This window comes from Ylistrum balloti, unplaced genomic scaffold, assembly GCF_031769215.1.
Source record: "Ylistrum balloti isolate Yb309-2 unplaced genomic scaffold, AGI_CSIRO_Ybal_v1 Utg370566, whole genome shotgun sequence".
NCBI lineage: Eukaryota > Metazoa > Mollusca > Bivalvia > Pectinida > Pectinidae > Ylistrum > Ylistrum balloti.
This window is the reverse complement of record NW_026782355.1, coordinates 753,096-897,274: the sequence shown is the minus strand read 5'-3', so window position 1 is coordinate 897,274 and position 144,179 is coordinate 753,096. Positions and strand designations below refer to the sequence as shown.

Genomic DNA, 144,179 nt, shown 5'->3' with positions numbered 1-144,179 from the left:
ACAGTACTAAGAATGACAGTAAGAAGTATGGACAAAGGTTTGGTTGAACAGCCAGCAATAAAACGTTGTTTTTAAGGAATTTTGTGAAATTTAGGAATCCAAACACGGGAGGTTTGTCCGCATCCTTGTCATTGATAGACGATCAATATCATGGTTATACTGAAGTTCCATTAGCCATTGTTCCGTCTCTAAATAGATTGCATATCTTATATTAGATGGGATTTCATTTGTTACTTTCCTCCATTTCAGAGGTAATGGAAAAGTTTATATTGCCATTCTGCGTTGCTGCTTTCGCTGCATTTCTGTATCTATATTCTACGGGTGAACATGAAAAGAACGACGACTTTCCGAAACGATTGAACAAGGCTTATGACTATATAATCGGTAAGCTGAAGTGTGTTTGCCTACTCTAAGTGTCGCAAGAATTCGACAAGATGTAGAATGGGAATATCGACTTGTAAGTGAAGTAGTAAAAATTAAATAAATAAGTTATTAAAAGCCTCTAACGAAATATTCCCTGTAAATCTGAATCAAACTATTCATTTATGAACATAAGAAATATTTGCAATTTCGTTATTGAACAAGAAATTGTTATGAAAAAACAATAAATAAGATCATGAACGTTGTACGTTGTCTCTTTTAATCTGCGTCTTTATACTCACAGTAAAAGATCCCAAAAGTGTGACGTAAGACGTTGGACAATAAGTCAATTTCGACATATACATAAATATAAGAGAAATGGGAATAATACTACCAAGAAAAAGAATTAAAATGTATAACGGCGATCGAGCTACCACTCATAGCTAGCTAGCAATCTCTCATTGATTAATCATCGCAAATTTTTATTCTCATAATTTTGTCCCTCGTGAACAGTGAGCGGCACAAATGGTTATATTCCACTTTTTCAGATACAATTATGTATCTTACTTTGACATCGGACATGATTTCACAATTAACTTTCGTTGCACGGTATTTTGTTCTTCAGTTATGAGAAAATATGATGTAGGTCACGTCATGACATGAAAAAATGCATGACGTTAGCATACGATGGCACAAACCGTCGATCATTCAAATGTATTGCTTGTGATTATGAACGTTCCGCGCTTGCAGTTTCTATTTGGGTTACCAATTCAACGATCAAGATCAGCTGAAAGATAGATATCCATCATATCTAGTTATGTGTTATCGAAATGGTGCTAAATGAGATATTTTTTTAACGATATATGGTTTTCTATTGTAAAAATTAACTAGATCTTATTAGCAGTTAATGTTATGCTGGTGAAATTGAAGTTGTTCACTTAAATGACCTCTGGTTCTATTTCAATCTATTTTTCCAACGTCCAGTTGGAGCTGGTTCGGCTGGGTCCGTGCTGGCCTCACGTTTATCAGAAAACAGTGATAAGGAAATCCTACTACTGGAGGCTGGGGGCTCTGATGAAGCCAATCCTAGCATTATGGTTCCTGGAGAAGCTGAACAGCTTTGGGAGTCAGAACAGGACTGGATGTATGTCACTGAGCCACAGAAAGATGCATGCCTTGCTCTGAAAGAACAGGTAGGTTAACTGTTGATCAATATTCGAATACAATCAAAGTAATGTTAGCGGTATCAATGGTGTGATGTAAAAGCATTAGAATAATAATAAGAAAAGATGAACATGTTAACAAAATTTCATCCAAACTCAAGATTGATGACACGAGACCAAAATGAACCAAAGAAAAAATGACGTGGATGTCCCCGAAAATACAATAAAATCATTATATCGTCCTGAACCAGTAGGAAACTATTGGGCTGTTTTTCGTAATTCTATGCCGAAACAGTTTTAAAAATTTGTTATGTATGTGTTTAGGATAGCAATAATCAGATGCAAAAATTAATGTGGTAAAAGAAAACGTCTAGTTCAAGTTCGGGTGGCCCTCTCTTACCTACACTTGTGTAAAAAAGCCTAATGATCTCGTATTCAGTTTTATGGTATAATAATAATTCCCTTCACTCCAACACAGCGGTCATACTGGCCTCGCGGAAAGGTTCTGGGAGGATCCAGCGCTCTGAACTTTTTACAATTTGTTCGATGTAATCGTCATGATTACGACAGCTGGGCTGAAGAAGGTTGTGAGGGTTGGAGCTACAAAGATGTCCTCCCGTACTTCATTAAATCAGAAAATATCCAGATTGAGGAGTTGAAGACATCGGGTAAAACTTTCATCAAAAACTGTAACCTGATGAGTTAGATATTTGATAATACCTCATATAAGTTACTGATACTTGATAAAAACATATCTTTCACAAAATAGCATAAAACATATTGACATTATCCATAATTATAACTATAATTCAAAATCAACGAAACGAGGCCAAAATATGAACGAAAGAAATGTTTACAATGAGATTAATAAATGACAATAAGGAGGATGAAAATAGGACCAGTTAAGTGGAAGAGTCAGCGTCTTCTGATTACCGACGACATCTGCCTTGTAAAGCAAGAACAATCCAAGTAATTAATGTCGAATTTCTGTATGAAACTAAGTTTAATAACAACAGTAGTTCTCATTCTCCAGCACCTCTCAAAAAGCTGTGCTGTAAATATAGAATCAACTATGTAGTGTTAACGCCATAGAGAACAGGCATTCTTATTTGACAAAATGTTTATTACACTGTAATTACAGAAATATAGAGAAAATAATATATGAAGTGTAATTTTTTATTGTGATGGAAATGATTAGTGATGAACACTTAAAAGTAATAAAAACATCAAACACATATCTGACAAAACTACCAAATTGCCTACAATTCTTAAACAACGCCTAATCTCACGGTCGGACAAAACTATCAAACTATCCACAGTTTTTAAAGAACGTTTAGTCTCACTGTCTGACAAAATGATCAAATTATTTACAGTTCTTAAACAACGTCTAGTCTTACAGTCAGACAAAACTATCAAATTATCTACAGTCCTCCCACAACCTCAAATGTTTCAAAACTTTTCAAAGTACCAACAGTTCATACACAACTTTAAGTCTTCCAAATCATCAAGTTATCTACAGTTCTTACAAAACGACAAGTCTGACAGAACTACCAAATTATCTACAGTTCTCCCACAGCTTCAAATCTTACAAAACTTATCAAAGTACCAACAGTTCATACACAACTTAAAGTCTTTCAAAATTATGAAATTATCTGTTCTTACACAACGTCAAGTATGACAAAATTATCAAATTATCTAGTTCTTACAAAAGGCTAAATCTTACAAAACTATTAAATTATTTACAATTCCTATCAAACGTCAAGTCTGACTCAACTATCAAATTATTTACACGTCTTACCAAAGTCTAATTATCTGCAGTTCTTACAAAACTTGTGTAATGAAATGTGATTATTTATTTTGGCTGATTATTACATCGTGTTGGTAATAGTTTTATATTGGTAAATACATTGTACAGCCTTCCTCTGGTTATCAATAAAGATAACCCTACCATTGTTACCTTATTTTACACACAATTTACACCATACATTGTCATAGAAAGTACACATATATTTCAATAATCACTAGCCTAATTTTTGCATTAAAGTATATATTATATCTCACTGAACCAAGACTACCATGGAAAGGATGGCCCAATACCGATAACTCAACCAATAAATACACCAATGCAGCAACTGTACATGGATGCGGGTGTTGAGTTGGGTTACAATATCACAGATTGTAACGGAGAGGACCAGATAGGTAAGTACATTGATATATATTTTGATTATGGTATGTAAAGCAGTGTTGGTAAAGTCGATAATTATATAACTGATATGTATGTTGTTATCGTATATTCACAGCATGACATACAGAAAACTATTGAAGCCTTCGAGGGTAGATGACACATTACGAGTTAAAATGTAATTCTTACTAATCGTGATACAAATTTCAAAATATGCATACTTATAAGATATCGTTTAAAATATGCAATTTCATGTCTACTTTGCATATTTTTTTATTTGGATTTTTAAATTCTCGACCCACAGAAATTGAATAGTGCGATTCTCTTTGGTATGACATCTCTATCCTTTACTTATATCTTTATTATTATTAACATGCCCTGCTATCATAAACTAGTTCAGAATTATTTTTCATGTCAACGGCTTTGTTTATTATTTGCATTTACGTTATTGTATTCTTCGCTATGGTATCACATCATATACTGAGATATAACATGTTGTTGGTTATCATTAAACATTTTTGACAGGATTTTGCTGGACGCAGTCAAATGTGAAAAATGGTGAGCGATGGAGTAACTTCAGAGCATTTGTACAACCCCATCTTGGTAGGAAAAACCTACACATTAGTCCTTCCACAGTCACTACCAAGGTATGATATACCATGTTGTTACACCAGCACAATAAGTATTACAAAAGTAATCTCGTATTTCAAACAAACGATACGTTTATGTCACTACTTATGTGACCGAAAAATAACGCTTTTGAATATTGACCCTGATTGAATATGAAAAAAGTTAAAACATTTGTAAACTTTTCCAAAGAGCGGGCATTTTATTAGGCCTTTTTGTAATATGATATATATATATACCCTAATGTTATCTGCAAATGATATAATTCCATGAAAGCTGTAAAACGACCGTTTTTTTTATTAAGACGGTTTCAACATTTTTTATCTATGACATCATGGCGGCCATAATGAAAATTTTAACCAGCATTGAAAATAGTTTAATGATACCATTCGTCCCCTGTTATATACTTTCGAGAGTGTAATGATTTATCTTACCCATCAAATGATAAGGAGGGAATAAAAATGATAAGAAACTAAACAAATCAACAGGTCTTTACACCATTTGGTGTAAAGTTCTACTAATAACCAGCATATCGAAGAACGAGCAGCATGGAATACGTTCCGTGATCGCCGCCGAAACCACCGCGGTAACCGAACTATACCAAAATGATTCAAAAGTATATTTAGATAAACAGTAATACATCGAGCTTTTCCTGATGCAGATCATCATTGAGAACAAAAGAGCGATAGGTGTTGAGTGTATTAGAAATGGAAGAAAAGTTCGACTGTTTGCCAGGAAGGAAGTGATTTTGTCTGCTGGCACCATGAACTCTCCGCACCTACTAATGTTGTCTGGTGTAGGGCCAAAAGAACACCTACACAAATACGGGGTATGTCGTTTCATCAAATCGTAAAGTTGTAATATAGTTATTTTTTTTAGGTTAATAAAATTTATTCAATGAAGCCAATCATATAGATCTTAAGATGTTTGTTCAAGTCAGCTTTCACTACATTATCTATTTCCAGAATAACCAATGATTTATATGCATTTTTTCAATTGATTTCCCACATAGAGAAAGTATTACTTTTAAAACATGCTCTACTCGAAGATCGAAGTACAAGCAGATTTGCCTGTTGGAAATAACCTACAAGAGCATTTTGTAGTTCCCTTGACCTTCAACATAAATACAACTGATTCCGTAACACTGACAGACATGACGTCATGGTGGACCCGAATGCAGTATAACTTTCTCGGAACAGGTACAATATCAATACAAGACAATATCTAACCATTCAAGACGTCATACGCCATTTGATTTGTTGACCAAAGAGAGTAAGTCTCATTATCAAAGTTTTACGTTTATCCAAACGACAATCAAGTCATAAGATTCAGGTTTAATTACCGTCGTTGCTGGTTTAAATTTGATATTAAATGTAATTGAAATAAGCCTGATGTGTTTTGAAAGTTGCATTCTGATGGTACTGATCTTTATATCCTATCAGGTTATCTGTCAGCTTCGCTCTACGAAGGAATGGCGTTTTTATATACTGACTTCGGCAAAAAGAAAGACGCTGGAAGAACCCCCGATTTTCAGTTACATTTTCATACCACACATATCTTCACGCCAAGTATGAAGAGTGTAGTGAAAATGAATTTCAAACAGGAGGTACAAGTACATTTCTTACATGCGTTTTATAAACTTGAATACATGCCAGTGGCAATGGAAAAAAAAAGAAAAGAAAAACACAAAAATATAAAACTGCGAAAATACCGTCCAGTATACTCCTATTTTACAAGAACATTACAGACGAATTACTGTCCTCTATGTCAAGCATAAGATTGGTACCTATCATACCTTCACGTGATTCGAAAAAGCGGCTATTTTTTTTTACATTTGTGATTTTCTTTTTTAATGACATTTTATTCCTAATGTCACGAGTGACACCATTTCAGCCCCTTTTATTGAGCGTTCTGCACGACATCTGCTCTGCCCTTAGTATTGAGCGTCGTCCATGTGTGGAAGGCTATGGACTTTGTCCCAAATACATAATGACACATCGAAATAAATAAAATCGTATTCATGTTCCCTGCTGAACGTCCATCGGTCGGACGACTTGTTTTTGTTTTTTGATACGAAGCTGAATTTATCGTAGAGCTTATCAATGTAAGTGCGTTGTGTATACTCATTTGAATTGGAAATCAAGGACAAAACAGACTCTTCCTCATCAATCGCTTATCTCGATCTTTTCCAACACCAAAACCGATAGGGACAGCTTTCCACTAAGCTGTATGATAAACCTGATGATTTCAATTTCCCTTTAGCGAATTTTCCATTTCTGGATAGCAACGTTCCTGCATTCATCACCATAATGGTGTTAACAAGTCGCAGTTTATCCGATATTCAAGAGCCGGTTCCCATTTTTACGATTTTCATGCAAGCAGTTGTCAACTAATGGGCAAACCCATAACACAGGGTTTCAAATGATGCAAGTTGATGAAAAGTATGGGGAAGTTTTACGGTCGTATTTGTTATCAAATTGAGACAAAAATCTATTTGTTGTGCGATATAAAGCTGACGTGTTTGATCCTCGTTAGTTGGACTATGGGTTCCGTTGTTGTATACCTTGTTCTCATTTGAGAACGTGACATTACTTACGTTGTTTGACTAATATTTACATAACGGGTGTCGTCGATAAAGCAGAAGACGCTTACTCTTCCGGATCATCTGGTCTTATTATCTTTGTTCCACGTAAATATTTTTTGTTCATATTTTGCCCTATATTTATTGAATTTGAGTTTGAAGTATGATAATGTTGACATGTTGGTATTTTTTGTTATTTTCTGGAATGGAGAATCTACTTAAATTAGTCTGTGGCCTGTTTCTTGTGTAGGACAGTACTGTAAATGTGTTCCTGTAGTCATTATAATGATATAGTTGGATGACATGTTTCTGTATCCAGAGTAGGATATTTCATATTTCATTTATGGCACTATAAAAGAAGATCAAATGATCCTGACTGTGCGAGGACGTAACCTCACAAAATGAATATGATCTCCTCCAAAAATGATACTAATAATCAAAAACTCCACATTCCGATTGTAAAATTTAACGTATTCATAGGAAAAATATTAAGTATCTTATCAATGTATATACTCACATAATTTACAGGTAGCTGATAGAATTTTTACAGCGAGAGAGGACGTTGAATCAATTTCAATTTATCCAGTTCTGTTACACCCTAAGAGTAGAGGGACAATCCGATTGCAGAGTACTGACCCTTTTGAATATCCCGCAATTGACCCCCAGTTTCTTCAACACCCAGATGATATCAAAACGGCTATTGAAAGTACGTACTTTTTGTGTTTCTTTAACTCTATTTATAAATATAATGGACAACATAAAATACATACACAGATGCACCAGAAAGATATGTGTTATTATAGTAATTGATTTTGTAATCTGTTTCTTCTCCCTTGTGTTAGTGATCCGCTTTGTGGAGAGGCTGGTGGACACGAGTACACTGCGATCTATTGGTATGGATGTCAACAGTAAGTCGCCACTTCATCAGCTGTGTAAACAGCATAAGTTCCGGTCTGATGCATTTTGGGCATGCTACATTCGCCACTACACAATGAGCCTTGCCCATGCAACATCTACATGCAGAATGGGTTCCGTTGACGACAAGACAGCTGTAGTAGATCCACTGTTGAGGTATTGTATCAATGTAGTACATAAAGCTTTTGGTATTCCATTTTAAAATGCTTATGATTGTTTACATCTGGTCTACCTTTCTGGAATACAACAGGTTCATAATTACATATCAAATACTTTTATCATTGTCTGATAAAATGCAGAGGAATGAAATTTCTGTTTTTTTTTTTTTTTTTTTTTAGTTTTGATTAGTTCCATTAAAATAGTTTGATGAAAACTGATTTCTTCGGTATCTTACACTTTCGAAGTTTTTATGAAATCTTCGATTATTGGCTGGTTAAAAAGTGTAATTCTGATAATCGCCATAATGACGAGCCAGGCAGCGTCGTGTTGCAAAAGTCGAAGACAATGATTATCAGTAAGATGTTTTAGTTATGGTGATGCGTGACTTTTGTTTGTGTAGAGTTACATCCCTTGTGATGAGTTTGATAAAGGAGGTAATACAAGGAAGCCATTTTCCATAGTGTTGTTTTATGTTTCGATTTCCTACATTGATTACATTCAAACTTCAGCGTCTACTAACTATTATTCTATTCTACAACAGGAAAAAAATCATTTGTTTCCAATTGCTCCCTACCCCATAACACATTACGGCATATGATTTCAAAATGATAAATATTTTGTTAATACAAAATTCATGAAGGAAATCAAGCAATAATTTTTCTTTTAAAAGAAAATAAATATTTTGGCAATCATTTTTCAATGTTACTTTCCTTAAGTCTTTGATTCTGATGATATGGTTATGGGATTATTTGCTTTCATCATTTTAGAGTCAAAGGAATATCCGGTCTACGTGTTGTGGACGCCTCTGTGATGAGAAACTTACCAGGAGGCAATACAAACGCTCCAGTGACAATGATTGCTGAGAAAGCTGCAGATATCATTCGTCAAAGCTAAATATGTGACCTCCAATACTCACAAATGTTCCACGCGATGAGGAGTTGATGTACATTATTTGAATTATGTACGTGTACACCAAGAAAGCTCCTTCGTTTGCTCATCTGTATAAATTGTTTTCTTCGTGGTTCAATCGAGGGAGAAAAAAAACTGATGTAACACAACATCAGCATTGTCGTCAAATTTTGATATAAGTATACTTATTCCCAATTGAACATTAAATATTTTCTATGAACAATGGAACATTTCTTCAATAACCAGCTTGTTTTAACACGTATTCATCCATATCTAAGCAGTAGGCACAGATGTAGACTATTTATATATACATATTAATTGGGGAAATCGGTAAAAAAGTGATCATGTTGCTGTTTTCTAGTATTTGTAAAAACTTCTTATCATTATTTAGTTTCATTATTCACTTAAGAGTTCTAAGCTTGCTTTGTAATTTGTCTTACAATATTCCAGACGTTTCACTTTGCCATATTATCATACATAGACTTTGTACCCACGTCAAACCTTACCATTACTGTATTGATTGTTAGTTATTCAAGGTGTATTTTAAAAAATTCAAACCATTTCATGATCCAGAACAAAAAATGTCAAACGAAATCTAATATCAAGTTCTACTGTGTTATTGCAGTAAGTAAAGCTATAAATGTATTAGGAACGAAACTTTCGTTAAACGTAAAGCAAATCTATAAGGTTAAAATCAATAAATGTCCAAAATAGCAAACAAGATACCGAGATATCAAAAATACTTTAATTCGAACATAAAATCGATGAAGAGAGAGCTAACTTTCATCGAATTTGAGTTCGAATTAAGATTCTGTTGATTTGTCGATATTTTCTTTTACAAAGCATTGTATAGATGACAAATATACTAATTACAATTGTATGATGTAGTATTACATACAGTTTCTACCACATAATCGATTAATGTAGCAAGGAAAAGATGGTAGCTTTATTGGTAACAAGTGATGTTAAGTGGTAGTCAAATAGAGGTTACACAGCGAGTAATTGCTGTGTGTGATATTTCTATCAATCAAATTAGGTTTTTTTCCAAAATTACAAAAACCATGATCTTGTGTCACCTAGTTCTACCACAATAAAGATTTATTCTGATGATGAACTGACCTGTTTGTATATACATGTGTTTCAACCAATCAAACGGTTTGGTTTTGTTTACACTCGAGGTAGTGATTAATCGATGTCTTAAAATTTGAATGACTACATCTTTGACGTAGAATCGAAATTCCGACATAGCAACATAAGACATTTGTCACGTATAAATTCACTCGAATCGTGACACGGTTCAGAAAATACACATGTACTTGACGCTTCTAAAATTATTTGATGTATGAATGTTACAACCTTTATCTAATTTTTAAGTTTACTGCACCTCCCCTTTTAGATTTTGGCTTTCCTTTTGATCATTTTGGAGTTTTTTTAGTCGCCTACTTAGCTTCAATGAAAATGATTACCAGACACTTTTATAACTATTACTTAGCATCACTGACGAATCCTAGGACGAAACAGTTGTACGATGCAGTTTAATTCATTGCTTGACTCTACTGTATTTTCACTTTATACTATGAAATGGTACTATTCACTGATGTGACTTTTGCACAATCTTTGTGCTTTACTTAGTATGACAAAACATTTTTAATTTAATAAGAATGAACCGATGACAATATTATGCCATTTTCTATTACATAGTGCCATGATAGATTTTATATCTGTCTATTTTTCCTTGGCAATCATGAATTGACAACGAATTTTTTTTGTCTTAGTTGTGTTATATATCCTTATTGCGAACCACATGTAATCGTGCAAGTTTAGATAACAAAAACATGACATGAACAGAAGGTTGCTTTTGTATTAGGCTGGCGCGATATGATCGACAGGAGCTGATACGGCTAAAACAAGCTTCAGTACACTGTATCTACACAATGTACACATGGTGGTTTATTTGTTATTTGAATAAAGAGTGAATAAAAACTGTCATGTATATGTTGCATGAATGATAAAACACACATTTTCTATTAACAAAATCGAATATTAAAGATATTTCAGATTTATGGATCTAGGATTTTTGTACACTCGCGACGAGTTAAGAGTATTTTTACCTTTTTCTGATCAAAAATCTTGAGTCTACATGTTGTCGGCCCCGACTTTAAGTTGTTCGTTACAATCTTGGCTACATGTACTCCCTGTTGACGCAATAAGTTGTTCGTTACAGTCTTGGCTACATGTACTCCCTGTTGACACAATAAGTTGTTCGTTACAATCTTGGCTACATGTACTTCCTGTTGACACAATAAGTTGTTCGTTACAGTCTTGGCTACATGTACTCCCTGTTGACACAATAAGTTGTTCGTTACAGTCTTGGCTACATGTACTCCCTGTTGACATTAAAAAAATACGAATACTAATTTTTTTAAGACACACAAGTGAAAATCACCTATTTAAATACAAATTTAGATTTAAATACGTTAAAGCCGTCCTATGAAGTTAACTGCATCATACAGCTGTTCCGTCCTTCTAGGTCTCGTCAGCGATGGATGTCCTCGATAGTGACATTATGACGGGTGCCGTCGATGAAGTAGAAGAAAGACACTTACTCCTCTAGAATACCTGGTCTGATTCGCCTTGAGCATTTGCATGAGTCTCCGTGCCAATCTTTCTTTTACTGTTACTTTTCCTACAAAAGAATCAACATTGACAGCATTCTACCATGATGTATGGTAGGCGTAATGATTTCAATTTCCCTATTGCGAATTTATCCTACATGGATAGCAACACTTCTGCATCTCAAGCCTATCGCAGTTGACTGTGACATTACTTACAAGGTTTCGCCAAGATTTACATGATCATGATGTAAACATTGTGTTGTCAATGAAGCTGAAGATGCATGCTCTTTCGAAACACTTGGTCTTATGCTTCTTTCTTTTGTTCAGATTGTGCCCTAGATTCATCTAGTTTGACTTGAATCAAGATTCCGATGACATGTCGGAATTTTCTTTATTGCTATGGAAGTGGCTGTACTTAACTGCGATATTCCATGGTTGGTTTAGGGATTTGTTTGGTTCACAAATGTCTTTATACCCTTAGTTAAGGCAATGGTGATCAACAAAACCCTAGAGTTCTGTTTTCATTTATATATGTCCAAAATATGACTCTATTTTAGGTATATCAATTTCTGTTACTTGTATAAGTTTACCTATTCTCTTGCAAAGAATTCAACCTTGTCCCAATTTATCTCTCAAAACTTGCATTGTAATGCATATATTATTCACATATCTCAGTAACATGCGACATAGGATTACCATTTTTTTGTGTAAAATGTTCTCTCTCAAAATCTGCATCGTAATACATTGATGTATAAGTAGTTCACAGACATGTATATTCTTGTAAAAAAAGAATTAATCTTTCCTACTTATATTTGTATTCGAGATTAAAGTACACGCCAGAGATAACTTTGAGATTATAGTACATGCCAAGGCTGTACCAGTATACACATACTATACGTACTACGTACTAATATAGCAACGCCTGTCAAATAGGTAAGGTTACTATTAGTATTCTTTTGTGATATAGCACCATAGTTTCTTGTTCTAACCACGTTGTCGAGGATATGACAGATTCTTTAGGTTGATGAAAATTAAGGGTCGCCATAGTGATGCCGTTAAGAAATATTCTATTTCTTTGTGCGATATCAAAGACTCGTGTTTAATCCTCGTTAGTTGGAATATGGGTTCCGTTGTTGTATACCCTGTTATCATTTTAGAACGTGACATTACATACTTGAATAGACCAAGATTTCCATATCGGGTGTCGTTGAAGAAGCAAAAGACGCAGACTCTTCCGGAGCACCTAGTATTGTTCTCTATTTTATTTTCCAATAGGATAAACAACACAAATACTAAAATGTATTTCACGGCGACAGAGGCATCGCGACTGAATGACACGTACAGGTAATAATTTCATCCAAATTCCAACTCGTCAAACGATTGAAATTATATTTCTCCTCGTATACGTTTTCAAATTTTCGTAAAAATCTTTCTTTTGTTCTTAGTTTGCACTAGTTTTCTTGAAGTTGAGTTTGGATTATAACTGACAAGTTGGTATTTCATGTTGTTTTATTGGCTTTTACAAACAATTTCTGTATGTATATAGAACGATTATTTTCAAATAACAGTTACTCTTTGAATGAATGGAATCATACCATTATACAACAGACATTTTCAAAGGAAATATCGACATTATAACACAAATGCGATGAAAATATACTAAAATATGAACAAAAATACACTTATACGAAGACTCTAGAAAAAGAAAGAACAGGGAGAATAAGGCCAGGTGTTTCGGGAAAGCGTCTTCTGCTTCATCGACAATACCCGCCATGTAAGACAAATAAGTAATCCAATTGATTTTACATGGTGCTTTTCGTTCAATTTAAAAAGAGGACGACACGCACTCATACAGAACCCCTAATCTTGCCCTCCAGAGATTGGTTATCTATGGGATGAAATTGTTGCTACCCTATATGTTTAATTACAGAAATGGAGAAAAGTCTAGCCGTTGTTATCGCAGTATGTGTAGTTGCATATGCATATTTCCGATCCGCACAAAACACGGATGGTAGAAGTACTGAATTTCCTTCAAAACTAGCGGAATCCTACGATTACATAATTGGTAAGATGTGCTCATCAAATGAGTGGGCAGCATAAACTGAATTCGCTGAAACTGTTTACTTTTCTAATATAAGAACATATTTCTTATTTTCAACAATTATAATTATTTTCTAATTTGTGTTGACATTAAATTATTAAAATAAATAAAAAGATCAATGAATGAATACTATCTAACAAAGATATGTTCAGTGGGAGCTGGATCCTCAGGGTCGGTGGTAGCGTCTCGTCTGACTGAGGATCCTGGTAATGATGTGGTGTTACTGGAGGCTGGTGGATCTGACGAAACTAACCCCAACGTGTACAAACCAGGGGCGGTCGCCATGCTGACAAATACTGAAGAAGACTGGGCTTATTACACTGTATCACAGAAACACGCATGTCAAGCTATGAAACAGCAGGTTTTTAAATTGAATTTGATCTTAAAAAAAGGTTTCATTTGGCTAAACAAATCTCAACAATCACGTAGAAAATATAGATGCAAATATAAAAAACTATTTTCAATGCAAGCTTTTATACATGTTGTCCAATAATCATTTCTATCAAGGATTTTCACTTATCAGTGAAATTAAATCAGTCTATCGATAAGCCTTTTCAAACAATAATATTCGAAGAAAATTAACAGACTACATTTGGCAGCGATGGTTGGTGTCACAAAACATGGTTGAACGAACACCAAGAAACTTTTCTTGCGTAATGAGTGACGGGTTCACCTATGGTAAATCACGGCATGAAAAGGGTCTTTAGTGTTCTTCTAATCAATTAGCAATTAATGTTACAATATCTTTATCAGAAACGTATTGAATAACTAAAAAAGGTTACAGTGTACTATATTACTAAGCATGTCGTACCCATAAATCATCACAGAGGAGCTTTTGGCCCAGAGGAAGAGTTCTAGGAGGAAGCAGCTCATTGAATTGGATGGCGTATGTCAGAGGTAATCGCCATGACTACGACAGCTGGGCCGAGGAAGGTTGTGAGGGCTGGAGTTACAAAGATGTCCTCCCTTATTTTATCAAGTCAGAGGACATACAGATTGACGAATTCAAACAATCAGGTACAAAGCTTTGTAACAATGCACTTACACATTTTGGATTTCTAAAAACAGTGATGATTTATAATATCATGAAATAATTATCACTTTCCTCAATTAATCTACACTATCTTAATCTGGCTATACTCAATTAATGCTGTTACATACCTATAATCACTTTATCTGGCTTCATTTGTATGACCGCTTCATCTGGCTACATATCGATAATCACTTAATCTGGCTACATATCGATAATCATCTAAACTGGCTACATATCGATAATCACTTAATCTGGCTACATGTCGATAATCACCTAAGCTGGCTACATGTCGATAATCATCTAAACTGGTTACATATCGATAATCACTTAATCTGGCTACATGTCGATAATCACTTAATCTGGCTACATATCGATAATCACTTAATCTGGCTACATATCGATAATCACTTAATCTGGCTACATGTCGATAATCACCTAAGCTGGCTACATGTCGATAATCATCTAAACTGGTTACATGTCGATAATCACTTAATCTGGCTACATGTCGATAATCACCTAAATTGGCTACATATCGATAATCACTTAATCTGGCTACATATCGATAATCACTTAATCTGGCTACATGTCGATAATCACCTAAGCTAGCTACATGTCGATAATCAATTGATCTGGCTACATGTCGATAATCACTTGATCTGGCTACATATCGATAATCACTTAATCTGGCTACATATCGATAATCACCTAAACTGGCTACATATCTATAGTCACTTAATCTGGCTACATATCGATAATCACTTGATATGGATACATATCTATAGTCACTTAATCTGGCTACATATCGATAATCACTTAATCTGGCTACATATCGATACCCACCTAATCTGGCTTTTATCAAATATCAATTATTCTGGCTCCATATCGAAAATCACTTAATCTGGCTTCAAATCTATAATTACTTAATCTGACTTAATATCAATAATCACTTAATCTTGCTATATAGCTTAAAATCACATCACCTGGCTATTCATCTAAAGTCACTTAATCTTGCTATATAGCTTAAAATCACATCACCTGGCTATTCATCTAAAGTCACTTAATCTTGCTATATAGCTTAAAATCACATCACCTGGCTATTCATCTAAAGTCACTTAATCTTGCTATATAGCTTAAAATCACATCACCTGGTTATTCCTCTATAGTCACTTAATCCTGCTATATAGCTTAAAATCACATCACCTGGCTATTCATCTAAAGTCACTTAATCTTGCTATATAGCGTAAAATCACACCACCTGGCTATTCATCTAAAGTCACTTAATCTTGCTATATAGCTTAAAATCACATCACCTTAATCTTGCTATATAGCGTAAAATCACACCACCTGGCTATTCATCTAAAGTCACTTAATCTTGCTATATAGCTTAAAATCACATCACCTGGCTATTCATCTAAAGTCACTTAATCTTGCTGCACATCTATAGTCACTTAATCTGACTTCCTATCGAGGGTTATGGATAGAAACAGTGATGCAGTCCGAAACTCTAAAGTTGAATAAAAAAGTGCTTTTCACTAATGAAAAAAAATTTGTTTCGCTAATGTTTGTATCGTTGTTGTTTCCTGTTTACATACTTTTATGATTATACCTACCTCGTTATAAATCATTAGATGAAAGAACTGATTACTATTATTAGTATTAGGAGTATAACTGCCTCGTTATAAAGAATTGGATATTGAAGACGTTGAAAACAAACGTAATTAGTGACAAGTTCATAGTGATTATTTTATCAAATGATCTGTTAATGATGCGTCTTCAACAGAATACCGAGGGAAAGGAGGCCATTTACCAGTCACTCAACCATATACTACACCAATGCAAAAGTTTTATTTGGACGCTGGCAAAGACTTGGGTTATAATACCATAGATTGTAACGGCGAGGACCAGATAGGTAAGTGGTTGATTGTTTGGTTAGTTAAAGGTTTTCTGTTTCATTGACTCGTCCTATCTCTGGGCATTCTCTACCCGACGAACAGCAGTGTTCTGGAGACGTGAGGGGACGACCTGCACTCCGCTCCCCCTTCCCCCTCACGGGATAATGGTGAGTAGGCAATATCACCGGGTTTTATATCTACTGTGTACTTAATTACAAACAGACAGGTGAGTAGACCTAACGATCTGGTTTATATCTACTGTGTACTTAATTACAAACAGATAGGTGTGTAGACATAAATATGGGGTTTATATTTTACTGTGTACTTAATTACAAACAGATTGACGAGTTGACATAAATATCGGGTCCTATATGATTGTACAGAAACACACAAGTAAATAGCACCTTTTATGACTTAGAGTTAGATAAAGTAGACCAACCAATGAATTAAACTGCAAATTTGAAGCCAAGGAGGCGACTGAGGAAAATCTAAAATGATCGAAAGAAAAATCAAAATCTAAACGGGGAGGTGTAGAATCCCAATGACTAAATAAATTTTGTAATTTTCATTTATCAGATCATTTTGAACAGCTTCAAGTACATGGGTGTATTCTGAACCATGCCACTATTCGAATGAATTATCACGTGACATGCAGGTTAGAGCAAACCTCGAGGACGTAAAGTCTACTGTATTCTCAGTTACAAATACATTATATTTCAAGATAAAAAGATAGTTCAGTTTGTTTAAATTCTATAGTTAACTGTCTGAATTCAAATTCACAAGAATTACAACTTTTAAAACACAACTATGTAAATCCTTTAATGATATGTGAAGGTATTGATGCTATATCATCAGGGTTTTGCTGGATGCAGTCCACTATTAAAGGTGGGGAGAGGTGGAGTTCTTATAGATCGTTTATCAAACCACATTTGGACCGATCCAATCTGCATGTCATGCCAAACACTTTCACTACAAAGGTAAGATGGAAATGTAAGAATGGGATCTCCCTTCCGGACCGCGTTATTCCTTTATTAATGGTATATTGAAATGTTACCGTCCTTGATCCCATATAACTCCGCTATAACAATGTGTATACTGCACGAGTTGTCTGGATATGATAATGTACGTGCATTTCCTTGTGCTACTTCTCCAATGTATATACACTGAAAATTGATGGACAAAGAAATAAACATTTGAATATATTTATATATAGATATCAACCTAATAATAAACATTTTACAGGTAATTATCAAGGACAATAGGGCTATTGGCGTAGAGTGTATAAAGAACGGGAAGAAGTTTCAAGTGTTTGCCAAGAAGGAAGTGATATTGTCAGCTGGTGCCATCAACTCCCCACAGCTATTGATGTTATCCGGTATTGGACCGAGGAAACACCTTCAGGAATTAGGGGTATGTAAATGATGACCGGTGTTGGGACAATGGAACTTTCAGGAATGATCAGAAAATCAGTTAATACGTCAGCGTGTTATCTTTTATTCATGCCATTGGACAACATAACATATTATGTTTGTTTTGCCTGAAAAACGGAGTACACAGGTCCATGAAACAACATCAAACAAATTATTTTTCTAATTGCCTTTTACAACTGGTATGTAATATAAAAAGGGATATTTTGTGTTGACTACGAGGTAAAATGTTTCCCACGTTCTGAACCCTGGCTTATGAGCTTCAACACTTTAAGGAAATAAAGTATGATTTTTTTTCTGTACTCTAGAATTTAAATAACATCAAAGTCAGGAACTACATTTTAATAATCGGAAAGTTTAGGAAATGATAGGGACATATGTGTAAGATTGAAAATCACAAACTGTATTGGATTTAGCATAACTAGTGACCAGTCAGAGTCCTTTTCTGTAGTTACCAAGGGTGTGGGTTCGAAATTAGGTCTTCTTATATAATATAATAAATCAAAGCAATACACTTTTGTGTAATGGAGCAGAAAGTTTGACAGATCCTTACCATAAATTTGAACGTTAGTTACGACAAAACAACAGGTGTGTCATTATTACATAACTACAGTGTAAGGTAGTTACGACAAAATAACAGGTGTGTCATTATTACATGACTACAGTGTAAGGTAGTTACGACAAAATAACAGGTGTGACATTTATTACATAACTACAGTGTAAGGTAGTTACGACAAAATAACAGGTGTGTCATTATTACATGACTACAGTGTAAGGTAGTTACGACAAAACAACAGGTGTGACATTATTACATGACTACAGTGTAAGGTAGTTACGACTAAACAACAGGTGTGACATTATTACATAACTACAGGGTAAGGTAGTTACGACAAAACAACAGGTGTGACATTTATTACATAACTACAGTGTAAGGTAGTTACGACAAAACAACAGGTGTGACATTATTACATAACTATAGTGTTAGGTAGTTACGACAAAACAACAGGTGTGACATTTATTACATAACTACAGTGTAAGGTAATCTTTTAGATTTTTTAAATCATATTTGCATTTCCGTTTAATAAAATATCTTCATTTCGGAGGCTGTATTTTAGATTCGACAAAACTTTCTATCCCGAGATTTCTATTTATAGATTTAATTCAATGTACGACCCATTTTCAGATCACCTTGCTTGCTGACCTTCCTGTCGGAGAGAACCTGCAGGACCACATATTTATACCGATGGCGTATAGAATAAATACAACAGGGCCGCTGACATTCGACAAATTAACGTCCACATTAACAACCAAAGAGTACGAGCACTTCCGAACAGGTATGGTATGACACGATGGAAGTTATTATATAATGGTCTAATTGTGATATTTTGTAACCTTAGAACGAAACCAATATGGACAGTTTTCCATCAAGTTGTATGATAAACGTGATGATTTCAATTTCCCTCTTGTGGATTTTCTATTTCTCGAAAGCAATCACTCTGCATCGCCAACCTATGGTATTTACATGTCACAGGTGTCGGCGATGAAGCAGAAGAAGCTTACTCTTCTGGAACAACTGGTCTTATTATCCTTGTACTCTTTCAAATGTCTCCGCTTAAATCTTTCTTTCGTTCATATTTTGCCTTGTTTTTATGGAATTTGAGTTTTTTAGTCTTGACTTTTTTTATTGGAAACATTTTCTTCTAGGTTTTAAGAGACAAAGACAGATGAAACTATGGATACGATTTGTGGTTGTATGAGTTTGTTATCTGAATATCAGTTTCTCTGGTAACGTTCTTAAGCATGATTTAGAGATTAGTTGCCAGATAATATGTATTTATGCTATTTTTGTTATTTCTAGAGATATTGTATATTAATGTCTTATTTCAAAGGCCCATTATCTGCCACAACACTGGAGGCTATGGCTTTCGTGTACAAAGATTTCAATAAAAAGAAAGATTCTGGAGTCAACTCTGATATACAGTTGCTGACGTATAACTTCCATAGCTTAACCCCGCCTTTGAGGAATGTCTTGCACTTGAACTACAAGGAAGAGGTATTCATTTCTGTGTAATCCAGTAGTGCTCCACAAATTATTTAATCATATATAGCTGCATCTCTTTGTTAAACTGTCGCGATGAGTCCTTATATATAAACTGTCTACCATCATCCAAAACAAAGTTATTCCATAAGTTTTCTGATAACATTTTTTTTTACATATGTTAAGATGGCTGCCAATACAATGATTTTATGATTTTAGATAATGTTTAATGCAGTACACGATGATTCTGAATGGCGATATCGCACCTGTTGTCGGGCATTTTACCTATGTATATTGGGTTCCTACTTTTAAACAGCAGCAAATTGTAGGACATATAACTGTAAGACACACTTTAGCTATTTCTTAAACATTTGATGGAACAACTTAAAACTAAGCTACATTTACCAAACAGTGGAGAGACTAACCTGCGGAAGTTATTTCCGAACGACATTACGCTACACACAGGAACTGTTTTTAAGATGAGCAATAATGCACAACGATTTAGTGATATTCCTCTTATGTATAATTTTATCTATGTATCGTGTTTATATGTCAATGTAAATGAACATCAAGACCATATAGTTTTATCATTAATCATATGTCGCTGAACCATCAGTTGTAAAATCATCAGATTTTAAATCATTGAAGGCAGTACATGAATACCCTTTCTGCTTGCTTGATGTTGAAATATTGTTGATGTAACACGAGAGTCCTTGTAATCATTACACTTATGTTTTTAGTATATCGTACTTACTGGTTTTGATAATTACTAAGTTTGTACAAAATATTATTAATTAAAAAAAACCTTCCAACGCCGATTTAGGAATATATAAAGTAGGGTTAAACAATGAAATTTTGAAGCGATGAAGCGACTGAGGAAAACTATTAAATTTTTGCTTGCAGGTCAAGGATACAATTTATACAGAGACAGAACAGATCAAAACAACGATGCTCTTTCCTACACTTCTTCACCCTAAAAGCAGAGGAACGATCCGCCTCAGAAGTAGGGATCCTTTTGATTACCCAGATATTGACCCGCGTTATCTGGAACACCCGGATGATTTGAAGACCGTAATTGCAGGTATTAAGCACACTTATGTCTCTTTTCATTTTCTTTGTTTTATTTTTTTTACATTACCTTAGATATTTTAACAATGAAAATATATATGTCACTTATTTATCTACGATGTTTGTTAACGTAAGAAATCGTGAAAAAAAGAAATTCCAAATTTTATATTAAAAGCAGAATATCTTATATTACCTGATGCTTGTTTTAAATAACAGGAATTAGGTTTGTGGAAAAGTTGGTTGGTACGAAAACAATGAAATCGATAGGAATGGATGTCAACAATCCATCTCCGCTTTATAAACTGTGTTCCCAATACGACTTCCGGACGGACAAGTTCTGGGAATGTTATGCGAGACATTTTACACTGACGGTGTACCATCCAACATCCACATGCAGAATGGGCAGTAAAGACGATCCGTCAGCTGTAGTGGATCCCCAGCTCAGGTAGCTAAGACAAGAATAGTCATGAAGAATGATACCTTAAATTCTCATTATTTGTTGTTCAATTGATGTGATATCTGGATGTCTCATATCAGATAAGTAATTTGTAAAGATTTTATGCTGTCACTATATATACCAGTTTTAGTCAGAGTTGAAGATAATACGATACAATAGCGTAATATTTTATTTTTTCCAAAGGGTGAAAGGGATATCTGGTCTGCGTGTTGCCGATGCTTCCGTAATGAGAAACGTGCCTGCAGGCAACACAAACGCTCCGACGATCATGGTAGGCGAAAAAGCTGCTGATCTGATTCGCTATGGCTGAATTCATTCGGGAGAAGCCAAAAGGACACTATATTAAACATTTTATGGTACAGCTGAACACAAAGGAACGGATGTAATCGTGTATAGACCTGTATGACAACACACTGTCAATATTTCGTTTATTAACGATGGAGAAAATACATGTATCCAGGAGGACTATTTAATTTGACCTAGCAAATCATTTTGTATGCAATTATTGCAGACAAAATTGACCTTGAAATAAAAAAAGATTTAAAATTCTCTCTGGACAGTTTTTCAGAATGATGTGACAATAGTGGCAAGGTAAGAATATTACCGAGGTAGTGTTTAACTGCTGACATAGAAATAGTGAGACTAAATACGCAAGCGGTCAGATGTAGTAGCATAGAAATAATAAGACTAAATGCGCAAGCGTCAGAGGAGGTGTTTAACTGTTGACACAGAAATAGTGAAACTAAATACGCAAGCGTCAGAGGGAGTGTTTAACTGTTGACACAGAAACAGTGAGGCTAAATACGCAAGCGTCAGAGGTAGTGTTTACCTGCTGACACAGAAATAGTGAGACTAATTACGCAAGCGGTCAGATGTAGTAACAGAAAAATAGTGAGACTAAATACGCAAGCGTCAGAGGGAGTGTTTAACTGCTAACACAGAAACAGTGAGACTAAATACGCAAGCGGTCAGATGTAGTAACATAGAAATAGTGAGACTAAATACGCAAGCGGTCAGATGTAGTAACATAGAAATGGTGAGACTAAATACGCAAGCGTCAGAGGGAGTGTTTAACTGCTGACATAGAAAAAGTGTGACTAAATACGCAAGCGTCAGAGGGAGTGTCTAACTGCTGACACAGAAACAGTGAAACTAAATACGCAAGCGTCAGAGGGAGTGTTTAACCGCTGACATAGAAATAGTGAAACTAAATACGCAAGCGTCAGAGGGAGTGTTTAACTGCTGACACAGAAACAGTGAGACTAAATACGCAAGCGTCAGAGGGAGTGTTTAACTGCTGACACAGAAATAGTGAAACTAAATACGTAAGCGTCAGAGGGAGTGTTTAACTGCTGACATAGAAATAGTGACACTAAATACGCAAGCGTCAGAGGGAGTGTTTAACTGCTGACACAGAAATAGTGACACTAAATACGCAAGCGTCAGAGGGAGTGTTTAACTGCTGACACAGAAACAGTGAAACTAAATACGCAAGCGTCAGAGGGAGTGTTTAACTGCTGACATAGAAACAGTGACACTAAATACGCAAGCGTCAGAGGGAGTGTTCAACTGCTGACACAGAAATAGTGACACTAAATACGCAAGCGTCAGAGGGAGTGTTTAACTGCTGACACAGAAATAGTGAAACTAAATACGCAAGCGTCAGAGGGAGTGTTTAACTGCTGACATAGAAATAGTGAGACTAAATATGCAAGCGTCAGAGGGAGTGTTTAACTGCTGACATAGAAATAGTGACACTAAATACGCAAGCGTCAGAGGGAGTGTTTAACTGCTGACACAGAAACAGTGAAACCAAATACGCAAGCGGTCAGAAGTAGTGTTTAACTGCTGACATAGAAAAAGTGTGACTAAATACGCAAGCGGTCAGATGTAGTGTTTAACTGCTGACATAGAAATAGTGAGACTAAATATGCAAGGGATCAGACGTAGTGGTTTACTGTTGACATAGAATTATGTAGACTAAATAGACATAATAAGGCGGCACAGCGTTTACAAAACGAATACAAACATATTTGAGATCGATATCTAGCATGAATAATATATCTACACTTGAATGCTTAATTTGGTTTTCTCTCTGTTAGCCTGATTTTTTGACGCTTTCTATGGAGTTTGGTCCGAATATACAGATAGAATATGAATTAATGTATTCGTTAAATAAATGCACGTTGTCATTTGTGATATAGATAATACAGTAAGTATGATACGACTTTCTAGCAAACTAAACAATGAGTAGCACATGTTTACTTCATTCACATCGCTTTATCTGTGGTCAATATAGCTGTTACAAGGTCCCGAGTACAGATATAGTAACCCGGTCAATCACCTTTGTCCTTACAGTGTTCCTAAAACACCGCCACACACATTACTACTTCAGTCAAGGTTAAACAAATATTTTTTTTGTTACTCCCCAACAAAATCAACATTCCTTTATCATTGTTGAATGCGATGCTCTTTCAGAGTGACATAATGCCCCATTTGCATTGAATGTGTCTTTTAGTTTGCGTCTTACATACCATTTTACGTGTCACACCACGAGAGCGGCATGTGTTGATATGCTTCATCAAACTTGACCTTAAGCGACCTGTATTATATAGCTCTAAACTGTGAAGAACGACAGGAACATGCGAGATTAAAATAGATATTCGAGTTTACAGTTACGTAGGTGGTAACGTGTTGTAGAAGGATATTAAAGACACGGTCGTGACCGGACAATGACACATCGATGATTTTTCCTGTCAGTTACGGGTTGAAATATACTTTACAGTGGTAAGTAGTATGATGTAATTTATGATACAGAAAATGTAGTTATGGAGGTTGCGCTTTAAGACTGAGATAAATCTAATGTAATAACGTATATGGTGCTTTAAGACTGGGATATATCAAACGTAATTACGTAGATGGTGCTTTAAGACTGAGATATACCTAATGTAATTACTTTGTGGTGCTTTAAGACTGTGATATATCTAATGTCATTACTTTGTGGTGCTTTAAGACTGAGATATACCTAATGTAATTACTTTGTGGTGCTTTAAGACTGAGATATATCTAATGTAATAACGTATATGGTTATTTAAGACTGGGATAAATCTAATGTAATTACGGAGGTGGTGGTTTAAGACTGGGATATATCTAATGTAATTACGTAGTTGGTGCTTTAAGACTGGGATATACATATGTAATTACGTAGTTGGTGCTTTAAGACTGGGATATACCTAATGTAATTACGTAGTTGGTGCTTTAAGACTGGGATATACCTAATGTAATTACGTAGTTAGTGCTTCAAGACTAGGATATAACTATCATTATGTAGGGTGGTGTTTTCAGACTAGGTTATATACATACTGTCATTGAGTAGGTGACGCTTTAAGACTATTATCAAACTAATGTCAATAAGAAGATGACGCATTACGGCTTCGATATAGCATATAGCAGTAAGAAGGTGACACATTGAAACTACAATATAGCATATATCAGTAAGTAGATGGCGCATAACGACTATGATATAGCATATATCAGTAAGTAGATGGCGCATTACGACTATGATATAGCATATATCAGTAAGTAAGTGGCGCATTATAACTATGATATAGCATATATCAGTAAGTAGATGGCGCATTACGACTATGATATAGCATATATCAGTAAGTAGATGGCGCATAACGACTATGATATAGCATATATCAGTAAGTAAGTGGCGCATTACGACTATGATATAGCATATATCAGTAAGTAGATGGCGCATAACGACTATGATATAGCATATATCAGTAAGTAGATGGCGCATTACGACTATGATATAGCATATATCAGTAAGTAAGTGGCGCATTATGACTATGATATAGCATATATCAGTAAGTAAGTGGCGCATTAAGGCTATGATATAGGATATATCAGTAAGTAGATGGCGCATAATGACTATGATATAGCATTTATCAGTAAGTAGATGGCGCATTATGACTATGATATAGCATATATCAGTAAGTAAGTGGCGCATTACGACTATGATATAGCATATATCAGTAAGTAGATGGCGCATTACGACTATGATATAGCATATATCAGTAAGTAGATGGCGCATCACGACTATGATATAACATATATCAGTAAGTAAGTGGCGCATTACGACTATGATATAGCATATATCAGTAAGAAAGTGGCGCATTACGACTATGATGTAGCATATATCAGTAAGTAAGTGGCGCATTAAGGCTATGATATAGCATATATCAGTAAGTAGATGGCGCATAACGACTATGATATAGCATATACATGTATCAGTAAGTAGATGGCGCATTACGACTATGATATAGCATATATCAGTATGTCAGTGGCGCTTTACGGCTATGATATAGCATATATCAGCAAGTAGATGGCGCATTAAGGCTATGATATAGCATATATCAGTAAGTAGATGTGGCATTACGACTATGATATAGCATATATCAGTAAGTAAGTGGCGCATTACGACTATGATATAGCAGATATCAGTAAGTAAGTGGCGCATTATGACTATGATATAGCATATATCAGTAAGTAGGTGGCGCATTACGACTATGATATAGCATATATCAGTAAGTAGATGGCGCATCACGACTATGATATAGCATATATCAGTAAGTAAGTGGCGCATTACGACTATGATATAGCATATATCAGTAAGAAAGTGGCGCATTACGACTATGATGTAGCATATATCAGTAAGTAAGTGGCGCATTAAGGCTATGATATAGCATATATCAGTAAGTAGGTGGCGCATTACGACTATGATGTAGCATATATCAGTAAGTAGATGGCGCATTAAGGCTATGATATAGCATATATCAGTAAGTAGATGTGGCATTACGACTATGATATAGCATATATCAGTAAGTAAGTGGCGCATTATGACTATGATATAGCATATATCAGTAAGTAGGTGGCGCATTACGACTATGATATAGCATATATCAGTAAGTAGATGGCGCATCACGACTATGATATAACATATATCAGTAAGTAAGTGGGGCATTACGACTATGATATAGCATATATCAGTAAGAAAGTGGCGCATTACGACTATGATGTAGCATATATCAGTAAGTAAGTGGCGCATTAAGGCTATGATATAGCATATATCAGTAAGTAGGTGGCGCATTACGACTATGATATAGCATATATCAGTAAGTAGATGGCGCATTAAGGCTATGATATAGCATATATCAGTAAGTAGATGTGGCATTACGACTATGATATAGCATATATCAGTAAGTAAGTGGCGCATTACGACTATGATATAGCATATATCAGTAAGTAGATGGCGCATTACGACTATGATATAGCATATATCAGTAAGTAAGTGGCGCATTACGACTATGATATAGCATATATCAGTAAGAAAGTGGCGCATTACGACTATGATGTAGCATATATAAGTAAGTAAGTGGCGCATTAAGGCTATGATATAGCATATATCAGTAAGTAGGTGGCGCATTACGACTATGATGTAGCATATATCAGTAAGTAGATGGCGCATTAAGGCTATGATATAGCATATATCAGTAAGTAGATGTGGCATTACGACTATGATATAGCATATATCAGTAAGTAAGTGGCGCATTATGACTATGATATAGCATATATCAGTAAGTAGGTGGCGCATTACGACTATGATATAGCATATATCAGTAAGTAGATGGCGCATCACGACTATGATATAACATATATCAGTAAGTAAGTGGGGCATTACGACTATGATATAGCATATATCAGTAAGAAAGTGGCGCATTACGACTATGATGTAGCATATATCAGTAAGTAAGTGGCGCATTAAGGCTATAATATAGCATATATCAGTAAGTAGATGTGGCATTACGACTATGATATAGCATATATCAGTAAGTAAGTGGCGCATTACGACTATGATATAGCATATATCAGTAAGTAAGTGGCGCATTACGGCTATGATATAGCATATATCAGTAAGAAAGCGGCGCATTACGACTATGATATAACATATACCAGTAAGTAGATGGCGCATTACGACTCTGATATAGCATATATCAGTAAGTAGATGGCGCATTACGACTATGATATAGCATATATCAGTAAGTAAGTGGCGCATTACGACTATGATATAGCATATATCAGTAAGTAAGTGGCGCATTACGACTATGATATAGCATATATCAGTAAGTAGATGGCGCATTAAGGCTATAATATAGCATATATCAGTAAGTAGATGTGGCATTACGACTATGATATAGCATATATCAGTAAGTAAGTGGCGCATTACGACTATGATATAGCATATATCAGTAAGTAAGTGGCGCATTACGACTATGATATAGCATATATCAGTAAGTAAGTGGCGCATTACGGCTATGATATAGCATATATCAGTAAGAAAGTGGCGCATTACGACTATGATGTAGCATATATCAGTATATCAGTAAGTAAATGGCGCATTACGACTATGATATAACATATACCAGTAAGTAGATGGCGCATTACGACTCTGATATAGCATATATCAGTATGTCAGTGGCGCTTTACGACTATGATATAGCATATATAAGTCAGTAAGTGGCGCATTACGGCTATGATATAGCATATATCAGTAAGTAAGTGGCGCATTACGGCTATGATATAGCATATATCAGCAAGTAGATGGCGCATTAAGGCTATGATATAGCATATATCAGTAAGTAGATGTGGCATTACGACTATGATATAGCATATATCAGTAAGTAAGTGGCGCATTACGACTATGATATAGCATATATCAGTAAGTAAGTGGCGCATTACGGCTATGATATAGCATATATCAGTAAGAAAGTGGCGCATTACGACTATGATGTAGCATATATCAGTAAGTAAATGGCGCATTACTTCTATGATATAACATATACCAGTAAGTAGATGGCGCATTACGACTCTGATATAGCATATATCAGTATGTCAGTGGCGCTTTACGGCTATGATATAGCATATATCAGCAAGTAGATGGCGCATTAAGGCTATGATATAGCATATATCAGTAAGTAGATGTGGCATTACGACTATGATATAGCATATATCAGTAAGTAAGTGGCGCATTATGACTATGATATAGCATATATCAGTAAGTAAGTGGCGCATTACGATTATGATATAGCATATATCAGTAAGTTAGTGGCGCATTACGGCTATGATATAGCATATATCGGTAAGAAAGTGGCGCATTACGACTATGATGTAGCATATATCAGTAAGTAAATGGCGCATTACGACTATGATATAACATATACCAGTAAGTAGATGGCGCATTACGACTATGATATAGCATATATAAGTCAGTAAGTGGCGCATTACGGCTATGATATAGCATATATCAGTAAGTAAGTGGCGCATTACGGCTATAATATAGCATATATCAGTAAGTAAGTGGCGCATTACGGCTATAATATAGCATATATCAGCAAGTAGATGGCGCATTAAGGCTATGATATAGCATATATCAGTAAGTAGATGTGGCATTACGACTATGATATAGCATATATCAGTAAGTAAGTGGCGCATTATGACCATGATATAGCATATATCAGTAAGTAAGTGGCGCATTACGACTATGATATAGCATATATCAGTAAGTAAGTGGCGCATTACGGCTATGATATAGCATATATCAGTAAGTAAATGGCGCATTACGACTATGATATAACATATACCAGTAAGTAGATGGCGCATTACGACTATGATATAGCATATATCAGTAAGAAAGTGGCGCATTACGACTATGATGTAGCATATATCATGAAGTAAGTGGCGCATTACGACTATGATATAGCATATATCAGTAAGTAAGTGGCGCATTACGACTATGATATAGCATATATCAGTAAGTAAGTGGCGCATTACGACTATGATATAGCATATATCAGTAAGTAAGTGGCATATATCAGTAAGTAAGTGGCGCATTACGACTATGATATAGCATATATCAGTAAGTAAATGGCGCATTACGACTATGATATAACATATATCAGTAAGTAGATGGCGCATTACGACTCTGATATAGCATATATCAGTAGATGTGGCGCTTTATATGATATAGCATATATAAGTCAGTAAGTGGCTTACTGATATAGCATCTCTCTCTCTCTCTCTCTCTGTTTCTCTCTCTGTCTCTGTCTCTCTCTGCCTCTCTTTGTCTCTGTCTCTCACTGTCTCTCTGCTTTTTGCTGTCTCTCTCTCTCCCTGTCTGTCTCTCTCTGTCTCTCTCTGTCTCTGTCTCTCTCTCTGTCTCTCCGTCCCGTCGTGATGATCAATGCATTATGGGGAAAAATGAAACTCAAAACAGTGGCTAGTGCATGAAATTTTATGATATTTATCAATAGTTTTTAAATCTGACATAATGTCAATATTAATCCTACTCTATCGTGGACATTATATATTTACAACTACACGAGAACCATCTACAACCCATGTTACAGTACAATAACGACCTATGTTTATGTACGTTATTTCCAATAACATGGAGTTCAAAAATGGACCTTTCCAGGATAGTGTTCTCTCCTATTTGGTATCCACCATTGTCTGTATGCATAGCTGGTGATTCCATCATCGAACATATAACACTTGTCGTTGAATGGTGACAATCCAATTTTTTTCATATTGATATTGTATAGCTGGTGGTCGTAACTCCTTATTTGTGTCATCTCTGACATATGTAGAGTCCAATCAAAGAGGCACTACTTATATTGTTGGTAGTTGGTTTGATTCTTTATAACGCTTTTCTTTATCCCTTGTGTCCCGACACCAGTAGTGCTTTTCACGCGCTTTCCGTCTACATATTTCGTAAATGTTTTGTCGTAGATGTAAGCATTCATTTTAGATTTTAATTCTATAAAAGCATGCATGTCGTTTCCGTGCGTTTCGTCCTTCATCTTTCCCAATACCTTTTTATTCGTTGTAGAGAGGGTGTACTCTCTGATGTATCAAAAAGGTGGTGATCCTGCGGGATGTCATCGTAAATGTCATTCGTGTGTAAGACGTATGTCAATGAGTACGTATCAGTGAAAACTAGTGTAGCGTTGGATCCGTACTATGACTTGACGTAGTTGTAGAGGAAGCTGGTGGACTTTGGTCAATTTCATACCTAATGAAAGGTATTTTTCAGATTGCGGCAGTGCAAATATCTTTCTATTTGGGATTCAAATTGGGAACGAGCAGCTTTTCAGTCGATATGCCTTTTTATTTCTAGGTATTTAGAAATTTTGGAAGCATATGGTCACAACTTAGAATTATTGCCCGCATTCGTTCAGGGGCCAATGGGTAGTCGTTGTAGAGATCATGGAGACCATAGGGATAATCAAGATTTACCTCTAGAATATAACCCTCTGAAGAATCTTCCGAAATACCCATGCAGTCAATGGCGCATTTTTCTTGATCGCTTAATCAAGTCGTGAGTGAACTGGCAGGGTTTGTGACATTGCACACCCATCTATATTATTTGCGTCCTTTATTGTTGGGTCATACCCAAAGACATAAGGATTGTTAGCTTCGGCATGACGATGGATGATCACTGAAATACCACCACGTAGACCCTTCCCTATAAACAAATGTACATCGATGTCGGTGAGGAGCTCAAGCTGAACGCCTGTATTAATAGGTTCCCCGTCCACCTTCTTATGTCGAGTAAGCCGATCTGTCGTCGTGAAGTTTTTGTGGCATATATCGCAATTCCATTTTTTGTAACCGTTTTCACTGAGATGTTTATTCAAAGTCTTTTTATGCTCAAATTATTTACCACAATGTTGACAGGACCACTTTCCTCCACCTGTGTCTACTGTTAACTTTCTCTTCCCCATCCTATGGTGATTCTTTTCTACAGCTGTTCATTATTTTTTATCTTGTTAGCAGATTCTATTCCTCCTGATGGTTGCTCGAGAATGAGTTTTGTGTGTTTGGTTGACAGGTTTTCCATCACCGTAGCTCCTCCCGTGTTCGGGTATCGTCTCATCGACGAACGCCAGTGATTTTTGTTTGTTTCAAGCCCGTAATTATACTCTCCGAAATCATCGATAGAAATCATGTAATTTTATTGGTTAATTGAGATTTTGGAAATTTATTATAAATATTTTTTCTTCATTTGTCTTTTGGATTTTGAGGCGATCGGACGGGTTTTTTTCTTAGCTCCCGAGTCTGTTAACCATCACTAAGGTCTTACACGCTAGCAATTCAGCTATCGAGGCCAACATATAGGGAGAATGAAGTTAGAACGGTAGTCAAGCGGTGATATGCACATCTTACGTTTGCAAGTAGTCAGTCATTTTGTATTTTGCGTGTTATATCATGTGGATGCATGTATGGAGATTATATAATACAAAATACCCAAAGGTTTGTCGTCAATGTGCTTATAATATTTAATCTTCCTGCTGTTAAAATAGCACGACAATATATTTGCCTTGTCAGCACTTGTATAGATAGAAAAAAAGTGGACCATGATAAAAATAGTTACTTCAAGTACGTCTGTGTATGTACATGTATGTATGTAATATACAAGGTCAGTTAAGGGATTTATACTCGTATCTTTCTCGTTATTTAAAAATCAATACAAAACGAACTTTGTTCCGGTTACATTATCGATTGGTACGCCTCTGCCGAAGAGGGACGCCACTAGGGAGGTACCAGGCTGATGGTAAGGATTATAGCATTTTCTCTACTACAGTCATTTTTCAATATAAAAACAGCCTAAAATTGTGGAACATATTACTTATTCTATAACGGGGAGATGTGAGAATAATATATTAAAAGGAGGTAGTGATATTAAATGTAATGATATCTGTGTTGTAAATATATATATATGGTGATGTCTGTGTTGTATATGTATGGTGATATCTGTGTTGTATATATATATGGTGATATATGTGTTGTATATACATGGTGGTATGTGTGTGTGTGTGAATGAGCTTGTATAAATATAGTTGTATGCGTTTGTGAATACGCTTGTATATACATGATGGTATGTGTTAGTGAATGTACTTATATATATATTGGTACGTATGAATGAAAAGATGATAACATTTGATAAGTATGTAGGCATAACGAGTGTTAGGATGAAAGTGTCCACATTATCTCTACGTATAAAACACAACACTTCTTGATGATACTGGTGAATATTCATAGATAGGATTTCATCTTCATGATAAACGTAAACATATTCGTGGTTTGTTGCAGAAATGGAGAAACTGCTCATGGCTATCGTAGTTGGTGTTATTGGATATATGTATTTCCAATCTGCAGTAAAGACGGTCAGAAGAGGTGATGGGTCAAAACTGGAAACATCATATGACTACATCATCGGTATGGCTAAATATCATGTCTGTTCATCTGTACTCATGTTATTGTGTTAACAAGAAGTAATGGTAATATAACAGCAAAGGGCCGTAACCATTTAAATCAAAATATTTTGGACAATGCATGCCGACATTTCATGGAAGTATGTCCCATTTTCGATTTCATTTCCTGCCAAAACTCATATTTGTTTAAGGCAATTCTTAATCCTAAACAGCATAATAACACCGCTGAGGTAAGAGTGTGGTCATATCTATTTTAAGTGTTCTTCGAACTAAACAAATTATATAAATATAAACTTTATATGTTTTACAACAATTGTGAAACAAGCAATAAACACTTATACTTATCGCTCTTGTTGACCCGGATGTAAGAGCACGAAGTATCTTCGTAATAGGTATTAGCTGGAAAAAAATTTCATGTCATGGAGTCATAACATTAAAAATACTTCAGTAAAAGGGCGGTACAAGAAGAGTTTGCCATGAGTAACATTTCAGACTACATATTTGCTTGTGACATGAAATTAAGTGGTGAAAAGTTTGACACTCAATACAGTAAATCTTGCGATTTGAATTGAAGTTTCGAGAGGCATCTCAACTGGAACATTGTCATTATTGTTTTTATTAAAATAACACATTAGCCTAAATGGTTACCTGACTACCCTCAATCGAACTTAGATAGCAAGGAGCCATACATCTGGGTTACATCAAATCGTTGTCATTGTTTAACTCACTCTAGATCTTCTTGATGTAAGGCTGCATGCCAAGTTTCATTTAATTTTGCCAATATGTACTCGAGTTATCGTGTCCACAAGGTCCATGGTTATAAAACTGCAAGAGGCCATAATTCTGTAAATTGTGATCAAATGGGGTCCCATTGTCAAACTTGTCTGAAAATTCTGCTTATCTTTACCAACATCTCAACATGTTCATAACCCAAATTCAATAAGACTTGGGCAAGATATAAACAAAAGAAAGATTAACACGGAAACTCATGAAAAAGAACAGGGCGAATGTTTCAGAAGGAATCCGCCATGGAAAGCATAGTCAATCTAAGTAAGCGAGATTTTTAAACCGCGGCGACCGAATGGTTAAGGCGTCTGCTGACCGTCTTTATCTCTTGCCCAACACCTTTTGGTCGTAGGTTTGAGGCCTTCGCAGGGCATTCGCCAGTCACTGGCCACACGTCGGTGTTTTTTCAGGCAACTCCGTCTTTCCTCTCGAACCCGATTCTAACACGTACTTAAATGGCCATGGCTGTTAATAGGACGTAAAACAACAATATAGAAAGCAACGTTAATTTCTTATCAATAGCGGAAACATTCACGACAAAATCAGAATAAATATTCCCCTAGTTGGTTCTCCAGAAGGTTTAAATGATCTTAAGATTACATCCACGTCGATGTAGGTTCGGCCCAGTAAGATTGATTGATTATTTTCAGTGGGAGCTGGATCCTCAGGGTCAGTGTTAGCGTCTCGTCTGACTGAGGATCCTGGTAATGATGTGGTGTTACTGGAGGCTGGTGGATCTGACGAAACTAACCCCAACGTGTACAAGGCCGGGGCAGCCCCGATGTTGATGAAGTCTGATGAAGACTGGGAGTACTATACAGTTCCTCAGAAACACGCATGTTTTGCCATGAACGAACAGGTTTAGAAAAACTTTGAATTTTCGTTTCCATGCTATCCAGTCTACTAAAAACATTAAAACATACAAAAAGCCCATTGTTCGTTGTAAACAATTTCTTATTGAGCAGTTTTCTAAAACGAAAGAGTACACAGCTTTATTCATATGTAAAGTTTGATACTTAAAGATAATATTTTTGTCACAAGATTATTTTAAATGTCTATCTTACTGTAATGTACCTCATATAACCATCTATCTGCCGTAATGAAATATTGCAACGTTTTTATTGACACATGTAAGACTCAACATTTTTCTCTCCTCAATAAAGTTCATAAACCAAATAAACGTCCTTAATTCTATACCTATAGGAATTATGTCATTGTAATTATATAACTGTTTTCTGAATCAGTGTAATGTATTAATATAAACTCTAAAGATCGCTCACATGTTGTTGATACGACTGTCACATTATAACACGTTTTACATTCAGCGTAGTTATTGGCCTCGAGGACGGGTTCTAGGAGGAAGCAGCTCTCTGAACTGGATGGTGTATGTCAGAGGTAATCGCCATGATTACGACAGCTGGGCTGAGGAAGGTTGTGAGGGCTGGAGTTACAAAGATGTCCTCCCTTATTTTATCAAGTCAGAGGACATACAGATTGACGAATTCAAACAATCAGGTAATATTGGGTATATACCTATGATTAGAGGTTTTTGTCATCTACGGAAATATTCAAATTACAAAATATTAGTACTACGCTATCAACAAAAAGGGGTTTCCTGTAAGTTTTAATGTGGAAAGTTTATAAGCTTGTCATCAAAGAGCAATACATATTGCTGGAATGATTGACTGCTCGGTAGTGTTATCACATTGTTTCCTGTTGTTTATGAATGAATTTCTTCCCCTTATTGTTTTGGAACCTCCTCGCCTAACCCTATGGACATGTATGATAATACAATGCAATAGTATGGCTATTCCGCAGACTATCACGGAAAAGGTGGCCCTCTGCCAGTAACACGACCAAATATCACGCCTATGCATGAACTGTATCTTCGTGCAGGAAGAGATTTGGGTTACAATGTATCAGACTGTAACGGCGAGGACCAAATAGGTAGGTTATTTAATTATATCAATCGAAATTAGCAACAGACACCCGGTAAACACCTGTAATCAACTATATCACTATGAAGTGTAAAATCGTATCACTATCCTCTTTAACCCGTATCTGCTTCGGTTATTCTTGTTAAATGATAGGAAAATGTGATTTTTAACGGTATGAAAAACTAGTAAACAACGCAAAAACATTGTTTTCTAAACTATCAGTAAATGAAAACAAAGCGATATGGAAACAAAAAACGACATTTAAAGTTTCCATAACAATGACACTAATACTGTCTTTTCGTCAGGTTTTTGCTGGATGCAGTCCACCATAAAAAATGGGGAGAGATGGAGTTCGTACAGGTCATTTATCAAACCACATCTGGACCGTCCCAATCTCCATGTCAGGCTCAATACCTACACCACGAAGGTAAGTAGTCATCGAATCAACAGAATGTTTAAATATATTTCTTTCATAGGATGCCTTGCATTTGTATTTTTTCCTTACAGAAAAGCAATATCATTCTTGCTAATAGTTGATGAAAATAGGACAAATCAGGTTTAACATAGAGTGGTTTGAGATATGACGAAGAGAAAACAGTTAATGGCACATGGCATGAACAATATAGATAAAATACAGGAACATGTTTTAAATGAGACTCGTATACACTACGTAAATGTACGAAAGAAGCGAGATTTTGTCAACTAGTGTAGATTAAGTTTTCTTTATATTTATCTCTTTAGTCCCTTTGTCAACAGTCAAAAATAGACTGGTATAGACTTGTGTATGACGTAGGTACATGTAGGTGTCAGTTCCGCCAGTCTATGAACGACGCGATTAACAATAGGATACTGTAATAACATTGGACTTATCTAGTCTTAGCCTGAGAACCTTCGATGGACGTTGACTATATCAATAAACAACTGGAAACAAGACATAATATGACATTACCAGTTTATTAACTCTTTATGTCAGACACAAATGCGTGAAATAGATCGTATCATTAGTTGATAGATGACTACTTAAGCTTAAGGCGAAAATCAGATTTTAATAACTTCTGTATCGTTATGAAAACAAAATATCTTTTGTAATTTGATGATGTCACACATTTTCATTATAACATATTCAAATCAATTATATTTTTGATACTTTTCAAGGTGATAATAAAAAACAATAAAGCTATTGGCGTAGAGTGCATAAGGAATGGGAAGAAATTTCAAGTGTATGCCAGGAAGGAAGTGATATTGTCTGCTGGTGCCGTCAACACGCCACAATTACTGATGTTGTCCGGTGTTGGGCCAAAGAAACACCTTCAGGAATTAGGGGTATGTAAATATGTACAACTCGTCAGTTCTACTCATGCTGTCCTATATTGAGTGAACGAATCACCTTTGGGGTTGGATAGAAGACAAACAATTGCACAGTATCATTCAATACAAATTTAGAATCAACACGCAGTAGAGCCGAAAAATGTATTAAATTGTATTCTACTGTTGTTGCGTCCTTCGACATATGTGGATGATTTTGCTGTTCAATTGCCCGCAATTAGTAATGCTTTCCGGTGTTGAGTTAAAGAAGCACTCTAAGTAATTAAGGTCAAGTTGCATTCTATAAATTTCATTCATTTTGAACAACATAAATGGGGTACACCTATAAAATCCCAGTGTAATTCAACACCTGGTCCTTATATCGAAGAGAAAGTCTGATATGAAAAGTTGTTAAATAATAAGTTTACAGAACATGATTAATCAAATTCAACAAAGACATATGGAGATAAGCAAACCTGAGACGATTTTCATAGCTAAAACTATCTAAAATAAATTCCGTTCTACATAACCATAATGACAGTTTGGAAAAATGAATTTCGATGGCAGCCTTTAACATAATTCGTGTTGTCCAAACGTAGTATTTCTAATATCATGGTGCACATGAGGTTGACATTCATTAGTTATGTATCTATCTCTAATTTCCCCTTGTGTTTGCAGTAGGGTATTCAAAACCATACTGTGAAAACGTTGTCTAAACTAGGCAAATTATTTACTTGATGATGGTTTTCGTCATTGGTTATCCATTACATACAGTTTCAGATTTTAAGATTCAAAATTACTTAGTTTTATTTATTAAGACGGTGAATACCAATCGGTGTGCTATTTGTGTAAACTATACTATTGCTAGAACGATGATTTTATTTAATAATCGTAACGTTACAACAGATTCCTGTGCTTGCTGACCTTCCAGTTGGAGAAAATCTACAGGACCACTTCATGATACCTATAATGTATAGAATTAATATAACAGGGCCCTTAACAGCCGAGTTAATGATGTCATCATGGGCAACAAAACAGTACGAATACTTCGGAACAGGTTGGTTTATAGTACAAAACATCGGTAACAGTGCCCTTAAAGGCCCGAGTGTCTGATTCATCTTAGGCAACAAAACAGTACGAATACTTCGGAACAGGTTGGTTTATAGTACAAAATTAATGACATTATCCTGGGCAGCATATGCTTTTATTGACAAGTCAGTGACCGTTACATTGTATGTTTGTACAAAAGACTCCCGTGAATAACATCTTTCAATACAATTTTCAATTTAGCTACAGGGCCAAATTATTAATTAAACTTCTACAGTTATTCGTCTCTCTGGGACTTGTCAGAAGTCAAAAGGACCTTAATTTTGAAATATAGAAGTCAAATTACGAAAACAAAACAAAATCGAAAGCTGAAAGTAAACGAACACATTGAAAATAAACTGTTGGAATACTTTTTGTTAACGATTTGGTTAGATTCATCACAAATATTTTCCAAGGTCCATGGTCCGCCACCGCCCTGGAGGCAATGGCATTCTTGTACAGAGATTTCAGTAAGAAGAAAGATTCCGGAGAAAATGCAGACATCCAATTGCACACATTCAGTGCCCATGGTTCGACACCTGACATGAAAAATTTCTTTCCTGTCAACTATAAGGAAGAAGTAAGTAATTTTTCTCTGTTTACTTGAAAAAAATACTTACTTAAAGCAATTATGCACCTAAGCTTGATATATAAGTTACATTGAGTTGAGCGCTGGTATTAGCAATAAGCAAAGGAGAGATGACTATCCTGTAGTATCGTGTGAGTGCACTCACTGCCCTTTGCCGTAATGACGTCAGAAATAGATGACGTAAGAGCCTTGTTATGTAACGATTGAAAATCATTAAGACACATAAGTGAAAAGTATATTTTAATACAAATTCAAATATACATATATCTGATATTTTTGTGTTCTGAACTGTGCCACTATTCGAAATAATTAAAACGTGGCATGCAGTATATTCCCTATGCTTTCTAAAGAATATTCCCGTTACTCCAGAGTTTACGATCACTTTCGCTCGCTGCATCCCTGGAACATTTCCTTGCAAAACTGAAGGCACAAGCGAAGTAATTTGATCGGTCTAGAGTGGGTTGTGGGAGAAAACCCTGGCCAATCGTAGAATGATAAGCGATACCCAACTTCAAAGCCAGTAAAATTAAACTTTTTGCGACCTTATAATTCGTTTGATATATATCAAAGGATCAAATTAGTCTTGTAGTCTTATTCACAAGGTGTCGCACATGGACACATCAATTTTGACATGGAATGTTCCAGGGGGTGCAGAGAGCGATAGTGAGCGTAATGTCTGGAGTATCGAGGATGTTTAAACAGATATTGCGATGTCCTGGCTAACATTGGTATACCCTCGTGTAGAATGTACTATGACAACATCAGCCAGTTTAAGACGTTTTAATGTCTTCATTAGATACAATTTGAATACAAGGAATATCAAGAAGTTGGATAGCCTTTTCATTAAGAACCAATATGTTTCATATACTCTAGGGTAGAATATTCAGCATAATTTTGTAATGATATACTTACTTATGCTGCCTGACCATACCGTGCTAATAAAGCTTCGTTTAATTGCTTCTTTACTCTTTAAGTCCTCGACAAATTGATATTGGTCAAAAGTTAACGTCTTGTCAGCAAAATAGTAATACTGTCATGCATGTAGCAACCGTTTTTATCAATATTAATTGAAAAAATATAAACCAGTGTTTTTGTTTTCTGATTGTGCTCGGTACGTTATTACAGGTAAAGGACCAGCTGTATACTGAGACTGATAAAGTCCGAACAATTGTGTTTAGCCCGACAATCCTCCATCCTAAAAGTAAAGGAACAATCAGACTGCAAAGCAGGGATCCTTTTGATTATCCTCATATTGACCCGCATTACCTGGAGGACCCGGATGATGTACAGCTTGCCATTCAATGTAGGATATTACAATTCATTAAACTTTCTATTGAAATGTTACTACTGAATATCATCAACCAAGAGCGAACTTTTGTACTTTATTAAACACAATATGATGATTCAATAAACAATACTAAACACAATATTTTCTCCGGTAAATAGATCCATAAAAGATGTTTTCAATCTTTTTTCGCAGCTATAAGATTCGTGGAAAAGCTGATCGACACAGATACATTCAGATCTATAGGAACAGATGTCAGCTATCCGTCTCCGTTCCATAAACTGTGTTCCCAATATGATTTCCGGTCGGACAGATTCTGGGAATGTTATGTGAGGCATTTCACACTGACAGTGTACCATCCAACATCCACATGCAGAATGGGGAATAAAGATGACCCATCAGCTGTATTGGACCCCCAGCTCAGGTATGTCCATTAAGTAAGGTGATATGTTCGCATTTTGTAGCAACATTCGCTTATTTTTTCGTATACCAATTATAACTAATGATATTAAATATGAAGAAAACGATTCAAAATATGTTTGCTCAATTTAAACTTACCAAATATCAAAATAATTTTAATAACAATTTATGTTATATAGGGTCAAAGGAATATTTGGTCTGCGTGTTGCCGATGCTTCTGTGATGAGAAATGTGCCTTCAGGAAATACAAACGCTCCAGCGATAATGATCGGAGAGAAAGTAGCTGATATGATTCGTGGAGGCTGAATGTTTTCTGCAAAGTATTTTTATGAATTTATCTGCTATAGTTTCAATTCAACATGCTATACCCATGTTGTTTATGCAGATACATACACTATTTCTATGTTCTTATAACGGACTCAGATAAATTCTTTGTAACCAGTAACTAAGGATTTCTGCCAAAGAATAAATGAACTTGTGTTAGTCAACAAAGACCTAGAAACATAAGGTGGATCTGACGGTTTTAAGATTGTACCAAAGACACAAGCGAATAGCTCCTTTTAATACGATAGGATACAGAAGAGCTATTACCATAGACAAAGAAGATGACGATCCTTGGAATTAATTCAAACATTGAAATATCGTAATAATTTGATTGTAATGATTCCAATACAATAGCAATTTGGCAACAGTCATTATATGTACAAATGTGAATCTTAATAACTGTTAAAAATATTCATAAACTGTGATGATGGGCTATCGAAAATACGTCTACCATTCAGAATTACCATTATAATGCGCATTGATTTAAACAAATTACAGAAGCTACCACGTGTCAGTCCACTATTCAAACCTTATCTTGTGTATGTACAGATTGTGCGAACCTTAACCAATCTGTTTGATCCTAATAGACAGTATACAAACAAACCAAGACTTTAAGCAATGTGAATACCAAAGTGATTATCTAGCAGCAGCAACTTGCATTAATAGTTAACTACAATCTAATGTATTATACGTAATATCCAGATCATAAACAGTTTAATAACCACATCAGTAATTAATCTCTATGAATAAAATATTAAGGACAAATACCCCCCAACTCGACAATAATACTTTCATTGTTGGCAAATGCAGGTTTATTTATATAGGAAATTACATGTTTAGTTGTGGGTGTTATGTTTTGTAATAACATCTGTCAGATGAATAAAAATCATTATTAATCAGTAGTTTATATAATTGTTCGAAATAATTGTTTAAAATGGTGATAAACCTGTCATATTACATAGCACGGAGAACACAGCATAACCAGACAATAGTACTCTTAAACCCATCCATTGTACGATAAGAATATCTGTTATTTCGACATCTAAGGATATACTCAGAAATCACCATATATTGTCATCTGATGAAGAAAGCTTTCTACAGATGACCTACACCAGAATTGATTGCGTTTTATTTTTTGCATGTTTGTACCTTTCAGTATGAAACTACTATTTGCTCCATATATTTGTTCATGTGATACACGCTATAGTACTTCTCATTGTTACGATTAGGTGATGCGAGAAATGAAACAGGAACATTTTTTTAATTCGACATTCAATTGAAGGGTGAATAACGAAAAAGTCTATCTTTGTAGATGATAATTTGAAAAAAAATACTAATGTTTAATTCATTTTTGTGAAATATCAGTTCTGCTAATAAAAGATCTATTTGAATACTATCACAAGAGATATAGTGTGTAATTGATCAGGTATAACAATATTTGCCTATGCTGTTGTAAAGCAGCTCGTTATGAATAACAGAAAGAGTTTTTCTACATTAAACTGTACGGAAAGGATTTCATTAGTTTGTGGGCGTTGATGGGTCGATAAACAACACATGGTATTTCGGAGGATATTTTGATATTTATGCATATTTGAATAAAACCCACAAAAAACAAGAAACAAAAATAAAAAAAAAATAAAAATAAAAACAAATGAATAACATGTTCTTGTTTGTAAGTTTGATGCAGTTGCCTCCCTTTCTTCACTTAAGCTAGCGTGATACGATTTTCGCTAACAACACTTGTTTACATCCTTTTTAGGCTAAACGTACTCAGTACGCATAGCCTATTGCGACGGCCTTTCAGACAAAATTTACCGATCCTGGCCTTCTCATTGGCTGAAATATCGAGAAGAGTTAGAGCCCTCTAGCGGCAATTTTCTGCGTAAATAATGCCGCGATCTTTCAAATCGCTATTTTAAAAGCATCCAAAATTAGTTTATTTTTTAAATAACAATACGATTACTATATATTTCAAAAATGAAGCACACTATGTAAGCGTACAGAACACTGTACGTGCGAGTTGATAAGAAGCTAGTCTGGGGGCTTGGTTTGAATTATCAACTAACAGCACTTATAAACAAACAAAACTTACAAACAGAACATCAATTTTGTTTTAATCCTTGTCGTTGTGGCAAGATCGTCTTCAGATATAACATCACTTTACCTCATTAGACGTCACCGAATTGGACTGTTCGTCCCACGCGCACACCCGCCGATATGACACTTTTTCATGTTTTTCACACCCACCGCCATGAAACTTTTTTCAAGTTTTTGAAGATAAAAAGTTTGCGCTTCATAGGCAAGGTACATTTGGTGGTCATGGTTTATGAATAATATATTTTTAATACTGTACTGATCATGGTGTTGACTCTGTTATAACTTATATTTTTTGTCTTTTAGTTTTATTTGATGAAGGTTGATTGTGCTGATTTCTCAAGGTTTGTTAATGTGTATCAAAGTTCCTTGAAATGAAAATATTCCTTCAAACAAAGCGCGTATAAAAAAACCCAAATATTCATGTTTATAATTATCAATTATCTAGAACGAAATATTTCCATAACATATTTAATCTAATGCATTGGAGATCAGAAATAGTAGTAGCTATAGTGAAAATATCGTAAATTTTGCATATATGTAAAAGTCTGGTTTAATCTCAAAGAACTATGTCTTTATAGACATAATTACTGGAAGAAAAGTCTAACCATGATACTTCAAGGAAGATAGGCATGTAAATACATCTAATGTAATTACTTACACTTTAATCTATCTGAAATGCTGTGAACACCTTATCTACTTTCCTCAACTACAAATATAATCACAATAAGTAAGGACTATTACTTTGCAATACATTCAAAATAAAGAAGTAGGTATAAAGTCCTTTCGATTTGTCTAAATCCTCATATTGTAGGATAGTAATTGCAACATCTTGGGTATTTCAAAGGTTTTATTTAGTCAACTTCATCATAGAGCTAGTTATCATTTGGCTTGTTGGCTATAAATATATGGTTGTGTGTACTTTGTTATTTTTTTTTTAACCTATTTTGATTTGTTCACATTATTGTCGTCAAATTTGAAATAAGAATCAAAGAAGATATAAAATCGCTTAAAATTAAGAAAAATAGCCTCTGGTTCTCTTATTTTAGTAATTGCATTCCAAAGTGTAGGAGTATTGGGAAAGTAATATAGCTTTGCGGTTATTTGTGAACATTTTTCAATACGTTCAGTACTTTCAGTACTTTGATTATCTTTGTTTAATTGCAATATTGAAAGAATGTAAATATATTTCAGAACTTACTAATGTTTAGGTTACGTCTAATTTGTGTATTTTTTGTTTTCCTTTTTTCATTGGATCATTATATATTTTGTGTGATGTCTATCCACTTTTAACACTCATTTGCAGTGCAATTCGTGATAATTAAAAGACCAAGTCGTTATGAGATACAACATACATTTATCAGCTAAATTATGAAAACGGTAAAGTATTATCAGCTGTCATTAATACTAACCGTTCAAGTCTCACTATGCCTCATTCAGAGCAGTGACGACTACTCAGAATGTAGTTAACACAAGATTACTAGAGTGAAGGTTTGTAAAGGAACCATCTAGCTCGGGAAAGACATGCCCGGATGTAAATCATAGTGTGGCCATGGAATATACACGGGGGATTACGGTTAATATTTTAAAAGACTGGTTTGTCGCGGCCAGGTGCCAGAAGCTGACTGAAACACTTATAACATGGTTTCAAATGTTGCAGGCAGATCAAAGTCCTAGGGAATTTTTACAGCTGTCGTAGTGATCTCATTGACGAATTTTCTATTTCTTTGTGCGATACGAAGCTGTCCGTTAATTTGCCTGTTAGTTCCGTTGTTGTATAACCTCGTTCTCATTTGACGGCGGTGTCGATGAAGCAGGAACTCTTGGTCTTATTCCACTTGTTCTTTTTCAGAGTCTCCTAGTAAAGTTTTTTGTCCATATTTTGTCCTAGTTTTATTGAATCTGCGTAATGGGGAGTAATTAAAGCTGTAATCTAGTGAGAGTAAAGAAAGACGTAAGTGGCAAACCGCTTTCTGTCGCGAGCTGAATTATAATCTGATATTTTTCTATATTCAGACGATTAAATCCTTAATAGCTCTTTGCTCTGATGACGTTCGCCACGATGTTTGATCTAATAGCAGCAATTTCATGGGTCTTTTTTGAAGATTTTCAAAACACCAAGCAAAAACACTTTTAACGGTTTTTTATTATTCACGTAAAGAATCAATGCACATGCGGAAATGCAGTTTTTTCCGGTTACTGGAGAATAAAGCAGAAATAAGAAAGACGTGCTTCGTGACAATGGCAGCGCTATTTCTAATAGAAGCATTCATATCTTTCTAAAACCATGACCAATTGGAGCGTATCAGGTAGCCTATATATTCTGTCATGTGTTTGAATATCTTACTCATATACAATAACGGAATGTATAGCTTAGAAGCTGATTAAGTAACACCGATGTAATACTTTGTATACTAGACTCATTTACGGTGATAGCCCTACCAACAACAACATAAGATTACATGGTCACAAGCTCACCTTATATATAAATACGGCGCTACTCAAACTCATTTAATCGATATCGCCTCTTTCATTTGTACATTTATACACTTCTCAAGGGAAAAAGAAAAAAGTTCTGAAGGTCTGAACATAATTGATGTGAATATGATATTTATATTCTAGTTTTAAAGAACTACGTCTTATACCGAAAAATACTGATAGTTCGTCCTCTTAGAGATCGTTATTAAAACATAAAGGTCTTAATCTTTAGCATTCCTGAAGAGAAATTAGATAAAAAGAGGGAAATGAAATTGGCCAAAACAGCAATGGAAATGTAGAAATTGAAAATTGTAAATTTAAATCTGATCCGATGATAATAGACCAAATACGTAAATAACAAGAAAAAATTACACTTCCTGTAAAGGCAAAAATGCAACGGCTGGTGACGTGTTTGAAAAGAAGGACATACGCATATGTATTTCAATACAGTATTTTTTAAATTGTAAATAAACTACTATAATGTACACGGTTATACTAAACATTACAATTTACTTGTTTTAGGATAGAGTCCTTTTCTTACGAATCAGTCTAACAGTCGAAACTATAGTATACCTCTTAGGACTGAAACTATTACGATATTTATAACTGATTAAGTTTTCGTCGACAGATTAAATATCAGCTTTCTGTACTACCGTGAACATGTCGATTGGAATAGTGAGCTATTTATACGGTTTTTGTACCTTAGTATTATACCTATGCATACTGTAGAAGTGATACAAGATGCCTGAATATATTGTATTGTGGTCGACCTTTACCATGAATTGTGGTAGTACTGTATAGACACAATTTTCCTTTATCCCTAACGTAAACCATATACTTCATGAATGCTCAGTTCGTATCGCTTTCAAAATACTCGTTAAATCACACTAGGTACACATGAATTGAACGTAATGAAAGAGAAGGAATTTATAATGAATCGCCGTGACTGTTTACAAGGGGACGAGCAGTCCATAGAAATACTGTTGACTTAATGATTTCCTTACGGTAAATTAGCGTCAACATCAGCTATGGAAACAAGTGTTCACAGGGTGAAATAGCAAATTCAAAATATATTTTCTGTATTGGCAAAAGTGAACAACACAAGATAAAAAATACTCGGATATTGCAAACAAGGAAGCTCGAACTTTCCAAACAAGGAGATCCTGTTTTACCAGACGACTGAGCTTTGGACTATTAGCCAGCTTGTGGTTAGAGAATACCATGGTCCTGTTCAGGTAAGGAATTTATGTATTTACTGTATATAACACTTTAAGAAAAGGACTTTGAATTATCGGTACAAATGCTAAACAGTTGTGGACAGACATTTAGTATTGATGTACATGGTAATACTATTTAATGAATATACTAGATATGCTACTGATAATTTGGCTTGGGACCAGATTTTTCGTCTCGTACGTGTTTTTTGATCTCTGACAGAATTTTTATTATTTGACCGGAGTATATGTCCTCAGACGATTTCTATTTTACTTTGTGTTTCTGAAAGAACTGGAACTGAAATAGATTGGATACAATGCATGATTAGAAATTAAAAACGGGTGAGTTCTAAATTTGTTGAAAATGTGTTATCATTACCGGTTGCTATACTAGAATGACTAACAATGTTTTTGTATTGAATGTCTTTATCATTCACAAGGACGGAATAACTAGTTTAAATCGGAATTTTAATGTCATAAAAACTCACCTGGGTGGTACCACTAAAATGTTTTGGTACATCTGCTTTTTATTTTTTATTTTCTTGATTAGATTGAATTGTGATGGGAAATGAAACCTCCAAGAAATCAAAAAATGTAGAAGATGAAGCGACAAAGACGAAAGAAGAGAAAAAAACGCCAGCAACTGGGCGAAATAACAACACAACTGCCAATAAAAGTAGAGAAAATGATGGACGCTGGAGAAATGGTAGAACAGGCCATGTTCCCAAACCCATGACGGCGCTCTCTGATAAAAGTGAGGTAAGTCATAGTAACTTAACCAAGTATTTCCATATATTGAATAGTGTGCTACGTTATACACTTTAAAGTATCCTCATTTAATAGGTTGACACGGTCATCGTATGAAACACAATGTCATTAATAATACATGTATATTTTACATTATATGTATAATTCGATAATTCATATCGTTCATTGAGACCTGCATCCCAATCAGAAGAAATGTTGTCTGAGGCCTATCTCCTAAACTACTAGCTACGAGAACTAAATACTTTGGGTTCACCTTGGTGAGTAAGTGTCTTGCCTGTCAAAAGTAGATCAGTTTGATCGACATTTTAATTTTTGGCCCTCATCGAAGAACATGGTTATTGATTTTACAGGATAAAGGTTCAGCTTGGTGTTGCGTATCAAATGTAGATCACTCTGACCTATAATGTACATTTTAACCTATAACCTACATCAGAAAAAATACATGTCCGGTCAAAACATCCTACACAACTAATCATTAGGCCTTCAAACTTGATGTATGGATTCACCTTGGTGAGCCGAGCTAGGGGAAGAGGAACTGTTATTCTCCGAATTATCTTGTTTTATTTCAAGTTGTTGATATCCGTTGTTTTTTTACTAGGCGGAACATGTTCGTTACCATGGGAATTATCAAATTGGACATTTACAGCGTACTGACCTCTATCCATTTTTCAAGTACCACCACAGGCCCCGCCGGGGCAGGGACCATCGATTTCATGTAAAAACTGCATCCACTGCTTCGGAGATCAATCCGAATCATGAAATCGCTGACAAACCTGTAGGGGAAGCTGACGAGGCGGAGCTGAACGATACCTCACTCACTGAAGCCGACATCTACGATCGAGCGAGAAAGGTATGTCATATCTAGTCATAACAGATGAAATATATACCACCAATAACTTTCTGATTTAAGGTACAAAGAAAATACTGACACGTCATGAGAATCTTAATTTAAACTCAAATTCAATAAAACTGGGGCAAAATATGAATAGAATAGGATTAACAGGGAGTTTCCAGAAAAATTACAAGAAGAATAAGACCAGGTGTTCCGAAAGAGTAAACGTCTTCTGCTTCACCTACGACATCTGCCATGTAAATCTTCGTCAATCCAAGTTAGTAATGTCACGTTTTCAATTGAGAAAAGACCAAATGGCAAACAATGGAACCACCAGTCAAAATAAAAAGTATCAAAGACGTCCTACTTTATAACGCAAGAGGCAATAGAATATTCCCCAACGACATCATCATGACGGCAGTAAAACTTAAAAATAGATATTTGATTACATTAGATAAAATAGAGCAATGTAACGAATTAAACAGCATCACACAACTGTTTGTTCCATCACGTAATTTTGTGGAGACATAATCTTGATGAAATATGATATAACGAGTGACGGTTTGTACTGTTAACTATATGTTAGTTGTTAGAAGGTATGTATACGTGTTACCTGGTCTATCAACACATGAAGGGAACAATAACGTGATTTTGGAAGTAGGGTAGGGGAAAACTCAGGTAGTTACCAAAGCAGGAATGTGTAGTATGTGTATACACGTAAATAACGACTCCTAACAATGGCTGCTTTACAAACATGATACATCAGGGTAATTATCAGTTTAATTACCATGTCCGGTCTTCTCATTCAAAAGATATAATTAACTAGGACATGTATAAAAGTTTTATTCATATCATAAATTAGTTTAAAAAGGCTTCACACTAAATACAAAACCCTTTCTAAAGCTTTAAAATCCACATATGAATAAGATAACGACCTTCAACATGCGTTTTATAAATAACTACTATAATGCACACGGTTATACTAAACATTACAATTTACTTGTTTTAAAATAGAGTCCTCTTCTTACGAATCAGTCTTATAGCCGAAATTATAATACACTGTAATACACTACAAACAATAGATTGAATGTTCGATTTAAGTGATTTTTTTGTTGTATATATGTAGTAGGAGGGGTGGGGCTTATTTTGAATTGCCAAGTGGCAATTCCATCCATTGACTTGGAAAATGTTCTTTAAAGGCACAAAACACATGGAAATAAATTTGTCACATTTGCGTATTGTGTGTCTCCTGACTTCCACAACATTGAATCTGCATTTTCCACGGAACCCGCTTAACTCTTTATTTCGGTGAATAGTTGATTAGATTTAAGAAAATGATACTGAAAATTATCAACTCCGGGAAACTCGTTATAACAAGAAAGATAACTCTCATTCAAAAACACAACTCCGAAATTTATATGTACATTATATGTATTCTTTGGTACATCGCTATATTCAATACAGGGATTTGTTTTATAGGCACCAATAACTTTAAACGACAGCTACAAGCAACTCATCGACTACTTATTGAAGGGTACCGAGTATACAGATCAGCCCGATTTGACACAAACTCGTGCTGTCATGCTGTGGATGAGTAGACAGGATGTGACGTCACCTTTGGCTGGCCCCGCAGACTACGAAACACCTGCGAAAGGAATCGTAAAATTAAGTAACGACACACAGTTTGAATTTTCTCGCTTTTTGTCAATTTTGTTTGAAAAGGCAGGCATTAAATCGAAGGAAATAACAGGCATATTCAAAACAATTAGCTACGAACCTGACAGTGGCAATGATTTGCCTGCTACTTCGTGGAATGCTGTATATCTTGACGGTAAATGGCAGTTGATTATGCCGTACTTTGTATGCACACGACGTAAAAAAGAATGGCTTACATCAGAACTAACGACTAAAGACGGAGTAGATGATAATGGTGAAGGACCAGTTTTTAACTATTTTTACTTTTTGCTGAATCCCAAGCAAAGTATCTATTGGTTTTACCCAGATGATCCAAAATGGCAACTGCTTAAACGCCCTTTAGAGAAAGAGGAATTCATGAACCTTCCTCTCTTCAGAAGTGAATTCTTTGAATTAGGTTTAAAACTAGAGTCAGAAAATGTGTACAATTTGCATTCTGTAGATGGTAGAGTAAGAATAGACATTTCTTCCACGGAGGAACTTGCCGATGAGATCTATCTTTGGTATGATATTACAATAGCAAAAAGCACTGGAAAGCACAATCCAGACAGTCAAACGCTGATAATCCACGAAAACCTTCAGAAACTTGTAGCGATGATGAAGCATAAAGAGAAATGGATGTTCCAGATGACTCTACCTATTGAGGGAGAATATAAGGTAACGATATACGCAAGTGTGAATGGTGATGACTTTGGACCAATTGTCAAATTCCGACTTCTCTGTGAAAAGCGATTTGATAAATGTAGTATGTTTCCTGAAGATCCGAAAGAAGTTGGCTTCGGTCCCGGATTGGCTGCTAAAGACGGGGGATTACTATTGCCATCACGCTCAAACGGATATTACCCTGTCAGGGTAAACAGCATTTTCACGATATCGTTTGTACTTGACAAAGAAACAGTAAAAAGCATTGAGGTGACTTGTAAACTTGCTCAGACAATCGAAACTGGGGTGAAGGAATATAACGATGACACCAAGTGTGTTGTAGACCGGGATAGGGGTTGTGTTGACATTGATGTGACAATACCTGGCGAGGGTGTGTTCATGTTGTCCATCTGGACAACGCTTGACGAAGGCTTATCCAACAAGATATCAAAGTTAGCCTGCTGTTATATACTAATCTCCAATCCAGATATACCACCTCCAGTACAGGTAAGATATGATTCTATGTCAGACGTATCCCCTATACTACATTTAGAATATATTTCCTATAATACAGGTAAGATCTTAACTATATTCTGAAGATATCCAGTATAGTACAGTTGAAATCTTAACTATATCCCAGATATATCTCCTTTAGTACAGATGAGGTCTTAACTGTATTCCGGATATATCTAGTAAAGTACATGTAAGATATAACTCTAGCCCAGAGAGATCTCCTATGATACATGTAAGGGATTAACTGCTGTAATGCCGCTATTTATTCCTATCTAATGTGTTACTAGCAAAATGTGCCGTTTTATCTCCAACCCACATGTTCTTCTCGTGAGCTAATTAAAACTTGAAGAGTTATCAACAGCCATAATTGTTCTTGACGATCTTGACAAATTATATCAAACATATTGTGCATAATTAGCAAATGTCTTTTATCGAAGCACACGAATGTTTGAATTAAGTCTGATCCCGTATGTCTTTTTTGGTATGAATACGGTATATATTTAACAATACTTTATGCTTTCAGACCAGGAGACAAAGAGAGGCTCGAGAAAATCTCCGACAGGCGTTGGAAGCTGGCACTCTGGATGGAATAGAATCAGCCATCACGAAATGTGTATATCATAGTATATCAGTGGAAGACGAGGAGGTGGATAGCGCCAGCACCAGGGCCGAGATACTGCGATTATCCAGAGGTATGCTTGTATGATTGTTGGATAAATAATTTTCCCGCATTTGGTAAAGAATTCAGTGGACCATAAAGTATCGAAGACTAGATACAAAATACATAAACACTAAATTAATGTAGTGAAAAACTTCGACATTACCTAAGACAGCGCATCAGCGACATTACTGAAGACAGCTCATAAGCGACATTACTGAAAACAGTTCAGAAGCGACATTACTGAAAACAGTTCATAAGCGACATTACTGAAGACAGTTCATAAGCGACATAACTGAAAACAGTTCATAAGCGACATTACTGAAGACAGTTCATAAGCGACATAACTGAAAACAGTTCATAAGCGACATTACTGAAGACAGTTCATAAGCGACATTACTGAAAACAGTTCATAAGCGACATTACTGAAGACAGTTCATAAGCGACATTACTGATGACAGCTTATAAGTAACATTAATGAAAACAGCTCACAAGCGACATTACTGAAGACAGATCATATGCCACATTACAGAACACTGCTTATAAGCGACATTACTGAAAACAGTTCATAAGCGATATTACTGAAGACAGCTCATAAGCGACATTACTGAAGACAGCTTATAAGCGACATTACTGAAGACAGCTTATAAGCGACATTACTGAAGACAGCTCATCAGCGACATTACTGAAGACAGACCACAAGCGACATTACTGAAGACAGCTCATAAGCGATATTACTGAAAACAGTTCATGAGCGACATTACTCAAAACAGTTCATAAGTGACATTACTGAAAACAGCCCACAAGCGACATTACTGAAGACAGATCATATGCCACATTACAGAAGACAGCTTATAAGCGACATTACTGAAAACAGTTCATAAGCGATATTACTGAAGACAGATCATAAGCGACATTACAGAAGACAGCCCACAAGCGACATTACTGAAGACAGCATTTGTTACGTAGGCGATAAATCCATTACCTGAAACAGCATTATCTAAAAATTCTTTGAGATGTAAATAAACGTTATGTGGCACGTTGTTCGTTTTATCAATAACGCAAATTGAATTGAAAGCGTTCACTTGTTAACATTTACAACCATCCTTTAAAGGGGCTCTTTTGGCAACAATTTACCATCTTTGTTTATACTAATTAAAAAGTAACAAAAATACCAACACCTAAATGTTGCTGATCATTAGTAAACAAAGTACATTTAAACATAAATAAAAGATAGTGTATATTTTAGATATCAAGTTCGCCCTTGGAAACAAGCACCTACAAAGTGTACGGCAGCTATTGTCACAGATAGAGCAGTCCAGGTACTCTTACTACTTCCGGAACGAGATGACGGAACTACAACAGCTAAAGGGAGAGCTGAAGTGGAAACAAAAATATATCTAGACTGCCAGAAACGTGGGAAAGGAGGGCCAGAAACGTGGTAAAGGAGGGCCGAAATAAAAAACATGATATATCTAGACTGCCAGAAACGTGGTAAAGGAGGGCCGAAATAAAAACATGATATATCTAGACTGCCAGAAACGTGGTAAAGGAGGGTCAGAAACGTGGAAAAGGAGGGCCGAAATAAAAAACATAATATATCTAGACTGCCAGAAACGTGGGAAAGGAGGGCCAGAACCGTGGGAAAGGAGGGCCAGAAACGTGGTAAAGGAGGGCCGAAATAAAAACATAATATATCTAGACTGCCAGAAACGTGGTAAAGGAGGGCCGAAACAAAAAACATAATATATCTAGACTGCCAGAAACGTGGTAAAGGAGGGCCGAAATAAAAAACATAATATATCTAGACTGCCAGAAACGTGGTAAAGGAGGGCCGAAATAAAAAACATAATATATCTAGACTGCCAGAAACGTGGTAAAGGAGGGCCGAAATAAAAAACATAATATATCTAGACTGCCAGAAACGTGGTAAAGGAGGGCCGAAATAAAAACATAATATATCTAAAAACTGCCAAACAATTTCTGATGCTAAATCAAAAGGCGAATTTGACAACCCCTGGTAAAGGAGGCTTTGCGTCTGGTTGAACGGGTAAAAATTACATAATATATATCTATGCAATACTGCCAAAACGTGGTAAAGGAGGGCCTGAAATGTGCCAAAACATTTTATTCACTTTCAATATATGTTTTCATATCTGCTATGTAAATGTAATTTTCTTTCAAATGTAGGGCTCTGTTTCATTTATAAAAAATGCATAATATATCTAGACTGCCACAAACGTGGTAAAGGAGGGACCCCAATAAAAAACATAATATATAGGCTTTATGGGTAATCCAAGGCCAAAGGCATTTTCAACGTGGTTTTATCAAATTTCTCTCTTTTTTATTGATAAAATTTTTCATAATATATCTGCAAGCACAGTGTAATTTAATTTCTGCCAGAAAAACTGTGATATTTTAAGGTATGTGAAATTCTTCTGTGATATCTTATATTTTATAATTAATAATATATTAAGAAATCCACAATAATTTATTACTGATTTTAATTGTTATGGAATTGCTTATGTAATGTGATATTTGTAATGTGTAATTTTATTATGCCTTTGCCTGAATAAACATAATAATAATAATAATAATTCGTACATAAAATGTAAAAATGTCCAGACGGACTCTAGTCTTCATTGCTTATGATTATGTATGCTCTTTGTAGAATTTTAGGTCAACAATGGCAGTTAGAGCTGTGTGACCGTAACAACGTCACGAGAATGCTGAACGATTCAGAGGAAATTAACTATATAAATACAGACTATCGGAATAATGCAGACGTAATGTTGTAGATAAGTCAATCGCTGAACCACTCCCACGTTTACTCTCAGGACTCCAATTGTTATTTGTTTCATTCTGTAATTAATACAAGTTAGATCTAGAAGATACCTATATAAAATCGCTCGAGCTCCGGATTCCAAAAAACATGATTGAGCGTGTCGTTAGTATTACTTCCAGGTGAAGTTTTTTTGGCATCGATTTTTGTGTATTTATACGAATTGAATGCAGACCAGTGATATGGGTGTATGGTGGAACGTCAAGGTTATTACATGTATACTTGTATAAAAATGTTAATAAGGTACTTGAAGTAATTTGAAATAATCTGTATTAAGTTATTGAAACATACATTTATTTGAATTCTATGTTGTTGTTTTTTTTTTTATCAAAAATACATGTTCTGACTTTTTTAAAGAAAGTTTTACGTAACGAAAACTCAAGTTCATCATTTCAAGAGATTATAAGACTTTTTTCTTTATGGGTATGTAGGATTACCCATATAGAAAAGAGTTTTTTTCTCTCATTTCTAATCTCATATTATCAAATATTTGCACTCACCTCGCGGTAGCTAGCACTGGACGCCGCCATTTTTCAGAATTCTATTTTTTTTCCTTGGGTTATATACATAAAAAATTGCTGAAATAGATTCTCCATCCCCGAATTTTGTAAACTATGTTTGCGGTCGAAAACATAATATGGACTGTGAATGTAAACATCCAACGTCAGCGTTTAACTCTTTTTTCTTCAAGCGGGCCGGGTCAAATACCATGTCAAATATGTTACCCAGAGACATGCGTACGCGTTCAAATATAGTGCCTTAAAACACGCAATAAAACAACACTTTTCTTTTTAATATCTACTATTGTTCAATGTATAATATATCATAAACACATTTAACATCTTTGAACATGCTGATCAAGTTATTAATACTACTTTACTGTCAATAGTAATCTTATAAGATTATAAGATAATCTTATAAGATAAGATAAGAAGCTACTCTTCAGAAGAATCTGGACGAATTATACCAATGGAGTGAGAAATGGTTGCTCAAGTTTCATCCGGATAAGTGCAAGGTCCTATCCATTCATAACAAAGGAAAACAGGTAGAAGAAGCAGAGTACAGTATGCGCAAAGAGGGAGGAGGAAGTAAGATTTTAGAGAACGTGGACAGTGAAAAGGACATTGGAGTTACCATTGATAAACACCTCACATTCGAAAAACATATACAGACCCAGGTGAACAAAGCTAACCAGATAGTAGGACTAATTCATTTACCTTGATAACAGGACATTCTGTTTACTATTTAAGGCACTAGTCCGACCCTATATGGAGTATGCAAGCTCAGTATGGTCACCCCACAAGATAAAAGATATAGAATTACTCGAAAACGTCCAGAGGAGGGCAACAAGAATGTTACCACAGCTAAAAAACCTAGATTATGAACAAAGACTGAATCACCTAGGACTACCATCGTTGAAATTTAGAAGAATGAGAGGGGATATGATCGAGGTGTTTAAAATATTGAAGGGAATATACGACCAAAAAGTAACCAGGAAAATACTGAATTTAAACATGACCAGCAACACCAGGGGAAACTCACTTAAGTTAACTAAACAACATTGTGTTAAGGACATTAGGAAGTACAGCTTTTCTCATCGGGTAGTGGACACTTGGAACAGCCTCCCTGACACAGTTGTTACAGCTACCACAACAAACCAATTCAAAAACAGGCTTGACAAATACTGGGAAAGACATCCATTGAGGTTTAATTATACAGTAAGATATGGACCAGATAAAGACACCGGAAGGACATTAAACCGACGTAATGACAATTTTGAGCTGCCTATAGAGGACCAACAGGTCCTGCGGGCAGAGACAACATAAGGTAACATAAGGTAAGGTATAAATCTTACACATTTATGAATGGAATTCTTGGTTTGCTTGTGAGATGACGTCACTTACGTCACACATTTCGCGCCATACCGACAGGAGGAAAGTTAGTCACTGTCACTTTCAATCACACGTGGACGACGGCGGAAAGGCTGAGTCCCAGGGTTGGTGATGTTCATATTTACAGAACAGTTTTGTAAATACGAGCCTGCAAACAACGACTCCAATCGACTATGCGTGTTTGTGGATGAAGCGGTTGACGAGGACATAGTCGATGAGTGCGAGGGATAAAAACTATGAATTACTCCGCGCTCGAGGCTTTATTACACAGGCGCCTGTGTAATAAACGTCTATCATGACCATGTTTATTACCCTGGACAGGCCTATCTGACACAGGTGGAAATGAGAGAATATAAGACTCTTTTCTATATGGGTATGTAGGATAGGGATATTCCACCCGAGGGGTTACAAAATGCCGAGGGTTTTTACCATATTTTGTGATCCCGAGGGTGGAATATCCCTATCCTACATACCCATATAGAAAAGAGTTTTTTCTCTCATTTCTAATCTCATATTATCAAATATTTGCTCTCACCTCGCGGTAGCCATCACTGGACGCCGCCATTTTTCTGATTTCTATTTTTTTCCTTGGGCCATATACATAAAAAAATGCTGAAATAGATTCTCCATCCCCGAATTTTGTAAACTATGTTTGCGGTCGAAATCATAATATGGACTTTGAATGTAAACATCCAACGTCAGTGTTTAACTGTTTTTTCTTCAAGCGGGCTGGGTCAAATACCCTTTCAAATATATCACCCAGAGACATGCGTACGCGTTCAAATATAGTGCCTTAAAACACGCAATAAAACAACACTTTTCTTTTTAATATTTACTAATGCTCAATGTATAATATATCATAAACACTTTTTACATCTTTGAACATGTTGGTCAAGTTATTAATACTACTTCACTGTCAATAGTAATCTTACAAATCTTACACATTTATGAATGGAATTTTTGGTTTGCTTGTGAGATGACGTCACTTACGTCACACATTTCGCGCCACACCGACAGGAGGAAAGTTAGTCACTGTCACTTTCAATCACACGTGGACGACGGCGGAAAGTTTGAGTCCCAGGGTTGGTGATATTGATATTTATAGAACAGTTTTGTTAATACGAGCCTGCAAACAATGCCTCCAATCGACTATGCGTGTTTGTGGATGAAGCGGTTGACGAGGACATAGTCGATGAGTGCGCGGGGAAAAACTATGAATTACTCCGCGCGCGAGGCTTTATTACACAGGCGCCTGTGTAATAAACGTCTATCATGACCATGTTTATTGCCCTGGACAGGCCTATCTGACACAGGTGGAAATGAGAGAAAAGTCTTTATAATCGGACAGTTGTCATGTCATGTGACAAATGTCTTTCCTAATTGGTAAGCATTCTCAGTTTCATTGATGACATCCACCATGTCAGTCTTAGTCAATACAAAAGATAATCTCAAATGAGAACAAGGTTAACAACTACAAAATCACAGCCTCAGTAACGAGCATCGAACATATGTATTTTATATTGCAAATATGTATTTAAACATTGTAACATAGCTGATGAAAGAAAACAACCTTGCCCTATCCAGGCCTCGAACTCACTATCTACGGCATCAAATCGCCAAGCCAAGAAATTCGACAACTGCCTAACCAACTCCACCAACCATATATATATATATCATTATTGCCAATGTGATCATGGTGACGACCATGGGACTTCCTCATTTCCTCCATCAACCTTTCTTCCTGTTGCCTTGTGTTGCATTACTATCTGGCAGCAGTTGATATCTTGTATCCAATCAAAAAAATAGAGCGAGTCCTTGAATATCGAATGAACTGCGACACGTGGACATCGTAGGTTGGGGAAGCAGAATGTTGTTGTTTAGAAAAAGAGATGGTTAATTATAAATCATCATCATCATCATCATCATCTCTCTCTCTCTCTCTCTCTCTCTCTCTCTCTCTCTCTCTCTCTCTCTCTCTCACACACTCTCTCTCTCTCTCTCTCTCTCTCTCTCTCTCTCTCTCTCTCTCTCTCTCTCTCTCTCACACACACACACACACACGTTAATAAATGAAAACAACGTATACAACAACGGAACCAAACAGAAATAACTTTTTAAAAATTGTTATCAATCTGCATTTCTTTGTTGAGTTTGTCCATGATGCAGGAATGTTGCTATCCAGAAATGGAAATTTCATAATAGGGAATTGAAATTATCGCGCTTGAATGTTGTCAATGTTGGTTTCTATGTAGGAAAAGGTCGAGATAAGATTTGACATTAACATTGTTTGACTGAATCTGGTACGTGCATTTCGAAGATGAAATTATAGTTATCTTTTGACTAGAAAACGGTAATTACCTTTTCACGTTACGAAGCTAGATGTGTGCCTGAAGCAGAAAACATTGCTCTTCCATAGCATTTTCTTTGATTCTTTAGATGTGTTTCCGTGTAAATCTTCCCTTTCTTTATTCTTGATCATCCTTTCAAAGGTTGTGAGTTTGAATTCAGATTCTGTTGGATCAGGTTTCAGGTTCCGCTGGTGCTCTGTTGTTGTTACAATTTGAAATATTTTGAGGCATGTACTACACTATTATCATATTATGTTTTCAAATTAAACTGGAATTTGACACCATGTTGATATTAAACTGCATCTAGAGATATAAATACAGTATTTTACCAATACTTACTAATTTACCGTTTAACTAACATCCCTGACCAAAATTAAAACGGTCTTCAGATACATATGAATGAAATGTATCTAGCAGTGTAGAGTTACCTCTACTGGTTTGTTTCACCTGCTCTACAATTTGATTGACGTCACAACATTAAATTTGACAGAGCCTTTGTTTACACTCATCAATCATGACAACGAGCCGACATGAGTCCTTCACTTTGAGTTATTGCACACATGCTTACCTTGGTTCTAATGGACATTGAGATAAAACACGATGACAATCTTTCTCGTCTTATGTCTAATACATTTTGGGTTTTATTTCACTGATCTTCATGCTTGCCCTACTTTAAAGATATATCATAGGGTTTGACTTTTTATAGATGTTTAGTTACAAAAGAAACTACAAATCTTTGTTTTCTAATGCGATACTACTTGCCTAATTAATATCTGCTATCATGGTATACAGAAAAGATTGCTCCTTTTTTGTTCTGAATATTGATTGATGAAAATTTACAAGAGAAAGTCGTGCTTTCCTTAATGTAAGGTCACAGACGTTACGATGCTCGGTTTATGTCTGCATAATATCTTGATTAAAACCTGTAGTAAATTGTCACATCCGGAATTCAACGTGTGCAGTGGATCACTGTAAACCATCAGTCGGAGAGTATGAGGGGGATAGGACTCTACATATCTCTACTTACTGTTCTCATCAAAGGTAAAGTATATTGTGCTGTCTTCTCTTTTGCTGATTGTTCTATTGATAATGTAGATTTATTGTTTTTACATTATTGACAAGTGTTAAATGGTATCATTAATAGGGACTAACCTTTGTTAAAAGAACAGCATAGTAAAAAAATGAGAATAAATATAAATGCACGAACGTGTAAATTACGTTTTCTATTAAATAACACATATGAGTGAAGATAACGCATAACATAAGCATATGTAATTCTAAGGAAAAAGTGTGTATAATAATTATATAAACATGTCGACGTACTTTTAGGATTTTTCTTTGTTAAGTAAGTAAGTCAATGGACAATAGATATTACTGAATATGCTATGAAAGTATGATACCGAAATCTAAATAAGTGATGACACAATGCTGTATTGTTGTACCTGTGTAACCTGTTGACACAGTGGCTTTTAACATGACGTACATACGCTGCTACATAGCTCGTTTTATTACCTAGAGCTACGAACACATATTTCCTGAACAAAAGAGTTCTTCATATCAGCTTTACAGATATACATTAAATATGTTAAAAACGTTATACATACCGATGACCGTAGTGACCAGTGTTGGGATTTGTAGGTGCTACGTAACATACAATTCATATAAGATAAAAATAAAGATGTACTTATTTTACAGTGAATTTTACTGGGTTGTTAATACATCACTGTGGCTGTTAAGTAGCTAACAATGCATTAATTGACATAATCCAGATGTTAACTGACCCATCTCTGACCATGAAGTAACAAAGGTAGATTTACGTAACATTTCAAATACAATTTTCTCTCTTACCTGAAAGTGGTGCAAAATTAAATACTTTATTGTAGTGGATCTATAGAAAGTGTTCTCATATGGTTGCATGGCTTCAGGCTATATAATTAACTGCCTATCCCATCCCTAAATTAACATTTTAAAGGGCGTTCACTACGGTACCGTTAAAAGATGTTTATGATTATCTTATTTTTGATTACATATCAATGTACATCATGCGTATGTCTTATGGAAAATTTTATTTTGTTGTTGACGCCATTCACAATTTTTTTTTTCATTTCACAATAAACTGACAGGTCTTACTGACGTCACAGTTCGCCTTCACAGAAATCATGGATTGCAACATTTGTTTAATATTTCGAGATAATAAAGAGAAAAATGATTCTATCTAAAATAAACAATTATGTTGAATTAAAACATATATATGATGCTACCCTAAAAGGAACTGTTTTATTGAGTACAACAAAATAGGATACTATAAAAAAAATGTAACGGTGCCATTAGTAAAATGTCTTCATATTTTTACACGCCAATTCCAATTTTGCATTATCAAAATTTCAGAAACGGTATTATGTGGCAACTAAATAGTCTATGTTGTGTCACATAGGTTACGCCAAATCTCGGGTTTTGAAAATCCAACAGCAGTGTCTACCACCTGCTGTCTTGAAAATTACAAAAGACAAGCAAATCAAAGGCACGTTTTAGAACAATTATTAACAATTTGTTTTTGAAACATCTATCTGTATTCCTCTCAAATAATCCATTCGTTCTATTTTCGGTTCCCTTATCTGTTAAAAGTTCTTGGTGAACATAATTTTACCATTCGGACTCTCCGAGCATATAAAAATGCTTCTACTAACTAACAATGGGAAAATGAACAGAAAATCCCTCTTTACATCGGAAACGACGTGATATCAGAACATTTGAATATATTCTTGTCATTTTTCAGGAGTCTCACTGTAAGCGTTTTGGTGCATCGTTTCTCATTTTTTTCATGAAATTTGAACTTAAATTAACATTTTGTTGACAAATATTGGTATTTTATTTCTTGTTTTTGTGTTCATCCATAGAGAACTAAATGTAAAATGTGCTACATGTTTCATGATTGTAGTATCTTTGTCAACTCGTGAGTTATGGAAGCAAAATAACAATTAAATCGAACAAGGATATAAGATTTTTTTATCATTTATATTTAGAATTTGTTAACACGTGATATTATAAACAATGCATGTAATGAAGTTTCGTAAGCATGTCCTGTTTGTTGTTCTAAAGAAATGATAAATTAAAGAAGTATCCTTTCTTAATAATTCGAGATAAAAATCAATCAAAATGGCAGAATGCGAAAGGGAAGGTGTGCTATGTTTGGTTATTTCACAAAAATGTTAAGGTGTAGATTTGATAGCCGTGCTAAGAAGCGGATGAATGTTAAAAAGTAAACATATACACACTTATAGATAAATACATTGCAAGGAAAAAGTTATATTTTGTAAAGTGAAAATCGCATTATTTAATTTTGTAACGAAGAGCTGCACAACATTGTTTATATTAAACGAAAAATTGCTATTGTTTCAATGATATGGCTGTGAACTTACTGCTTGTATATCAAAGGGGAGACAGAATGGAATCAAATGGCCAAAGATACACTTAAAGAGGCACTGAAGGCGACGTCTAACATAAACGTAGCCAAAAATGTTATACTCTTTATTGGTGACGGGATGGGTGTGTCAACCGTGACCGCAGCCAGGATATACAAGGGCCAACGAATGGGGAACCCCGGGGAGGAGACAGTCCTGTCGTTTGAGAAGTTTCCACATGTTTCTCTTTCAAAGGTAATGCGTGACAGTTTATTTATTTTTTTTTTATTTTCTAATTCCTTAAAATTTAAGAAATTCGGTAACTACGCATATTACTTACATGTTCTATGCAATCTTAAATGGTATTTACGCTGGTTATGAATCAATCCCGCACTGACTTCTACAAGCAGTGCTTTTCTTATGCTAAGTAGGCTATTCAGAAAAGCTAATAAGAACATTCGAATAACACACATGCTGCTTTTTAGGTCTACTCTGTTGACCGACAAACGCCAGATTCGGCAGCCACAGCTACAGCCCTTATGTGTGGGATAAAGACAAATAACGGTGTGCTTGGTGTCAAGGAAACAGTTCTCAAAGAAGATTGTGGAGCGGTCAACGGACAAGAAGTTACATCAATACTGAAACATTTTATAGCTGATGGTATGAAACAATAACGTTAAATCCACTAACTAAGGAACATGTCGACTATGTTATATCCGATTTGAATACAGGTTACTCTGCTGGGTGACCTGAATCAAGCAGGATGGGTTGTGTTGCTTTTGTCTTTTCGCTTTTCCTGTTATTTTTTCAATTTCTCCTTGACCGTTTTTCAAGCATTTTGTAATTTACATCTTCAACTAGTTCTCGGGTACTGATATTGGGCTTGTAGTATGCTGAGATCAGGGTCTTCCTAAATTGTTAAGATTAATGAGCCTGGTCTTATTCTAATGTTACTAGGGTCAAATAGGTTCAAATCCTCAAACAGCATCTTATCAATGACTAAAAGGCCTTCGGTACCGATATTGGTTCTGAAACATGCTGGTATGGAAAACTACCAAGTTTGCTTATCCTAAATAACAAACCGAATCTTTTGTGTTTTATCTGATTTCTAAATATTTAAGAACAAATTATTATAATAACTCGTTCTTTATGATTAACGAGAATTAAGATCAAAATGATATCTCTTTGCTTTATCATTCAAATATCATTTTTCTTTCTCTGCTTTTCTTCACTGTTTCTCAATGATACGGAGAGGGGAGATACATGATTTAAAAAATAAATAAATAAAGTTTTAACTTCAAATTTTCATGATTGTTACGTCAGCTATGGACGCTGAAGGACGGGGCCAAAACGGTCGGATTGAAAAAAATCTTCTAAAGACCCACTAGAATGATGCACTCTTCATGATTGAAGGGTCTTAAGGTGCTTCATCATATCGTCCATTGTATGACCAAGGGTTTCGCATTTCCGCTGATGACTGAAATTCTCATAAGAAAACGATTTTTTTCGGTCTTACTTGTTGAAATATTCATTGGAAGTCATTTATAACTGGATATAATTATTAGCATGGGACGATACTTCAATGTTTAGCATATTTTACATTTACATTGTATGTACAATGTAGTTCTTTCTGGTCTTTCCTAATTACAAACAACAGCAAAAACGAGAGCTTTCATAGAACTCGAATGATCGTTAACTGGATAGAATTATTAGCATGGGACGCTACTTCAATGTTTAGCACATTTTACATTTACATTGCATGTACAATGTAGTTCTTTCTGGTTTTTCCTAATTACAAACAACAGCGAAAACGAGAGCTTTCATAGAACTCGAATGATCGTTAAGAATATCGGGGCTCATGTTTGTTTTTGTTTTCATTTCTTTTTGCTGCCGTTAGATCTTTCTGTGATATAGGTATAAACTTTCCTTCCCATCAAAACACATTGATTTATGGTGTTTTGATAATAATAATGATATCGTTGGGTTTTGAATCTATTCATCAAATGTTCTATGTATTAACATTATTGATAGATTAAAAATAGCTCAAAGTGTCATTATCTTTCTTACAGCACATAGAAAAATCTTCAGAAAAGTACAATAATTCTTGTTTGTTTGATGTTTCGTGATAGGCAGAAGTACAGGGATAGTGACTACGTCGAGGGTGACCCATGCCACGCCCGCTGCAGCCTACGCACATAGTGCCTCGCGAGACTGGGAGAGCGATGCTCTTATGATGTCAGTGACAGGGGATTGTAAGGATATAGCCTACCAATTGGTATACAACAATGATATACAGGTACGACAGTGATGAGATACAGGTAAATGATACACAGGCACGACAGTGATGAGATACAGGTAAATGATACACAGGCACGACAGTGATGAGATACAGGCAAATGATACACAGGTACGACAGTGATGAGATACAGGTAAATGATACATAGGTACGACAGTGATGAGATACAGGTAAATGATACACAGGTACGACAGTGATGAGATACAGGTAAATGATACACAGGTACGACAGTGATGAGATACAGGCAAATGATACACAGGTACGACAGTGATGAGATACAGGTAAATGATACACAGGTACGACAGTGATGAGATACAGGCAAATGAATTAATATGCTCTATGTATGTAATATTTGTTTCTTGATAAAGGGGCAGGTTGCCTCGAAAATTTGGCAATTCTCTTGTCCGTGCTGTCGCGTTTACTTCATTGATATATTATATATACTGATTGCAAACACGAGAGTTCAGCATAAGCGCTTTCATTACTTTATCCCTGTTGACGTCATAGATACTTTTACTTTATATATTTATATTTGGTGGTGGAATGGTAAGTTTTTTGTATGGAATTTCTTGGCTTGGTAATTTGGTGTAGTAGAACGGTTCAGAATATGCATGTGTACTTGGCGTTTTGGTAATATTATCAGAAATATGAAACTAATGAAATTTTCTTAATTATAGGCAGGGGCATTTAAATTGTCTCCCTTCCTCAATTGTGTTACAGGGTTCAAAATATCAATATATTAACACGATGTATCATATACTATAGTGTTTCTTGATCCGAAGGATTCAGATCCGCTCCTTTAATAAGGCACAAAATATTACACAGTACATAGAACATAAAATAAAGACAAAATTACAAGCTATAATCGAGAACAATGATAGTTTGTAAGTTTGTTTTGGTTTTATATATCAATAATTTTCACTTACTAGATTTCTGTTTACGTCGGTAGGTTGTTTTGGGCGGAGGTAGGGGACCGTTTTTACCGGACACTACAGCTGACCCCGAGACAAAGACAGTTGGCTGGATTCACAGAAAAGATGGCCATGATTTGACAAAGGTTTGTATAAGCCATTCCCGTAATACCGTAATATGTTATGGAATAGAAACTGCCTTTAATGAATATTCATGTATAATTAAATTTGAACCATCTTTAATATATGCATTTATTAACGGAATGTTGTAAGTAAATCCAAATAGTGCAGTTGTGATGCAGTTAGGTGACGGTTCAATGCATATATCGCCAGTTTCATAACGAAGCGAGACTCTTCGGTACTTTACGTGTAAATGACGAACGCTTCTCCTCTACGGAAAAAGACGCCGAAACTGGAACCGTCTTCAACCATAAATCAGATCAACCGAAAATCAGATAGACTCTAATCCTGATAAGCTAACGTTGTATTTTTCAACAAGCTACTAACGCATATGCTTTTTAAGATTATTGAAATTCTTTCATACTGTCTGTATGTTTTTAATTCCACATAAAAATAGATTTTGTCGGACATACGGGTCGGAATTTCCCATTGCGTGCTGCGATAAATAACCCAGTGACCAGCCGCACAAGTCGAATCACATTTTGTTTTTATAGGATGTTTTGTGACTTACATTTGATTTCTGTACGAAATACACAGTAGAAAATCTCAGGAAGATGTCCACGGTGACAATAACGTGTATTATAGAAAAATAGCCGAGTGTAATCAATATGGCCGAACTTAGGGAACGGAAACAGAAAGCCGGAAATTTGGAGTAAAAGTTACTTTTACATATGAGGTGTCGTAGATGAAGCAGTAGACGCTTACCATTTCGGAACACCTTATTCTCCTTGTACTTTTTCATGAATCTCTACGTAAATCTTTCTTTTGTTCATATTTCCCCTAATTTTATTGAATTTGTGTTTTGATTATGATTATCTGGACATGTTGGTAATTTCTTTTTTTAAACAGCTTCGCTGTACTATAAAGAAAATATATGTCACGTGATTAGCGTTTAGAACATAACTGTCTAATTACATCCTAATGATGTTCTTTTATGTCAGGAGCGACTGAGAGATAAGGATATTTAGCTTTGATTAAACACAATTTACCTACTGGTTAGTTTTCAAAACATAAAAGAATCCATTAGATTGCCGTTACGTGTGATCAGATATCATATAAGCGTGAGCACATACGAGGTATAATAATGGGTATACACAAAGCTTTGAAACTCTTATTAGACCATGTCATGTCATTATGATGACCTTTGTTAGGGTTCTATCCTCTCGCATGACCGCAGTATGACGGTACATCTCTTATCTAAACTTGTATAAGCACCGTTTGGAATACTCTAGCTTCTTCCCCAATTAAGTATCTGACTCCTTATTTTAGAAATACAAAGACCTATCAAGTAGTCAAATAGTTGACATTTTAACCATCCATAGTTACTATAGAAAGATAGCGCTCTGAGGCCGGCTTCATTTCAACGTTATAACTAAAAGGTTATAGGAATATATCGCAGCCTCACATACACCAGGAAGCCATCTTTGAATGACCCTAGCAGTTGATAGGACGTAAAACAATATATATCAGACACAAAGCTTTCACCAACCATTCATATATTTGTACTAATCAGTTTACCGTCTTATGCGGCATTCAATATCGATATATCGCTCAGAACATCAAAAACTTAAAATGAAATTTGAAACGCTTTATTAAGTTTTTGAGAGTTCTTCGAATTTTGATTCCAGATTTGGAAGCAGATACAGACATCTAAGAAGCGACGCCATAGCTATGTGTGGAAAAAGGGTCAATTTGATTCCGTGGATCCAACCGAGACAGATTACCTCCTAGGCATGCTTTATTAAAAGATTTGAATATCAGTATTGATTTAAACATATTTTTTGCAAACATATATGAAGCCCTTTTCCAGCTGATATGTGTGGTGTGTGTGTGTGTGTGTGTGTGTGTGAGGGTGTGTGTGTGTGGGGGGGGGGGGGGGGGGGACATGTTTTTATTTAGGTTTATATAAATACGCCACAACACACTGATCAAAGAGGGAGAGATAGGGAATTAAAGTCTATTTGAGTCAAAAATGTTTATCATAACATTATATTTCATGGATAACTCACTGCTTCCGTGTAGTGATAGTAGCAGGTCTAGCGGTATGAAATTATTACGGTACAATTTTATTCTCTGCTCTACATAATAACAGTATATTACAGTGTTATCAGTGGGGTTATAAATAGAAGGAGAATAGTAAAACAACAGATTGTATTAAACAACATCGTCAGCAGCATCAATACCATCACTAACGGCAACATTGGCACGAAAACCTACAGCTCACAATATCAGGACTTTTTTACAACTTGCTGGAATTATATATTGTTTTCCAGGTCTATTTGATGGAAGTCATATACCTTACGAAAACGACCGGGACAAGTCTGGAGACGGAGATCCATCACTCTCAGAAATGACCAGCAAAGCTATCCGTATACTGCAGAAAAACGAAAAAGGTTACTTCTTAATGGTAGAAGGTCAGTGATTTCATTACAATTTGTATGTGAAGAAAAGAACTCGACTGCTGACTCACCCTGTCATTTAATAATTGTCCTGTAAAACAAATGCTATAGAATGTAATGAATTAGTTCGAATGTTCGTGTTTATTTGGATTCGATTCCTTTCGTTGATGAGCCCCGAAACATAATTCTTCACCTTCATTTGTATAGAACGACCAATCCATACAAAAATACACCACAGCCTATTTGTGTTTACAAGAAGAAACACAAGACCCGTGTTGAAATAAACCTTTATAAAACTACATCTGGGGAACGCTTGTAATCCATCAATATCTCGACTGACCCAATCCTTCTTGCACCATGATTAACCTGGAAGTAATGAACTCGGTGATGTGAAAGTCAAACGGCCATGAACACGCAGAGGCCATCAAATGAATTACAAGTATATGTGTTAATACAATATACAGAAAAAGACCTGCAGTTTTTGGAGATTTGTTTTATTCGGCATGACTTGATAAATTCCGAGAACATCCGAGGTTATTCATTTTCACAACTGCAAATGAAAAGTAAATTTTGAATTCATCAACCTTTCGAATAATGCGAACAAGTGATAAATCGTTCAAATTATTGTGCATGCAATTGTGTATCGGATTTCAGACAGTTCTACAAAAATTACACAAGTTTGCTTTATAGTATCGATATAATAATGTAAAGTCTATATATTGTTGTTTTTGTTTTGGAGAATAGTAAAACGTCATCCAGAGAGAAGTTAAAATAGTTCATACAATCCTATCCGAAAGGAAGGTCGCTTTCATTTCTGGTCAATAAGTGTTGCATGGCCACACCTTGATTTTTCTGAAGCTAGCATTTGTGGTGTATGGTATTTAACGTAGCGAAAATAACAAACATTATTTATATAAAATCAGGTGCTCGAATAGACCACGCCCATCATGAAAACATGGCTAAGCGTTCTCTCACAGAGACGTTGATGCTCGAGGAAGCTGTTAATAAGGCTGTTGGTCTAACATCTGATGAAGACACGCTGATCATCGTCACAGCAGATCATTCTCATCCATTCAACATTGCCGGTTATTCTTACAGGGGAAATGACATCCTTGGTGACTATCTTATGTACCTTTCTTTTCATAGTATAAAAGTATATTATTATAAGTAATAATTTTACATCTGTACTAACAGTAGCCTGTATAACAGCAGTATAAGTAGTAATTACACCTCTGTACTAACAGTAACCTGTATAACAGCAGTATAAGTAGTAACTTTACCTCTGTACTAACAGTAACCTGTATAACAGTAGTATAAGTAGTAATTACACCTCTGTACTAACAGTAACCTGTATAACAGTGGTATAAGTAGTAATTACACCTCCGTACTAACAGTAACCTGTATAACAGTAGTATAAGTAGTAACTTTACCTCTGTACTAACAGTAACCTGTATAACAGTAGTATAAGTAGTAATTACACCTCTGTACTAACAGTAACCTGTATAACAGTGGTATAAGTAGTAATTATACATCTGTACTAACAGTAACCTGTATAACAGTAGTATAAGTAGTAATTTTACCTCTGTACTAACAGTAACCTGTATAACAGTAGTATAAGTAGTAATTTTACCTCTGTACTAACAGTAACCTGTATAACAGTGGTATAAGTAGTAATTACACCTCCGTACTAACAGTAACCTGTATAACAGTAGTATAAGTAGTAACTTTACCTCTGTACTAACAGTAACCTGTATAACAGTAGTATAAGTAGTAATTACACCTCCGTACTAACAGTAACCTGTATAACAGTAGTATAAGTAGTAATTACACCTCCGTACTAACAGTAACCTGTATAACAGTGGTATAAGTAGTAATTATACCTCTGTACTAACAGTAACCTGTATAACAGTAGTATAAGTAGTAATTATACCTCTGTACTAACAGTAACCTGTATAACAGTAGTATAAGTAGTAATTTTACATCTGTACTAACAGTAACCTGTATAACAGTGGTATAAGTAGTAATTTTACCTCTGTACTAACAGTAACCTGTATAACAGTGGTATAAGTAGTAATTATACATCTGTACTAAAAGTAACCTGTATAACAGTGGTATAAGTAGTAACTTTACCTCTGTACTAACAGTAACCTGTATAACAGTGGTATAAGTAGTAATTACACCTCTGTACTAACAGTAACCTGTATAACAGTAGTATACGTAGTAACTTTACTTCTGTACTAACAGTAACCTGTATAACAGTGGTATAAGTAGTAATTATACCTCTGTACTAACAGTAACCTGTATAACAGTAGTATAAGTAGTAATTACACCTCTGTACTAACAGTAACCTGTATAACAGTAATACAAGTAGTAATTTTACCTCTTTACTAACAGTAACCTGTATAACAGTAATACAAGTAGTAATTTTACCTCTTTACTAACAGTAACCTGTATTACACTAGTATCAGTAGTAATTATACCTCTGTTCTACCATTACTTGTAGGTATAACCATTCCTTACTGGGATGAGCCTCCCAGGGATTATCTCCCATACACCTCTCTGGTGTATGGTAACGGACCAGGACGACGCCCATATGAAGACCGGACAAACTACACAGGAGTCGACACTAGTAAGTCAGAATATATAATAGCCCTCAATTACAAGATCGGTCCGTGAGGATTTTACATTTCCAAGTCTGGCTCAGCCCAACGTATAATCTACATGTCTTGAAAACAAACTAGGTTTCGAGTATCTTGCGATAAGGGGAAGCAACCTGAATTTGCCTATACTCTGTTATGCTGTACCAATGTCATATTATAATAAATATTCAAACAAATATGTGTTTTCTGAATGTCCTTATAGTCGACTGCAAGTGACCTAACCTGAGAGGATTTCATAAACAATTTAGCAGAGGGACATCTTTCAATTACATCGACTGTTACTATCTCCTTACCAATAGAATTTTGGCCAATAAACCCCAGGCCGACAAACACATTGTGGCGGTGCCAGTTGCAAACAGAGTCACATTATCACATTGGCCGTATGGTAGTTTTAACTAATAGCATGCAGGTATAGTTGTAAACAAGAGTACAGTGTAACTTCATACCTTCAGGCTAATAATAGAAGATTATCAAACACTGTAATATATACTTCTAAACTTCTTCGCCCTCACCATCGTAATTTCTCTTCATGGAAGTCAAGTATTTTGGGATTTTTTTTTTTAACAAAACAAATTTCTTTACAAACTAAATCAGTCAATCATGTTGACCCGCATGTAAGCGTTTGAAGTATATTTCTTTGGGAAGAAACCAAAGGACCCCAATAATAAGCGTATATTATTACGCTTTTTGGGCTGTCTTGGATAGATTTGTTTAACATATATCAGCTGTCTTTATTGTGATTTAATGTTCCGGTGTTGTATGTTTTATTTATGTCAATTTTCCACCTTATGTACTATGTAACATGTATTTTATTTATCATGCTTTGTATACATTTGTGCAAATCTTTCCTGAATAAATTTATTATTATCTATTATTATATTATTAAACCAGAATACCTGGAAAAAACCCAATTGGAAATGGTTGGTCAGGTAACCCCCATACCTATTAGGTGAAAGACATGTAACTGTTTTTTATCTTATAGTAATTTATATTTACCGTGGTACACTAAATATTTTACTATCAAACACACAGAGAGAGAGAGAGAGAGAGAGAGAGAGAGAGAGAGAGAGAGAGAGAGAGAGAGAGAGAGAGAGAGAGAGAGAGAGAGAGAGAGAGAGAGAGAGAGAGAGAGAGAGAGAGAGAGAGAGAGAGAGAGAGAGAGAGAAAATATTATTGACTGTACTTTCGATACATTTCAGCTGCCGACAACTTTCAACAAGAAGCAGCAGTACCGCTTGGCTACGAAACACATTCAGCAGAGGATGTTGGGATATATGCACGAGGTCCTATGGCGCACCTCCTCCATGGTGTCCAAGAACAGCATTATGTGGCGCACGTGATGCAGTACGCCGCGTGTGTCGGTGATTATAAAGACGACTGTGAGCGCCCGTATATAAGCAATTCCAATGAAGGGTCCTTGGTGTCTTTAAATAGTGTGTTGTTAATTGTATTATGTATAATTAAACTCATCGCTGTGTAAATGATGCATGTTTTGTTTTATGCACGTGTTCGTTTTCGTTTTTCCAGTGTATTAAGCACTATTGTTTCCTTGTGTCAAGAAAGATAAATAAATAATATAATTCTTTACAATGAACAACTTTGTTCTTCATTCATTTAGTTAGTCTTGTCTATAATGTCCTGTGTCGGCCCAGATTATACTAACATTCTCCCAAACAACACAAAGCTGAAGAACTAGACTAACCCGTGAGTTGTGACATCTGAGACTCTTCCATCATCTAAACTCATTTGTAACATTAATTTCTTCAATGTTTAAGAACGATTAATACAAGTTAATACACATTATAATATACTCTTAACACAGCCACCTTCCCTCCATGGAGACACCTCCATTCATATACCTACAACTGAATCACAAATTCTTGGTGAATTTGAAATTTGACGAATTGGCAAATGGCTGGAGATGTTTATCAACATTTCGTTCAGTATTGAATTTTATAGTTTAAACTTAGTCAAGTTTTTATCCCATTCAACTACATGTTTATGAATTCATACAGAAGAGGCTGCCTCTCTTGGAGATATCACCGACGACGTGTACAATGCAGAAGTCATACCTAATCTAGAGGGGTATATTCGGCAATTATGTAAATTAGCTGTAGGACTTTGATTTATTAGTAAACACACTTCAACGTTATATTAAACAGTGATATTAACAGTAAGTATGTGTAGATCCACATGTCTCGGGATTATTATCAAATCCTGTAGAATAACTACCGAGGTTTGCATGATGTTTGACATTAGTTTCCGTTTATAATAGTGGTGATATTGGGATAATAGTGGTGATATTGGGATAATAGTGTGTGGTGATATTGGGATAATAGTGGTGATATTGGGATAATAGTGGTGATATTGGGATAATAGTGGTGATATTGGGATAATAGTGGTGATATTGGGATAAGACCGAAAATTACTGGTGAAAAAAGTGCGATTACTTCGATATCGTGTATTGGTATTGCTTATTTTCTTGCGAATACTGGCAGACTCTTCACTTACAGATGATGATGGGGTTTCAGTGGTGGCTATGTGGCCATGCTGTGTAAATAGACTTTTAATACTTAGAAAGCTAAATACATCATAGATATCAAGCATGGTACTTCTAGCCTTCTTGTCAGCTGCTATTTGCAACAACGAGGACTCTACGACAAAGAAATCTGTATTGTCGTTCAAATGTTTGAATTATATCTGTTCGTCGTGTTATTTTTTTTAAAAAAATCAGACGTTGTTGTCCAGATGTCTGAATCCTATCTGTCTTCGTGATATGTAAACATGTATCTGTTGATTGAATGTTTGAATTTTATCTGGTCATGGTGCTATGCAAACATTCATTTTTGGTTATCTAAATGTTTGAATTACATATGTTCATCGTGTTATGTCTAAAACATTCACATGTTCTTATTTAAATATTTGTAAATATATGGTTGTCGTGTTAGCATGTATCTGTTGATTGAATGTTTGAATTTTATCTGGTCATGGTGTAATGCAAACATTCATTTTTGGTTATTTAAATGTTTGAATACTATCTGTTCGCCGTGTTATGTAAACATCCACATGTTCATTCACGTAATGTTGTTAAGATGTTTGAATTATATCTGTTCGACGTGTTTTGTAAACATCCACGGGTTGTTGTTTAAATGTTTGAATTATGTCTGTTTGTCGTGTTTTGTAAACATTCACGCAATGGTGTTTAAATGTTTGAATTGAATTGATGGTAAACAAATACAAAGTGTTACGTACGTACAGGGGTACACCTGGACAAACACATGTGTAGGCGAGTTCGTCCATGCATATCTTCACCTGAGACACTTTAAGGTGTGCGTTTAAACGACATGGTTAAACGTCGGGACTGGCTGTAGCGTGTACAGTGTGCAAAGAGACGGTGAAGATGACACGGATTAAATATCTCCTGCTGTTGATTGTGGCTTTCTCACACGGAGTTCCAATTAGTGAGTGTTTCTCTATTTATAATTATACATCACGTTTTGTTATACTAATCGTAAACCTGGTCTGTCATTATTTTCAAAACAAATTCTCAATGATTCGTATTTGTATGGGGAACTTTGCAACACGTCTCGATTTGCGAGGTTGAATAGAATGTTACTAGAAAACAACTTTATAAACTAAATAAAAGGTTCTAGACGATTTTGGAAACACGTTTTATTTATTTGTTCATTTTATTCAAATTCTTTTCACTTTCTATTCCATTGATGGGTCGTAATTTTCTAATGCTAAGCACTTGTTTAACTTGACTGAAATGAGAAAAGCTTTGAAGCAAAACAAGATATCAGAAACATGTTGAGATTCAAATTATTAATTCTTTTGGCTTTTCGGCCAATCAGTTCTTTTTAAACAACATAAATTATAGCCATCAATGATACATATTGTGGAGAGTGATACACCCTAAAGTATCAAAACATTTCATGAATTACACATCAGATACAATGAAGTAGTCAGTAAATATGTCAGCATTGACTCATTACACGTACAAATGTATACCTGTAAATATATTGTAGGCAACAAACATGGTAGCAAGAATGAACTTAGAAATCATTGATGTAGAAAGTATGGTCAAACAAACTCTAAACAATTATACATATATATATGTAGTGTGTATATATTTAGTTGATTAAATCATCATCCCGTCGTTTATTAGCCAAAAGTAGATATTTTCCCAAACTGTTAAATTATGATACATTAGCAGAACATAGTAGTAGTAAGAGTCTGTATACACTTGGCCTCCTTCTGTAATTGGGTTGAATTATTTTTGTCAAATATCTAAACAATGCGCACAGATAATTATATGTGAAAATAATCATGGTAACACATTGCTTTAATGTGTACCTTCTCTGTCACACAAGCTTGATGAAACATCAAACAGACTTTTTTATTTGTTTGTATTTTTATTTATTTAACGGTACATAAATACATATTTTACATTTGAAGATAATCTGGTTTATATGCATCGCTGTCTATAAAGTTTAACCGTGTTTTTTTTCCTTTCTCTATTACCTTCAGACTGTAGTAATGTCAGACTAATGTAGGTTTTTATTGTGCATTTTCCCGATAAAGACTCGCTGACGAAAGTTATTTCATACAACACGTATGTGATTGACCTATTTACATTTTGAATGCTCTGAGGCTTTTTTGAATAATATTTATCCCATTATACTTGCATATGGAATCGACAAACCTAAGCATTATATTGCCAGCGGATTTTGTTTTAAAAACATGATAACATGTCGAATTTATATCAGATGTAGAAATATATGTTTGATTAAAATGATAGCTTATACGATGTAAGCTAAAATCTTCCGGGTTAGATCTAACCACGGGTGCCATTATTATATAATTGAAAGGTAATGAATTAACTTAATAAGCCGAGGGCTACACCACGGCAAAAAACAGTTCCTGTCGGGACAAAATTCAAAAGATATACAAGATGTACTCCTTCGGGGGCATTTGCAACCTTGTAAGTGTTTGTAGACCGCACCACGTGAAGAAGTTCAGTCATGGGTAGTAGCCACTGGTCAAGGTGTGGTTATAGAAATATGAATACAGTCTTAAATAGATACTCTTTGTGAGATGAATATATTTCCATTTTTTAATTTTGTTAGATTTACAGAGAACATAGTGTCAGTATCTGAAGCTATTTTCAATAGCGTAGGTGAGAAAACAATGTAAGGCGAAACAATGTTTAGAATTATTCATCATCAAATACTTAATTATTCATATAAATGTCCCGAATGATTAAGGCCCGTGCTGTATTTGTTGCTATTTGTTATACAAATATGGCCGTAGTATTAGTGGACGGGACAGTCATCAACTACATTTTAACAACTGAAAACTGGGACGTCCAACCGACGGACCAGAACCGGAAAAACGGACATTTTCAGCTGAGTGAATTTAACAAAAGAATTTTGAATTTTTCAAAAAGACATATTTCAACAACAGTGTATGGGCTTAATTCATTCCTTGATACGCAAAACAATCAAACAAACATTAGTATACAAATAAATATATACTTATTTATGTAACTACAGATACAATACGCATGAATGAATCACGGAAGAAAAACAGAAACGTTAAGTGAAACCACTTAAATAATTATGGATATATGGATTTGCGTGTGTATTATATTGTTCAAAGGTTGTCTTACATTGTTGAGGGATGTCTCACATTGTATGGGATGTATTACATTGTATGGGATGTCTTACATTGTTAAGGAATGTCTTACATTGTTAAGGAATGTCTTACATTGTTAAGGTATGTACTACATTGTTAAGGGATGTCTTACATTGTTAAGGTATGTCTTACATTGTATGGGATGTCTTACATTGTTAAGGGATGTCTTACATTGTTAAGGTATGTCTTACATTGTATGGGATGTCTTACATTGTTAAGGAATGTCTTACATTATATGGTATGTACTACATTGTTAAGTGATGTCTTACATTGTTAAGGGATGTCTTACATTGTTAAGGGATGTCTTACATTGTTAAGGGATGTCTTACATTGTTAAGGTATGTCTTACATTGTATGGGATGTCTTACATTGTTAAGGAATGTCTTACATTGTTAAGGAATGTCTTACATTGTTAAGGAATGTCTTACATTGTTAAGGTATTATGTGTTAAATTTTTATGGGATGTCTTAAGGGGATGTCTTACATTGTTAAGGGATGTCTTACATTGTTAAGGTTGATGTAAACATTGTTAAGGTATGCATGTTAAGAACATTGTTAAGGTACCACACATCCACAATGTCTTTGTTGAAATCAATTGTTAATGTCTTACATTATTAATACATTGTTAAGGTATGTCTTACATTGTTAAGGTATGTACTACATTGTTAAGGGATGTCTTACATTGTTAAGGTATGTACTACATTGTTAAGGGATGTCTTACATTGTTAAGGGATGTCTTACATTGTTATTGTCTTACATCATGATGTCACATTGTTAAGAGGATATGTTAAGCAGAATCATGTCTTACATTGTTAAGGGATGTCTACATTGTTAAGGAATGTCTTACATTGTTAAGGTCATGATTCATTGTTAAGGGATGTCTTAGGAATGTCTTACATTGTTAAGGGATGTCTTACATTGTTGGGATGATTCATTGTTAAGGAGGTCTTACATTGTTAAGGAATGTCTTACATTGATTCAGAAGAGGTCTACATTGTTAGGAATGTCACATTGTTAAGGTATGTCTTCATTGTTAAGGGATGTCTTACATTGTTAAGGAAAGTCAGACATTGATTAAGGAGATGTCTTACATTGTTAAAGCAGAATCATGATTCAGAAGAGGATACGAGGAAAGCAGAATCATGATTCAGAAGAGGATATGAGGAAAGCAGAATCATGATTCAGAAGAGGGTTTGAGACGTTTTCTACACCGATGATTTCGCCATGTAAATAAAGGTTCATCCGAGTCACATTCTCCGGAACTATGAACTGTATAGATACAAACAAGCTAACATTCACATACTGCATACGAAAAAGAAAACAGAGTACATTATAACCGACATCACTGTTCTATATATAGGTTATATAACTTTCATAGCTTTCACAACGCCTTTAAACTTGGGCAATGCATCAAAACCGACGGCAATGCATCATGGCTGTTCGGGTGGCGCAGTGGTAACGCACTCGCCTTTCACCTAGGCGTCCGGGGTTCGATTTCCGGCACCGTCGTGAAAAGCTAAGAGGTCACCTGCCCGACAACGTGGGTTTTCCCCCAGGTGCTACGATTTCCTCCCACAATAACACTCCTCGCGCGCTTACATCCGGGCCAAAAAGAGTGATTTGTATAGGCTGTAATAACTTGTTTCGCAATTGTTGTAAATAAATAAAGTTTATTTATATTACAAGGTCAACAGTCATTAGGTTGTATCTAGCTTTGTTTGCTCATATGCGTCAATTACACACATTTTGCATCCTGGCAACGCTGTTCAAATGACATTGAACATTACAACGCGCCACGAATGGTATATAGGATTACTGAACAATGTAGTTCACGCAAGATTTCAAAAGTATAATTCACCATTTAAAACATCTGCATACCTTACAACACCTGTAACTTATTTTAGCATTACAGAATAAAAATGCATTGACGTCTGGCGTCACGACTGATCAGCGACCTGATTAATTATGAAGTTCAAACTAACTGGGACTGTAAACGACTGTAAACAAAAATGCTGAACCAATTATCCAAATAAACACTCTTGTTGGCCCGGTGGAAGCACGTGATGGATCTCAGCACTAGTGCACTATCATATTATGCGATTGTGTTGTATATGGAATGTCAACTGTCGATGTGTCTTGTAACGCAGGGAATAGAATAGCATAAATCTGATCTTACTGTGTGAGGAAACCAGACTATTCCAGGTAAATTATGTAGTCGGGAAGGTGACAGCTTACGTTTCAAGTCTGCTCCGGCTAGCGCCACCCGACCACCCAACTGCATATCTACCTTCATGAAATTATTATTTTTTTTGTCATTTTTTTTTAGATATTGTATTCCCAAAGGTGAAAACCTTAATTCTGGTATCAACCGACACCTCTGATCAACCGAGAACTCATTTTGTATATTGCATGGTGTTCAGTCGATAAACATACTAAAGTACTTTTCCATTATAAAAACGGTTGATTTTGATTTAATAGCGCATTCAACCATTAATCTAGTATTGAACAATGATATTCTATTTAAAGAAAATGTTAAAGAAAAGAATCACTATCAGAATGACTATTTCTATGACTATTAATTATAAATATATCTATATTTCAGCAGGTAGCACAGATTGGAATCAAATGGCAAAGGACAGTCTTGATGAATCTCTGAAATTAGAACAAATAAATAAAGTTGCAAAGAACGTGATACTGTTTATCGGGGATGGACTCGGAATTTCGACCATAACGGCATCAAGAATACTTAAAGGACAAAAGATGGGCAATCCTGGGGAAGAAACAGTCTTGGAGTTCGAAAAATTCCCAAATGTAGCCTTGTCAAAGGTAACATCATTTTACACCGAACCCTATAGCGCACAGTTATTTACTAAAACGTCTATAAAGTACAGCCAATGCAATTGTACAATCACTTCGACTTTACTGTACTGGCTTTCATTCAAATTACTTCCGGACTGATTATTGCTGTCTGTATTGAAGGACAGTATAATCAAAACTGTTCTGTATATTATCAATATCACGTGTACCCCAGTGTATAGAAGGCAGCGCGTGGATAACATCTGAAATATTGAAATATATCCTGAAATATATGACTGAAGCATTATTTTACTTAGTGAATTGTTCAAAATGAAGGGAAATAACTAGATGATAAGAGGTCATTAAATCATAATGGAAATGGAAATGTTGCCTGTAAGATATGTTCAATATTCCATGATTATACTGACTTACAATGATATCTTTTGGATTTTGTTACAAAGAAACCCATCATGGACAGCTTTCCACCAATTAAAATCAACTCACGGACAAGCTCGTCACACATGGTTTGAAAAGATGCAGGTTGATGAAAATCATTGGGAAGTAGTTTTAGGATCGTCATTGTGATCTCATTGAAAAGTATTCCGTTTCTTTGTGCAATGTGAAGCTGGGCGTGTTTGATGCTCGTTAGTTTGCCTGTTTGCTCCGATGTTCTATACTTTGTTTTCATTTGAGAACGTGACATTACTATTATTGAATTCACCAGGATTTACATGGCGATGAAGCAGAAGACTTCCGTAACAACTGCTCTAATTCTCCTTGTACTTTTTCAGAAGTGTCCGCAGAAGTCCGTCTCTTGTTCATATTTTGCCCTTGTTTCATTGAATTTGTGTTTGGAATATGTTGACATGTGTATTATCTTGATATATATAACAATTTGATAGTAATATCTGTGGATATTTCCTATGTAGTAAATACACAAGAGATAATTAATATTAATTTAATTATTTCAACAGTTACAACTATGTAATATCCACAGACAGTGTATAACGATAACTTTCGTTATCTGAATAAGAAAACTGGCTGATTTTCTGTGTTTGTCAGGTCTATGGATCCGATAAGATGGTGCCCGACTCCGCCGCTACAGCCAGCGCCCTGATGTGTGGGGAGAAGACCAACTGGTACCTTGTTGGTACCCGAGACCCGGTGGCCATCTCCGACTGTGTTGCCTCTAAAGCTGAAAATATGAAAATGACGTGTATCCTTGACCATTTTCAAGCTGAAGGTAACTAATTAGATCGTAGTATGATAGCTATTTATCATATAACTACCCAAGTATCAGTATACTATAGAGCCCATGCTTTTGCTATAGTTCACGTTTACTACCGATGAAGGGAAGGTGTGAACGTTTCAAGTACTGTAGTACTGAACAAAGTATTGATAGTATTGTACTGAAGTACTTCACCAATCGAATTCCTTAAATTTATGCAACAAGCTCTCTGATTGGCAGAGCCAAGTCTAGATCGATTGTGGGTGGAGCCAGGTGAAAAAATACTGTGCAGACATCGGCATTTTACAAACACTCGACTGTCGCGAGAGGTTAATTGGAAGAGTCCAAGTCACAGGTGGCTTCAGATCAGACCTAATTGGGTTGTCCCATTTTTTTCGTTCTACACCCAATGATACCTTGCTTTTCCATCGATGGTACAACGAGAAAACGAAAGTTTCTCAGTACTAAACTAATTTACGTACAAAATATATATCAACAGGTTAGATCACTGGTACCGGAGAATTCATAACATCTTAACAGTGAATATAGTCATATAGTCATTCTGTACTAGTTTTATTTATATATTTATTTTTTGAAAGGGGGGGGGGGGAGGTTGGCTCAAAATATTTCGGTTTAAGCCCAAGCTCTATTATATGTAACAAAGAATTACGAATTACCTGGGACCTCCTGATATATGCCGATAATTCATACTGCATTAAAAAATAAAGGAATTCTGTGGTCCCATATATTTTTTATTTTATTTTTTATCTTTCCATCGAAAATTATACATATCCGCAACATGTGAAAAAACTTTGAAGTTGGTTGGGCGGAATATCTAGAGCATTTACTACTGCAAGTTCCAGAAATTCTGACACAAGTCGGGTATTGCCCGAAGCCTCTGTCTCATGACATTGAATACATATTCAGTTACGTTGTATTCCGGGGAATAAGGCGGCTGAAAAACCAGGGACACGCCATATTCTTTCAGCATATTTCTTAAAATGCGCTCTCCCTGTCTATGGTGATGGAATCCACAATTATCCATCACAACCACATCGCCTTGTACAAAAACAGGATTCCCCATACCGTTCGTATCGGACATAATTTCGTCGAAGAAAATTTTGCGTACTGTTGCCGTCGTCGGACATTTTTCCAGCGATTACTTAGTAATTGTTATGTAACTGATAGTGTACAATAACTCCGCCTACCGGAACAAATTGGGTGTCAGATCAACTATTCAGGTTGTCTAAACTCCGCCCCCGACCAATCACAGAGGTCGTTGTATACTTGACTCGATTATTTGAATACTTCAATACAATAGTATCAATACTTTGTTCAATACTATAGTAAGTGTGTCGTTCACACCTTCCCTTCATCGGTAGTAATACAAACAAGATTAACTGTGATTGGCTGATGGCTTCCATTGCTTCCATTGTGACGTCATAACTACATGCCGTCGTAAACTTTTTATAAAATTCTATTTTCACGAACGTTTCTAAAGTAGCATAATAAACAGAATCTTTGTTTCCATTTCACATGAAATTCATGAAATGAGTCTAAATTTTTTTTTACTTAACTGAACATATAATTATCTCATAAGTACATGTAGCTTGTCATCAGTGTAGACCTAGTTAAAGGTTTGTCTGGTTTCAGTTGTCATGGCGACACGTGCGTCACTAAAGAAAGATTTATAGCAGGATTTTTTTTATCATTTTAATAAAAATAACTTATTTAACGAATGCTTGCAAATATATTTAAAAAGAAAAAAAACATAATCTTGATATGTTTCCACTAAATCTGGTACAATTGTTCCTACCTGTACTTTTTTTCAACTCATGCGGACTTTACATCTAAACACTACGTGTATGACAAACACGTGGGCATGTTTTAATTACGTTACTTTATAATATCGCGGTTAAATCCCCACAATAAGTTTAACTTCCGAATTGAAACACAAGAAATAATAAGTTTATTATTTAACCGCCTGTGACGGAAATATGATACATATTGCACCACAATCACCACGAAGTTGGTATGTTAAAGGAATTAAAAGTATTATATATATATATATATATATATATATATATATATATATATACTGGAAGTCAATATCAGTGTCTTTCTACTCTGTTCTGAACTAGTAACTTAAATCCAGTAGATGATAAGATAAATATGTTATTTATTCTCATTATTTATAATCATTTATTATTATATATGAGAATTCTAACCTCCAACAGTATAAAACAACAGGAATCAGGTCAGAATTCTAACCTCCAACAGTAAAAAACGATAGGAATCAGGTCAGAATTCTAACCTCCAACAGTAAAAAACGATAGGAATCAGGTCAGAATTCTAACCTCCAGCAGTATAAAACAATAGGAATCAGGTCAGAATTCAAACCTCAACCAGCATAAAACAACAGGAATCAGGTCAGAATTCTTACCTCCAACAGTATAAAACAACAGGAATCAGGTCAGAATTCTAACCTCCAACAGTATAAAACAACAGGAATCAGGTCAGAATTCTAACCTCCAGCAGTATAAAACAATAGGAATCAGGTCAGAATTCTAACCTCCAGCAGTATAAAACAACAGGAATCAAGTCAGAATTCAAACCTCCAACAGTATAAAACAACAGGAATCAGGTCAGAATTCTTACCTCCAGCAGTATAAAACAATAGGAATCAGGTCAGAATTCTAACCTCCAACAGTATAAAACAACAGGAATCAGGTCAGAATTCTAACCTCCAACAGTATAAAACAACAGGAATCAGGTCAGAATTTTAACCTCCAACAGTATAAAACAACAGGAATCAGTATAAAACAACAGGAATCAGAATTCTAACAGGAATCAGGTCAGAATTTTAACTCCAACAGTATAAAACAACAGGAATCAGGTCAGAATTCTAACCTCCAACAGTATAAAACAACAGGAATCAGGTCAGAATTCTAACTTCCAACAGTATAAAACAACAGGAATCAGGTCAGAATTCTAACAGTATAAAACTCCAACAGTATAAAACAACAGGAATCAGGTCAGAATTCTAACCTCCAACAGTATAAAACAACAGGAATCAGGTCAGAATTCTTACCTCCAACAGTATAAAACAATAGGAATCAGGTCAGAATTCTAACCTCCAACAGTATAAAACAACAGGAATCAGGTCAGAATTCTAACCTCCAACAGTAAAAAACGAAAGGAATCAGGTCAAAATTCTAACCTCCAGCAGTATAAAACAACAGGAATCAGGTCAGAATTCTAACCTCCAACAGTATAAAACAACAGGAATCAGGTCAGAATTCTAACCTCCAACAGTATAAAACAACAGGAATCAGGTCAGAATTCAACCTCCAGCAGTATAAAACAACAGGAATCAGGTCAGAATTCTAACCTCCAACAGTATAAAACAACAGGAATCAGGTCAGAATTCTAACCTCCAACAGTATAAAACAACAGGAATCAGGTCAGAATTCTAACCTCCAACAGTATAAAACAACAGGAATCAGGTCAGAATTCTAACCTCCAACAGTATAAAACAACAGGAATCAGGTCAGAATTCTAACCTCCAACAGTATAAAACAACAGGAATCAGGTCAGAATTCTAACCTCCAACAGTATAAAACAACAGGAATCAGGTCAGAATTCTAACCTCCAACAGTATAAAACAACAGGAATCAGGTCAGAATTCTAACCTCCAACAGTAAAAAACAACAGGAATCAGGTCAGAACAACCTCCAACAGTATAAAACAACAGGAATCAGGTCAGAATTCTAACCTCCAACAGTATAAAACAACAGGAATCAGGTCAGAATTCCTCCACAACAGGAATCAGGTCAGAATTCAACAGTATAAAACAACAGGAATCAGGAATTCTAACCTCCAGCAGTATAAAACAATAGGAATTCAGAATTCTAACCTCCAACAGTATAAAACAAATAGGAATCAATAGGAATCAGAATTCTAACCTCCAACAGTATATAAAAAAACAACAGGAATCAGGTCAGAATTCTAACCTCCAACAGTATAAAACAACAGGAATCAGGTCAGAATTCTAACCTCCAACAGTATAAAACAACAGGAATCAGGTCAGAATTCTAACCTCCAACAGTATAAAACAACAGGAATCAGGTCAGAATTCTAACCTCCAACAGTATAAAACAACAGGAATCAGGTCAGAATTCTAACCTCCAACAGTATAAAACAACAGGAATCAGGTCAGAATTCTAACCTCCAACAGTATAAAACAACAGGAATCAGGTCAGAATTCTAACCTCCAACAGTATAAAACAACAGGAATCAGGTCAGAATTCTAACCTCCAACAGTATAAAACAATAGGAATCAGGTCAGAATTCTAACCTCCAACAGTAAAAAACGATAGGAATCAGGTCAGAATTCTAACCTCCAACAGTATAAAACAACAGGAATCAGGTCAGAATTCTAACCTCCAACTAACCTCCAACAGTATAAAACAACAGGAATCAGGTCAGAATTCTAACCTCCAGCAGTATAAAACAATAGGAATCAGGTCAGAATTCAAACCTCAACCAGCATAAAACAACAGGAATCAGGTCAGAATTCTAACCTCCAGCAGTATAAAACAATAGGAATCAGATCAGAATTCTAACCTCCAACAGTATAAAACAACAGGAATCAGGTCAGAATTCTAACCTCCAGCAGTATAAAACAATAGGAATCAGGTCAGAATTCAAACCTCCAATCCAGCAGTATAAAACAACAGGAATCAGGTCACTAACCTCCAACAGTATAAAACAACAGGAATCAGGTCAGAATATCCAAACAACAGGAATCAGGTCAGAACAGTTCTAACCTCCAACAGTATAAAACAACAGGAATAGGTCAGAATTCTATCCAACAGTATAAAACAACAGGAATCAGGTCAGAATTCTAAAGAATTCTAACCTCCAACAGTATAAAACAACAGGAATCAGGTCAGAATTCTAACCTCCAACAGTATAAAACAACAGGAATCAGGAATCTAACCTCCAACAGTATAAAACAACAGGAATCAGAAATTCTAACCTCCAACAGTATAAAACAACAGGAATCAGGTCAGAATTCTAACCTCCAACAGTATAAAACAATAGGAATCAGGTCAGAATTCTAACCTCCAACAGTATAAAACAACAGGAATCAGGTCAGAATTCTAACCTCCAGCAGTATAAAACAACAGGAATCAGGTCAGAATTCTAACCTCCAACAGTAAAAAACAACAGGTCAGAATTCTAACCTCCAACAGTAAAAAACAACAGGAATCAGGTCAGAATTCTAACCTCCAGCAGTATAAAACAACAGGAATCAGGTCAGAATTCTAACCTCCAACAGTATAAAACAACAGGAATCAGGTCAGAATTCTAACCTCCAACAGTATAAAACAACAGGAATCAGGTCAGAATTCTAACCTCCAGCAGTATAAAACAACAGGAATCAGGTCAGAATTCTAACCTCCAACAGTAAAAAACGATAGGAATCAGGTCAGAATTCTAACCTCCAACAGTAAAAAACGGTAGGAATCAGGTCAGAATTCTAACCTCCAGCAGTATAAAACAACAGGAATCAGGTCAGAATTCTAACCTCCAACAGTATAAAACAACAGGAATCAGGTCAGAATTCTTACCTCAAATAGTATAAAAAAAATCGGGGCAGGGGAACTTAATATTTCATATAATGAGCTAACCAGGATCAGTCTGTTCTCTCTTGTATGTCTTCTATCTATTGAGCTAGGGCATATTTCTCTCCAGATTTTGACATTCATATCGACTTACTTTGAGTTTCCTAAACCGCCTCTTAGGCATCAATGCTAAATGCCCAAACATCACTGACAAGTTCTAGAACGACGAAACAGTTGTATGGTGCAGTTTATTTCATTTTCAACTCTACTCTATTTAATCTTTTAATCTTTTTTTTCTTTTTTCTTTTTTGTTTTTTTGAAAAGTTGTAGTATATTGTGTCCGTAACATTATAGAAGAAATCTGTTTATAAAATCTTTATGAATAAAATTGGAAAATTTTGTCAAAAGCACCTTCCGTTGAAAAGTGCAATTGATTTATAACAGATGAAACAATTACAAAATGTATGTAATTTGAATTATCTTTCTCCTCCTTGCTGTATTCTCGTGTCATTACCTGGGTATGTTAATTTGTGCATATGTATGATAAAAAGAATATAAAATGAAAACTTTAAGTTTTGATTTTGATATGCCGTTACAGGTCGGTCTACAGGCGTAGTAACGACTGCACGTGTTACACATGCCACACCCGCGTCAGCGTATGCTCACACGCCAAACAGAGACTGGGAGGGGGACTACCAAACTGCTGGTATTCCTGGAGACTGCAAGGATATCGCCTATCAGCTGATATATGACAACAGCGACATCAATGTATGACACACAATCAATTAATCAATCAAATTTTGGTAACAGTCTTTTTTTAGTAATGATAAAAGGATAAAGCACACCAATTTTACGTTACAATAAAAACAGAAATTTCTTCAAGTATTTCACATCAGAATACGTACATGTAAAAGTATCTTTTACGTACACTGAACCTCATTCGCATGTCCACTCAACAACAGGAGTTTCTGGACTAACAGGTCATCACATCTCACGTGCAATTTATACTCTGTATGATTTCATTTATAAGTTGACGTCAGACGCCATACAAGTGTATAAAAAACTGTATTATTTAATGTTCAATGCCTTACAAGCTCCTTACAGAGGACTTGAGATATAAATTTTAGTATTTATGAGTAGGTTGTACTGGGTGGCGGAAGGCGGTCGTTCCTACCTAACAGCACGGTCGACCCAGAGACCAACACCGTCGACAAGCGACAGCGTCGGGATGGACACGATCTTATACAGGTTAGTTTAGGATACCATATATACGTTGAGAGACAGAGGATATAACAAATCATGATTTATAGTAAATAACAACGAATTATCACTTATTAAAGACAGAGACACATTATCATTTAAAGAAGACAGTAAGACAATTCTTTATTTATAGAAGACAGTAGGACAATTAATTAATATTTATTGAAGACAATAAGACAGTTTGTTATTATTTATAGAAGACAGTAAGATAAATAAGTATCATTTATAGAAGACAGTAAGATAAATAATTATCATTTATAGAAGACAGTAAGATAAATAATTATCATTTATAGAAGACAGTAAGACAATTAATCATCATTTATTGAAAACATTATAACAATTTATACCTATTGAAGACTTGGGAAAATAGTTTTCGTTAAAGCGTTCAAGTTTAGAGATTTGCGGTAGATCATTATAAACTTTGCGATATTTTGGATCGTACAATCTGTTTCCATTCCATGTAGATCTTACTCAAGAAGAACAGTCAGTTTTATATCAGTCCCTGTGAGGCATCACCCAGTTAGTTATGTAACATACTCGTATAGTGTTAAAATCAGACTTGTGTCATGTACGAACATATCTAATGTAAAAAAAAAACAATAATTGATTCCGTTATAAGACCTCCATACAATCCTTTCTCCTTTATTCTCGACTTCATATTTTCAATGTTCAACATCTATGTCATTAAGATACAACATAAGTAATTTAAAGATACAAATCAAAATGCCACCTGTAAAACGTGAATTTTTTTCGCATGCATTTCTTAGGAATAACTGAGTGTTATTTGCATGATTCTTGTATTTGTATTCAGATATGGAAAGATATTCAGACCACAAAAGGCCGCTCGCATGAGTATGTATGGAACAAAGGACAGTTCGATAACATCAACCCCGCAAACACGGACTACCTTCTAGGTAAGTTATGCATGTCAACACCAGGTTCATCATGCAGGTTAAATAGATACACTATTGGAAATAGAAATTGTGTGTTAGATATGGAGACTTTTCCTCAGATGATTACCAGATACTTACATTATGATCAATGATTTTATCTTGCTTTCGCTTGGTCCTTTTTAATGTCCCTTTCGTTTTTGATTTTTGGACCGATTAGAAAAACGAAATGTCGTAAGGCGGACAGCTTGAATTACACAACAAAATGGTACTTTTATTTCTTGAGAATAACTGGATTGATTTATCCCAGATTCCATGTGTATGGTCCATTGGCCAATACAGTATCAGTTTTTAAGGCTGATCAGAAAAACAACCTGGCTGGCAGGTGTCCATGTTACAATTTTAAAATTAACTTTATTATCACTCTTTCTTGAGAGGACGTAAGTCAACATGTAGATGCCATTGACTCATTGGTTGAAGATTCCCCTCTGTCTGTAGCTGCACTTTGTCCATTTTGGAACTGTTCATAAAAATAAAAACTGTTGACCATCTTGGATCTGACAGCGACAGATTACAACCGCTCTTTTCTAAATTGTATTTAAATTAATATGATTAAGAGGAAAAAGGCAAAGAAGAAAAAGTAAGGGAAAGAACTTATAGAGAGGAAATAAAGGTCATGCAATTATGGGTGCCAAGATCCCTGTTGGATCTCTCGTAATTACAATTCAACGATTTTTTTTATTCATATGTACATGAAAAAGATGTTTCATATGACACGACCGTTTTACATTTTAGGGTTGTTTGGACCGAGCCACATGCAATATTCACTCGATCGTGATTCGTCATCAGCCGGTGAACCAACACTTGCCGAGCTTACAGAGAAAGCTATCAACATACTCAAAAAGAACGATAAGGGTTATTTCATGATGGTGGAAGGTATGCACCCATTACATTTTTCATTTAAAAATACGATTATTATTACCAGCCATTTGAAGGTTACCTGAAATTTCCCTGATGTTTCCCCTGATATGGATTATAATGATTGCCTGCTTTTAACGGGCATAGACTTCGCCTACTAGATTTCAAATACGTAGGCCATTGACATTACTGAAGGATGAAACTGCTGTGTGATGTAGTGTAATTACTTTATCGACTCTCTGTGTCTGATTACATATTTTGTATTAAAGGGTGCTATTCAAATGTGTTACTTAAGAAATAAGTGAAAAATTAACTAAATCGGAAGTTTCGCTTATATGTTTGTAAAATAATATATAGATGATATTGAAAGTAACACGAATCGTTGTTTTATGTAAAAGATCGTGGCATGAGTTGATCGAAACAAACATTATTTGTTAAAACAGGTGCGCGTATAGACCACGCCCATCATGATTCCTTGGCTAAACACGCCCTAGAGGAGACGTTGGCCTTAGAAGCGGCAGTCAAAAAAGCAGTCGATATGACGTCAATACAAGACACTCTCATCATCTTCACTTCCGACCACTCCCATGTGTTCAACATCGGGGGCTACACACAGAGGGGAAATCCTATCTTCGGTAAGCTTCTCTCTGCTGGGATTATGCTAATTTACTTTACTGTACACCAACTTTCGTTCGTGTGCGATTTACGTTCGAAAATTTCGAAACAAATTCGCGAAATTAATCATCTCAACGACTTTTTAAATGTAGCGCTTAGCTAGACTTGTCACAAATATTTTCCGAAATCCTTCAGGTTCACTTTCTGGTATAATAACAAGAAATGTATTGACAATGTCCTTCGTATATACGCACATGATGCTTAATAGTATACCTGCTGTTCCCGTTGTTGTTTACCGTATTCTTATTTGGGAATGTGACATTACATACTTGGATTGACCAGGATTTATATAACGGGTATCGCCGACGAAGCAGAGACGCTTCCTCTTGCGGAGCACCTTATCTCTTTTTTCAGTGGTTTCCGTGAAAAAACTTTCCTCTTTTCTTACTCTGTTCAAATTTGATTGAATTTCACTTTTGATTATGACCCTTTTGACTTGTTTATTTCTTGTTTCAGAGAAATTTCGTATTTTTTTATAAAGTTTATACTCTGGTCTCATATTCGATAGTAGTCTGCTATTGAGACCAGAGGAATTTTGGTTATGTTTAGATTTCCGACAGATAGGGCACTCGTTTTCGAGTTAACAGATTTTTTAAGGAGTGGACGAAAAGATGACTCCATTTAGGACTGGAATCACTTTTCTTGGGCTTCGCACAAGGGTTGGCCTTATCAACAGAGGACATTTCTTATAACTCACAATAAGTGATTGGGTGTCAAAATACAACAATTGATAAACGTTGACCTCAGGATCATGTCTTAAATCAGATACAGTGATGCGTCTTTCCAGAAGCGTGTAAAAAGTCCTTTTCTTTCGGTGTAATGTTTAGTAAGTTGATGCTTTATTCCTAAGGTATTGCGGAGCCGCAATCTGACGAACCACCTCTTGACGGTCTCCCGTATACCGTGTTAGGCTATGGTAACGGGCCTAATCGGGTACTGAATGGAACGAGGGTCAACCTCACCAACGTCAACACAGGTAAGTTTTTCTTCTTCATTTCTATTTTTGATCACTTCGTTTATAAAGAACACTTGCTTTTTAAGGTCTCATTGATAACCCACAATTTCACATGGTCCAATTGGTATCTTGAGAAATTCGTGACATCTGCAATCTTGAGAAATCCAGTAGGAACTTACATAACATCTGATCAATTGACTGTACAAAAGTTTATCAAATATCTTCAGTTATGTTAATTTAACAAGCAAATACGCCGAGCTCCATCTTACAAAGTTGTTTTCGGAAGAAAGATAGGTAAAGACATGGATTTCAATTATGTTTTACTTCATATCGATGTAACTGGTTTGATTTTGCCTATCTTAAATTTTTATCCTTATGATACATCCTTATTGTTCTGTAGCTGCTAAAGACTACACACCTGAGAGCGCCATCCCTCTAGCCTACGAGACCCACGCAGGAGAGGACGTTGGGATATATGCACGTGGTCCGATGGCACACCTTATTCAAGGCGTTAAAGAACAGCATTACGTGGCGCACGTGATGCAGTATGCTGCGTGTGTCGGCGACTACAGATTCGACTGTAAGCGCAAGGAAATAAATGCTGCAGGACAACTTGTACCCAGTGTGTTGACAATCTTCCTGTCGATATGTTTAAAATTTATGTCAAGCATTTGACTATAGATTTCTGAGGAAAACCAATCGCCAACAGTCCCACTTCTTTAGTGCGTTAAGGACACATTTCATTAACGTTGAGATCGTAATATTGTCACACTGATTCATTGAATGTATTGTGTTAAGTCATGAATCATTTGTTAATAATATACAAATCATAAACACTCCTGGTAGTAAGACTGATAATGTGGCTTCATTTCGTACTGATAACTATCATTCGATGAAATAACAAAGCTATGTCATACCACACTTCCAAAATAGTAGCAACCTATCCCAATTAAGCCTACAAATCGAGATTGATCCATTTATAAATCAAGCAAAGATCTTGTTTTATGTTAAGGTTAGCATGATAACATCGTTAAAATCTCTTCATAACAATTTACTTAAAGACATTAATATTTTTATAACCAGATTTAATATTTTCATTGAACATGATGCTCTTCTCAACACTCACCTTGTTCCGTGTATAAAATCGTATAGACAATGTTTCACTAATGGCATTGTTCATAATATATTGTCGGCTTCATGTTAATTTTAATTGTTTTACTGAAATAAAATAATACTAATGACTTGTGTTATTGGCCGATTGATACAAACAGTTCGTGCTATCTGCTCACCATAGTCACAGATGTATGTTACATGCATCGATCCATGCAAGATTTTACAAACGACCCAAGCATCAGATACAGTAAAGATAAACGGCGAATTTGATTGCATCAGACAACTGTTTATTCCATCAAGGATTCGCCGGTGATGCCGAGGGCCTTAATCATTATTCCTGGGAGGTGACTTAAGAAATAAAAAGTGATCGAAAAAAATGTCAGAAACTAGATGGGATGATCCACTACCCCTAAACAACCCCTAAACTTCAATTTCACAATTTTGATTAATGCATAATTTCAAAAGAACGTCAATTGATACATAAAAAGTTCCACACTTGTTTTGTCTCAACAGGCAAATCATTCTTGTCTCAACAGGCAAATTATTCTGGGTCGACATTTTAAGATTATGAGCTTCCCATTCTTAACCTTATATATTTAAATATTATGGGATGTCTATATTATGAAATGATGAATTACACCTACTATACTCTCCATTCTAACCTCGACTTTTACAACGTCCATATTTTACAGACTACATCAATAGTATTTACCTTTCTAACACTGTCAACAATACCGAAGACTCATTACATCAGTAAGCCAGCTTGAATTACCTTGAAATATAAACGGCAGTGAAATGTATGTAAAGGTGATAGACAGAGTTTCCCGTCCAATACATATTATTAATGTATCTTGGGTATGACAGAAAATATCGATAATTTTCACGAGTGTGAGTCACCTCAATGTCTGTTCATTCTCTCACACCGGATAATTGTTCTTTTCATTACATTTTTCTTAAATAAATCTGTGTTAAAACATACATGAACAGTGAAGATAAATTTTCGTGTAGTGACCTTTAAGCATCAGTGTGACACCGAGTTTGCACCTGTATTCTAGTATTGTTCATTAATTAAGTTACCAGTGTGAATAGGTGTTTGATTGGTGCAGTAGATTGGTCTAATATGATGGTCACCACACTACCACAAGTATATCAAGTTGGGTTACGACACTGACATTCACAATGCTGACCTTGGCTCTGTTTATATTGGGACACGTATTCAACAGCTGGTCATAGTTTGTATGTAGCATATCCAAGGGCGCTTTCACGTAAGCAGTTGAAACGGTTGGAACAGTTCTACTTGTCAGAAAAACGTCAGGTACAGATCAGGACCGAGGCTGGACTGCAGAATATTTGGCACATGCAGTTTCATGAGTCCATCCGTACCTTTCCGAAACTAATTTGCTGAATATCATCAGTTTTCAGAATTTCAGCATAAAAACAGAAGGGTCCATGCACTCACATATTTCCGGGAGTATTGCGCAAGAAAGTATGAGTGAAATGGATAGCATATTGATCTCAGTTTATTGATTTGTGCTTGACAGGAAATTCTGATACTGTGCATTGTGAGTTTCACATATATCGTGTCCAACATCCGGTGCATGTGGAGTGGAATAAACCCAGACCAGCTGAACCGTTTCAACAGAGTTAGGCGAATGCAAGTCATAGTATTGTGTGTAGACAAGCTACCTACGATCAAAGCGTGACCTACTTCCAAATTATTTTAGTAGGTAGACCCTTTATCTGTATTTAGAGTGCAGTATTTAGAGAATCTTACGGAGCCCCGGAAGGGACATCAAAGTTGTTTTTCCTTAAAGTAACTCGTGGCCTCGTTTTAGTAATTCGTGGTTTCGGTTTACTAATCCGTGGCCTCGGTTTAGAAATCCGAGGTCTCGGTTTAGTGGTTCTATGGCTAGGTGATTCAGATTCTAACCCAATCTAATATTTTACCGGAAAACAAATTGCCTTTGAATTGATTTGTTTAAAATCGCAGTTTTTGCATCTTACTGCAGATGTGTTGATATTTCTATAAAAGTTTATAATTTATTGCTGTCTTTTACTGTTTTATGTTGATGTTGATTATACCTGTATCGTAGGAAAAAGGCATCGTCCACACCCCGTCTCTAATTGTTCTTTCAACAAAATGCATCTCTATTTTTTAGCATATTTCTTACATGAAGCACAGTAGCTAGTATCAATATGCATGGAATAAGAACAAATAATAAGATTATTGGTAGTTATGTGTTATGACAATTTTTTCTTGCTGTTCATATCCCACACACTTCATTACATTGATGAAGTGTTAATCACACGGAGCAGGCACGTCATCTCATGTCACAGATTTACATATACATGTGTATTCCTTCATCTACAGAAAACACCTCGTCTGGATCATGTTTCACCTGATTGAGACTACTGGACTTTGAAATGCGAGGCATAAACTGACTGTGTATTGTACCATTAATATGGCAAGCCGTTTTTAACATTTGATAGTTTTTAACAGTAAGGAACATATTGAATAATTAATTTTGAATGTATTTCACTGAAGTGGAATTTATTTTACACCATAAATATATATACATGTACGTGTTTAAACTGTATATTATTTCACTTAAATGAAAAGAATTTACCTCAGTGGAAACAAAATGATTATACCCCTGAGGTGGGGGTGGGATATACTGAAATCATTTGGTCAGTCCGTCTGTAGATGTATCACAAGAGTCGGACATTCTCTATGTGAAATATTATTCTTATACTACTTGAATGGTAGGATTTCTATATACATGTATAACAATAGAAAGCCTGCTATCTAATTACAGTATAATAGCAATATTTCACACACAGAACGCCCGATTCCTGTGGATGTACCAGCTACTCCTCCTAATTTCAACTACTTGATGGGTTTTAACGAAACTTGCTGGCAATTAATGATCCATGTGCATCAGCTATATCAGATTTGGTTATCTCCCCTCTGCCGGAAGTTATGCTCCGTCGGGCACGCAAAAATCTACCCGCTATCCCTCTGAAACTACACGATAGATATTTCAACATGCGTAGGTAGTTCGGTTATCTCCCCTCTTATTGTAAAATCATTCTCCTCCATAATAAAACTTTACCTCAGTAGTAAAATAATAGCTCCATATTACAGTTTACATCTCACTAGTTTAGATCATGTGGCAAAGCCACAAACCTGTTGCCACGGAAGCTACAAATGACGTCCAACTATACTGATAATTATCTTCCTTTGATTATTTAAAGACGTGTGTTGCACACTTCAGGGTCACCACTGCCAAATCCATTATTTCAGTTAAATAAAACAGCCAGTGCATATTCTTTACGTATTTACAAATGGTAAAACTGTTTAATCAAGGCTGTATTTAAACCGAGGCCACGGATTATTTAAACTGAGGTCACGGATTACTTATATCGAGGCCACGGATTAATAAACCGAGACCACGGATTGCTAAATCGAGACCTCGAAATGATAAACCGAGGCCACGGATTAACATTTTTTCGTGATATCCCTTTCCGGGCTCCGTAGAATCAACTGACGAAGCATGCAGCACATATCGACAACCGGTTTTTGTTTGCTATGTAACCGGAGCTTGGTTTTAATGACGTGCTGAATGGATCAAGATTGCTATCTCGTTATAGATGCAGCTTCCATTTGTCATTGTTATCAGTGTAAATGATCCTTCCCTTCGTCCGTTTTACTAAAGTTTATCTATGATGAGACCCAACTACGCCTTTTACACAAGTACTGTAGATACTGTAGAGCCATATTTTGCAGTAATTTTATTGAATTTGAGTTTGGATTATGATTATGTTGGCATGGTGGTATTTTCTTGTTATTTTTAGTAGCCAGTGGTTTTGTTCCGATGTGTTGGACAGTTTTACACCTACACTTTGTCTTACACTGTACTTAAATAACGAGGAAGCTTGTGAGAATATTTCATAGATTTCGACAGTGAACAAAACCTCATCACGTAGATATTACTATACAATAATAACTTACTATCTACTTGTCATGTTTCGCTTTATGATGTGATATTCATTACACAAATGAATTTTCTCCAAATAAAAGCCTTTCTCATCCGTCATCCTAAACAACAGTTTAATTGTCTCCCTTTATATTGGATCAGCCTGTTTTGTCAATTGACAAGATCTTTTGATAATTTTATCTGTCAAGTCGTTAGCTGGCCTTTAGCGTATCTAATACTAAATATTTAGTCTGAGACTACATGTATACTTTGTGCATGCTTTGTGCAATGGGATTACCGATGGTAAAATATGGTGAATAAAACTGAGGTTTCCGTAAATGTGAATGACGATATGATTCATTCAAATGCACCTTAGCGCCATGATGTATTCTGTATCAACAATAAATTCGTATTCTGATAATTACCTGATGTATTTTATTTAATTCGTCCTATGCTGCATATTAAACATGGTGATCATCATCATATGTAATAACTCAGCAGTCATTTCTCAATACATCTTGTGTTTCAATACAACAATAATGAAAAATGAAAAACAGATATATAACTTACTTTGTAAGGAAAAAAAAATAAGCGCCCACGTAGGGACTCGAACCCTAGACCCTCAGATTAAAAGTCTGATGCTCTACCGACTGAGCTACGCGGGCTTCTGCAAGACTACTCCGCTAAGAAATCGAGGTTCTATCAAATTTTATCGATGTTTACATCGATAATACTGTGACTCAGTAAGTAAACAATGTGCGTTTACGTAGATTATGGAAGGAAGGTTGTTGGATGATATACATGTAATTCATACTGTGTATGGTATGATAACCGTATGGTATAATATAAACTGTGTTTCATATGATTTATACGGCGTATGATATAATTTATACTGTTTGGTATTATTTGTACATTATTTGTCTGAAAATATGTGGGCTTTCTGATGTCTAACACACGACATTTTAAAGTGGTGATTTGATGACAATTGTATAACTAATGATTCATTAGCAAAACGACAAACAGATTCAAAAGGTTTGTTTTTCAATTCTTAAAAATCCTCGAATTTTTATGTTTTTTTCATGGTGTATTTTTATTCATTTTCATCAGAATTGCAAGTTGCATTTTATGTCAATGTGTTCCTGTTGTTTTTTATCATCGGCTTAAATCAAATTCGATCCGTTGTGTGGTAAGGTTATCAGAAAAGGTTGTTTTTACTCTCGGTAAATACATATGCAGATAATGGCTTTGGTGAGAAGTCATGCCTGACTCGCAGCAAGGAGACGTATCCGTAACAAATGAAAGTAGGGCATAATTTTATAGGAATTTTTGTAGTTAGTCTATCTATGTACCTATCAAGTTCATATTTAAGTTCGTTGATTAATGTGAACTTAATTCGATTTTTTACTATACTGCACATAAGTGTCCATTTGTATTTAAAAAGTGTTTGAATGTCTTTCGTACAATGTTTCAACAACATCGCTCATCATTTGTGCGTATATTGTATATAAATGTATTACGTTTAGCCACCAACAGAAAATGTATGTGTGTTGCATTTGTACTTGTTAGGTGTATGTAAGGGGAGTAACTATAAATTCAATGCCCTTGATTTTTCTCCCTTATAAAGCTCTTTTGTATAAAATGTTGATTGAAATATTTTGGAAAATAAAAGCTCGCGTTTGTCTGATAATGGCGGGAATTACTGGTATTCTGTCTGTACTTATTGTTAGTACGCACGTGATAATCAAGCTATTGAGTGAACCGGCACAAGATGCTGCTAGAACGGTAGAACATATATTTTCTTTATTTTCTCAAAATGGAAGATTTAATCATCCGAACAATATATTTTTCCAGCAATATAAGCGAAGTAACCTTCCTTTATGTTAAATTTATCAGTCTGGCTAATTAAGCATTCGTTTATTGACCAAGATTTGCATAAGAAATTTCCAGAGAAAAGTAACGCTGCTACTGTTACAGAAGTACAGGACTGAAAACATAAACAACTATACGTTATTTGACCGTCCAAACCACAGTATTCAGCTTGAAAATCAGTGTTCTGATATACTCGTGAAATTGGTATGATCCGAGACTGGATGTTTTTTATTGATCCTTCTTTATTGTAAATTTTATGTAAAATCGTTGCCCTTCTTCCCGTTGACATCATTTGAGTCGATACTAACACAATACAACATAGAATCTAAATGCGATTAGCTCAACATCGATTTGGTTCTTTTGGTCAATCACAAAAAAAACTTTATGCGATACAAGAGAAGCAACTCCTACATACAGATGTAACCAGATCATGGAAATTTTAATTTTTTTTAAACAAAATCCAAAATAAATTTGTTATTATTAAGTTAAAACCTAAACACATGTAATCATTTACTGCAATTGAATTTCCTTACCTCAACAAATACAGGCCGGAAATCTGCTGTTTTCTTCCTAATTCTCCACAGACCTTGAGTACTGCGAGTCAAAACACTTCTTCCTCACGTGTTGAAGATTCTACAAAAGACATATAATTGAACAGCAACTTCTAATACAATATTGAGAATAGGATGTATCAGGACCAAAAACCCCTGAAACTGCACCATATATTACTTTCAGAGCTGACCAATAACACCAAAACACCTTTAAAACCTAGGAGAATCAAACTGCCCGGAGGAGAAGATTCTTCAAAAGGATCATTGCTATTGTTCTATACTCTATATATTATTATATGGCAAATGTATGTATGAACCTTAAACAGATAAATGCAATAAATCTATTACATACCTGTTCTGCTGTTTACACCAAGCCATCCTGTTATGTCCCCCTCCGAATCACTTTCATGTCAGTGTGCAAACCGTAAACATATTGTACATATCCTTATCCTCGTTTTTATTCTCGCCTTAAGAAGGTTTACATTGGGTGAAAGTATTGCAGTAAAACTGACAAAGCACAGTGAAAGATGTCAACAAATGTAATTACAACCTTTTCGTTGCATATAAAACATTGATTTCGATATTAGAAATTGAAAACCATGCGAAGATTTAAATTGATTTTGACTTTGCCAGATTAAAAATTCTGTGGTAATATATGATCTCGTGTAAGTTAACATTTCGATATTGCTCATGTGTTCTGATGAATTATTTATCCGCAATCTGAACACATTTCATTCATTAACAGCAGTCCCCGTAGCGCAGCGGATAGCGCGCTGGACTTCTAATCCAGAGGCCGCGGGTTCGAATCCCGCCGGGGATGTCTTTTTTTTTTTTTTTTAATTCCAGATTTCTGAGAGAATTTGACAAAATTTATCATCACTGCAGGTGATTTTTTAAAGCAATCAAAGCATAACGAATATTAAAAAAATAAAAACTTTTTCATCCAATTTAAACGAGGAAGGTCTATATCCTTTTCATCAATCGGTAATCTGAACGGAAGAGAGGAAAGTACGAAGCATTGCTGAGGGAGTGCAGGGAGATAGGATGGCAGACTTGGAGCTACCCGGTCGAGGTGGGATGCAGGGGCTTCCCCGCACAGTCTGTGTAGAGAATGCTAGCTGTATTGGGAGTGTCGGGCAGGACCAAGAGATCAGCGGTGCAGAGGATGGCCAAGGCAGCAGAGAGATCTTCATGCTGGGTGTGGATGGAGAAAGACTCGAGTAGCTGGACACCCACCACCGGCGCGCAGTAACTGATCATCACTGTGGACCCCCTATCCTGAGAGTGTACCGAGCTAGGGGTAGAAACACAATGAGGGATTGCCTCGGCTGAGGACGTCGGCGGTGAAGCAGTAGAAGCATCTTAGCTGTATTTAGATAACTGAAGTTAGGTTACTTAGTTCATTATTTCGTTTTTTATTTCCTTTCTGTATTCAAAATGTTTTAAAATTATTGCAACACAATATGAAGTCAAAAGAACGGGTACATCAATTATGTATGTGTATAAAAGGTCATCTACAGTGAGGATAAATTTTGTCAAATCCTGTCATCTTGAATCAAACACGCAAAATAACACATCCACGGCGGGATTCGAACCCGCAACTTCTGGATTAGAAGTCCAGTGCGCTATCCGCACTAAAATTACAAAAACCAATATAAACTGGTACAAAGCAAAGATACAAAAACCTATCTAATTACAAATAAGCAAAATTACTTGCAACACAAAAGAGTGAAAGTGGGGCGATCCCCGGGCAACCTCAAAAGCTAACACAACCACCAGGCGACCCTGAAGGTTATAAGGAGAAACGGGCGACCCCACTGCAACACTGAGCGATCCCAGAGTTGTGATAAATAAGAACCCATTGCGAGTCACCGAGCGATCCCGGAATTGTGTACGTAATAACTTATTGCGAGTAAAGTGTATGCACGTGGCTTACAGGGCAAGACCTAGTAGGTACATAGACTTGAGAACAACATAGAAATGAAATGATGTAACAAATCTTAGTACAAAAAACAAACATAAAATGAATTGGGGTATAATTCCCAAGAATTAAATGCCCAAACGAGCGTAGGTACTATTTACAAGGTAAAGTAGTAACAAGTGAGAGCCCCCAAGAAAAACATATGCCAAAGACAAGTACAAAAAGGTTAAAATATGACATAATTACCATCATTTAGTTTCCTCTGAGCCGCCTGGATGGTAGAAGGTTGAGTTATGGTGTAGGTGGTAAAGCAAGAAGATTTCTATCTACCTAACACCTGAAGAACATGACCTTCAACCCCTGCAGCAGCTCCAGAGGTGCACGCCCCTATTCGGAAGGAATGGCCACTGTAAGAGCGGTCTGCATACCCCAACCTACTTAGGGCTTCACGAAGAAAAGCTAAAAAGGCAGTCCTTGAAAGAGGGGTAGAGGAACGCTCATTTTCAATAAATAAAGGAGATAACTCTGTAGCTCCTAGCTGACACCTTAAAGCTAAATATCTGATCATAGTTTGAACAGGAAATAATGGAGCATTGTCAAAGACATGAATGAGCACACCATTCTTAAAAGGATATGTTTTAGATGACCTAAGAGTCAGTGTAAACTTAGATTTGTCCTTAGCGACAGAAATATCTTGTAGAGTTACATAATTATCATGCATTGTGCGACAAGTGAATTTACCACACCTTAAAAAACCATAAAAGGCTGTTAAAAAAGCACATGTTAGCATAAAAGGGGTAAACATCCCTTTTACAAGACCATCATACAGATTTGACAAAATTGTAAAAGTAATAGGAAATCTTTGCTTCGATCTGTACCCTGGACTTGAGTCCTCCTGATCGCTCTCAGGATATAATGAAGTCGTAAAACATTACTCAAGGGGTCACCATGACCATACTTAATATAATGAAATCTGATGCCAGCCAAATACAATTTAATGGTATCAAACCTGAAGTTCAGCGAAGCTTGGCAATGAGTAACGAAGGAAATGAGTATATCCTCCGAGATAATAGGTAGGGAATCAGCAGGCCACGAGGCCACAATACGCGTCAATGTAATGAAAGTCAAAAAGCAGTAAGAGAGGTCCTCCTTCACTCCATCATGAGAGATGGCATCGGAAGACACCGAGTCGGCTGGTAGTCTGCCTGTGGTGCGAGTACCCTGAACCTGGACATCTGCCAACGAGAAAGTGCATCAGCAATACAATTATTTCTTCCTTCAATATGCTTGGCATAAATAATAAAGTTGCGCGTAGCGGAGTGAAAAGTTAGTCGGCGCACGAGTTTCATGATACTAGGCACTTTTGATCTACCCTTATGGATAATTTCCACGGTAGCCATATTGTCACAATGAAATAAAATCTTCTTACATGACCACAAATGACCCCACAGCACACATGCCATAACAATAGGGTACAACAAGGCCATGGAATGCTTTTTCGCGTACAGTTCTTCAGGGGAAAGTCCTTGAAACCACTTATTATTGAGATATCCCGCGAACGATGTCAATCTGTATACAACTCCATTTCTACCGCTTGAGTAACCTGATCGTCCAAGGAAAAAGATACGCCGTTCCAGTTCCGAAGGAAAACTGATCACATAGCTAGGTCAGATCGAACTGCTGCTGTAAGAGTGACATGGTGATGCAACTCTTTCAATGAAGTAGACAAACTTATAAGATTAGACACAAATGAACGTCCTGGGTGAATAATTCTGCTAGCAAAATCAATATGGCCTAACAGACATAACAGCTGGCGTTTGGTACAGGATTTCTTATCCAAGAAGTACTGTAGAATTTCCTGAATACGACGGATTTTGACCAAGGGTAGCCTAGCTTCCACTCGAGCAGTATCAAGCTGCACATCAAGATATCCTAAAGATGTAACTTGACCCTCTGGTATCAAAACCAATCTTTAAACTTTGTAGCAGGTAAGACATAAATTCTTTGTCCGGGTGAGAGGTTTATTCCTGAGCCAACACAGCCAAATCGATAGTAGTCACCGTAAGGGAAACACTAGCTATTTTGGATTGGTTTGAGTCACAAGTTTCCCTAAAGGGCACTTACTCACCGAATGATTTGATTTACAGTTCAAGCAGATATGGGCCTTGGAACAGGCTGAAACCGAACGTCCCCTCTCTCCATTGAAGTCGTTACAAATTTCGCGAGAACCATAAAAAATTATAGGTCGTCCATAGGTATCCAATGTATACTGCTTTCCTTTAACAGAGGATTTTACAGAAGGTTGTTTCTGACTCTGTTGATGAACAGATGATGGGCAGAAACCAGACAGATGAAGCGAACTACCACAGAACGAGCAGCTGTTTGTTGGGCGATTGGTGAAAACGTTATTGAAAAGAACAGTGTCACTCACTGACCAATCAACGCATCGATTGTAGAAACGAAATTGAGCGGCTGCCAGTTTTGAAAATTCGCAATGTTACTCATAGAAACCCTGGCCCGGGAAACGAGAAGTCATTTCAATGATATCGCGTTCATACAGGTCGAGTTCGACCCTCCTGTGTGGAAAAGTTCTACACATAACCTGTTTGTATGTGCTTAATGCTTGAATAAATTCCCCTAAATCAAGGGACCTGTGAAGTCTGTGGTCGGGTTTGACGTCAAGAGAATTAATATCCCCCGAACCGCGAAGGAAGGGGAATCAACAGGGCAGCCAGGTTGACGTCCTTACCTGCGATAATCTGCTGTTGAAGGGTATGAGAAATGGTTTCTATCCTCGGCAGTGAATGCGCGACATAGCCAAAATGTCTTCTGGTCGCAGTAGGAACTAACTGTGGTTCATTCCTTGACCACTGAGAGGCACTTCCTGTCGCCGCACTGGGTACATGTAGGCTCGATCCACTGTAGAACGATCGGTAGGCACTATGCAAGTCAAAACTGGTAACGTTACTGACTGTCGTATCACTCTCAGGTGTTGGAACATACCCTCGCTCCGCAGATATATGACTAGTACTGTTAACATTAATTTTCTGTTCAATTTGTGAAACCTGAGCCGTTAAAAGAGACACAGAATGACTCGGTGTGGCTAACATACCAAGCCCGTTGTTGTTGTCTTGGGCGCGGCCATTTTGACTGACGTCACTATGCACAGCAATATTGGATCGCGCACTGTGTGTTTGTGGGGCACGTCTCGAAACACTATCGTCGTCCGCAGATGTGTTACCTTTGACTAGACGGTACACGGCGAAAATTGTTGGTAAATGTTAAGCCACGTTCTTTGCACGCGTTAAAGTCCAGTTCTCCAGTAGTTCGGGATCGTACGGCACTGAACGGTTCGAAGATTTCCTTTTGGGCACCATGATAGGGACGAATGCACGACAGTCCAAACAAATCACGCACAAAACTTTTAAAGTACGTTTACAAACAAATCAATCCCCGTAGAGTAGGCCTAGTGCAACAAACCAAATCAAACAGATACATCTGTGGGGAAAGCCAAGTCCATCTTCGATCGCAGTGATGAGGAAACAACGGAAGGGAAAGATCCTTGTTTCAAATCACTGAAAAAAAACCCGAAAAGGGTAGGTCCGACACTCCGTGCGAAAACATGTAGGCAGTAAAAGTCGAAATACTAGTTACACACTTTCCGAAAAAAGCGACATAGGTGACGTTTGGATACCAAGATATAGTCTATCTAGAAAATCGTCGAAATAAACGTTAGGACATAAAAATAACGAAGAGTTGCAGAGAACAAAGAGACTAGTGGCTAATCTTCTTAAACTAATTAAAACTGACCGATGCGCATGCCCCTAATTGGAGACCCCCTCTAAGGATCAATGACCACTGACCGATCACGTGACTAAAGGAAGCTGACTTAAAGTATTACCCAGACTGAATGAGAAAAACTTACAAGATTAAAAGATAATTTAACAGAGAAAGGACTGGGCAAAATTAGCCATGTATAAACAATTATTTAGATAAACAAAGTAAGTATTTAGAAATATATTTCAAGGGAAAAAGATAGTGATAGAACGCTATGAGCTTGTGCATGATATTCATATGGGTAGTGAATAACTACTAAAATGGGACCCTTCCTCGAAATGACATTGACTGTTTACGCTACTGATAATCCAGCTAATAGTATCAGAAAATAAGAAATACGTTAAGACGCGATTAATAAAACTCGTATGAAAGAAAGAAAACAGGACTCTATTAATAAAACTCGTATGAAAGAAAGAAAACAGGACTCGATTGATAAAACTCGTATGAAAGAAAGAAAACAGGACTCGATTGATAAAACTCGTATGAAAGAAAGAAAACAGGACTCGATTAATAAAACTCGTATGAAAGAAAGAAAACAGGACTCGATTAATAAAACTCGTATGATAGAAAAATCAGTTGAGATTTCGCTCGCATAGACTTAAATATCATTCTATAAAAACATAAGAAATAGTGAAAAATAAAGACTGCTTCTTATTACGTCAGCAAAAAGTAATAACAAAAGACATCATTCCTTCATCCAGTCGTTCTTTTCTAGGTATTTAATTAAGAACGCGACTTGCTTTACGAAATGGTTCTATGGTGTAATGGTTAGCACTCAGGACTTTGAATCCTGCGATCCCAGTTTAAGTCTCGGTAGAACCTGAATAGAACAAGGTGTTCCTACTGAATTTAGCTTTTGTCACATTCATAGTGATAAGCAAGTATAAAGAAAATCATCTTCAAAGAATCATACGAAAACACATTGCATGTGCACTGTGTGTTGGATGGCTTATCAGCAAAACACAAATGTACCACTTCAACGTATGAAGAGGGTTCTATGGTGTAATGGTTAGCACTCAGGACTCTGAATCCTGCGATCCGAGTTCAAGTCTCGGTAGAACCTGAAGGCATATCATTTATTTTACTGTCTTTCAAAGTTCAACGTTCATTTATCAGTTCCGGTTTGGATGGTTAGATGGATGGACGGGTAAATCAACTCCGTGGTTTTCTATCGTAAGTCATCCCTTTTCCGTGAGATTATTGAATGCCAATTTGCTTATCAACTTTTTTGAACATTTGTCAGGATCTGTTTACAACAATAATTATGTAAACTGAAATTTCTGAACACTGAATTCGAGCCATTTTTATAATGGACTCGGTAGGCGACGGCCGTAATGGCCGTACAAAGTCCTATAAAAAGGACTGTACGTATTTGGTCAATGTGCAGGACAACAAGTCTGTACTTCCAATGGAGCTTATTCGAGCCATTGAAGACATTTGTGATGTTGGCTCTCTATATGCTTGTGTTCCAAAGGGCGGTGACTCTTATGAAGTGACCATGAGTGGCTTGACCTCTGGGCAACACCTACTCAATGGTGTCGAGGTGAGGGGCCGAGTGTGTACGGTGTCAGAAGTGGTAAAGACTTATTTGGTTGTATCATTTCTACATATCCCTGCCTATATATCAGATGAGGAGATTGAGGGAAAACTGAGACAATTAGGTGTTACTATCCATTCCCCTATTAAACGTAGGTGTTATCCGGGTACGGACATAGCTGACGGGACTCGTATTGTCAAGGTCAAACTACCCCCCGGTTTGCCGTCTCTACCTTACACAGTACGCATTGACAACTCATATTATCGCGTTGTTCACAATGATCAGAGACGAATGTGTACGATGTGTCACTCAGTAGACCATGTATTCAAAGACTGTCCCCAGTTCACATGTTTTAAGTGCAATGAGCAGGGACACTATGCAAGAAACTGCACTACCCCTCCCTGTGGTAAGTGTGGTGCTGTACGAGCAAACTGTTTGTGTAGAGCGACGGTGTCTAAGATTGAGGTCGATAGTGAGAACGGTATGGACGCTAGTACAACTGATCAGTTATGCGACGCCTGCGGGCAATTCAGCTGTGAATGTAATGAGTTCACCTGTGAATGCGGACAGTTCATTTGTGTTTGTGACGGTAAGCTGATTAGACGAGATGATGATAATGATGATGACGGTGACCAAGAGGAGGACGTCGGGATGGAGGGTGATGTTGTGGAAAACGATGAGGACGGGGAGGTGGAGGTTCGACACCCAGGAGTCTGATTTTGGTACACAGGAAATGACGGATGATGTTGTGACGGGTGATGACGGTTGCGTTAAGAAAGTCTCCGGACATTCAGATCCGGTAGAAGGGTCAATCTTAGTCCATGATAGCTCTGCTATTAATTCTTTTGAAACAGGGAAGGGGGGGTTGCCGGACGTGGCAAGCCTCTCTTCCCCACAGATAGTCACTGAGACGCCGCTACACGGGGTGTTTTGGGAGAAGTCTGAGGGTTCTATGGAAGAGGACGGTTCTGACGTCGATGACTCATTCATTTCCGTTGGGAATAGAAAGAGAAAAACGGTGAAGGATTTTGTTAAATTTAGACGTCAGACCGATTCCTCCAAGAAGCCTAAACAACAACAATAGCGCTATTTGTATTTTTGAGTATTGTTTTTGGGATGTTTAGATTCTTGTCGTTTAATTGTAATGGGTTGAGTGATATTAGTAAATTACAGAAGGTTTTTTCCGATTTCCAAGAAAAGAATATTGATTTCATTTTCCTACAGGAAACTTTCTGGTCTGATAATTTCATTGGCCAGGTAAAAGACAAGTGGAATGGTGTTGTTCTATACTCCAATGGTGTCAATGGTCGCCAAGGTGTAGCTATTCTGCTAAGGAATAGTCTAAAAGATTGCGTTTCTTTTAGTACCGGTCGAAATGGTCGTTTTTTGCATGTGCAGCTGCAAGTTGATGATAAAGTAATTAATCTAATAAATATATATTCCCCTAATATTCTAAATGACAAAACCAACTTTTTTCACTCTGTATGTGATTATCTTGAGCAAGGTAGGTATGAAAACATTATAATGGCCGGTGATTTTAACACCACCTTAGCAAATATAGACAGGTCTGGTGCTACGCAACATTGTAATGACGCCGGGTTTAGAAGTTTGATTAAAATAATGGAAAATAATGATATTACTGACTTGTGGAGAAAAAGAAATAAAAATTGTTCTATTTTCTCGCGAAAACAAATACGAAATGGTAAATTATCGCAAAGCCGGATTGATTATTTTTTAGTATCTAAAGCGCTGACAGGATTTGTCCAGAACATTTTATATAATGATACGTCCTTTAGTGACCACAGTTTTGTGACTATGTTTTTAGATTTGGAAAATGTTGAGAGAGGTCCGGGTATTTGGATAATAAATAATTCATTTTTGTCTGAAGATGATTATGTTTTAAAAATAAGAAATGTTATATCCAGTGCAAAGCAAGAAGAGTTAATGGAGCAGGATGTATTGGTGTGGTGGGACAACTTGAAATACCGTTTCAAGAGAATATCTCAAATATACGGTAAAAATCGTAAAAAAGTTGATAATGAAAATTTTTATAAAATCCAAAATAAGCTGACTGACCTATCCGCTAAGTTAGCCGGCTCCAATAACCCTGCACTTGTGCAAAAAATGCAAGAAATTAAGGCTGAATTAGAGGTGTTGGAAGAGGAGAAGTGTAAAGGGTCTATTCTACGATCAAAAGCCAAGTGGGCAATAGATGGTGATCGTAATACAGCTTACTTTCTACGTTTAGAAAAATATAGACAAAATTTTAATAATGTTAAATTACTTGCAAATGCCAACGGTGATTTGTTGCACCAAACCAGTGATTTACTGGATGAAATTTATCAATTTTACCACAAGTTGTATTCTTGTGTATCTGTTGACGATAACTATATTGAAAACTTTTTGAGCGATATTGATACCAAGATATCTCCAGGTGATAACAAGAATTTGGGGGCCGAAATTACTGACGAAGATGTGCTGTCTGCTTTAAAAGGTATGTCTAGTAACAAGAGTCCCGGGCAGGATGGTTTAAGTGTGGAATTTTATCGAAAATTCTTTCCAGAATTAAAAGATTGTTTTATGCGTGTAATTTCTGAAATACAAGAAAGGGGTGAACTTTCGCGATCTATGAAACTTGGTGTTATCAGTCTTATTTACAAAAAAAGAGGTGAGAAGTCAAATTTGAAAAATTGGAGGCCGATAAGTCTCCTTAATGTCGACTATAAAATTTTAGCTAGAGTAATGGCTGATAGATTGAAAGTGGTATTACCCTCTATTATCTCCCCTTACCAAAGCTGTTGTATTATGGGGCGAGATATTGCGGATAACATTAGTAATATTCGAGATGTTATTGACCTGGCTATGATGGAAAACTTAGAGTGTTATATTATGAAAATCGACCAAGAAAAAGCCTTTGATCGCGTCAGTCATTCCTATCTTTTCAAAGTCTTGGAAAAGTTTGGCTTCTGTGGTTTTTTTATTGACTGGATAAAAATCTTTTACAATAGTATTTATAGCAGTGTCAAATGTAATGGTCATCTAACAAAATATTTCCCTATTAAAAATTCAGTTAGGCAGGGTTGCCCTCTGTCAGCATTACTTTACGTCCTCGTGGCAGAACCACTTGGTCAGGCAATTTTAAAAAATGATAAAATTGTTGGAATTTCTATCCCTATGAGTAACATGTCTACAAAAATTTTTCAACATGCCGATGATTCCACATTGACCTTGTCAGACAAATCTTCGATAGACGAAGCCTTTACTGTTTTTGAAAATTATAGTCGGGCTTCCGGGGCTAAAATAAACAAAGATAAGTCCGAGTTATTGTGTATTGGTAGTGGACAAATGTCAGCTGCTGAATCTGACGCGGTACAAGTTAAATTACTACGGGACGCAATTTTAGTTTTAGGTGTGTATTTAGGTCCAAATCACCAGTGTTGTGATTCCCTAAATTGGGACCCTAAGATTGTTTCCATTAGAAATACTTTAAGATTGTGGTCTCAGAGAAAACTAACCATTCTGGGGCGAGCCACTGTTATATCTTCGCTAATGTTATCTAAATGCTGGTATACATTGGCTGTGACCTCCATCCCTGATTGTTACAAAATACAACTTAAAAATTTATGTTTAAACTTTCTCTGGGACGGAGGTGCCCATTTAGTAGGCTACAAAACCCTTATAGGATTGAAGTCTGAAGGAGGTTTACAGTATCCTGATATAGACCTGAAAATGAAGTCCTTCAGAATTAAATTCGTTTTTAGATTGTTCAATGATGTAACGACAATTTGGAAAGAAAGTTGTAAATATTTCCTCTCTAAGGTAGCCAATATGAATCTTGGGTTATCTATTTTTAATTGTACATTTAAAGTAAACCAATTACATTGTCTTACCCCTTTTTACAAAGAAATGTTGTTGGCATGGTCCAGTATTTATTCACGTATTTCATTTCAAAACAGTGTCAGTCATACATTTTGTCAACCAATGTTTTGTAATCCTTTGATTCTAGACGAAAATGGTAAAACGGTGTACGAAAACGTTTTTGTAGATGCTGGTCTGATATACTTAAAAGATTTCACTTACGAGGTTGTTGAAGGATTCCTTCCAATCCATTCCATTGTGGAACTGGTCCAGGAAAATAATCCAGAAATCACAAGTCAAGTCATATCCAAAAAGTACTTAAGTCTTCTCAGAAAGTTACCATTGGAATTTTTAGGCACCGTTATAAACAATTGTTACACATCCACTGATCTGACACAACCCGTTATGTATCTGACTCTGAATGACTCGGGATCGTACACTGTTCCACGACATACACGGGACATTTACCGTGCTCTCGTGCGAATGCACTTCGTTGAACCGGCGGCGCGGTCGTTCTGGTCCAATAGTTTTCCTACCTGTGAGGTCGACAGTATTTATAGAATAGTACACGTGCCTTATTATCCGGCTGAGTGTGTCGAGCTCCATTTTAAAGTTGCACATAACGCTATTTTTACGAAAAAGAAATTGATGAAGTGTGGTATGTCAGATTCAGATACATGTCCGGTATGCCAGTCTCAGACGGAGGATCTTTTTCATTTATTTATTGGATGTCCAGAGTTATCTACCCTTAACGTCTTTTTAACCGATATGTTAGATAGTTTGTTTATTAGAGTGCCTTCGGAAATTGTGAATGTACTCAATTATGATTGGCTAGTTCTTTTAGGCTGTGGCAGAAATTCAAAAAATGTTAACTCGTACTTCATAAACTTTGTTTTGAGTGTGGCACGATTTTGTATTTACAAAAGAAGAAATATGGTCATGTTAAATGAAGGTAGTGTTCCAATATTGCGATTCTTTAAGTTTACAGTCAAAAAATTTATCAACTATGCTTTTAATCACTATCGAAAGAAAAACAATGTTTCACTTTTCCGAAAATACTTTATTTGTGATAACAATATTGTATCTGTGATTGACGATCGTGTCTCAGTTAATTTGTAAAACTTTCGTCTGTGATAGTTATGGTTACTTTGTTATGAAACATGTGATTTTTCTTTTTACCTTTTATCTATTATTAATACATGATTATGAAATGATTACACTGTGAGGAATCTCAAGGGCCCCAACCCTTGAGACCCTATTGCTGGGATAATAAAATTTTTATTTTTACAAGAAAAATGAGAATGAAAGGAAAGAAAATGATGTTAATAAAAAGAGGATAATGAATGAAATGACTGAAACAAGATGGAATTTAACAGTTCTTACATTAGATAAAGGAGAGTAAGGAATGTGCTTAGTTTTGCCCTTTTAACAAATCTCAATTCAACATAAATATAAAATGAAGGATAATCTAACTTTTAATTGATAATGAAATGGATCTCTCTCAGACTTTATGTGTAGGTTCCCCATTGGTTGCCTCCAGTTGTACTTTTTTGTTTTTGCGTTTGGGACTGACCAGAAAAACAAAATGGCTGATATACAGCCATCTTGGATTTTGACAATGAATGTTTGTTATCGCTATTTCTTGAGAAGAACTGGATAAAACTTTCTTAAAATTCATTTGTAGGTTTTGATTGGTACCTTATGCCCTTTTTATTTTGGGACTGGTAAGAAAATTGTACTTAATGAAAAAGCCTTCTTAAACTTCAGAATAGGTGAGCAATATGAATTACATTGCTAATACATCGTTTTCAGCGCTATGTACTGATGTTTGAAGAGGGGAGAGAAATTGTGAGAAAGAAGTCAACAGAGCGAGGTCAACTTGCTCCTAGCCAAGTAAGGCAGCTTTTGGCTAGTCCACAACGCTCTCCCCAAGCTCTTCAACGTCGCATGAAGAGAATGATATCACCATCAAAGGTTGAACCCAGTAAGTGGTTACTTTGTATACTTGTTGCCTGTGTCAATTAATTCTATTCCTAAACAAAGAATTAAGTGATTATTTGTGCTCAGTTTTTTGTGCCCTGTTTCTAGAAGAGCTATTTTTCTTGTTTGTTTCATTTTTTTTCTAAGTATATGGTCTCAAATATTATTGTTTCCAATTTATTCCAAGTAGAGATGACAGGGAATTGGAGGCTTGTCTAGAGGAGTATGAGTCAGGCCAGCTAGGTAAGTATTAATGCTACTTTAAATGGTAATCTTCAAGAGAAAATCTATCTTATTACTTTTTTTTCTTTTGAAATATTTTCTGGACTTAAAAAAAAAAGGTTATATAAGCAATGAACATTGAGTGTTGTGTACTGACAAGAGAGTGTTTTCAGTCTGCCTCATTAGATGGTTTTAAATCTGAATGTGCTTTTAAAGTATCTCATTCATAAATTTACAGTGTTATTGTCATTTAATGAAATACATCTAAATCTACAGAAATTTGAATAATTACTTGTTTAATGGTTGAAAATATTATTTCTGTTTGTATATTGAAATCAAGCAATTTCCAAAAATATATAGATGAGTGAAGCCTGCAAGTAAATTAGTTTGTAAGCAAATACAATAATTTACTTACAATTCTTATCCTATAAATTTTAAGGTAACTTCATGTATTGTCAGTACTGTAATTTTGTGATAAGTAATACTGATGACTGATTCTTATATCAATTGTCTTAGACAGTATATCTTCAAATAGGAGGACGATGAAACTTTCTTGAAGTCGACTGATTATTCAGTATCATAATCTTATGTAACTGTTAACATGGATATTCACATTAAAGATAGTGATATGGAGGATTTTTTCCATTAATTATATTCTTATTAAATGCTGATGATACAATATTTTAAACATTTTGGACTTTTGACCATTCTTCAAATTTACCATATGAAATTATTTCAAAGATTGATAATTACTGCACTGCACAGGTAATATTTTTAATTCAAATGTCTATCTAAATTTCAGGCACCAAACTTCCTTCTCCTGGTGCAGTGGAGCTCACTCATTATACAACTAAAAGACGTCTTAAGATATCTGTTTATGCTTTTTATATCAATAGCCTGTATTTGTATTATTTGACTTTTTTTTTTTTTTGATGGAAGAAAAAATTTATTGATGCCTGTTTAAAATCATTGGAAATAAGTCAGTTAATTAGTCTATCGTGATGATGGTGTATTGTTCAAATCGCTGTCTGTCTGTCCATCCTTGGCAGATAAAGATTATCATTGCTATTTCTGCAAAATAACATTCAAATGTCGTAGCATTATGAGCAAAAACAGAGAAGAGAAATGATGGGAAGAGATCCAACTTTCAAAGTCCATATGAAGATTAAACAATGGTGGGCACCAAGATCTATCTGGGATCTCTTGTTTATTATGATACTATTTCCTTGTGCATAACAATCTTTCCTTGTATCTTAAATCTGTATTTCCATTTTCACAGTTCTCCAAGAAAAAGACACCATTCTCGCTCCTCCTCCTACACCCAAAGCTCATCTTGTGCAACCAGGTAAGCATTCCAAATTACTGAAATCATTCTTTGATGGTGATGATGTTTGGAATTCATTTTGGATGGATGTTTCCCTCAATACACTAAATATTTTCATTTCATGTAGAAAACAGTATTTCTAACTTGCCGTTTCTTTCATTCATGTTCTTTCAAAAAGGTAATTATCTGTTTTAACGTTTATTTTGCAGCTCATACACAGTCGACACCTCCAGAGGAGTCGTCTCCTGCCCCAAGTGGACAGTCCGAGCCTCTTCTGGAGTCTGTTCCGATGCCGAGCACATCTCGGCAAACATCAACTGCATCCACACCAGGTATGCTAAATGGTATACAAAATAAAGTCACCTTATTACATATAAGATGATAGATCGCTGAATGAAAATATACAATGTCTTCATACCATGAAAACAATATAACAATATAATATAAGATAATAGATATTTTATCTAATTTTGTACCTGGACTCTGCATCATTTTGATGAATTATGATTATGCACATGTACTTTTGCAAATTCATGTTATTGATGCAAGATTTGGATTGGTATATATATATTCTATTGAAGTAATAATGGGATATTTGTTGTTAATTTGTTTTAAAGGAAAGACTTTCATTTTCAGAACCTGTGTTGTATGAAAAATGGCGATCTACTTTACCCAAAGTGGATCAACATTGGGTTTCGAAGGCATTTTTTGGGTTGAATGCCAACAACAAGGTCGAGTTTCGATTGGACAAAGTCTGCCAGCTCTGGAATCATCCTCCATAGCCAAGCCTGTCTGGGAACACGAGGAACCGAGCTGATAGGTTCTTTGCCCACAGACTTTTCTTGTGGATGCCAGTCAACATCTGGGGTGTCCAGTTGCGCTGCCCTCATTTGGATGCAGACAACACCTGCAATGGCATCCTAACAAGAGCTGGGATGCATCAAAAGACCAGACTTGTAGTTGATTTTGACTGTTTCTACAACATGGCTTCTGAATACCTGCGATGCTCCAAATGTGGCAAGAAGGTAAGTGTAGATTTGTTACAAAATTCAGACATGTCTGAAAAGTTGAATTAATGGTAATTTGAAAGTTTGATAGATTTTATGTATTCTGTTGAACTACCTTTAACACTTGTACTGATCACTCATGCTGTTGCGAGGGTGTTGAGGACCATAAAACAAAAACGACAAAGATTTACGCTTGTGTTCATCTCCATAAAATTTTGGTTTGAAATTTGATTCTTTTAAGATACATTTCAGAATATTTGTGTTTTCTTACAGGTGGTTGCCTGGGCACACAGCCTAATTGCTCAACTGGACAGAGACAGGCAGTTGTTGTTTCCTGCAATCCTGACTGCTAGGTATTCTTGTGATAAGAAGGTGGTGACTTTGTTACGTCAGAGAGGGCTTGGAAACAGCAGCAGTATGGTGCGAAGACAGCTGGAGGAATTACATGGTGACATGTACCTTCGAAAGGTCCATAACTACCTGTCAGCATGTAAAACTTTCATGGCTGCCAGTTCTTCGAGGCTGGTGACTTCTGGTGTCATGGAAGATCCTCCACTTCAAGCTAGCTCCAGTGCCACAACACAGATGGCTGATGAAGGTCTACCAGCTAGATGTTCTCCAGCGCCTGGATTTCGTCAAGGCCTCCATCTTGTCTCTGTTTGGTAGTATCATCAAACTCGATTCTACCAAGAAAATCACCAAAAAGTTGGCAGGTATGTAATGGACAGAAATTTAGCCTTGTGTCCTAAGGTTCCTTAATTATTTTGTTTAGTATGTAGCTGAATTTTTTTATCCATTATTAGAAACTGGGGAAAAAGGAAAAAATTAATATTATGACCATTGCAGTATTTGTCATACTTATGCATTTTTGAAAATGTCATGCTAAATTGTGTGAATAGAAAAGTTACTTGTATTTTTTTTACATCGTTTTTCCCTGGCTGCTTTGCCTGGTTTACAAGTCCATATGTTTCTGAATTACAGGAAAGAGTGCAAAGACGGCGATGTGGGCAACCAACGTTGGTAACGAGCATGGTCAAGTTATCATGTCTGTCCTGACAGCCAATGAAGGACAGGGTCTTGCCACAATGATTTCAGGACTATGCCAGCGTTACCTGGATGCCCAAGTATCTCCACCACGTCTGCTGTATGTCGACAGAGATTGTTGTGACAGCAGTTGTGTGAGGAAGTACTTCACGCACTGGCCAAATCTTCTAGTGAGGTAAGCTTTTTGTGGATACAGTAACTGACAACAGAATTCTGTGCAAATACCATAATAACTTAAGTTCGTTAAGTTTTAAATCCAAAATCTGAATTTACAGGAACCTCAACAAAAAAGTAATTGTCTACAATGCAATATGTTCTGACAATGAATTATAAAAAATAGTAGTGATGCATTTAAAAGTGAAAGAATTTGGTATGTTTTGAAATATATTATGATAATAACAGCTCCTGACTGAAAATAGTTGCCTGTAAGTTTCAGCGAAAGTGACTTATGTTTTATTTTGTTCAATAGGTTGGATATCTGGCACTTCATGCGGAGACTGTCTGTTGGCTGCACAACGGATGCTTATCCATTGTATGGGACATTTATGAGTCGTCTCAGCCATTGCATATTTAGATGGGAGGAGGAAGACGTTACTCTTCTGAAGAAGGCAAAGAGAGCAGAGATGATTCAGCATCATGTTCCGAATCCATCGGATGCAGACGTTGTCCGCCAAATCAAGTCAGATGAGTTGGCTTTACACTGTCGTCGAGTGACCAGAGGCACGAGAGAAACTTCTTCTCTCATTAGTGATCTGATTTTCTCCATGGATGGTGAAAAGGGGCTGGACATTCTTGGGGTGCCATTGTTCGACAGTGTAAAGATGCAGGGGATTTGGGCAAAGCAGTCACAGCATGTTGCCTGCCTCCAGGATCCTGATGGTGTTCAGCTGTATACCAAAGTTGGCACTCTTAGGAAAGGTGGTGTGATGCTGCCCAAGTACCGATGTGCTAGAGGTTCAACCTCACTGGAGAGTTTCCATCTTCACATGAACAGGTTTATTCCAGGTACAATTCCTTAACATTCTCCTCAAAAGATAAATTCTAAGAAGCATGAACATACCCTAAATATGTTCCAGCTATAGAGATTAATTGTTCAATGCCTTAAATTAAAACATTTAACGGTAATCTTCTCAGAATGCCCGATTGCTTTTATATGATTTCACTGACTGTAAAGAGTCTACAAGGAGGGCAGTTTTGCATAAAATTGATTACTTTTTTTATCATAACGTTATTATTTTACTTGACAAACTTTCCATTGAAAAGTATGTATTGCTGGTAACAGTGGTGAAAAAAGAAATTATTTTGATTGAAATGGATTTACCCTCCATTTTAAGAACTGTAACTGAATTTATTTTGATATTCTGTTCTAGGTACTCTTGCTGGCGACGTAAACGTACAGGTCTACTTGTTAGATGGTATCCATCGCTGGAATCAGGACAGACAGAGAGAGGCAACAACACACCAAGATTCACAGGGGCCTCTTTCATACGATGGAAGTTTACGGCATTCTGTCAACAAACTGTCGCAAGAAATCCTGAAGAAAGACATCTGTTCAGACTTTACAGTCCCTGGGAAGTACACAGGTAAACCTGACACATCAGATAACTCATTTCTTCTCTAGCCTTTTCGGGAAATTTATTAACTTGTTTTTTTTTTTTTTTTTCTCTCAATAAACACAATATTTTCATGAAATGAAGACTCATTATCAGTAATGATGAATACCTTTTGCAGTGAGTAATGAAATGTACTGGTGTTGATGAATGTGTACTTACAGTTTATAAAGATACTATGATTGTATTTTCTTGTTACTTAATGCCCAAATCAACATTTTACCATATCATTTCTTACAATTTTTCAGGCGAGCTCATTGGCTTGGAATATCTATATTCCCAGTCAACTGGTGCCACTGTGCAGTACCAGGAAACTGCCAGAGTCATCGAAGAGGATTCTGTGCAAGAAGAGGACACTGAGCACGAGGATGACGAAGGGTTTGAGGAGCAGTTGGCCTTTGAAGATCTCACAATCCCTTCATTACAGCCAGCATTGCCTCAAACTCCGACGCCTGCCAGGTCTCTCTTGCAAATCCCAACAAATGCTGAATACAGACAGCTAGTTAAAGGTTAGTGTTTAACTTTAATGGAAATAGGATTCGTGTGTTACTTCCATTTTGCTCTGTAGGTATATCAAAGAATATTTTGTTTGCATTTGATAAAGGCATAGGACAGAGTCAGATTAATGATGAAAAGCAACAAAAATCATTATAAAGTGTAAAAACCCTCCAGTTATTTCCTTGAGATTTCAACAAGCTATTAAAGACTTAGGAGGAAATTCTCATCACATTTATGTAAGTGTTTGATTTTGTGCAATTCCAGATTTGCAGCATTCCGACATTCAGACAGAGTTGTCTCCTGCCACTAGTGGACAGTTAGAGCCTCGTCTGGAGTCTTCTGGTGTTACCGGTGAACAGTATGAGCCTCATTCAGAGTCGTCTCCTGTCACCAGTGGGCAGCCACGGACACATTCCCAGACATCTGCTGCGTCAAATCTCCCAGATGATGTTAGTACTAAATAAGTTGCGTATTGAAGTGAAAAACATATTTTAACTTCCCCTTTGGCTCTAGCAGTTCTCTCTTTTTTCGTGAATGGCATTCATATGTTTAAAAGGATAAACTTTATGTCCAGTACACGTTATTAGTAAAATTTATGCCCTCTAACTCGGCTTTGCATATGTTTATTGTAAATATATTTTTGTTTTAAAAAGAAATTTAAGCATATGTTAACATATATTTATTTTTACAGAGTGACTTGGATCCTGATAACATACCTGGCTACTCTCATGTCACCAACTTAGCCTCTTTCTTGGTGACCCTTAGAGAGCAAGCAACTGGTCTGAGTACGGAACAAGCACTCAGTGTTATCAAGCTGTGGGAATCTTTGTCGGACTTTGACAAATCAAGGACACGCTTTCCACAGAGGTTCTCATCAGCTGGGTCAGGTCGCTTCAGGAGCCCAAAGAAAAATGTGGCACTTGGAGTTACCAGCATCGAAAGGTAATTTCCAATATATGTCTATATCTTTACAAAAAATGACTTGAAAACTCTACTTATATACTAACTAAATTGAATAATATGATAAGAAATGTAACCTTATCCTAAAACCATGAAACATGAACTCGCCTGAGATAATGTAAGAAGTGTTGTAGTTGACTTTTGTAATGATTGATCAACACCCATAAAGAAAGAAAGAAAGTGTGATGGGTGTCAAAAAATATATGAAATCCAAGTATTTGAATATTGAAGTATAGTTGCATATGGAATATAAAGTACAAATAATTTGGATTAATCACTCGCTGACTGTAGATATATTTACTCTAATATATTGATAAGCATGTCCATTAATCTGTGCATCTTTATTTCTAGAGCTGTCCTGGGGCCAAATTCCACTCGATCGAATTGGCCAAATTGTAACAGATATGTGGAGGCCACAGTTGAAAAACTGCTGCAGTGTTATCCTAGTGATAAACGCTGCAAGAAGACTAAGACCTTTCAGTCCAGATGGACTTTGATCCTTGTTATGTCCAGTGGAAGGGTCCCTAGTAATACAGACATTCAACTGCCAAGTCTTAACCAGAAAACCATCCAACAGTGGTAAGTTGAATTAACCATACCTATCAATGAAAGTATTTGAATGGAAGATTGTCACTTGATATTTTATTTACTTCAATAAAATCATCTGGCTTGCATCACGATAAGAATACTCTATACATCAGAAGAATAATTGTAAGCCATACATTCAATGTAAAGATTTTTCGGAAAAGTTTGTTTACTCATTGAAATTCTAGATTATTCATTCAATGCAAGAACTGAAAAACAACAACTATTCTGTTATAGGTACAACAAGAAGGGGAAAGAGAAGGATCTCAAGATCCTGCTGCAAGGTATTCAGCTGCCAAAGGCTTCCCTGACAGGAAAAGGTGCGCCGGCACCAAGGTCGAAGCCAGAAACCTTACAGTTAGGACAGACTTCCCCTTTCCAGTTTGTATGTCCTCCAGATACTGCTGGCATGGCTAAATTGAAGATCAGAGCTTCAATGCCACCACCAAGACAAGTTCTGCATAGACCAATCCTACCCATGCCATCTTCAGCTGCACCTGGGCCTGTACAGTTGCGAGTTATACTGACACCACCAGTGATAACTCCACCGACTATGCCGATGATAGTACCAACTGTACAAGCAGGACAGAAAAGACCAAGTGTAACAGATGATGCGGTAAAACCCAAATATACCAGACAGGCAACATCTGTTAAATGTCCAAAGTGTGGCGATGACAGAACTCCTCCCATTCATCGGCAGTATATGGGATACAAGTTCTGCGGTAGGACAGAAGCTGCATCTTTTGACAAATGGAGGGCAGAGTTAAAAGAGAGAGGAGTGGCAAGGAAAAGAAAGGCTGCTGGAAGGGGAACCGAATGATATAAAGTACTGCTTGTATGGCTGTCTACTGCCACCTGTGGACAGCGAGCATGAGGTTGGGCTGTAATAGTACTGTTTGAAGAACATCAGACATATCAACCTCTGGTGAAGATCAGAGGTGTGTTGTTTGATTTCTACAAGGACTAGATCTGTGTTTCTTGGGGAGCTGAGATCACAAGTCATCCTGTACTGTTGTGTACTTAGTCAAGGCACTTTAACCCAATTGCTTTTGATAACATGCAGAATTTTCAGGGGACCATGATAACAGTGTATAGAACATCAGATTATCAACCTCTGGTGAAGATCAGAGGTGTGTGGTTTGATTTCTACAAGGACTAGATTTGTGTTTCTTGGGGAGCTGAGATCACAGATCATCCTGTACTGTTGTGGTTGTGTACTTAGTCAAGGCACTTTAACCCAATTGCTTTTGATGACATGCAGAATTTTCAGGGGACCATGATAACAGTGTATAGAACATCAGATTATCAACCTCTGGTGAAGATCAGAGGTGTGTGGTTTGATTTCTACAAGGACTAGATTTGTGTTTCTTGGGGAGCTGAGATCACAGATCATCCTGTACTGTTGTGGTTGTGTACTTAGTCAAGGCACTTTAACCCAATTGCTTTTGATAACATGCAGAATTTTCAGGGGACCATGATAACAGTGTATAGAACATCAGATTATCAACCTCTGGTGAAGATCAGAGGTGTGTGGTTTGATTTCTACAAGGACTAGATTTGTGTTTCTTGGGGAGCTGAGATCACAGATCATCCTGTACTGTTGTGTACTTAGTCAAGGCACTTTACCCCACTTGCTTAGGATATCATTCAGTGACCTGACCAGACAGATCTATCTCCAGCAGCACATGGACAGTTCCAGCCTCATCTAGAGCCGTCTCCTGCCATTAGTGGACAGTCTGAGCCTCATCTAGAGCCGTCTCCTGCCACCCGAAAATCACTTGGAGTTGTCTCCTGCCACTGTGATCAATCTTATCCACAAATCACCTTGATGATGTAAGTTCTTGATAAGTATTAGTGTGAAAACCAATTTCACCTTTCTCTTGATGTTTAACAGTTCTTTTTTCATGATAGTCATTCATACCTATAACGGCACAAACTTGTAGCTTTGATTAAATTTTAATTGTATACCTTGTAGTGCTTGCAGTGGACAGTTTGAGCCTCTTTTTGAGCCATCTCCAGCCACCGGATGAACTTGATGAACCAAGCTAGAAATTGAAGGGTTGCAAGGTTGAAAACTTTGGAGAAGGAAATGGTAGCAAGGTATCATCATAAAATTTTTTAATGCTGCCTACTATATTACAAAATTTGCATATATTTGTCATATAGTAGAAGGTTCCAAGCCCTTGTAAAAGCAGAGGAGAATTTTTTATGGTTTTTGGAGTGATTGTCAGTTTCACTAACAAATGATGTTATTCTGTCATGGGACTTAGCCACAAACTTTCAACCATAACAGTTTTAAATACCAGGCTCTGCAAAGAAAAGAGGACTTCTGTAGTTCAACTGGAAAGAACACTTTCCTTTCTTGGAAAGGGGTCGGAATTCAAACCTCAGTGGAAGTAATATATATTTGCGGTTCTGGAACATTTGTAACTGTCTATTTCATTATCAATTAAAAGTTAGATTAACCATTTTTATAGTTATGTTGAATTGAGATTTTTTAAAAGAGCAAAACTAAGCACATTCTTTACTCTCCTTTATTTAATGTAAGAACTGTTAAATTCCATCTTGCTTCAGTCATTTCATTCATTTTCCTCTTTTTATTAACATCATTTTCTTTCCTTTCATTCTCATTTTTTTTTCTTTTTGTCTTGTTAGTGCTGTAGACCTATGTGCTATATCCTTTATTTTATGTAATAATTGTTAAATTCCTTCTTATTTCAGTAATTTCCATCATTTTTCCTTTTTTTATTAACCTCTTTTCCTTTCCTTTACTTCTCATTATTTTTTTTCTGGTTAGCGCTGGAGACTTATGAGCTATATCCTTAGCGGATAGCGCGCTGGACTTCTAATCCAGAGGCCGGGTTCGAACCCCGCCGGGGATGTCTTTTTTTTTTTTATTTTTCCAGATGATAAAATTTGACAAAATTTATCATCACTGTAGGTGATTTTTTTAAGCAATCAAAGCATAACAAATATTCAAAATAAAAACTTTTTTGTCAGATAAAAAGTAAAAACAATTTTAAAAAATTATCTTTTTTCATCTAATATAAACGAGGAAGGTCTATATTACTTTCATCAATCGGTAATCTGAACGGAAGAGAGGAAAATACGAAGCATTGCTGATGGAATGCAGGGAAAAAGAATGGCAGACTTGGAGCTACCCGGTCGAGGTGGGATGCAAGGGCTTCCCCGCACAGTCTGTGTGGAGAATGCTAGCTGCATGGGGAGTGTTGGGCAGGACCAAGAGATCAGCAGTGCAGATGATGGCCAAGGCAAGCAGAGAGATCTTCATGTTGGGTGTGGATGAAGAAAGACTCAAGTAGGTGGACACCCACCTCCGACCCGCAGTGACTGATCATCACTGTGGACCCCCCATCCTGAGAGTGTACTGAGCTAGGGGTCGAAACACACAATCAGGGATGACTTCGACTGAGACGTCGGCGGTGGAGCAGTAGAAACATCTTAGCTGTATTTAGATAACTGAAGTTAGGTTACTTAGTTCATTATTTCGTTTTCGTTTATTCTTTTCTTTTTATATTCAAAATGTTTTAAAATTATTGCAACATACTATGAAGTCAAATGAACGGGTACATCAAATATATATATATGTATATGAAAAGTAATCTACAGTGATGATAAATTTTGTCAAATTCTGTCATCTGGAATCAAACGCGAAAAAGAACACATCCCCGGCGGGATTCGAACCCGCGGCCTCTGGATTAGAAGTCCAGCGCGCTCTCCGCTGCGCTACGGGGACTGTTGTTATTTTTTGAAAATGTGTTCAGATCGCTGATGAATAATTCATTAGTATACATGAGCAATATCGAAATGATATATAAATTTACACGCAATCACATATCTCCACATGATTTTAAATTAATGTTTGATATGCAACGAAAACGTTGTCAGTCAATCTTAATCTTCTAAAGGAGAGAAATTAAAACGAGAATAACTAGATATTGCCATAAAAAAAATCATCAATAGTAAGAGATCAAAGCACTGAGTGTACTGTTTTCCAAAATAATGCTGTATAACGTTAATTTTGAACTTTACTGAAAAAAACAGAAGTTGAATTTTTGGAAAACAATACTTATTGTTATCAATAGTAAGTGTCCACAGGACCACATGAGGATTTTAAAGAAATTTCACAATTGTTTACCTCTAAAAATATCAAATTGAATTCTCAGGAATTTTTTTACATGATTGACACATGTGAGCTTGAAAGTGGGTAAAGGTCATTTATATCCAAAACATACATATTTCTTCTTTTTTAAAGAAAAATTGATTTTGGCTACACAATACATTTAATTTCAAAGATTTGTTTCAATCAGAAACATGCATAATTCACAATCTGTCTGTCAACTTGGGTATTTGTAATGACAACCTCCATTGTGTTTCGATAACAATGTGCTCATGTCAGCTGTTTATATGAGAGTGTTTGTGTTTGATAATTTCTGTCGTAGTAAAATTATAATTCTTCTCACAGATGACCATAATGATACAAATTCCTATACTGGCATTGAAGGTAAACCGTCTCTCCAGTGTTGACTGATTGACCCTATAATTCTGAAACTTATCTCTAGAGATGCTGAATTGACACTTGAATTTACAGTAACTTCAGTCTGATCTAACATAATTTCTATGACCTTATCAAATTTAATTTGGAATCTCACTAAACACTAGACATGTTTTTGTGCATGTATATATCAGGTAAAATCAAATGTATAAGGTTGCTGGACATTCTATGAGGTTTTCTTCTGTACAGCCAAAATTGATTTTCTGTCATCAATGCAACACCTGATGCCTCCATCTTCTCCTTCCTCTCCTACTTAATCTTTGTTTCCTGTCACGTCTCCTTAGCCAACTGTCCTATTACAGTGTACCTTTAGTGAGAACACTGAACAAAAAGACACTCGCTATATATCACGACACTCAATCTGCTCTCTTTTTCCCTTCAGCCATAGCATCCGTCCAATACATGACATTGACTGCTAAGTTAACTCTGAATAAACTTTTCCAAACTGACATACTACAAGTGATACTGCTGTCAACAAAACTTTGATACCTCCCCTCCAAACACAGGATTTTTCCCCGTAAATGTTGACAATGTTGATCACCTTCTGCATTCTGACTGTAACACTCTGCTTCATGTCGAAGTCTTTGCAAATCATTGACAGGTATATTGGCGTTACAGCGTGGACATATCCAGTACTTCACCATGGTGTCTAAATTACGCTGAATCAACCTAAACACAAGTGAATACTCTCACTGGAGTGGTATGTGATTTATTCTTAATCCACCTAAACACAAGACAATACTATTAATGAATTGGTGCCTAACTTGCTCTGAATCCACCTAAACACGAGAGAATACTCCCATTGGAGTGGTGTCTGTATAGTTATGGATCATTCATAATCACTTCAGAATCCAATAGATATGGGCAACATCAAAATAAAAAACAAGACGACTAGCAGCCTTGACGATCACCAGAGATAAGCAATATTGAATATAAAGGTAGAAGGGGAATTATCAAGTGTCATGAAACAGAAATTGTGACACTGAATATAGTAAGCCAGTGTCAATACAAACATACTATCAAAACTGTCGTCCTATACTAATAAGTTTTACCAGTGGGAATTAACCAACGTTATGCTAAACCCCTTTGTGGCCTGCCCATCAGCCGCTGGAAATCAGTCAGGATCAATATATTCTCAATCTAGTTTTCCTATAGAAACTAAAGTAAACTTTACTATCATCCCTACGGGGAAATGCGAAACCCAGGAACCATGGAATTCACAATTTTGGTAAAGCACTTCCATCCATGAAGAGCATTTGATTCTATGGCATCTGGGTCATTTTGACCCCTTTTGGCCCCACCCGTCAGCCCCTGGGGTCAGTCGGTATAAATATAGGCATATCATCAAGTTGACCTTCACTCATAATTCCAACCAAGTTTGAAATATCTCTAATGGAAATTAAGCTCAAAAATCTATTTTCCTATGTAAACTAAAGTAATCTTTACCCCCTCCCCACCGGGAAATGTGAGATCCTGGGGCCATGAAATTCACAATTTTCGGAAACCCCCTTACGATGCCTCCATTCATTTGATTCTACCTTACCTTGAGGTAGAGAAGAAGATTTTTGAAATTTTAGTCCATTTGATCCCTTTTCTCCCCGCCCCTCATGCCCCTTTTGGTTTATCTTAGGCCAGGGAAGGTTTCTGCAAAATTTCATTGAAATCAGATCATGAATTTTTGAGAAGAAGTCAAAAATGTTAAATGTGTCTATGGACGCAAGATGCACAACAGCGGATGAAGGTGGCCGCAATAGGTTATCATGAGATTTGTGTCCGTTGACCTAAAAATAAGCTTACACAGAGGAGATTCTTTGAGAGTTTAAGATCAGAAAGGTAAGAGTATTTTTGAATCATCAACAATACCGTCTATGTTTCTTTTTGTGAATTAGACCTTGATACATGTACCTATTTCATACAACATTGATATGGTTACAACTTTCATTCTGGAACTGGCATTAAATCAATATCTTGAAGTCCTCGATGGCACAACTAAGTTTCAAGGTATAAAATTCTTCTTTTGTCTTCCTAACCAAAGAGAATGATTGATCATTAATACCAGGCCAATGAACAGAAATTAATGAAATTAGTTGAAAATTAGGAATTCAATCAAGAAGCAATTTTAAATTGTTCCAAACAAATTAAATTTTAGTTTTTCAAAATTGATTTGATCTGACATTTTTATGACAGAATGCATATTCACTATAGGTTTTGCAATCGTTTGAAAATTTTATCAGTGAAAACTCTCTCATGATTTTTGAGCATTACATTTGATAAGGCAGTGAGGGCTACAGATCAGATCAGATGTGATGAAATCTGAAAGTTCAGATTCATATATAGAATTCCTAGGAGGGTATTGAAAAGGATTTAGAATCTATTTCTTTACAATGGAACCTTGTAAACACGATAGCTGGCTTCACTGAAATCAAAAGATACCTTCACGTGGTATTTATGATACAGATAAACAAAAATATGTTCTCATTTGAGAGCTTGTCTAAATATGATTACTTGGATTGACTAATTAGTTTTATAGCAAAGGGATCATTCATCAATGAAGCAAAATAAGCTTGCTTTTACAGAACACCTGGTCCTAGTCTTCTCACTGATATCTGTATAAATATTTCTTTTGTTGACAATTTGCCATATTTTTGTTAAGCTGTTGGGGATATTTTCTTCTTGCGTTTCTGCACTGAATAGATTCTAATGAAAACTGTGATGATGACACCATCCTCTTTAAACATTTACCTTATTGTATGTGACTGAGGACATATTGTAAAGGGCGGCGACAGTGTATGGACAGCCCTTGCATAATCAATCTCTAATCTCTTCTATGTCAAATGTATAAATGACATTAACAAACTGATCTGTACTGTCCACTTTATAACACTTGAGTCCTGTTTCACTACCATCTATCTATTATTTTTTGTATAACCTTAGATGTTTAACCTGAACCTGATAAAATTTGACCAGCAAGTAATGTATTTCATCCTTTAGTATCTATAAAAATCTTTTGACATTTTATTTTTCGAAAAATGTTATATTGATGAAGGAATCATGATATTGAGTAGCTGGTCGAGATACACAAAAAGGTATGTGAAAAGAAATTGTTGGCACCAGCCACGCTTACCTAAGTTGAGATTATGAGTCTCTACAGACAAAAGATACAATCCATCTGCTTTGATTGTGACTGCTTTCCAATGCATCCTACAGAACACCATGGTGGCAGTATGTCGCGATTTAGACTGAGGATAAGAAACTAACCAATCAGCTCTTCTTATCGTTTCTTTTGTATATTCCTTCATAAAGTAGTTTTTGTCCAATTCAACATATTTCATTTTTTATTTCATACCATTACCCGATAAACTTGAATCTAGGAAATCGAACGAGAATTGACCTGTCCCCAAGATCAATGTACTTGACAGGATTTTACCAAGCGCCAACACTATGTTGATGGGACCAACACCAAACAAAGAGCCAACACTATCTTCATGTGACCAACAACAACCAAGAGCCAACACTATGTTGATGGGACCAACACCAACCAAGAGCCAACACTATGTTCATGTGACCAACAACAACCAAGAGCCAACACTATGCTGATGGGACCAACACCAACCACGAGCCAGCACTATGTTGATGGGACCAACACCAACAAAGCGCCAACACTATGTTGATGGGACCAACACCAACCAAGCGCCAACACTATGTTGATGGGACCAACACCAACCAAGAGCCTATATTAAGAGCCAACACTATGTTGATGGGACCAACACCAACCAAGAGCCAACACTATGTTCATGTGACCAACAACAACCAAGAGCCAACACTATGCTGATGGGACCAACACCAACCAAGAGCCAGCACTATGTGATGGGACCAACACCAACCAAGCGCCAACACTATGTTGATGGGACCAACACCAACCAAGAGCCAACACTATGTTGATGGGACCAACACCAACCAAGAGCCAACACTATGTTGATGGGACCAACACCAACCAAGAGCCAACACTATGTTCATGCCAACACCAACCAAGAGCCAACACTATGTTGATGGGACCAACACCAAACACTATGTTGATGGGACCAACACCAACCACACTATGTTCATGTGACCAACACCAAGCAAGAGCCAACACTATGTTGATGGGACCAACACCAACCAAGAGCCAAACTTTGTTGATGGGACCAACAACAACCAAGAGCCAACACTATGTTGATGGGACCAACAACAACCAAGAGCCAACACTATGTTCATGTGACCAACAACAACCAAGAGCCAACACTATGTTCATGTGACCAACAACAACCAAGACCCAACACTATGTTCATGTGACCAACACCAACCAAGAGCCAACACTATGTTCATGTGACCAACAAAACCCAAGAGCCAACACTATGTTCATGTGACCAACAACAACCAAGCGCCAACACTATGTTGATGTGACCAACACCAACCAAGAGCCAACACTATGTTGATGGGACCAACACCAACCAAGCGCCAACACTATGTTGATGGGACCAACACCAACCAAGAGCCAACACTATGTTCATGTGACCAACAACAACCAAGAGCCAACACTATGTTGATGCCAACACTATGTTGATGGGACCAACACCAACCAAGAGCCAACACTATGTTGATGGGACCAACACCAACCAAGAGCCAACACTATGTTGATGGGGCCAACACCAACCAAGAGCCAAAAATATGTTCATGTGACCAACAACAACCAATAGCCAACACTATGCTGATGGGACCAACACCAACCACGAGCCAGCACTATGTTGATGGGACCAACACCAACCAAGAGCCAACACTATGTTCATGTGACCAACAACAACCAAGAGCCAACACTATGTTGATGGGACCAACACCAACCAAGAGCCAACACTATGTTGATGGGACCAACACCAACCAAGAGCCAACACTATGTTGATGGGACCAGCAACAACCAAGAGCCAACACTATGTCCATGTGACCAACAACAACCAAGAGCCAACACTATGTTCATGTGACCAACACCAACCAAGAGCCAACACTATGTTGATGGGACCAACACCAACCAAGAGCCAACACTATGTTGATGGGACCAACAACAACCAAGAGCCAACACCAACCAACAGCCAACACTATGTTGATGTGACCAACACCAACCAATGTGACCAACACCAACCAAGAGCCAACACTATGTTGATGGGACCAACACCAACCAAGCGCCAATACTATGTTGATGGGACCAACACCAACCAAGCGCCAACACTATGTTGATGGGACCAACACCAACCAAGAGCCAACACTATGTTGATGGGACCAACACCAACCAAGAGCCAACACTATGTTCATGTGACCAACACCAACCAAGAGCCAACACTATGTTGATGGGACCAACACCAACCAAGCGCCAACACTATGTTGATGGGACCAACACCAACCAAGCGCCAACACTATGTTGATGGGACCAACACCAACCAAGGGGCCAACACCTACCAAGAGCCAACACTATGTTGATGGGACCAACACCAACCAAGAGCCAACACTATGTTCATGTGACCAACACCAACCAAGAGCCAACACTATGTTCATGGGACCAACACCAACCAAGCGCCAACACTATGTTGATGGGACCAACACCAACCAAGAGCCAACACTATGTTGATGGGACCAACACCAACCAAGAGCCAACACTATGTTCATGTGACCAACGAAACCCAAGAGCCAACACTATGTTCATGTGACCAACAACAACCAAGCGCCAACACTATGTTGATGTGACCAACACCAACCAAGAGCCAACACTATGTTGATGGGACCAACACCAACCAAGCGCCAATACTATGTTGATGGGACCAACACCAACCAAGCGCCAACTCTATGTTGATGGGACCAACACCAACCAAGCGCTAACACTATGTTCATGTGACCAACACCAAGCAAGAGCCAACACTATGTTGATGGGACCAACAACAACCAAGCGCCAACACTATGTTGATGTGACCAACACCAACCAAGAGCCAAACTTTGTTGATGGGACCAACAACAACCAAGAGCCAACACTATGTTCATGTGACCAACACCAACCAAGAGCCAACACTATGTTGATGGGACCAACACCAACCAAGAGCCAACACTATGTTGATGGGACCAACACCAACCAAGAGCCAACACTATGTTGATGGGACCAACACCAACCAAGAGCCAACACTATGTTGATGGGGCCAACACCAACCAAGAGCCAAAAATATGTTCATGTTACCAACAACAACCCAACACCAACCAAGAGCCAACACTATGATGACGGGACCAACACCAACTAAGAGCCAACACTATGTTCATGTGACCAACAACAACCAAGAGCCAACACTATGTTGATGGGACCAACACCAACCAAGAGCCAACACTATGTTGATGGGACCAACAACAACCAAGAGCCAACACTATGTTCATGTGACCAACAACAACCAAGAGCCAACACTATGTTGATGGGACCAACACCAACCAAGAGCCAACACTATGTTGATGGGGCCAACAACAACCAAGAGCCAACACCAACCAAGAGCCAACACTATGTTCATGTGACCAACACCAACCAAGAGCCAACACTATGTTGATGGGACCAACACCAACCAAGAGCCAACACTATGTTGATGGCACCAACAACAACACAAAGAGTCCACGTCATATTAATGGGCCAAACATCAGGAGCCAACACCTTATTGTTGGGGCCAACACCAACCAAAAGGCCAACACTATGTTGATGGGGCCAACACCATATTGATGGGGCCAACGCCAGGGGCCAACACCATATTAATAGGGCTAACACCATATTGGTATATGGAAATGAAGTCAATGTGCCCAGGAGATTACACATCCACATAAGGCAAGAGCTGCCAAAAGTTGGAACTATTTTCGGAATACTCAGTTAGAATTCCATATAAACTGCGAGTTACATCTGACAAGATGAAAACAGAACTGTTGGAAAGTACTGGCAACTGACACAATATCAAGCATCAGAATACAAGTTATACTTATAAAGTTGTACATCAGATGGAGCTTAACAACTCTGAAACCTTAAACACCAGCCTTTAAAATGTGTCAGAATAAGAAATGTCTATGAACATGTAAAAACGTATCAATAATATTGTTATTTACTGCTGTGAGTTTCCCTACAACATTTCCTTATCACAACAGCTCCCAACTTTTAAAACACAAAGATATCAATGAGTTGCAATTACCCTACTAATTACCCAACAACACAAGTTTTAATTCTAAAAAGTTGCTACGAAAAAACAAAGAATTTCTTTTATTCAGGAAAACGTGATATCATTTATTTGGATTGATCTAGATTTACGTGGCAGGTATCGTTGACAAAGTAGAACACGCTTACATTTCCGGAACACACGATTCTTTTTCAGGGACCTACGTGTAAATCTGTTTTCCACATTTATTCAATCAATTTTGACGTTCAGTTCTGTTGACATATCGGTCTGTGATTCTTTTGTGTATGGACATGATCCTTCATTGTGAATAACTATTTTTCTTTCATAAAAGTATCACAACGGCTTTTACTGCAAATTCAAGGGCGTTGTTTATGCCGTCTACCAAAGGTGCATTGACAAGTCTCAAAATGCTCTATCGACCTCATAGGTCCTGTCATTTAACTTAAAAAGAGCCCAAACCGGGACCTAATTGATACATAATTGGCAATTTTGCTGGAAAAACCATCATCATATCGATATTTTCATGAAATAAATTTAAGTACACGATAAACGTAGTTCTTCTTAATCATAAGGACAATTTCATTAGGGCAGTTCCTGCTAAAACACTGACGATAAATCACAGCAAAATATAAACATTTTTTGTTGTTCAAAATGATGGACTATTTCACAGGATCAGTCACATTTGTATCAGGTGGGAATTCAGCCACTCGGCTCCATCATTATCTTTAGACATGTTGTACAAAGTGGTATTTTATGTACAGAAAATAATTGCAAGGACTTTTTAAATGAATGTTGCATAAATTGGAATATCTTTGATTAGAACATAAAATTAAGTAACTCACAACCATACCAACAGGCCAACTTTGAAGGTCCATAAATGTTGATATCTGAAAGCATAATGAGAGCAATACAAATGTGTCAGTAACAGTGCAAGGACGTTAACTCTGTAGTGTTATGTTTGTTGAACTCTCCAAGAAGGACATTAGAAAGGAAGTAATGAAATGGTAAAAGAGACATTTGACAATTGAGCTATCACAGGAATCTCCTGTCATTGGTCAGGTTTTTTCCCCCGCAACCAATCCAATTACATCGCTTGTGCCTTCGTTTTGCCATGGCATGTTCCAGGGGTGCAGATAGCGGATGTGATCCAATCTGATAGCGTCACACATGTAAGTGGTTTTCCATGGTCACAAGAACCTCTGTTTCTCTCCTTAAGCCCTGGCTTATAATGCAATGACGTTTACTGCCAACGAAAAAATATCTATTTATCAGGGGATGTGAGGATAAGTTTTCATATGCTACTCACAACGTAACCGTGTACACATTTTTTTAGAAATATGTATATGTATGATATGTATATAAGTGAAAGGTTCTATAATAACATAACCCGTATTTCTGAAAAAAATAAGTCAAGTCTAAACTCTCAAATTGATTTCCCAATAAGACAGACATTTTTTTTACTCAGACGGTACGTTTCTGTCTACCGAGACGATCATGAGACGTCATTAAGATGTGACAAGTTTCTGATAGCAAAGTAGTGTTATTTATAAATTGTCTTACTTATTAATTTATTGACATTGGCGGATGATATGACACAATACGATTTTTGTGTGATAAAGGATGACTAATGTCTTCAGTCACGTCCGAGTTTATATTAAAAACCTTTCCTAAAACGTATATAATGAAACACGAGATAATTCAACTTGTAGGCACCTGTGCAATCAATTGATTTGATACAAACATATTTTATTTTCAGTAGCAGATAAATGGATCAGAGACAAGTTCCAGCAACTTATGAACTCTTTTCCATGAATGAAATTACAAATAATTAATATATTGCACGTGACACTTATTTATACTATAAACATGAAGATATGTAATTTGTAGACAATTGTAAGTCGAAATAATTTTGTCAAAAGGAGGAGAAGATAGGATAGAAAGAAAAGAGGAGAAAAAGAGATAGTATAGATTTAATATCAATTTTACATAAATTCATTCCATTACAATTATTCGTATTACTTATCGTGGTGTATTTGATAAGATAAATAAAAACTGTTGCTTTTTTAAATCATATATAAAATATAACTATTATAAAATTACTTGATGTAGTGTGTTCGGAAATAGAAGACTTATTACAGGGGATTTATTATAAAAAAAAAAAAGTTGACATGAAACTTGTAAACATAATAACGATTGGTTTAAGAAGAGAGATAACTCCAGTAGACAAACTCATCTCGCAGGACAATAGGCTACCAAGGGAGGTAACTCCGATAGCCATGTATTATACTGTTTTTGGTGTGTTTCTGAATTGAAATTGGCAGCTGTAAGTGGCCAGTGTCTATATTGACAACAACTGAGTTCTTCACTAACCTGCTGATTGTTGCTGTAATTAGCAAATAACCATATACTGTGTGTATAATTTTAAATCGTTGATCTCGCTGTAGCTTTGAGGGCCTTGAGTAATATGTAATGGGTGTTGTGTCCCTTTCTCCGATAGTAATCCGGTAACCCGGCGTATGTCTATCTTTGAAGACAATATCAGGAACTACATTTATGCAGGTGAAATTATTGGCACTACCATACATTATAAATGTCCTAACTTTCATTTCCAGTTTCTTAATCGGTGGCCAACCAAAAAGTTGGGGATGTGAATATCTTTCCTTGCTTTCTGGGTTATTTTTTTAACATAATCTGGTCCCGATGACAATTCATACTTTTAGTGAGTTTCGGTTGTAGAATTTGAAACATTTAGAAATTAGATTGAATAAATTATTTGGACTTGGAGAAGTTCAAAATTGATAAAAGGTTAAGCCTGTTTGATCGTCTCGGATTTCCTACCTACCTATTCATCATTCTGAGACTGTATTCAAGGAAATAAGCGGAATAACAAGAATTTCTTTTTAGTCAAGAGGTGGAGTATCCGGCTAGAGATCGAATGGTTGCTAGTTCGAATTCCAGCGGTGGGAGGGTGTTTTTCATTATTTCTTCATCTTCCTAACTTGCTAACAGGCATCGAAAATATGTAAATTAATATCACTCATTGTAACATAATATTTCCAAGTGATATCATGATGGAAACCTGGTCAGCTGTTAGCTGATGACATCGATTTAAAATGATATTACTGGGAAAACGCCCTCGGATATTGAATCGACTACAACATGTGAACCTCACAGATCGGAGAAACAGGGGAGTTATATCTAGCATTGGAGTCACCACATTTATCACACTGCGTGTGGAAATCCGGCCAGTTTGGTTCCCTTCTTGGAAAAGGTCGAGATAAGTGACTGATGTAGAATTTCGATAGGTATATATGATGTTCATGGTCAATAAATTTCTTATTATTAAAAAGGAAAGACGTCATCAATATATCTAAAAGCGAAAATGAAGGCCACGTCCAGCTCCCTTGTTGGGGTACTGTTTTGAAGCCCTACCTACAAGGTCACGACAAGGTCACTTAGATGGTATCTTGACAAGGTCGCTTAAAATGTATCTCAATAAGGTCACTTAAAATGTATCTCAACAAAGTCACGTAACGTTTATTTATAATTATAGAAGATTATGTGAAGTGTATCTCGACAAGGTTACTGTTAAGGCTATATCTACATGTTATCGTACAACAGTATAAAGAATGACGTTATATACATTCATTGAACATGATCCAAATACTTGGTGAAAACACTTTTAAAAAAGGAAATAAAAATATCGCTTGTGTTCATTGTCTTCCAAACGTAATACCAGGGGGGTGCGACAATTTAAAGAAGGTATTTTGTAATTTAGCAGCTGACAGTCATTCTAATTGCCTGCCAGACCAGACTCATTGGGAAAAGACGGTATTGCAGTCATCACCGAAAGGTGCATCAGATGCATCTGGTTTCGCTTCTTCGTCTTCTGAATATAACTAACTATCTTATCGGTATGGGGTATTTACTGTACGTCAAACATTGAATCTCTGATTTTACATTGAACATGTATTTTAGCGTATGATTGTTTATCATTGGACATTAAAATGTATGCACTAGTTGATGAACGTGTTATTACAATATATTTGGAATTAGAATGTATGTTTAGAGTTTTACACTGTATAAGTGGGATAGTGTATGTAGGTGATATTGTATCTTATATGGGGTTTTACATTGAACATTACGGTATTAAAATGTATTACAGTGTATGTAAAAAGTATTGCCATACTGGTACCTGTATGAAGTATTTTAGTATATTTATTGAACATAACAGTGTATTATAGAGTTTTAAGTGTATGGTAATACAGTGTTATATTTTGGTATTCTGAATTACAGGTATCACAAAGTATTTATAGGTGTGTGATGTAAATAACAATGTTTAATAAGGATATGTATGTTGGAGTGGTATTGGGGTGACACTGGTGTAATACTGGGGAAGGCCATTCATTCTGCATATGCACTATCATATAAGTAAGGAATGTCGTGCATTATACACACAAAGCAAACAACAATATACCTCCTGTATACCAGTCACGATACACTCCTTAGGATCAAATAACAACTAAATAGTACACATAACTGTTAATATTTATTACTAAACTAATTATTTGTAGGCGTCATTCCCATGAAACGCCACGAGGTATTCACTGTTATACAATGTACCGTTCACTGTTATAAATATGACCATTAAACTATCTACTGTAATACAGTATGGCACTCTACTTGGCTCCTTGCGAAACAAACTTAATAACTGTTATACTTACGACCAGTGAACTGTTCACTGTTATACATACGACCAGTGATCAATTTACTGTTATACATACGACCAGTGAACTGTTCACTGTTATACATACGACCAGTGAAATGTTCACTGTTATACATACGACCAGTGAACTGTTTACTGTTATACTTACGACCAGTGAACTATCTACTGTTATACATACGACCAGTGAACTGTTCACTGTTATACATACGACCAGTGAACTGTTCACTGTTATACATACGACCAGTGGAATGTTTACTGTTATACATACGACCAGTGAACTGTTCACTGTTATACATACGACCAGTGAACTGTTCACTGTTATACATACGACCAGTGGAATGTTTACTGTTATACATACGACCAGTGAACTGTTCACTGTTATACATACGACCAGTGAACTGTTCACTGTTTTACTTACGACCAGTGAACTGTTCACTGTTATACATACGACCAGTGAACTGTTCACTGTTATACATACGACCAGTGATCAATTTACTGTTATACATACGACCAGTGAACTGTTATACATACATACGACCAGTGAACTGTTCACTGTTATACATACGACCAGTGATCAATTTACTGTTATACATACGACCAGTGAACTGTTCACTGTTTTACATACGACCAGTGAACTGTTTACTGTTATACTTACGACCAGTGAACTGTTCACTGTTATACTTACGACCAGTGAACTGTTCACTGTTATACTTACGACCAGTGAACTGTTCACTGTTATACTTACGACCAGTGAACTGTTTACTGTTATACTTACGACCAGTGAACTGTTCACTGTTATACTTACGACCAGTGAACTGTTCACTGTTATACATACGACCAGTGAACTGTTCACTGTTATACTTACGACCAGTGAACTGTTCACTGTTATACTTACGACCAGTGAACTGTTTACTGTTATACTTACGACCAGTGAACTGTTAACTGTTATACATACGACCAGTGAACTGTTAACTGTTATACTTACGACCAGTGAACTGTTCACTGTTATACATACGACCAGTGAACTGTTATACACGACCAGTGAACTGTTCACTGTTATACTTACTGTTATACTTACGACCAGTGAACTGTTCACTGTTATACATACATACGACCAGTGAACTGTTCACTGTTATACATACGGCCAGTGAACTGTTTATTGTTATACATACGACCAGTGAAATGTTCACTGTTATACTTACGACCAGTGAACTGTTCACTGTTATACTTACGACCAGTGAACTGTTCACTGTTATACATACGACCAGTGAACTGTTTATTGTTATACATACGACCAGTGAAATGTTCACTGTTATACTTACGACCAGTGAACTGTTTACTGTTATACTTACGACCAGTGAACTATTTACTGTTATACATACGACCAGTGAACTCTTTACTGTTATACATACGACCAGTGAACTGTTCACTGTTATACTTACGACCAGTGAACTGTTCACTGTTATACATACGACCAGTGAAATTTTCACTGTTATACTTACGACCAGTGAACTGTTTACTGTTATACTTACGACCAGTGATCAGTTTACTGTTTTACATACGACCAGTGTACTGTTTACTGTTATACTTACGACCAGTGATCTGTTTACTGTTATACTTACGACCAGTGAACTGTTCACTGTTATACTTACGACCAGTGAACTGTTCACTGTTATACATACATACGACCAGTGAACTGTTCACTGTTATACATACGACCAGTGAACTGTTCACTGTTATACATACGACCAGTGATCAATTTACTGTTATACATACGACCAGTGAACTGTTTACTGTTATACTTACGACCAGTGAACTGTTCACTGTTATACATACGACCAGTGAACTGTTTACTGTTACCGAGTGAACTGTTCACTGTTTTACACCAACTGTGAACTTTATACTTACGACCAGTGAACTGTTCACTGTTATACTGTTATACGGCCAGTGAACTGTTCACTGTTATACTTACGACCAGTGAACTGTTCACTGTTATACTTGACGACCAGTGAACTGTTCACTGTTATACTTACGACCAGTGAACTGTTCACTGTTATACATACGACCAGTGAACTGTTCACTGTTATACTTACGACCAGTGAACTGTTCACTGTTATACTTACGACCAGTGAACTGTTTACTGTTATACTTACGACCAGTGATCAATTTACTGTTATACATACGACCAGTGAAATGTTCACTGTTATACATACGACCAGTGTACTGTTTACTGTTATACTTACGACCAGTGAACTGTTCACTGTTATACATACGACCAGTGAACTGTTATACATACATACGACCAGTGAACTGTTCACTGTTATACTTACGACCAGTGAACTGTTCACTGTTATACATACGACCAGTGAACTGTTCACTGTTATACATACGACCAGTGAACTGTTCACTGTTATACATACGACCAGTGAACTGTTCACTGTTATACATACGGCCAGTGAACTGTTTATTGTTATACATACGACCAGTGAAATGTTCACTGTTATACTTACGACCAGTGAACTGTTCACTGTTATACTTACGACCAGTGAACTGTTCACTGTTATACATACGGCCAGTGAACTGTTTTATTGTTATACATACGACCAGTGAACTGTTCACTGTTATACTTACGACCAGTGAACTGTTTACTGTTATACTTACGACCAGTGAACTATTTACTGTTATACATACGGCAAGTGAACTGTTATTGTTACATACGACCAGTGAACTCTTTACTGTTATACATACGACCAGTGAACTGTTCACTGTTATACTTACGACCAGTGAACTGTTCACTGTTATACATACGACCAGTGAAATTTTCACTGTTATACTTACGACCAGTGAACTGTTTACTGTTATACTTACGACCAGTGATCAGTTTACTGTTTTACATACGACCAGTGAACTGTTTACTGTTATACTTACGACCAGTGATCAATTTACTGTTATACTTACGACCAGTGAACTGTTCACTGTTATACTTACGACCAGTGAACTGTTCACTGTTATACATACATACGACCAGTGAACTGTTCACTGTTATACATACGACCAGTGAACTGTTCACTGTTATACTTACGACCAGTGAACTGTTCACTGTTATACATACGACCAGTGTACTGTTTACTGTTATACATACGACCAGTGAACTCTTTACTGTTATACATACGACCAGTGAACTGTTCACTGTTATACATACGACCAGTGAAATTTTCACTGTTATACTTACGACCAGTGAACTGTTTACTGTTATACTTACGACCAGTGATCAGTTTACTGTTTTACATACGACCAGTGTACTGTTTACTGTTATACATACGACCAGTGAACTGTTCACTGTTATACATACGACCAGTGAACTGTTCACTGTTATACTTACGACCAGTGAACTGTTCACTGTTATACATACGACCAGTGAAATTTTCACTGTTATACTTACGACCAGTGAACTGTTTACTGTTATACTTACGACCAGTGATCAGTTTACTGTTTTACATACGACCAGTGTACTGTTTACTGTTATACTTACGACCAGTGAACTGTTTACTGTTATACTTACGACCAGTGATCAATTTACTGTTATACATACGACCAGTGAACTGTTCACTGTTATACTTACGACCAGTGAACTGTTCACTGTTATACATACATACGACCAGTGAACTGTTCACTGTTATACATACGACCAGTGAACTGTTCACTGTTATACTTACGACCAGTGAACTGTTCACTGTTATTCATACGACCAGTGATCAATTTACTGTTATACATACGACCAGTGAACTGTTCACTGTTATACATACATACGACCAGTGAACTGTTCACTGTTATACATACATACGACCAGTGAACTGTTCACTGTTATACTTACGACCAGTGAACTATTTACTGTTATACATACGACCAGTGTTATACTCTGAACTACTGTTATACATACGACCAGTGAACTGTTCACTGTTATACTTACGACCAGTGAACTGTTCACTGTTATACATACGACCAGTGAAATTTTCACTGTTATACTTACGACCAGTGAACTATTTACTGTTATACATACGACCAGTGAACTCTTTACTGTTATACATACGACCAGTGAACTGTTCACTGTTATACTTACGACCAGTGAACTGTTCACTGTTATACATACGACCAGTGAAATTTTCACTGTTATACATACGACCAGTGAACTGTTCACTGTTATACTTACGACCAGTGAACTGTTCACTGTTATACATACGGCCAGTGAACTGTTCACTGTTATACATACGGCCAGTGAACTGTTTACTGTTATACATACGACCAGTGAAATGTTCACTGTTATACTTACGACCAGTGAACTGTTTACTGTTATACTTACGACCAGTGAACTGTTCACTGTTATACATACGACCAGTGAACTGTTCACTGTTATACATACGACCAGTGATCAATTTACTGTTATACATACGACCAGTGAACTGTTATACATACATACGACCAGTGAACTGTTCACTGTTATTCATACGACCAGTGAACTGTTCACTGTTTTACTTACGACCAGTGAACTGTTCACTGTTATACTTACGACCAGTGAACTGTTCACTGTTATACATACATACGACCAGTGAACTGTTTACTGTTATACATACGACCAGTGAACTGTTCACTGTTTTACTTACGACCAGTGAACTGTTCACTGTTATACATACATACGACCAGTGAACTGTTTACTGTTATACTTACGACCAGTGAACTATTTATTGTTATACATACGACCAGTGAGCTGTTTACTGTAATACATACGACCAGTGAACTTTAAACTGTTATACATTGTTGATACGCCTATGAAACCATTAACCGTTGTACACACGATCAGTGAACTATTTTCTATTAATGAACTGTTCGAGTATAAAAATGAAAGTAATAGACTGATGTTATATCACTCAGATGTTATATCACTCAGATGTTATATCACTCAGATGTTACTCAGATGTTATATTTACATTTCCGACATTTGTTGTGTTAGCATTCAAATAGTACCGTTGTCGTCTATGATGTGATACTTAGATAGTATAGCCGTCATAAGAGTAATGGCATATATAGTCGAATAAATGTCATTTCCCTCTCGTATAGTTTATTTATATGTACAATTATTTCGAATATATTACAGTCAGTTAGGGAGTGTACCTGTGACGTATATCACTAATTAGCCTCTCCACGTGTTACACTGCTCTTTAAGTAAATAGGTACAGGTAGGTTATGACTAAGAATTGGACGCTGTGAAGAATTGAACTCTGTAGCCAGATTGTAAGCTAGATTAGGAGATCCAGTGTTTAACATTGGGATTACAATACAGTGTTACACACCCGTTACATGGTGTTTGTCTGTATGGTATGAACTAGTCCACAGAATCACAGGCATCTGGACATTTATTTGTTTAGTTGTCTACATGGTTACATGAAATTATTGGTAGAAATGATATCTTTCATATGGATTACCAATTTTTTAATGTATGCCGATTAGATTTGTTTTCTGGAAATGTACTCGGTATCGCGTTCCTTCCATTTCCATATGCAACATAGATATGTCTTGACTTCTTACCGAATAGTGACGTATCCTCTAAAATTAATATTCTACACAGAACAGGATATGTACGTGTTCACCTACAGCAGATGTCTAAGTTACTATGTAGACAAATAGCCTGTTTGTCGTTATTTAAATACATAACAGGTACTACGATTCTTAATTCAAATATAATAGACGAATACTTCTTCTCAAAAATCTTCTCGTCATTCTGTTTTAAGAATTTCGAAATTTAATCTGATATATTTTGTCTTCTTTATATTATTATTCATACTCAATATAACAATGTTTTCATATGTCCACCAACAGTCAATCTTTAAAATCCGGAAAGCAAACCGCTGTTTCCTGATAATACTTTTCAGAAAAAAAAACCACAGATATGCCACTTGGTTACCTCTCTCATGTAGATATAATCGTCTGCATTGTTAGGATAGCGGACAAACTACATATTACTATTCACGCAAAAAATAATACAGATGTGTGTATAAATATATAGTACTGAAACAGACACGGAAATCCAAAACAACCTTTTACATACCAGACATTTTATCTTAATCTTCACAGCAGGTAAAAGTAGGCGCACGGTTAACAACTTAACACGTCAAGTACAGTTGTATGCCCTCGCCGCTTTGATATATTCTTAAAATCATGCTGAACTTCACAAAAATATATACATATATGGTTTTATATGTACTGATATATATACATTATTAAAGGAAACAGTTCTTTTAACTCCGATGTAAAAAGATTGGAATATTTGCCGATATCGATCAATTGATTTGAGAAATAAGCGAGATTGATTGATTGATTGATTGATTGTTTGATTTATTGATTTATCTATTTATTTATTATTTTTTATTTATTTATTTCATTTATTTTACGTTAAAGCGACATGCTTACAGATAACATCACTAACGACCCGGAGACTCTCTGATATTGTACAGAGTAACCAATGTAAGCGAGTTGTATCGAATCGAGAATGATTGAAAGCCTATATTTATCGCTCCGTGTAAACTGGTTGAAGTGTCCTTTGTATCAGTGTAAGCTTATTCCTTTACAAATAACACGTAATTGCACTTATCGCATGTCACTAAGTTTAAAAGTTTAAATTAATTTAATCTGCTGGAATGCGAGAAGAAAGTCTCAGGACTTCGCCCCCGGAAATCCCCTTCTCACCATTTGTTCCTGGTCTTACTGTCGGCTTCATTACGCAAAATTGTACCAACTAACATGCTCCTTTACATATGTGATTTAATAATAAACAAATAAATATTCAAAATTCAAAGTTACGAAAACGTTGCAATGAAGAGAACTTCGTTATTTTGGCCGATATTGACTGGTGACGTGGTACCATAAAACTGAATTAAGCTGACATATTAGAATACATTTTAGATCTAATCGCTTAGAACTACCTACACAGGTAATCATAATTACTACCTAGCTCGGCAGTAACGGGACATTTCTTCGCCTCGTCTAGAATCCAACTAGAATCTGTCCACGAGAAAATATTCACAACGAAACCAGAATACGGTATTTATACATTTTTAATCATTTTATTTTATTTTATTTATTATTATTATTATTTTTTTTTTTTTTTGTATGTTTTATTTTAAGAATGACTGTTTTATATGTTTACACTATCGGCGTTGCCTGCTGGTAATGAATGTTTCGTTGTTGAAGTCTAACGTTTTACGATTGAGTCATAGCGCGTGAAGCGGTACAGAAGCTAAACCAATCTTGTGTAAACCTCTACTTTGTGGAACAAATAATCATCTTAACATACGCTATTCTCAGAGAGGGCTATTTTTGTATCCACTTTCTTCCTCTTTGCAACTCGTCCTTCAGTTTTACTTGTGTTGGAGTTACGTCCCTTGCGCTACAGCATCGGGCAACCATATAAGGCAGTACACGTGTTGTGCGCACGTTTTGTAAGACATTATCGTGTATACTGTGTTAAGTACTTACATATGGAATAATTGTTTATATGAGATGATGAAGGGGAAGATACACACCCAGTATTTAGATTTAACACGGAGATCAGCCGAGCAGTGTAATAATACAGGGAAGTAAGGAAAAACTCCAGTTACAAGGAAATCCTAGCTTATTTTTATCAGCTGACAGGGATCAAAAAGACACGCCAGTGAAAAATGGTTACAATCTGTCATGTATTGAGACATTCATTCTAGAGAGTAGCAATGATATCACTGTAAAATTTTATACGTTAGTATTTCATTATTTAACCTTGTCATGGTAGGTCGTTAATTCAGTCAGGGATAATTCAACTGTATACTTCTGTTTTACATCAGAATAAATGAACATCAAAACATATTTTACCTCTACGATATCTCTGTGCGGTATGTACGTCAAAGGGTTGAAGTCGTATATCAACATTCACATGCCACTTTGCGCAGCGTACATATTATAAGAATGACGCATTGTTGTATAGAAACAATGGGATATACATGTCTTATACAGAAATAACGGGATATACGTGTCTTATGTAGAAATAACGGGATATACATGTCTTATGTAGAAAGAACGGGATATACATGTCTCATGTAGAAATAACGGGATATACGTGTCTCATGTAGAAATAACGGGATATACGTGTCTTATGTAGAAATAACGGGATATACGTGTCTCATGTAGAAATAACGGGATATACGTGTCTCATGTAGAAATAACGGGATATACATGTCTTATGTAGAAAGAACGGGATATACGTGTCTTATGTAGAAATAACGGGATATACATGTCTTATGTAGAAATAACGGGATATACGTGTCTTATGTAGAAATAACGGGATATACATGTCTTATGTAGAAATAACGGGATATACATGTCTTATGTAGCAATAACGGGATATACGTGTCTCATGTAGAAATAACGGGATATACATGTCTTATGTAGCAATAACAGGATATACATGTCTTATGTAGAAATAACGGGATATACATGTCTTATGTAGAAATAACGGGATATACATGTCTTATGTAGAAATAACGGGATATACATGTCTTATGTAGAAATAATGGGATATACATGTCTTATATAGAAATATTGGGATATACGTGTCTTATATAGAAATAATGGGATATACATGTCTTTATAGAAACAATGGGATATACGTGTCTTATATAGAAACAATGGGATATACATGTCTTATTGAAAAATAATGGGATATACATGTCTTACTGAAAAATTATATGGAAATAATGGAAAAGTCTTGAAATACATTTATGTAGAAATGAAATTTATCTGTTTATAGAGATAACTTATTTCACCTATAGACAACATCGTGTATCTATCATATATATAAACAGGAAATAAATATATGGTAATTTCTCTATAAGTATTGTACAGAACTACTGTTGTATATAATGACTACAAATGAGATAAGAAGACGAACCATCTGTAAAACACACTGATGTCGAAACATTACCCATTCATACATATCCTTGTCTAGTGTATAAATATACAAGATCAATACAGGTTGACAGTGTCTGTAAAACGGTGATTGTTATGTAATAAAAGTTTCACCGAAAACATCTTCATAGAAGTCAGATGTGTTTCAAATGTTATCTATTCTACAGATGTGTATCTTAAAGAATCGTGTTACAACCGTAAATTGGGTCTACTCCCCGCTAACACCCCCCCCCCCCCCCCCCCCCAACACCTCCAACCCCTACCCTCCCTGCTCCCCACTGCTTCACAGCTGTGCGCACTACTACC

General features: G+C 36.2%; 6 protein-coding genes and 4 non-coding genes across 11 annotated transcripts in view; 8 read left to right on the top strand and 2 right to left on the bottom strand.

Moving 5' to 3' along the window:
* Positions 1-8,967, top strand: part of LOC132556360 (glucose dehydrogenase [FAD, quinone]-like) — a 10,408-nt gene extending 1,441 nt beyond the window's left edge. Inside the window, exons 2-12 of the mRNA XM_060220765.1 lie at positions 250-384; positions 1,345-1,553; positions 2,002-2,191; positions 3,594-3,722; positions 4,231-4,352; positions 4,994-5,161; positions 5,381-5,531; positions 5,775-5,938; positions 7,442-7,619; positions 7,756-7,984; positions 8,755-8,967. Of these exons, the coding sequence (XP_060076748.1) occupies positions 255-384; positions 1,345-1,553; positions 2,002-2,191; positions 3,594-3,722; positions 4,231-4,352; positions 4,994-5,161; positions 5,381-5,531; positions 5,775-5,938; positions 7,442-7,619; positions 7,756-7,984; positions 8,755-8,881 (1,797 nt within the window). The 5' untranslated portion in view covers positions 250-254 and the 3' untranslated portion in view covers positions 8,882-8,967. The remainder of the gene's footprint in view (positions 1-249; positions 385-1,344; positions 1,554-2,001; positions 2,192-3,593; positions 3,723-4,230; positions 4,353-4,993; positions 5,162-5,380; positions 5,532-5,774; positions 5,939-7,441; positions 7,620-7,755; positions 7,985-8,754) is intronic.
* A 4,476-nt stretch (positions 8,968-13,443) lies between these two features.
* Positions 13,444-21,837, top strand: LOC132556370 (glucose dehydrogenase [FAD, quinone]-like). The gene is made up of 11 exons (XM_060220777.1): positions 13,444-13,576; positions 13,765-13,973; positions 14,440-14,629; positions 16,426-16,554; positions 17,393-17,514; positions 17,780-17,947; positions 19,148-19,298; positions 19,854-20,017; positions 20,906-21,083; positions 21,287-21,515; positions 21,711-21,837. The coding sequence occupies exons 1-11, from the start codon at positions 13,444-13,446 to the stop codon at positions 21,835-21,837; spliced, it is 1,800 nt and encodes a 599-aa protein (XP_060076760.1).
* Positions 21,838-24,281: 2,444 nt separating this feature from the next.
* LOC132556363 (glucose dehydrogenase [FAD, quinone]-like) lies at positions 24,282-40,901 on the top strand. Of its 2 annotated transcripts, none has more exons than XM_060220768.1 (12): positions 24,282-24,314; positions 32,745-32,870; positions 34,303-34,511; positions 34,978-35,167; positions 35,471-35,599; positions 35,895-36,016; positions 36,745-36,912; positions 37,801-37,951; positions 38,397-38,560; positions 39,695-39,872; positions 40,050-40,278; positions 40,454-40,901. In XM_060220768.1, the coding sequence occupies exons 2-12, from the start codon at positions 32,747-32,749 to the stop codon at positions 40,578-40,580; spliced, it is 1,791 nt and encodes a 596-aa protein (XP_060076751.1). In that variant the 5' UTR covers positions 24,282-24,314; positions 32,745-32,746; the 3' UTR covers positions 40,581-40,901. The 2 variants fall into 2 exon arrangements, with proteins under 2 accessions (XP_060076751.1, XP_060076752.1); XM_060220769.1 differs by lacking the exon at positions 24,282-24,314 and adding an exon at positions 32,144-32,205.
* Positions 40,902-46,945: 6,044 nt separating this feature from the next.
* LOC132556377 (uncharacterized) lies at positions 46,946-71,901 on the top strand. Its single transcript, XM_060220784.1, has 13 exons — positions 46,946-47,143; positions 47,751-48,002; positions 49,464-50,828; positions 51,358-51,526; positions 62,010-62,230; positions 62,461-62,635; positions 64,105-64,271; positions 65,221-65,328; positions 66,991-67,093; positions 67,636-67,776; positions 68,685-68,876; positions 70,265-70,390; positions 71,621-71,901. The coding sequence occupies exons 1-13, from the start codon at positions 46,946-46,948 to the stop codon at positions 71,899-71,901; spliced, it is 3,498 nt and encodes a 1,165-aa protein (XP_060076767.1).
* Positions 71,902-78,719: 6,818 nt separating this feature from the next.
* LOC132556376 (alkaline phosphatase, tissue-nonspecific isozyme-like) lies at positions 78,720-91,145 on the top strand. Its single transcript, XM_060220783.1, has 9 exons — positions 78,720-78,944; positions 79,977-80,157; positions 86,371-86,540; positions 86,913-87,020; positions 87,844-87,946; positions 88,718-88,858; positions 89,284-89,475; positions 90,366-90,491; positions 90,871-91,145. The coding sequence occupies exons 1-9, from the start codon at positions 78,744-78,746 to the stop codon at positions 91,143-91,145; spliced, it is 1,497 nt and encodes a 498-aa protein (XP_060076766.1). The 5' UTR covers positions 78,720-78,743.
* A 5,007-nt stretch (positions 91,146-96,152) lies between these two features.
* Positions 96,153-96,225, bottom strand: Trnak-uuu (transfer RNA lysine (anticodon UUU)). Its single transcript has one exon. It is a non-coding gene; the product is annotated as a tRNA-Lys (tRNA).
* A 2,502-nt stretch (positions 96,226-98,727) lies between these two features.
* On the top strand, positions 98,728-98,800 carry Trnar-ucu (transfer RNA arginine (anticodon UCU)). The gene has a single exon. It is a non-coding gene; the product is annotated as a tRNA-Arg (tRNA).
* A 5,929-nt stretch (positions 98,801-104,729) lies between these two features.
* Trnaq-cug (transfer RNA glutamine (anticodon CUG)) lies at positions 104,730-104,801 on the top strand. Its single transcript has one exon. It is a non-coding gene; the product is annotated as a tRNA-Gln (tRNA).
* A 13,480-nt stretch (positions 104,802-118,281) lies between these two features.
* On the top strand, positions 118,282-119,183 carry LOC132556359 (uncharacterized). The gene is made up of 2 exons (XM_060220764.1): positions 118,282-118,357; positions 118,601-119,183. The coding sequence occupies exons 1-2, from the start codon at positions 118,284-118,286 to the stop codon at positions 119,181-119,183; spliced, it is 657 nt and encodes a 218-aa protein (XP_060076747.1). The 5' UTR covers positions 118,282-118,283.
* Positions 119,184-122,047: 2,864 nt separating this feature from the next.
* Trnar-ucu (transfer RNA arginine (anticodon UCU)) lies at positions 122,048-122,120 on the bottom strand. The gene has a single exon. It is a non-coding gene; the product is annotated as a tRNA-Arg (tRNA).
* Positions 122,121-144,179: the final 22,059 nt, after the last annotated feature.

Coding starts and splice junctions, on each gene's coding strand:
- LOC132556370 (XM_060220777.1), top strand. CDS start 13,444: ATGGAGAAAAGTCTAGCCGTTGTTATCGCAGTATGTGTAGTTGCATAT. Junction 13,974..14,439: donor GTCAAGCTATGAAACAGCAG/GTTTTTAAATTG, acceptor AAATCATCACAG/AGGAGCTTTTGGCCCAGAGG. Junction 14,630..16,425: donor TGACGAATTCAAACAATCAG/GTACAAAGCTTT, acceptor CGTCTTCAACAG/AATACCGAGGGAAAGGAGGC.
- LOC132556363 (XM_060220768.1), top strand. CDS start 32,747: ATGGAGAAACTGCTCATGGCTATCGTAGTTGGTGTTATTGGATATATG. Junction 34,512..34,977: donor GTTTTGCCATGAACGAACAG/GTTTAGAAAAAC, acceptor TTTTACATTCAG/CGTAGTTATTGGCCTCGAGG. Junction 40,279..40,453: donor GTATTGGACCCCCAGCTCAG/GTATGTCCATTA, acceptor TATGTTATATAG/GGTCAAAGGAATATTTGGTC.
- LOC132556377 (XM_060220784.1), top strand. CDS start 46,946: ATGGGAAATGAAACCTCCAAGAAATCAAAAAATGTAGAAGATGAAGCG. Junction 65,329..66,990: donor ATGGCCATGATTTGACAAAG/GTTTGTATAAGC, acceptor TTTTGATTCCAG/ATTTGGAAGCAGATACAGAC. Junction 70,391..71,620: donor CTACACAGGAGTCGACACTA/GTAAGTCAGAAT, acceptor GATACATTTCAG/CTGCCGACAACTTTCAACAA.
- LOC132556376 (XM_060220783.1), top strand. CDS start 78,744: ATGGCAAAGGACAGTCTTGATGAATCTCTGAAATTAGAACAAATAAAT. Junction 87,021..87,843: donor ATGGACACGATCTTATACAG/GTTAGTTTAGGA, acceptor ATTTGTATTCAG/ATATGGAAAGATATTCAGAC. Junction 89,476..90,365: donor GAGGGGAAATCCTATCTTCG/GTAAGCTTCTCT, acceptor TTTATTCCTAAG/GTATTGCGGAGCCGCAATCT.
- LOC132556359 (XM_060220764.1), top strand. CDS start 118,284: ATGTCCAGTGGAAGGGTCCCTAGTAATACAGACATTCAACTGCCAAGT. Junction 118,358..118,600: donor CAGAAAACCATCCAACAGTG/GTAAGTTGAATT, acceptor ATTCTGTTATAG/GTACAACAAGAAGGGGAAAG.